Source organism: Lynx canadensis, chromosome A2, assembly GCF_007474595.2.
Source record: "Lynx canadensis isolate LIC74 chromosome A2, mLynCan4.pri.v2, whole genome shotgun sequence".
NCBI lineage: Eukaryota > Metazoa > Chordata > Mammalia > Carnivora > Felidae > Lynx > Lynx canadensis.
Genome location: NC_044304.2, coordinates 151048832 through 151193010, shown reverse-complemented (window position 1 = coordinate 151193010; position 144179 = coordinate 151048832). Strand labels below are relative to the sequence as shown.

The window sequence follows — 144179 nt, the reverse complement described above, 5'->3', positions numbered from 1 at the left end:
TGTAGGTTTCCTTACTTCTTGGCCTACTACACATGCAAATGTAACATTTAAAATTTTCTATACATTCTCTATTCTCCTCAAGTTTACCTAATACACTATAAAGAATCTGTGCAGGGGCACCTGGGTGGCTCAGTCAGTTGAGCATCCAACTTTGGCTCTGGTCATGATCTCATAGTTCATGAGTCTGAGCCCCACGTCGGGCTCTGTGCTGACGGCTCAGAGCCTGGAGCCTGCTTCGGATTCTGTGTCTCCCTCTCTCTCTGCCCCTCCCCTGCTCATGCTCTGTCTCCTTCTGTCTCAAAAATAAATAAACAGTAAATAAATAAATAAATAAACAAACAAACAAACAAACAAAATAAGATTGAGAATGGCAGTAAATCTGGAGATCAAAGTGGATAGCAGCCTCCATTATATCAGCTGAAAGGTGTTCTATTTAGCTTTATTTTTGTTTTGTTCAATACTAGAAATCACGAATGGGATTGTATTATTCCGAGTATGGTATTTGAACAACATGTGGGTCACTAAATCACAGGACACATATTTGTCTCAGCTTCTAGAAATCTTTGGGCACCATCCCCAGTATTTTACAGATGACTACACGGTAGCTCAGAGAGGAAAACAAATTATCCAAGGGAAGAAATATAATTTACCATGCCAAGAGGTTGAGGGGAAAAGCAACAAGCCCAATAAACATCACAACCCACAGGAAGTCATCGGCAGAAGGCACAGGTGCTCACTAGTCCCCTGTCTCTCCGCATCCTGCTGAGAGGTGAGTCCAGACCCAGCACAGTAGGACACACCTGTGGGGCTGCAGAACAAAGTCTCCATCCCCTACGTTCTCCCTATGCAGTGGGTAAGCTTGAGAGTGGTCTTATAAACAGATGCAAACGAGTGCCTGGAAGCCAAGCAATCAGAGGTTTTTAATTGCCAGCCACACACAGAAAGCGCTGGAAAAGCATCAGAAGACCTGGGCTCATGAGAAATTGCAGCCCCTGCTGCTGGGATAAGGAAGCCATCACCCCATAAAAAGCTGAGTTTGTGTACTTTCTGCATTTACTTCTGTGCATTGCAGCATGCTGCCTCCGCTCCCACTTCTAGACACACCCGGGGTTACTGGTCTTTAGGCTGATTATTGGGGAAAACGGAGGGGCAAGGCTCATCTCCCCTCCAGCTATAGGGTTCAAGGAGAGGTAAATCTTCCAACTAGTTATATTTGTCTTCAGGTTCTAAATAACCTGAGTACAAGGACCCTATCGCAAATGTCTTCTCTAACTCTTCATTATATCATAAAATGAGCTTTTCAACACATATTTGTTGGTTGAAGCATTTGATAAAGTTCTCTCTCTCCCTCTTATCCTATTTTCTGAAAATTCTGCGTGTAATTCTAGAAAGCCTGGTGGAAAGAGGAAAGAGACACAGAATACGAACTAGTAAAATGTTGCATTCCATCAAAGTCAATCACCCGATCATTGTTCTTTGTTCTCACGTCTTATCCCTCACATTAATGATTGGTGGGAGAAGAAAAAGGGGAACATGTCCCGCTTTCCAGTTCCACACTGAACTTCCCCTTCCTTTGGGGGCGGTTGATTTCTTGAGTGGACACACCATCTGCCAAGCTCTTTGCCCATATTAATAAGAACTCACCATGTCCAGGCAGTGACTAAAGATGGGGAGCAGAACATGGGTGAATGCCCTGGCAAGAGTATTTCCCTGAAAACAAGCATACCTGTATTTCAAAACATTTTGGTTTAGGTTTCATATCAAAAATTCTAATGCTTCTGGTTGGCTCAATCTTAAGGTTGGTTTGTAATTTACATAGAGGCACTGAACTTTAAAAGTATAAAAGACTCTGGAGGTTGTCTAACGCACTCCCTTTCAAAGAGATGGTAAGCAGTTTTTCAGTTCGTTAGGCACATTCAACAATTTAGATTTCTCTTTTGGGCAAAATTATACATTCCATTTCTTTTTTTAATGTTTATTTATTTTTGAGAGAGAGAGAGACAGAGTGTGAGTGGGAGAGGGGCAGAGAGAGAGGGAGACACAGAATCTGAAGCGGGCTCCAGGCTCTGAGCTGTCAGCACAGAGCCCGACGCAGGGCTTGAACCCACGGACCGTGAGATCATGACCTGAGCCGAAGTCGGACACTTAACCAACTGAGCCACCCAGATGCCCCTATACGTTCCATTTATAGAAAATTCTAATTAGTTCTTCCTTGGAATTTCTACACAAGCACCCCATATTTGCCCTATTGGCACAGACAATAAGAGTAATTGCCTATAAATATTTGGTATTGAGAATTGAATTATTGAAGATAACGTCATTATCCTGGACTCTTCTTTTCCCTCAATAAAAGATTCCTAGCCCCTCCAACAATACCTCCTTTGGCAGTATTTTTAGACTTTTTTTCCATATATCTTTCCATTCTCTATGTAAAGGTTTTATCCTAAATTTTGTCTTGACTTTGCAGGAAGTGTCTATGTGGAAAAACTTTCAGGATTTTTTGCAAGATGACCCCAGTTGCTGTCGCAGGGTTGGCTAGTTCCCACTAATGAAGTAAGGTGGCATTCGACCTTCAGTGCTCACTGGAAAATTTCTAGATTGTCTATAAGTTGTTTTTTGGTGCGTTGTTTTTTTTTTTTATATATTTTGGTGTTGAACAAACTTGAATGTGATTCTCTACTATATTCTTCTATTCTGTTTTGTTTTTGTTATTCCCAACTTGTTATGATCAAAAATTTCAACCGTCAGAATTTTTCAAAGGACAATGAACTCTCATACACCCTCTATCTAGATTCAACAATTATTAACATTTGCCCTCTTTTGATCTCTTTCTCTCTGTACATACACACACATACACCCCTTCCAATCAGTTTTCAGTCTAGAGTCCACCCTTATTTATATATGAATGGACAACTGAGGCTCATAAGTGCTTGAAAAGAAAGGCTTCAACATGAAAAAGTGAATTCAAAGGCAAAAGAAACTCTCCCCTCCCGCAGAAAAAAAAAAAAAAATCACAGAAGAAATGGAGACATTTAGGTGGCATTCAAAATAAAGCAAGCAAACAAACAAAACATTACATTTAAATTAATATAATCAAAGAGCATAGATAATGCATCTGTCAACTAAGGGAAGGATGGTATTTTTTAAAAGCCAAAGAAGCAGAAGAATTTAAAATTAAAAATATGATAACTGGGATAAAACGCTTAATAAAGGGGATGGAATGCCAGATCAAAGAAATCTCCCCCCAAAAATAGAACCAAAAACTAAAGAATTAGAAAAATGGAGAAAATATTTTTAAATTAGAGGACCAATCAAAAGAGTGCAATATGTGATTATTTGAGTTCTAGAAAAAGAATAGAGAAAGAGATGTCGGGAAGTTATAATAAAAATAATATAAATGGTTTGCAAAATCCAGGGCAAAAGTCTTAAGACTGAAAAGACCCACAAACACCCATTGCAATATATTTTTTTAACTGCATATTACATAATCATGGAGTTAAGCAACTCTAGGTATAAATAACCAGTGATAATTGCTTTCATCAAAGTAGAATCTGACTTCCCAAAAGCAATACTGGGGCCCCGGAGAAAGTAGAGCCACGTTTGTAAAATTCGCATGAAAATTATTTTCAGCTGATAATTCTCCCACCAACAAAATTGGCTATGCTTGTATACACATGGAATAGTCACATCATACGTACAAATACGCATGGACTAAAAACAATGTCACTTCCCTGAAGACTTGCAAAGGAAGCTACTGGCTATATGATTTTTAAAAATTAAGAGAAAAAAAGTCAAGATAAGGAGACTTGGAATTCAAAAACTAGGTTCTCCTGCACATGCCCGGGAAGTTTCTGGACAAGCGTTCTGTACCAATCTAGAGATGCAAGATGGTGGCTGTCAGGAGGAGGTACAACAGATAATGGAACTGATTATTGGGATTGCTTGCAAAATTTTTATCTGGGTGGTTGACAGATATATCGCATTTAGCGAAAAAAATTAAAAGACTATTGGTACACAGAAAGCAATTGGTACATAGAAAACTAAGAAAATAAAACCAGGGCAATTATTAATCGTGAGATACATCTTTAAACGTACAGAAAAAAGATGTAATCATACAGCAAGCAGTGCTTGGTTCAAGTGTAAGCAGTATTTGTAAAGTCCTAAAAATGTAACTCCTAAATACTGATTTAACTAAACATTATAATCTTTAATAATAGTTAATATAACTATAAGAATAATATATGTTACAACTGCAGAGGGAGTGGATGTGAGGAAAGAGAAAATGGAGAGGCAGGAAGGAATCCTTTATCGCCTGAATAGGAAATCAATCACTACTGAGTAAAATCAACCAATCAAGAAATAGAAGTAAGGGGCGCCTGGGTGGCTCAGTCGGTTAAGCGTCCGACTTCAGCTCAGGTCACGACCTCGCGGTCCGCGAGTTCGAGCCCCGCGTCGGGCTCTGGGCTGATGGCTCAGAGCCTGGAGCCTGCTTCCGATTCTGTGTTTCCCTCTCTCTCTGCTCCTCCCCCGTTCATGCTGTGTCTCTCTCTGTTTCAAAAATAAATAAACGTTAAAAAAAATTAAAAAAAAAAAGAAATAGAAGTAAAAGCATATTTGAATATGTGGAGATAAATATATAAGGAAATAGTGAAAACTGTTGAAGGTGGCTGCCTCTGGGAAGAACCTAGAACAGTGCCCAGGATATTATGCATTAATCAGAATAATTTCCATTGCAAGCGACAGAAATTCAGATTAAACTAGCTTTAGCAGAAAGAGGGATGTATTAACTCACGTAACTTGAAAAAAAAATCCACGGATCAAGACAGCTGGATTCAGGTTTTCAAATAATGTTTATATGATGTCTGCAAGAAATTATCTCTTGTTTTTCATCTCTCAGTCCCACTTTCTCTCCCATAGGTTGGCTTAATTTTCCAGCAAGCATTCCCCACGTGGGGGCAGAGATGGTTCCCTGCATTTCCAGGCTTAGCGACCAGACTCTTAAGAATGAAACAAAGGTCTCAGTCCTGGTAGTTGTGAGAGAAATCCCAGAAAGGGATCTCATGGACCTAGGTTTGGTCCTGTGGCTACCTTTGAAGCAATCTCTTTGGCCAGGCTAATCGAATACTGTGATTGGCTGGGCCTGTGTCACATACTCACCCTCGGAGCTGGAAAAGGAAGTCAGTGCCACCTGAAGCATGTGGAATAGGGAAGGGTCAGGAGAGCAGTTCTTCAAAAGGAAGTTGGGGTATGCGATGGCTAATTGCATGTGTCGACTTGGCTAAGCCATGGTACCCAAATATTTGATCAGACACCAATCTGGATGTTTCTCTGAAGGTGTTTTTTAGATTAAGATTTAAATCGGTAGGGACACCTTGAGTAAAGCAGATTACCGTCCATAATATGAACGGGCCTCCTCCCATCAACTGAAGGCCTTAAGAGGGAAAAACAACAACAAACAAACAGATGTCCCTCCCGCTCTAAACCCCTGCCTCAAAAAAGAAGGAATTCTGCCTACAGACTGTCTTCAGACTTGAACTGAAACATCAACTCTTCCCTGCCTCTCCAGCCTTCTGGCTCATCTTGTAGATTTTGGACTTGCCAGCCTCCAACAACTGCATGAGCCAATTCCCTAAAATCTCTCTAAAGATAAGTAGATAGAGATAGAGATGATAGAGATAGGATAGAGTTAGAGATAGAGATACCTATTGGTTCTGTTTCTTTAAAAAACAAAACAAAACACAACAAAACTCTAATACAGGTCACTTGAACCTAAAGCAGTACGTGAAGATGCTGGGTAGACCAAAAAATAAATAAATTAAAAAAAAAATCTACTCATTGGTATTGTTACGGGGGCGGGGCGGGCAGATTGGCTAATTTTTAAAGTAAAACTACTTTACGTAGAAGGACAGGATACCTAAGGGCCCATAAATTCTCAGTTCCAAATGCCTATACAAAGGTAAAGGCATAATTCATCTAAAGTGATTAAAAAAGTATTTGTCCGGAAAAGCCAGCTCCCCGTTTTATTTCAAATATGGAAGATAATGACAGCTTAGAGACTTTAGCAGGCCCGGAAATGGGCACAAGCGTTACACAAGAGACCCGCAAACAACAAAGAACAAGGAGTGGACGTCACTTATAGGTTTCCCAACTAGGCTGAGAGCTAAGTGGTAACCCTTAAATGTACTGAACTTGCAGGAATCCTTACACAGACACTCCCACTATTCTGGTTTTCCCACCGTCTAAAGTCTAATTCTTGCTTAGGTTTCTTTTGCTTGAAAACAGGATCCTTTCACTAAATTGCAGGCAGCATCCTTTCAAGTGAAGGCATCGGTGTCAACATTTTGGGTTCCGTGGGAACAGGATTCCCCACCCCCCCAGGTCTTTGGACGGGAGCCCAACCTGTTCTAAGTGAAACTATCTTAAAAAAAATCAATCCAGGGCCCTTTCTGTCTAAGCCACAAAGATTGCACAATGGAGCTTACTTGAACAGCTTCTTTCAAAGGGCAGCTAAGAAGATAATCAACATTTCTCGCCTGTCATAAATAATAGTAATAATAATTGTTAATGTCACATACAGTCTGCCTTTTACTAAGGCGCACACATTTTTTTTTTTTTAATAAAAATTACTATTTCAGGAATTTTAAGTTACTGGCCTTCTGGTCACACCCCCTTGCCGCCCAGTCCATACTGAAGATAGCTGATGGGTCCGCGCCATGCCAACACCCGCCTAACGAGAGCTGACTTCTCAGAAAACTTCCCTGAGGGCAGCATATAGTGAACAGTGAAGATTTCAAACAACTCTTGAGTGAAACATGCTCCTGATAAAGAAAGTATAAATAGGGATCGGAGACGATGACAGACCAAGTCATAAAAACTGGTACAACAAATCTTTCTGACTGGAGAGCCATTTTGCTATAGTAAGTAAAAAATGCAAAAGATTCACCACAGATTCAATTTCACTGTTTACAAAGAGCCATAGCTCTGAAACGATCAAATTAAATAGATAAAATTAAAACTTAAAAAGTGAGCAAGAAAGACAGAATGATATAATATGAAGTAAGACTAAATAGACATATCAAAAGGCAAAGAAAAAATGGTAAAACCAAGAGTATTCCGAACAATAAAAGTGAATATTAGGTGAAAGAGTATTCTAGAAGAATTAAGCAGTATGAGAAAAGTTAAAAATCAATTAGGAGAATGCCAGAAAAAAAAAGGAAATAAAATTATAGATGGTTCTAGAAATTCAGAAGTGCTGTGACTAATACCCCATTGGGAAGTAAATAGGGTCCCTTCAAGCAACGTGACTGATGGCGGTTTTCTCCAAACTGGAGATCACTGCTGCGGTTTAATGGGACTTGATGTCCATGGGCAAATATTCCTAAACAGATACAGGTAGTCCATAGACTGTCTCAAAGTCAAGTCTGCAGACCACATTTGCAACTATTAATCAAACCCAAAAAATCGCATCATGGACAACAACACAACCATGGAAGCCAACCAACTTCTTGTCAGACTGCTTGGGGAGAACAAACCCGGCTCCAACAGCAGACTCTCTAAAACTCCAAGCTCTTCGAGAGCGGGATACCCATGCGCAGAGCCTGAGAGTAGCTTCTCCTGACCTGGGCAGAGCTGAACCACGCCACAAGCTTCCAGGCTTCCAGAAATGGTGTGCTGATGACATAATTGGGCTCAAATAATTTGGGTCCCATTGATCTCAAAACGCCTCGCCAACTCAACACTCCTCCTCATCGTACATCATGGGACACGTCTCGTCTCGAGCCATAGGAGCTCAGTCTCCTGGTTTTCAGCACCCAGGCGAAGTAGTGAGGACAGAAATCAGAGAGGGCCAAGGCCACATACTGGAACGAGCACAAGCAGGGCACAGGGTGCCATACCTGGCGGTGCTTTTCAAAGTTAGGTCTGTGGACCGCGTTCCTCAGCATCTCTGAAGGATGCCAGTTCAGAGTGAGAATTCTAGCCCATATTACAGATCTACCGCAACAGAATCTCTAAGGGCCAGCAGCCCAGGAGTCTGCTCTTTGAACAAGCACCCCCCCCCCAACAAAATCCACATCAGAGGAGAAGCAGTGAGCCCTGGAGAGCCAGAGGGGAGGCTGCCCCCTTGATAGAGTGCAGTTAAATGTCCCTGCAGCCAAACGCACCGAACAGACCCTCAAGGTCTCAGCGGCAGCCTGAGGACCTCCTTCCAGATGCAGAGCCCGCTCCGAAGGTCGTGCTGCCACGCATGTCCAGCCTCGTGCTCGGTTCTACTCTTCTGCTCAAGTCCTGGATCTCTCGCCCTGTTTGAACCACAGTGTTAGGTGTTTCCCAATCGAACTAACTCTGACAGGGTGTGATCGTCTGGAGTCACCGATCCAGGGGATCCCTGCGAAGTCAACTCATCACGCCTCGACTTGAAGGGGAGCTACGACTGCAAACACGGTACACGATTTCGTGCCAGGGACTCAAGCACGAAAGGCCACACGACCGACCACCTCTTGCACGCACCTCACCCAAGTGTCAATTTCTTCCCACGAGGAAGAGGGAAGACAGATATCGGACGTGGAGCGGGTGGTACAACCTTCTTCCACCTGGCTTTTGGTTTCCATGGAAGGTAAGGGCCACACCCGTGACCCTTCCTTACACACTCACTTATTTTGTCTCACGGTGGGTGGAATGATTTACATGGCCGGTTGAGTACCTCAGCCTCATTTTCCCGTTCCTCTGCCCACCCGCCTGCCTGCCTGCAAAGAACTCTGGTCTGAGAACCCATCTTGTCAGGGTTTCAGGGAAGTCCATGGTTTTCTAGTCCTGCCTATAACCGGGCGGGTGAGCCTCCCTGATTCTGGCGTAAGGAGCCAGAAAGTTCAGTATTGCCATCTGCCTAAGCCACGTTCTCCAAAGTAGCCTTTATTACTTAAAAAAAAAAAAAAAAAAAAGGATATTGGGAATTCTATTTGCCGTATTCTTTCTCTGTCAATTGGTTCAAAACTCCGTAAGGAAAGGAAAGTGGAATAGTATATTGGCTGCCCTCCAACATTTGGCTTCCACTTTAGTTCAGGAAAGAGTTTGCATAAATCTCTGCGATCGGAGAAATACAGAGCTCCCCTCAGCCCGACCCCATCGATCCAGAGTGAGGGGGAGAACAGCTTCCCGGCATGGCTATGTGACATGTTTTCCGGAGTGTGTTGGGAAAACAAAACTAATCCAAAAAAATGCACCAGTGGCACGAGACTTAGGTAGGACGGTGGGTGAGGACTGCTACTAGACTGTGGACACCATCGCTCTCTGTGATGATCCATTTCTGGCTCTGAGTGGACTAAATACAGGTGCCCTGTTTGCTACGTCTACCATATTTGATATTTTCTCCACACCTTCACACACACCGTCTACACATCCCTTTGTAATGGACTTTCTCCTGCACCACCCCGCCCCCTGAAAGTTCACCTGGAAAACTCTTGCTTATGCATAAAGACTTAGTTCAAATTTTGTTTCATCCTGATCTTTTTCAGACAGTTACGTACTTCTTTGTGTTACTCTAACATGTTGTTTGTGCCTCTATTAATCGTTATGGTTACTATTTCTATGCCCCTTCCCTCCGCTCACCCCCTACCCTGTTAGATGGACAACTCTGGAAAGCATAATCTGTCTTGTTTATAATCTTTATAATCCACACCCCCTAACCCAGTGAGTGCCTGGCATGTGGGAACATGTAATAAATATGTGGAGAGAGAGGAAGATGAATTAAAAAAGAAAAAAAAAAAGACAGGAGACAGAAGGACACAGACACAGAGAGTCAGGTAGAAGAGAAAAGGAGAAACATAGGAACAAAGACCCACAAAGAGAGATGAGAAAGGGGAGTGAAACCATGACGTGGAGAAAAGGAAGAAAAGAAAGATCAAGTCATGGGGCACCTAGGTAGCTCAGTTGGTTAAGACTTTGGCTCTTGATTTTAGCTCAGATCATGATCTCACAGTTCATGAGTTCGAGCCCCATGCCGGGCTCTGTGCTAAGAGCACAAAGCCTGCTTGGGATTCTCTCTCTTCCTCTTTCTCTGCCCCTCTCTCTCTTTCAAAAATAAATAAATAAATAAATAAATAAATAAATAAATAAATAAATAAACAAACATTTTTTTTTTTTTTAAAGAAAGATTAAGTCATACACATAATGGCATAGCCTTCCCCCTATAAAAATATTTGCTAACTTGGGGCATCTGGGTGGCTCAGTTGGTTAAGCATACGACTTCGGCCCAGGTCATGATCTCACGGTTCGTGGGTTTGAGCCCCACGTTGGGCTCTGTGCTGACGGCTCAGAGCCTGGAGCCTGCTTCGGATTCTGTGTCTCTCCATCTCTCGGCCCCTCCCCTGCTCATGCTCTGTGTCTCTCTGCCTCTCAATAATAAATAAATGTTTAAAAAAATTAAAAAAAATATTTGCTAAGTTCTTTCTGATAGCTGGAGATAGCGCTCAATAGGGGAAACCACCCAGCACAACCAGAAACCATAGAACTGGCGCTAAGCAGCCAAGTGGTCACTCTGAAGAACTATCTAGAACCCAGGCAGCCCTGCAGAACTGAGTGGCCATTGCTAGTCAAAGTGTAGGGAACAGAGTTTACTTGCTGAAAGTATTCATGAAGCCCCCCACACGTGGAAGCTTTCTATTTCAACCGTGTCACGAATAAATGACTTTTCTGCTTGCTAATCGCAATTTCCAATCCTTCTTAACTTCTCTTGATATGTAAATAAAGAAGAAAGGAGTCCAGATGGGTTTGTTTTTAATTTTGACCTCCAAACCACGTGGCCCAATTGTGGGACTTTTAGAAGATCATTTAAACCTTCACATTTGCATTATAAGGCTTTTTTTTTTCGTCAGGCATGCTATAAATCTGCAAGAGGAACTGTGTTTCATTCCTGTAGGTGTTAGGGATTATGCAAGCATTGCCAATAATGAAAATAAATTACTAGAAATTATGGCAAAGAACAAATAAAAGCAGCTCTTTCTATAAAAGTGCTACATCTCCGTATTATAATAAAAGACGGTCTGTGTATAGAGAAGTAGCTTGTAACAGCTAGTAAGCAAATCAACATTTTTTAGATGACTATCAGCCAAAGCATCCTGTATCAAATAGGAAAACTTACGAAATAAAACAGCCATATAAATAGAAATAACCGATTAGAGATTCTCTTTTTTACTGTTTCCTCCGCTGAGCTGGATGGTTCCTTCGGCCCACGATACGTACGAACCTTTTCGCGTGTCTGCCTCCATGTGTCCACGTTAGGCAGTCAAGTCCCAGTGGTCGGGGACCAAAGTAATTCCTCGATTAGCAACACACATAAATAGGCTCATATGTCTCTCTTGTGGTGGCCATGGTGGTTTTGAGAGACGCTGGTTCCAGTTTGCGTGCTTTCATTCTAACTCCATGCAACCATCCTTGACCGAGCACCTCCTCTTTGGCAAATGATGTGTTACGCCCTGAAGAAATGCTTTAATAGGAAAATAAGGTTCGGGCATTATATTCAAGACTCTTATAGGGCAGTGGATTTGGGCAGTGCTACAAGTCTGTAGATACGGATGTTCTGTCTTCTACTAGCCTAGGTTCCCATAAAGCCCCCCAGGGGACGTAACAGGGAGGGAGCACAGAGGCCTAGTCTCCCACCTTCCACCTCCCACTTCCCCAAGAAGTCTGTCTCACCAGGTCCACATGACTCCTCCAACACGTGTTTGTCTTTGTATCAATGCCGTAAGTCTACTTGCAATGTCCTTTAAAGCAGATCGTAGGTGCCTTGAGTGCAAAAAATGGGTCTGACTTGTTTTGATGTCATCCAGAGCAGGGAGCCTGGGGCCTAGATCAGCAGACTGCTTTGTCTTGTCCTTCCAAAAGGCACCATGAGTTCTTTGAAGACACGAACTACGTCTGATATGTCTTGGTGATAACCTAATATCCCAGCATTGTGCAAATTCAATCATTGTACACTTTTAGGAGATGTTTGTTGAATGAACTAAGAGGAACGTGAACTGCCCAGACCAGAAGCATTTCTGTCTGCCTGCCTAATTCCTTTCTCTGCTGCCTATGGCAGGTAGTTCTGCTACTTTTTTTTAATTCTTCTATCAATAAGAATGGTTTTGGGGCGCCTGGGTGGCGCAGTCGGTTAAGCGTCCGACTTCAGCCAGGTCACGATCTCGCACTCCGTGAGTTCGAGCCCCGCGTCAGGCTCTGGGCTGATGGCTCGGAGCCTGTTTCTGATTCTGTGTCTCCCTCTCTCTCTCTCTGCCCCTCCCCCGTTCATGCTCTGTCTCTCTCTGTCCCAAAAATAAATAAACGTTGAAAAAAAATTAAAAAAAAAAAAAAAGAATGGTTTTAACTATTTCAAAGTGCATTATAGAAAATGAAATACTTTGAAATACTCAGCACAGTTCTTGGCACCCAAGAGCGTGCTCAAGCAATGGTAGGTGTTCTCTACTATAACTCTTAAGCCTGGAGGATTGATCTAAGGGTGAAAGAAGTCCCTTAACTCTTACTTTCAGGGGTGAGAGGAATTGAACCCATGTGCTCTGATCTGAAAAGTGTCTTCTCCATCAAAAATGCTTGATGTGTCAAATTTATGGGTTGAAACTAAAGGGATTTCCCGGGGTCTATCTGAAAGCACTGTAAAGCACTGGTTTTTAGCTTGGGGTTCATGAATGGGCTTTACTCAGTCCATTAACTCATAAACGCATTCCAAAAAATGTACGCGTGTAGATTCATTTTTCCACCCAATGATTACATAGCTTTGATCAGATGTCCAAAGGAATTGGTAGCTCAGAATAACACTCAGAACTCCTGCTATTGAACAATCTTAGGATAAGTTCTGTTTTTCCCTAAAAAAATCACCAGAGAGAACTTTCTTCCATGAATTGAAGTATCCAGGAAGATTTTTTTTTTTAACCAATGGTGTATCTCATATTTTATAAAACCAAAGAATTAATGATTTTTAAAACCTAGAGAACTGAAAACAAAGAGGAATCTCTTATACCCAGAGGCACAAAATATCAAATGCCCTATGAAACAAACAAATGCCAATGATTAAAACCTGACACATGCTCACTTGAACACCTGGGCTTGAAATATATTAGAAAGAAATGTCAGGGCAATTAATAAGCTTCTGTCTCCTGTCCATATTTATTGAGAGAAAAATAAACAGAGGCTTGGCAACTGCAAAAATCAGCGAGCAGAGTTTTGTTGGTTCTGCAAGAAATTCCAGGAAAACACATCTCTTTTTAAATGAAATATGCCACCAGCAGCCAAAAGATAATATGGTAAAAATTCTGTGGCAGTTCAAGAATATTGTTTCATGAGGCCAGTTCCGTAACTCTGATTTCCACCATCTCAGGTTTCAGAGCCTCCAAAACACCATCTTCTACCTGTTAGCTTTACAATTTATAAACTACCCAACTATTTCCTTAACTAAAATTTTACCACTGCTTTCCATGCCATTCCGATGGTCAGAGAATGTGTTATCTACAGAAAGGAAAAGGTTGCTGATCTATTGCCTTTATACAAACTAATTTCTCCAAATGTCTTACTCACGCATAAAGCACATTGAGCCAGACACTGTGATAGGTTCTAGAGGTAGAAAAGTAAGTAAGGTAGACATTGACCTTGACATCAGGGAGTTTTCAAGAGAGAAAAAGATAAGAGGGAAAAGTCAAATAAATAAAATAGTTTAACAGTTGTATGTTATGTTTAATGCTATTATGGAAACAATCAAGACTTGTTTATTTTTTTTTTATAAATTTTTTTATGTATTTATTTTTGAAGGAAGGGGGTGCAGAGAGAGAGAAAGGGAGACAGAGAATCCCAAGCAGGATCCACATTGTTAACCCAGAGACAGAGCCTGACACAGGGTTTGATCTCATGAACCACGAGATCAAGACCCGAGCTGAGATCAAGAGTTAGATTCTTAACCAACTGAGCCACCCAGGCCCCCCAAAATTTTTAAGTAGGCTTCATGCACAATATGGGGCTTGAACTCATGACTCTGAGATCAAAACCTGAGCTGAGATCATGAGTCTGACGCTCAACTGACTGAGACACCCAGGTGCCCCCAGGCCTAAGTTTAGAATAACAAAGAGGACCCTATTTTAGTCAAGAAAGATCTTTCTATAGAAATGTCACCTAAGCTGAGACCAGAAGATAAAAGAGCTGTGTCCATACACAGAGTGAGCAAAAGAGAATCTAAGGCTAAGGAAACAGCGTGTGCAAAGACTAAGTACCAGGAAAGACCATGGTGTTTTTAACAAAGGAAAAAGGATGGTGAATTCCATCCATTGAGGGAGAGAAAGCCAAGACATATGGTTAGAGAGGGAGAAACAGGAGCATGCAAATCTTGGAGGCCATGGTTAGTTCAGACTTTGTTCTAGCCACAATGGCAAGTCACTGAAGGGTTGTAAGCAGGGGGTAACCTGATACAATTTCTATTTTAAGAATATCATCTTTAATATGTGAATAGTGAATCGGCATGGGAACACTAGAAGGTGTTAACGTGGAATAGATGGTGAAGTTAGAGAGAAGTAAATAGACTGAGACATATTTAAAAAATAGAATTAACCGGGGCACCGGGGTGGCTCAGTCGGTTAAATACCCAACTTCAGCTCAGGTCTTGATCTAGCAGTCTGTGAGTTCGAGCCCCGCACGGGGCTCTGTGCTGACAGCTCAGAGCCTGGAGCCTGCTTTGGATTCTGTGTCTCCCTCTCTCTCTGCCCTCCCCCAACTCACGTTCTCCCTCCCTCTCTCTCTTTCTCTCTCTCTCTCTCTCTCAAAAATAAATAGACATTTAAAAAATCACAAAAAAAAAATAAATAAATAAAATTGACAGAGTTTTCTGGTAGACCACACGTGGGGGAGAAGAAAAAGGAAGGAATCAGTATTACTTTTAGGATTCTTGTTGAAGTAACTGAGAGGATGGCAAGGCCATTTACTGAGATGAAGAAGATTTGCTGGAGGTACCAAGCATCCATTTTCAACCTGTAAATTTTGCCATATATCTGTGTTACATTCAGGTGGAAATGTCAAGGAAGCTGCTAGATCTATAGTTCAGTCTGCAGTTCCGATGAACAACCAGGGCCAGAGACATCAATTTGGTTTCCAACACTGAATTAGTGTTTGAATCCCTAAAAATGGGTGAGATCCATCTAGAAAGACAATTTGGAAAGGAAAGGGGGTCCTTAAGACACTCCCCACCCCAAAAAAACAAAAACCCAACCATTTAGAGGACTAGTTGAGGAGGGAAGCTAGCAAGGAAGTCCACGAAAAGGTAACGAGTAGAGTAGGATGAGTAGAGTAGGGTTCAAGAAAGGGTAATGAGTAGAATAGGATGAGAGCTGGGAAGTGAGAAGCACTAAGAGAAGGAAATGCCCTTCCTTCCAGCTCTAAATATCATGCTCTTAGAAGCCTTGGAGTCCATTATTGGCCTGTGAAGTCCATTGGCCTCAGGCACATCTATTTGTCCTTGCCCCCAGTGTTGATTTGACTTAAAGCATATCTTAAGTCAATGCTTTCCAACCTTTAGCATGAAGACCTGTGGGAAATGATAACATGTCTCATTCCATAGAGGGCAAAATGGAGGGCCTCTGGAGCCCTGCGGAGGCTGCTCATGGCCTGGGGTGACCAGCTACGGAATCCCAAACCACAGCAACGTGATGCTGTTGGCTTAGTCTGTGATTAGACACATGGATCGGTTAGAACTCTCTCGGTTAAAGATGTAGAAAACAACCTGAGCTAACTTAAGCAAAAATGTGGAGAATTTAATGACTCAGGGGTAACTCAAGGGACCCAGGACGGGAATTTGCCAGGCCTGGGGAAGGGCTGGAATGGAGAAACGGAAAGCATCTGTCATTGCTGTTTCTCTCAGTAGCCTGCTTTGTTAACTTTTTTGGCAGAGTAGCCCTCTCTGCTACTCTGTGTTTGTGGCATGCAGTCATCCCTCCCAAGTTCAGAGATTCCTTCTCTACGTCTTAATTTCAGATTCCTGGGGAAGAGACTCTGGCCCAGCATGAACCAGGGGTGCATGCCAGTTCTGATCAGCTGAAGCTGGAGGAGGGTGTTACGGTGTATAAAATGGCTGCAGGGGAGCACTGTGAGCTGAGCACACAATTCCAAAAAGCTATCGCTTTGTCCAACATGCAACTTTCACTTGTCTTGATTGTCATATTATAGTCCCTTGATTCTAAGACACCATCCATTGTAAAAAGCATCAATTGACTGACAACTTCTCCAGAAAACGCAAAGACCATATTAAACACACATACATTGAAAAGCCTACGGAAGCTTGTGTTTGTTCATTCCAACACATCCCACTTTCTCCTATCGTTACGACCATCAAAACTTGACTCTAAGTTTCTTTTACAAAGTATAAAAAGAAGTCTGAGCCACTTTCGGACCATAAAGTTATTCTAATTTTCATTACCCACGTCCATTGTCTTGACAGATAGCAATTTTTGGATTAGTAATATAACTGAAAAGCGTATCAAAGAATCTGGAATTTTGTCTCCATTTCTGCTTTGATTATGCTTACAGGATTTTTAATTGAATTACATATCTCTGGAATTCAACATGCTTTTCTTGAAAGTCAGCTAGAGGCTTTTATCTGATGTTCTGAGCTTGAGTGATAGACCTTCACAAAATTAGTTAGACGCACCTTTCTCCTAGCTTTGAAAATTCGATAACGTATTCTGAAAAACTTGGCCTTCTCTGATGTCTTTAATTGCATCACATAGCGTGTGATAGGCGGTCTTTGCTGCATACACAGTAACTTTTTGTTTGGTGCTGTACAATGATGTAGGCTTGTTTTAAGATATTTTTGTCGATTTTTACAATTCCACTCCTAAATTTAATTTAAACGCTGTACACATGTAGTGCCACCCACAGAACTAACTCAGCTGAGGTGAACGCCTACCTTCTTGGCCCACCAAAGTGGGCACATGAACACAGGGAAGCAATGGTAACTTGGGGTCTCTGGCTACCGCCTAGAGAGTCTCTTTGGAAAGATTTTAAGACACATCCTGATCTGAGAAATGTCAAAATATGGAAAATGTGTATCTTGCAATCAAGCAAATATATAGTTTTCTTTCACTGAGACTGGATACGTGACAGGCCTTTTTAAACTAAGTGATTCAGGCACCTGGGTGGCTTAGCCGTTTAAGCGTCAGACTCTTGATTTCAGCTCAGGTCACGATCTCGCCATTCGCGAGCTCGAGCCCCTCGTCGGGCTCTGCGCTGATAGTGTGGAGCTTGCTTGGGATCCTCTGTCTTCCTCTCTGCCCCTCCCCCCCCCAAAAAAATAAGTAAACATTTAAAAATAAATAAATAAAGTAATTCACATGGTTTAACTCACTTAATCCACATGACAATCTAGCAAGCTGTAGCTCTTAGGCCCATTTTATAAATGAGGAAACTGAGGTTGTCAGAATAGGTAATTTCCCCAAGACCACCCAGCCAGTAAATAACTGAGCCAGGATTGGAGGCCAGCCTGACTCCAAATCCCATGTTTAGTGAGTGTATCAAAAGGCTCCCTCATTAATTGCGTGGTAGTCAGCAAGAGTTATTAAGATAAGATTGATTGACAAGATTAATTATAAGATTAATTAATAGCATGAATTTATCCATCTTGCTATTATTCAATTAACTGAGCTGTTTTTCCAAGAAATGTGGACCAGACTACTAAGTAGCTGTTATATGTTTCAATATCATTTCTGGTATAAGTTGGATGAATCACTATTCACATATCCTGGATTTGCTCATCATTAAATTCATGGAACTATTTTAAGTAATAATAATCATAGTGAGTGGGAAACAACCTGCAGCTAGGGTTCTCTGAGATGCCCAGCTCCTTCCCCCACCTGCCCTAGGCCAGGTGTCCACAGCAGAGAACTGTTGAGCAGCTAGCGGCCTGAGCCTTGCCATAACTTGCAGAGGCAAGGAGACGGGGCAAATGGACATAGAAAGTGCCCTGTTCTGGCAGGTTCCTGATCCTCTCACATTAGAATTCTGCCTCTGGGAATGGTACCAAGGGGTGGTGTGCGGGACAGCAAGGTGTCACCTCAAAAGTCTTAAGGGACATCCAGTCGGCCAACAGACACATGAAAGGCTGCCCACTATCACTCATCATCAAGAAAATGCAAATCAAAACCACAGTGAGGTATCACCTCACACCTCTGAGGATGGCTAAAATCAAGGACAAAAAAATAACAGATGTTGGTGAGGATGTGGAGAAAAAGGAACCCTCGTGCGCTGTTGGTGGGAATGTAAGTTGGTGCAGCCACCGTGGAAAACAGTATGGAGTTTCCTCAAAAAATAAAAAATAGAAATATCATATTAACCCATAATTCCTCTACAGTATGGAGTTTCCTCAAAAAATAAAAAATAGAAATATCATATTAACCCATAATTCCTCCTTTTATCCAGGAGAAATAAAAACACTAACTTGAAAAGATATATGCACTCCTATGTTCACTGCAGCACTATTTACAACAGTCAAGACATAGAAGCAACCCAAGTGTCCATCAAGAGACAAATGGATGAGGAAAAAAAAAAAATATATATATATATATGATACATATTTAATGGAATATTACATGCCATAAAAAGGGATGAGATCATGCCATTTGAGACAACATGGATGGACTTAGAGGATATTATGCTAAGTGAAATATGTCAGACTAAGAAAGACAAATACCATATAATTCCATTTATAAATGGAATCTGAAAAAATGAGTAAACAAACAGAAGAATCAGAACTATAAATACAGAGAACAAACCGATGGTTGCCAGAGGGAAGGAGGCAAGGGTTGGGCAAAATGGGAGAAGGGGGGAGGGAGATACAAGCTTCCAGATATGGAATGAATGAGAGCCATGGGAATAAAAGGCACAGCATAAGGAATACAGTCAATGATACTGTGCTAGGGATGTAATGGGACAGATGGTAGCTATACTCGAGGTGAACACAGCATAATGTTTACACTTGTCAAATCACTAAGTTGTATACCTGAAACCGAAGTAACATTGTGTGGCAACTATACCCACACTATGTATATAAAATAAAATGGACATGGCGGGGGGGAACATATTAAAGAATAACCCCAGGCAGTGTAGATTTTCTTAGGAACCCTGGTACCATCTGAGAGCATATTTCCTTTGCTTGTTAGAAAACAGTGATGCTGTTTCAACCTAACCTGCCAGGTTTTGGTGAAGAGGGTTTTCTTCTAGCCACAGCCAGTAGCAAACTTCTTGCCTATCGAGTACAAGTAAATAAGTAAACCTCACAGAGAATATTATAATAAATCACATATTATAATTACAATGCATATTAGAGATTATAATATTATAATTACAGCATAAGGAACATTGAATCTGAGCATAGTAACTCATTCATGGCACTGGGGCCTCATGGGACTTCCTTCCCTAATGCTGGGAAGCCCACCCTGAAAAGCTTCATCAACTTTCCAAGGACTGTGGTTGGGGTTTACTTGATAGATTGTTCAATGAACTGTAGACAACACCCATTTCTTTTTCTTTTTTTTTTTTTTTATTTTTTATTTTATTTTATTTTTTTATTTTTTTTTATGAAATTTATTGACAAATTGGTTTCCATACAACACCCAGTGCTCATCCCAAAAGGTGCCCTCCTCAATACCCATCACCCACCCTCCCCTCCCTCCCACCCCCCATCAACCCTCAGTTTGTTCTCAGTTTTTAACAGTCTCTTATGCTTTGGCTCTCTCCCACTCTAACCTCTTTTTTTTTTTTTTTCCTTCCCCTCCCCCATGGGTTCCTGTTAAGTTTCTCAGGATCCACATAAGAGTGAAACCATATGGTATCTGTCTTTCTCTGTATAGCTTATTTCACTTAGCATTACACTCTCCAGTTCCATCCACGTTGCTACAAAGGGCCATATTTCATTTTTTCTCATTGCCACATAGTATTCCATTGTGTATATAAACCACAATTTCTTTATCCATTCATCAGTTGATGGACATTTAGGCTCTTTCCATAATTTGGCTATTGTTGAGAGTGCTGCTATGAACATTGGGGTACAAGTGCCCCTATGCATCAGTACTCCTGTATCCCTTGGATAAATTCCTAGCAGTGCTATTGCTGGGTCATAGGGTAGGTCTATTTTTATTTTTCTGAGGAACCTCCACACTGCTTTCCAGAGCGGCTGCACCAATTTGCATTCCCACCAACAGTGCAAGAGGGTTCCCGTTTCTCCACATCCTCTCCAGCCGTAGCAATCTCTTACTCGACACATCCCCAAAGGCAAGGGAATTAAAAGCAAAAGTGAATTACTGGGATCTTATGAAGATAAAAAGCTTCTGCACAGCAAAGGAAACAACCAACACCCATTTCTATTGTTAGAGAACTAAACAGAGGACACAAAAATCTTTATGTGCGGGTTTCAAACGTGTTTTTGCCTTGTTTCTCATTTCCTTCTATTATTTTCAGGCTCACAGGTTGCTCGAATTCGCCATCTTTATGATTTCCTCCCCCTGCACCTTATTACCAGTTGTCTATTAGTCAAGCTCATCTAAGTGGCTTTTCAGTTAAAACCAAACCTTCCAGTTGATTTATCCTTTCTTTCATTCATTCACTTTCATTCATTTGTGCTGCAAATACTGAGTCCCTACTATGTTTGAAGTCCTATATGTATACCCATGTGACTAACTCACTGGGAACATTGAAATCAGTTCAAACAGACACGAGCTATATTTAATAACCGATAGAAAATTCAGTTTTACTCTTCCCTAGAATCTTGTTGGTTTCTGAGTTCCCTGTGGGGCATCTTTAGATTAAAAGCTAGATCTGCCCCTTCCTATATCATCATCTCTGCTGTTGAAGGGGAAGCTCAGCAGGCAGAGGCTTGTGGATTTGGGCATTTGGCAAATCTGGTCCAAATTCTGTATCACTTACCAGGTATGAAACCAGAAACAAGTTTGATAAGTTCCCTCAAGTCTTGATTTCCTCGTTTACTAAATGGGACAGTCACATCTAACTTCAGGGTAGTTCAAAATCTCAAACACATTATTGTAAGTAAAGTAATGCAGGGCGCCTGGGTGTCTCAGTCGGCTGAGCACCCAACTTCAGCTCAGGTCATGGTCTCACAATTCGTGGGTTCGGGCTCCGTGTTGAGCTCTATGCTGACAGCTCAGAGCTTGGAGCCTGCTTCGGATTCTGTGCCTCCTTCTCTCTCTGCCTCTCTCTCTCTCTCTCTCTCTCTCTCTCAAAAAGAAATATCAAAAAACAAAAAATTTTAAAAAAATAAGTAAAGTGATGCAAAGAAGTCGTCAATAAATGTTACTTCTCCAATGCCACACCCCTTTCTTACTTATGTCTTCTTTACATTCTGTTACAGATTCAGTCTTTATCCAGTTAGCAACTCTTATGTGCCCTGCACGATGCTATTTTTCTTCTAAACTGGGCTTGAGAAGTTCTAAACAGGAAGAGCTTACAGTCGATCTGGATGGAATGGAGACTTGCCGCAGGCTATATTTGCAGAGCAAGCTCGCTTTGTACTAAGAATTTACTTGCAGGGGCGGGGAGCGGGGTTAGTGGGAGTGCTGACGGAAGTTATGCCTCTGCCTACCTGCACCGGCCAACTGTCCCAGAGAGAAGACCGCTTCCCTTGAGGCCTCAGTGATCTGGGCTACCGCAAACCTTCTCCATGCACTGCTGTGTCCTAGGTGCCCTCACTTACAAAGCGGGTGCAAAGAAAGCGCCCCTGCTTCCCGTGTCCTTGATCAGGGCCCCCAACTCTCTTTCCAAACTGGCTCTCAGGCAGGCAACTAATTTCTCTGCTGAGTAAGCTTTTCTGCCCTGACTCTGGATGAGAGACCTCTTCAGCCAGCTTCCTTCCAGCTCAGTCACTGGATTATTTTCCTTCTGCTCATGCTTCCATTGCTTATTTATTATTTATTTCCAGTTCTTCATTCAGTATTGGTGACAAAACCTCTTTCTTCCTTATTTCTTTTGTGTTGAATTTTCTAACTTGGAAGGAAAATATTTTTAGGGGCATATAATGCCTGTTTAGTATTTTTTTAGGCTACATCGCACGCACGTCATCTCATTTACCTCTTACAACAACCCTGAGATGTAGGCATTATGACCCCTCCTATTTTGAAGATTAAGAAATCCAGTCTTAGAAAGACTGCTATGTGGGAAGGGTCTTCAACTCTATATGCTCTTCCCATTACCCCAATTTTAAGAATTACTACAAATACATTGCAAACAAATTCACAAATATAATAGACTATAAAAGCAGCGTCTGCGATTGTCGACCGACGTGCATATGAAATTGCCTTTGTTTTTCATCAGCTAGGTCTTCAGTCCTAAACACCTGGGCGTCTGTCTTCTGGTCTAAGTTTTGAAAGACAATATTTCAACTAATTCATCCATTTCAACGGACTATTTAATAGTATATTTTCTAAGGCATCAGTAAGCAAGAGGACTACTGATAATAGAGTACAATTATTACCATATACATCAATTCTTTGTGTCTGCATTGTATTTATTTACTGACAAAGGCTTTTTCCCCCAGTGTCAGCACTATGTCATTAATATAGCTTTAAAAGAGAATTGTATTCTCTTCTGACCCATATATCACTAACAAAATTATTAGCAAAGATCCAATTCTCAATGACAAGCACAAAATAGTCCTAGATTTTAGCATATATCAAGCTGGCATAGTTCAACAACTATTCTCTGACATTGATGTATTTCATCAGGACAATCCATGTCATTAGAAGACTTTGCAAGTTTCCCCAGTATCATATTATCAGGTTGTAGTTTTCTTTTGGCTCTTCCAATTTTGCCTTCACATCATAAAATCAGTAATGACCAGTTTTAAAATGTTTTTTATTTATTTATTTTTTTTAGAGAGAGAGCGTGCAAGCAGGGGAGGAGACACAGGATCTGAAGCAGGCTCCAGGCACTGAGCTGTCAGCACAGAGCCCGACACGGGGCTCGAACTCAAGAACCATGAGATCATGACCTGAGCCGAAGTCAGACACTTAAACAGTTGAGCCACCGAAGCACCCCAGTAGTGACCAGTGTTAAAGCAGACTTATAAAGGCATGTGTAACTTTGAAATTGACACCTCACTATCAAGGTGGGAAAACCTTAGCAAACTTGGCCAAGAAAAATCCCCTAATTTCATCAGTCAGGTTTTCTGGGGCAACCAGCCTACTTCTTTACTCTCTTCCACACTAATGTATATCCAACAATATAGCTTATCCTAAACATCACAACATAAACGTTTGTCTCAGTCGGCTTGGGCTGCTGTAACAAAACACCGTAGATTGGACGGCTGAAACAACACACGTGGGGAAGTCCATGATCAAATGCCAGCGTGGTCAGGTTCTGCTGAGGGCTCTCTTGCTGGTTTACAGATGGCCACCTTCTTGTTGTATCCTGATGTGGCAGAGAGAGAGGGCGCAAGACCTCTGGTCTCGGGCGCCTGGATGGCTCATTTGTTGAGCATCCGACTTCGGCTTAGGTCATGATCTCACAGTTCGTGAGTTCAAGCCCCATGTTGAGCTCACTGCTGTCTGCACAGAGCCCGCGTCTGATCCTCTGTCCCCCTCTCTCTCTGCCCTTCCCTGCTTGCACTCTCTCTAAAAAAAAAAAAAAAAAAAAAAAAAAAAAAAAAAAAAAAAAAAAAAAAATCTCTGGTCTCTGTATATGGGCACTAATTTTGTCATGAGGACCCCACCTTCATGAACTCATCTAAGCCTAATTATTTCCCAAAGGCCCACCTCCAAATACCATGCATGAAGTTGGGGATTAGGGCTTCAGTATACGAATTTTGGGAGGGGTAATAAACATACAGTTTATAACAGTGCCCTCATCATTTATGATATAATCTGTCTAAAAAGTTTTAAATTGCTGGTATTATCACTGGCTTGTGTACAACCCTAACCAGGCCTGAGTAGAGGAAGGGAATAAGGATAATAAAAGAGAATACACAAGTACGAGTCCAGGGACCTGGGATCCCATACAAACTCTGGCACTAATTCTTTGATCTTAAATCACGTCTTGTCCTGGGGCTGTACCTTGCTTAGCAGAAAAATGAGTGAGGCACAATGATCTCCCAAGTATCACCAGCTTTAATAAATAAGTAAAGATTCTGTGACTGTATGAATAACATATGCCCTGGGATCCGTGAGAAAACCCAACATAAGCGTCATTGAGAAAAACTTCACAAAGAATGAATGTGAACAAAGCAGATGACTGAAATCGTCACTTTACTACCTCACGTCTTCATTTCTAGAGGGAATGAACCTATGCGAGATCAACAAAGCTTTCCTATTTAGAACAGATAAAGGCTTTATAAAATCTGAATGGTAATCTGCAATATAAACTGCTTGCCATTTGCTAGGCGATTCTACATGCCAACCATTTTAGATACTTAACTCATACAATCCTTAAACCGCCCTGCAAAGCAGACAGCATCCTTTCCATCTTCCATGCACTCCAATACACCAGACCTCTAACAGCCCTTCAGAATCCCCATGCTCACTCCTACATCACCTGGCTCAACACTCATCTGACTTCTCATCATTTGGGTCTCATCTCAAATGTTGCATATTTTCGAAGAGTGTTTCCCTCGTTGCTCTGGATAACATACCAACTCTGTTCTTACCCCAGTCACTTTCCATCCCATTGTCCTGTATTCTCCATGCTACTTATCACTGTGTGATATACTTTATGTGTATTTTCTCCCTCTCCATTCTCCACCTTAACTACAAGGTGAGCTTTACGAAGGCAGGTAATTAGCTTACTCAAAGCTAGATCCCGAGCAATTGGAACAGTGCCAGCTTAGTTAATATCTGGTGAAGAAGAGACTGTCACCCCCACCTCACAAATATATACGGTTGAGGCTCAAACAAGGTTGATGGCTTTCCCAAGGCCACATGCTGAACTGATAGAGCTAAGATTCAAACCCAAGGTTGTCTAGCTCCAACATCCATGTTCTTTCCAGTATCTCAAAAATTCACAGGCATCAAATACTCTCCATAAGAGTTGTTTTCATTTTGTGTTTTTGTTTGTACAACAATCTAAGACAGAAAAGTGAACATAGTCAACATGATATGGAATGTCACCTTATCACCTCATAAATGAACACTGCTCCACAATTTTAAGTCCTGCCTTTGCATTTGGATTCGCCACTAAGTTAACACTGTCTAAGCAAGTACTAACCAAAGCCTAAGTGATATCATGATATAATATAGGAAATAAAAGAGTAATAGTACTTCAAATAGATCAGGAAATAAAAGCTTTATGATACTTCAACAGAACGAAATAGTGGGAGAATATACTCATCATCTTCCTTACAGCGATTGAAACATATCAAATTCAAATGAACATGTATCAGCATCTAGAACAATGACACAAGTAGCATTGTCTGAAGATGGTCCTAAGATCTCATTCTGGATCGCCTGTATTATAAAGCAGTTGGCCCTACACCAGACCCAGTTTGGTGGCTACCCTCCCCCAACAAGAAAGTCTGCACCAAAACACGACTCCACATGGGTCCCCAATGTCCCCAAGTAACTGCGTTTCCCAGATGACTCTTCTTTTTTTATTAATTTAAAAAAAAAATCTAATGTTTATTTATTTTTGAGACAGAGAAAGAGCACAAGCAGCGAGGGGCAGAGAGAAAGAGACACACAGAATTGGAAGCAGGTTCCAGGTTCTGAGCTGTCAGCACAGAGCCTGACATGGGGCTTGAACTCACGAATGGTGAGATCATGACCTGAGCCCAAGTTGGACGCTTACCCAACTGAGCCACCCAGGCGCCCCTCCCAGACAACCCTTTTAAACAATGGATTCCAAATCCAGATATCCCAAGAGTTTGAGCAGTCTATTTGTCTCACTTTTAACATGGCAACTTTGTTGGGTTTATATTATAAAAAGGTAAATAAATAGGGGGCAAAGAATCTTCACTCAAACACCTATAGCATGTCTGGCAAAGTTCGCTAACTCCAACCCATTTCCTTCCAGAGGCAACCAAATGTTGGCTCTGGTCACTTCTTAGTGACCCTCACCCTGTAAAAGTAAAGCCTATTTTCTATTCATTCTGGCTGGCATTGTGAAATTACTTTTGAGCCCTACTACAAGACAGAATAGTGATCATGAAAGGAGCCATCTTGAATACCGCAAAGAGATTCACCCTGCACAAGTACCATATTCACACAATGAAAGGTAACATTGTTTTTAACAAACCAGTATTAAATAAATGTTGTAGATTGGATTCTACTGGTTTTATGGGTTGCATGTAATTAGTTTGTAAATTTGATTTGGATGGTAGCTATATGAGAGCTATAAGCACAAAGCATTTGTATCTGGTTCCGTATTTATTCATACTTAACCAATATTTTAACAAAGTAATTTAAATCAATACTTCTGCTTGGAAGACATTGTTATGTTTGTGAATTCTGGGCTCTGCTCAAGCCCAGGTGAGTAACTCCAAGACTTTAGTAAGCACATTTTTGTTTTCCCACAGGAAGAACTACCTAAGAGGGGACAACTGGTTAAAAATAACTTTCCACTGTACCACTGTGGCTATTACCTATGTAGCATTCTGAACATTTGGGTACAAGGAAGCCTGAGTGAGAAGGATGTTACTCACCCCTAAGTATTAGAAAATATACTTTGGGCTGACTTCCCCTCCAGTCACAAGTTATACTGAGTCAAACATGCTCATTTTGTTCTCCTAGAGACTGATGGGAGAATCCCTTGATAGAGAACTTTTTTTAGCCCTATACTACTCAGGCAATTTCTGACCTTACAAAAATTAAAGACTCACCTGGAGTTTGGGAAGGGAACAGATATATTAAGATACTCTAGCCTTACTGGAAGACTGAAAATATTCCCTTGAGTTTCCATGTGTAATCAAGCAGTACCAGTCTTTTTTTTTTAGTTCAAAATTCTTTTTTTTTTAAATTTAGATTCAAGTTCATTAACATATAGTATAGTATTGGTTTCAGGAGTAGAATGTAGTGATTCATCACTTACACATAACACCCAGTGCTCATCCCAACAAGTGCCCCCCTTAATGTCCATTACCCACGTAGCCCATCCGCTACCCATCTCCCCTCCAGAAACCCTCAGTTTGTTATCTATATTTAAGTATCTCTCTTGGTTTGGCTCCCTCTCTGTTTTCATCTTGTTTTATTTTTCCTTCCCTTTCCCTATGTTTATCTGCATTTCTTAAATTCCACATATGAGTAAAATCATACGGTATTTGGCTTTCTCTGACCGACTTATTTTGCTTAGCATAATACACTCTAGTTCCATCCATATCATTGCAAATGGCAGGATTCCATTCTATTTGATATTCCATTGTATATATATGCACCACATCTGTTTTATACATTCATCAGTCAATGGATATTTGGGCTCTTTCCATAATTTGGCTATCGTTGATAGTGCTGCTATAAATTTTGGAGTGCGTTTGCCCCTTCAAACCAGTATTTTTGTACCTTTGGGGGAATACCTTGTAATGCAATTGTTGGGTCGTAGGGTAGTTTTATTTTTAATTTCTTGAGGAACCTCCGTACTGTGTTCCAGAGTGGTCGCACCAGTTTGCGTTCCCACCAGCAGTGCAAAAGGGTTCCCCTTTTCCACATCCTTGCCAACATCTATGGTTTCCTGAGTTGTTAGTTTTAATCATTCTGACAGGTGTGAGGTGGTATCTTATTGGGGTTTTGATTTGTATTTCCCCGATGATGAGTGATTTTTTCATGTGTCCATTAGCCATCTGTATGTCTTCTTTGGAAAAGTGTCTACTCATGTTCTCCAAGCAGTCTTACTCTGTGATACTAACATTGAGGTTGCCTTAAGAAACTTACAATAGTGAGAGTTATATCAGACACCAGAACAAAACCAAGTAGTATAAAAGTGAAGAATAAAGTCTCTGGACACCCTGGAGTATGTTTAGCAAATCTACAACCCTGGGGCGCCTGGGTGGCTCAGTCGGTTGAGTGCCAAACTTCACTCAGGTCATGATCTCACGGTTCACGGATTCAAGCCCCGCGTTGGCCTCTGTGCTGACAGCTCAGAGCCTGAAGCCTGCTTTGGATTCTGTGTCTCCCTATCTCTGCCCCTCCCCAGCTCATGCTCTCTCTCTCTCTCTCTCTCTCTCTCAAAAATAAATAAATAAACTTAAAAAAAAATTAAAAAGTAAAAAAAAAAAAAAAAAATCTACAACCCTAAGTCCCATTTTCACCTCTCCCCCTGCCTTTAAAGAGCTCTTGACAAAGATATGGAAATTGAATCATACTGGAAATTAAGCTATAATGACTGCATCTCTAGTCAAGTTAAAGTGGATTCTTCTCTCGTTTGTTTTTCCATAAACCGTTTGAGCTTTTGAGTTTTCCAACAAGCATAATTTACAAATTCATTTGCTACTGGGGTTCTCATTATAACCTTGATTGTAATCTTTAATGAACTGGCTTATAGCAATATTCTGAACATATCAAATCTCACTATTGATTCTATCCTAGCATACTGTGGTCACTCTGTCACCTACCTCTATATTCATTCTCCAGAGAATTAACTTATGAACTGAAAGTTTTAGGAGAGGACATTTAACCCCACTACTGGTTGTAAGTTGAAACAAATGCATCAATTGGTTTTACATAGAGATATAGCATCCAGCTGTAACATTCACGTGTAACATTATCAAAATGCGTAAGATGTCAAATGCTATTTTAATATCCTGATTATAACTACTTAATTAAATGATCCAGATAGCATCAAATACACTAATATTGACACATATTTTAGATCAAGCATGTGTTTTGCACTCTTTTAGGAAAGGGTTTGCATAAGTGATTTCCTGTTTTGTATCGAATCGGATAACTGGATGGGTAGAAAGCTCATAGGAACTGTTGAGACACGTGAGGTAAGAGCTAAAAAATAGAACTATACTTTTTAGTGGCGATTTAAAGAAATATTCCCACAAGGTATTTGAAGGGAATCATTGGAAGAAGCACAGCAGTTTGGTTGTTCCAGAAATGATGCTGCATTAAAGAGGAAAAAACAAGATGATACCAAAGAAATGGAACTTAAGAGGAAACTTGGAATTAAATTTGAAACCGTGATATCATGTCACAGTTCATGGGAAGTCTTAAGACTTCTGCTCAAGTCCTAGTCATGACTGAAACTGAGGTACCAGCCTTCTGATGACCACACTCTTCTCCCCCACAGCAACCCATCACAAGCGTCCCTCCCTGCCCACACTCTTCATTTGCGGGGCCCATGGGAGAAAACTCTGCCTTCACCCCTTCTCTAAGAGAGCGACAGGTCCAGGAACACCCAGGTGCGTTTCTGAAGATTTTATTTCTAAGTGCCCAAGGAGCTGCATGAAAGAAATTACGATGTAACATGTTACAGTTAGGGAAGAGAAAAAGACAAAGGCTTTTTGTGCCAGACAGAAAAAAAACAACTCACCCAGAGATGCATTTTAAATATTGCCTAGAGGGGATAAACACACACACACACACACACACACACACACACACACACACACACGGATATGAATGTATATGGATATATATAATTGATGTATCGATATAGATGAATATACCATACATCCATGTGTGTGTACATGAAGAAAGAGAATGCATGCTTTCTTCCAAAAGATTCTGTTCTAGTTCGATCTTTCCGTGCATAGCCATTTATACATTTATTGCATATTTTATTTATTTATTCATTTATTTGAGATAGAGAGAGAGTGATAGAGCACGCAAGGGAGAGGAGAGGGATGGGGGGAGAGAGAGAGAATCCCAAGCAGACTACATGCTCAGCACAAAGCCCCACATGGGGCTCGATCCCATGACCCTGGGATCATGACCTGAGCCAAAATCAAGAGGCAGATGCTCAACTGACTGAGCCACCCAGGGGCCCCTGTTACATATTTTAAAAGAACATCTATATAGATAGGGATACAGCTATAAATGTGTTATAGCAACTGAAATATTCAGCAACTGAAATATTCATTAGCAACTGAAATATTTTTTAAACACCAAGGAATAAATTTAACTAGAAATGAGCAGAAACTTCCTGAAGAATATGTTATATCTCTACTAAAGTCCATAAAAGAGAACTAATAAATCACATACCCTCTTCTTGGATCAAAACCGTAAACTTGTAAAGATGCCAATTCCATTTAGTTTAACCTATAAATTTAGTAAGATCCAAATACAAATACTGGAAAGGTTTTTAACCTTGTGAAATTAGAGTTTTTTTCCTTTTGTACAATTTTATTGGCTAATTATTTCAAATTATTTCATTGTCTCATTTTTTATTTTTTTCATTTTATTTCATTGTCTCGTTTTTTATTTTTACTTGAAATACTTGTCACCATTAGGAGTTAGGCCAGCACTGGCTGATATAACACACACACACCGGAATGTTTTAGTTACCTGACATAAACTCAACACTTCTCTATTTTCATTGTAATGAACTTCTTAAAAGGAGTCAATAGAGCTTATCTCTCTTTCTACTCTTTTCTTGTGGCTTCTAATGCTGCCATCCGCTCCTGCCTTTCCTTCACTACTGTCCTTTTCTGTCTATGCCACTTTAATCTGACATCGAAATATTGCAGATGCCTCAGAGCCTCTCTATCTAAACACCTGCCCATGTGATCTCATTGGACCCATCTATAGAATCCTAAACTAAAAGAGCCAACCTCAGCGTTCTCCCAAGCTCCTTCTTCATTTCCAACTACCTCATTGACACCTCCATTTGCATGTGAAACAGGCATCATACAATTTACCATGCCCAAATAGAACCCTTACTCTCTCCGCCCCCAAAACTATTACTCAGCTCACATTCCATGTCTTGGTAAATACCACAACCAAACAGTTGCCTAAGTCAAAAGCTGAATTATTCTTGGTCCTTTCTTCTTAATTTTTTTTAATGTTTATTTTTTGAGAGAGAAAGCGACGGAGCATGAGTGGGTGAGGGCAGGGAGAAAAGGAGAAGCAGGCCCCAGGCTCTGAGCTGTCAGCAGAGAGCCCGACGCAGGGCTCAAACTCACGAACCGCGAGATCATGACCTGAGCCGAAGTCGGGCGCTTAACCGACTTAGCCACCCAGGTGCCCCAATTCTTAGTCCTTTCTTTTCCCTCATCCTCCGTATCCATTTTATTGTCCAGCCCAAAGTATCTGAAATCCATTCCCTTCTCTCTCTACTATCACCATCCCAATGATACAAGCCACCATCATTTCCAACCTGGACCATCATGCTGGCCTCCTAGCACGTCTCCCTGTTTCCACCCTCGGGGTAACCCCCACAGCCCATTCTTCATGCACCAGCCACAATGATTATTTTATAGCACAGGCCACATCTGGTCACTCCTCCACTTAAAGTCCTTTAAAGCCTTCCCTTTGAAAATGGCAGAAAGTCTAAATCCTTCTGCTCACCACCGCCAACAAATCTCTCCTGGTAGGACTCCTACTTACTTCTCCAATATCAACACACCACATTCTCCTTTCCACTACAGGCTCCAACACTCTGCCCTGAGATCTTTACACTTGTTACACTCTTTGTCTTGGTTACCCTCCTTTTCCCACTCTGTTTCCCATTCTCACACAGAAAATAATTGCCATAAAGAGCCAAACGACAAAAATTTAAAAACAGAGGTCTCATTACCATAGTTGAAGACTATAAAAAGGTCTTTTAACATATTTTCATGCAATGCTTTTTTAGTATATAAGATCCTTATCTTGCTGTGGAAGACTGAAAAGAATAAATAATTATGCACTTTTAATTTCTACAGAAATCCCAAAGAACTAAGTGTGCGTTGTTTGGGGGGTGGGGGTGGGGATAATGAGTTAGAGTAACCAAGATAATTTTAAAACTAGAGCAGGTGAAAGACATCAGCTTTATCAGATGCTAAGACGTATTTTGGACCTCCAATAATTTAAAACATTAAATAAGGGGTATAACTTTAGAAAAGTAAGGGACAAACATTTGCAAATGATAGGACTGTATACCGAGAGAGCCCCCAAAGAATAAGCCAGATACGTTTTTTAAAATGAGAATTTGGTTGGAACACTGACACTACTCAACCCCAAGCCTTACTACAAAGCTACAATAATCAGGACAGTATGGTATGGATGAAAGAACAGATAAATAGATCAATACAATAGAACAGAAAGCCCAGAAATAGACCCATATGAATACAGTGAACTGATCTTTGACACAGGAGCAAAGGTAATACAATGGAGAAAAGATTGTCTTCTCCACAAATGGTGCTGTAAAACTGGACATCCACATGCAAAAACAGGATCTAAACACAGACTTACACTCTTCACCAACATTCATGTAAAGCAGATCATAGACCTTAAGGAAAAGACACGGAAGAACCTTAAATGCATCCTTAGGTGAAAGACGCCAATCAGAAAGGAATATATACTGGATGATACCAATTGTGTGACATCCTGGAAAAGGCAGAACTATGGAGAGAACAAAAATTCACTGGTTGAAGGTGTTGGGGAGACGGGGAAATGAACAGGTGAAGCACAGAGGAATTTCAAGGCGGCGAAACTACGACGGTCCCTTGACTTAAAATTTCTCGACTTTATGATGGTGCTAAAGCAGTACACATTCAGTAGAAACCAAACTCGAAATTTGGAATTTGGATCTCATCCCAGGCGAGCAGCATCTCAGGATGCTGGTCAGCAGCAGGGAGTGGCCGCCATGTGATCACGAGGGTCAACAACGATACACTCCAACCATTCTGTTTTTCACTTTCAGTTCAGTGCTCAACAAATTACATGAGATATTCAACACTTTATTATCAGGTAGGCTTTATGTTAGATGATTTTGCCCAACTGGAAGCTAATGTAAGTGTTCTGAGCACATTTAAAGTAGGCCAGGCTGAACTATGATGTTCGGTAGGTCAGGTCTATTAAGTGCATTTTTGACTTACAATATTTTCAACTTACAATGGGTTATTAGGGCATCACCCTATCATTAATCAAGGAAGACCTGTGTTTACATTTGTCAAAACTCATAAAATGTTCAACACCAAGAGGGAGCCCTAAAGTAAACCATGGACTTTGGGTGCCAATGATGTGTCAATGTACATCTATCAGTTTTAACAAATGTGCCACTCTAGTGGGAATGTTGACAATGGGGAAGACCATGCATGTATAGGAGCAGAATGGGTATGTGGGTTTATGGGAAATCTGTACTCGCTTCAATTTTCTTATGAACCTAACACTGCTCTAAAAAAATAAAGTCTATTGGGGCACCCGGGTTGCTCAATTGGTTGAGCTTTCAACACCTGATTTCAGCTCAGGCCATGATTCTACGGTCATGGGATTAAGCCCCATGTCAGGCTCTGGGCTGGGTGTGCAGCCTATTTAAGAGTCTCTCTCTCTCTCTCTCTCTCTCTTGCTCTGCCCCTCTCCCCTGCTTGGGTGCTTTCTCATTCTAAAAGTAAAAAAAAAAAAAAAAAATTTAATTTAAATAGAGTCTATTTTTTTAAAAACGAGAGTTTAGTAAAATTACAAAAAATACAGAAACCAATGAAACATAGAGGAAACTATATTTTTAAAACTAATTCTAAGTAGTAACATATAAGAAATACATGTGTAACATATAGAAATATAACATTAAATGAATAAAGAGACCTGCTTTGACTGGTGGTAGGAAGACAACACTACAGAAATATAAATTCTTCCTAATTATCCTCTAAATTCTAAGTAACCTCATTCAAAATTATTTTAAGGCTAATCTGGAAGAATAAACATGTGAAGAAAACCCAGGAAAATTCTTGAAAAGGAATGTAAGGAAAAAGGCCCTAAATTACCACATGGTAAAATGCATCACAAAACGACAGGTCAATTGAGGGAAAACAAAGTTTAAAACATACAAAGGCCTTCATTGTGTGATAAAGGCATTTCAAATCCCTTGGTAAAAGAAGACTCAGAGTGTTGAGTCAACTGACTAGTCATTCAAAAATAAATAGAAACACACAGTCAATGGGGCGCCTGGGTGGCGCAGTCGGTTGGGCGTCCGACTTCAGCCAGGTCACGATCTTGCGGCCCGCGTCGGGCTCTGGGCTGATGGCTCAGAGCCTGGAGCCTGTTTCCGATTCTGTGTCTCCCTCTCTCTCTGCCCCTCCCCCGTTCATGCTCTGTCTCTCTCTGTCCCAAAAATAAATAAACGTTGAAAAAAAAAATTTAAAAAAAAGAAACACACAGTCAAATATAAATAAAGCTGGGGAAATGTGATTAAGATTGATGGGTTGTATTAATGTCAATATCCTAGCTGTGATATTATACTGTTGGCTTTTGCAATGTTACCTTTGGGGGAAACTGGGTAAAGTATGCCAGGAATCTTATTACAACTGTATGTGAATCTACAATTATTTCAATAAAAACTTCAATGAGAGAGATCAAAGATTCTGTAACTACAGCAAAATATTTTCAGATGGCTGTTGTATTTAAATATACATATTTTTTATTAAATGTAATTTCCATATCAATAATTTTTTCTCAATTCTACTGTTTATATTCAGTTTTTTTCAATGTAAAGAAATAATGTTTTATAGTTTTTTTTTAATTTGAGAGAGAGATAGTAGGGAGAGGGGCAGAGGAAGAGAGAGAGAAAATCTTAAGTAGGCTTCTTGCTCAGCACGGAGTCCCACAAGGGCCTCCATCCCAAGGCCCTGGGATCATGACCTGAGCTGAAATCAAGAGTCCGATGCTCAATCGACTGAGCCACCCAGGCAGCCCAAAGAAATTAAATTCTAAAGGAGTCCTTTATTTTATCTGTTACCATGTATTTATTCTTAGCTAATACTATATTTAAACAATTCTTGCCCTTGGCACCAAATCTAAACTCCCTTCCAGCGCATATATTCCACATTTCCCCACCCCATCAAGTGTACAAAAAAATTTTGTTGAAATGAGCTTTCATTTAGTGAAACAAGCAGATAAAAGAAAAACGAAATGTTGAATAAAAGAGTAATTCTGCTCTACAAACCAATATTTCTGCTAAATTCTGCGCCTGTGCAGCTGTGCTTAGAGGATTCCTTTCAAGGACTGTCATCCAACGGAAGAGAGTTAACCATGGAGCAGTGGGGGTCTTGCCTCCCTTGTCTTACTCCTTTCTTTACTCCCTGCCCTTCATGTTTCCTCTCCTTCTGCTTTTTTTTTTGTTAAGACTTCATTTTTAAGTAATTTCCATACCCAAGATGGGCCTCCAAATTACAACCCCTAGCTCAAGAGTTGCACAGTCCACGGATGAGCCATCCAGGGGTGCCTCCTGTTCTTGAGGACAGGAAGCATCAGGACTTATTTTTTAATGCTCCTTGGGTGATTCCCATATGCAGCCCACTTTGAAAACCCCTGGCGTAGACACTTGGTGGTTGCAAAGCCTCCTCCTGTGGGCTTTTGATGAAAGAGGTGTTCCTAAGGAGTGAAGGAACCAGGAGCCCTCCTGGTTGGTGGCCCTACTTCCAGATACTTTTCAACCCTGTGACTATTTCCTCCGTTCCCTGCCGAAGAACACCCCCCACCCACTCTCCAAATGCTTCCGTCTCCTCACTCAGATGGCAGTCTCCAAGCTGCCGGGGCCCAGTACCCCATCTCACCGTGTTCTCATCTCCTGATGGAAGCTGATGCCTGAGTCTCTTCCACCCCGTCTCCCTCCCAGAGTGTGGTGGCAGCGTTTTGCCTTCTGAGAAAGTCATTCCCACTTGCGAGGCCCAGGGAACCCAGAGCCGAGCAGCAGAAGAAACACTCAGATGTCGATTACAGACCCCTGGGTGGAAGCGAGCACATGGAATGAAACACAGGCAGAAGACAGGTGTACAAGCAACTCTAAGAACTGAGAGGTTACTTCCAGACTGAGCGTGGGTGCAAGCACGTGTGTGTGTAAAACTGTGTAAAAAGTGTTAGTGTAACAAGTGTTAGCGGCTTTCATTTTGAATAACTAATGAAAAGAAAACCTGTAACATTTTTGTCTTGATTTTGTAGAAAGGAATACCTCGTAATTGTCACGAATTGTTTATCATTTATGTAATTATCAGGCAGCATGCAGATTGGATGTGTATATATAATTTTGTGCTACATGAATATACGTATGTATATATTAGACAAACGTGTGAATTTCACTTTACAATGATGCTTACTGCTGCTTGTACTACTCGTATCACAGGTTATAGGTTTGTAAGATCATCTCAGAAATTTTGGCACATGAGGTTGTTTTGAAGTCCATTGTTTGATCTGTAACATATCCAATCACTGCAAACAGAGTCCTATTCTACCCAGTGCTTCTTCACAGAGGTTTTTACAATATTCTGCCCAACAAGGTGCCATCGTTTTTCTATGACCTGGTCTAAACACAGTCATGATTAATTTTCAGTACACGGTGCATAGCTACAGAGCGTATACAATATTCATTCTTCCAGCAGGGGGCTCTCTCACCATTAGAAGCATAGATGGGAAAAGAAAAAATGATCCACCCCCTTGTTCATTCAATTCATTTACTCACTCAGCAGAATATCACTGAGTTCCTGCGATCTGCCAAATTCTGTTACTTTCCAAGGACACAGTAGGGAGTACTTCATTCTCATGGAACTTAGAATCTAGTGTCTAATTTTTAGCTACCTCTACTGGACACAATCATTGCTTCCCAAGTAAAAGCTGTTATTACTGGGACATTTATTTGGGGAGGAGGTGATCCTGCTGCTGAGGAAGTAAGTACTTTGGAAAAGAGTGTGAGTACACATTATTACTCAAACTGAGTCTCTTCCACCCCGTCCTCCTCCCAGAGTGTGTTGGCAGTGTTTTGCTTTCTGAGAAAGTCACTCCCACGTCCGAGGCCCTTTGATTGGCTCTCCTCCGTGCTCTGAGATGTATTCCCTCCTTCAACTAGGAGAGAAATGACCTCTGTTCCTACCATACCCTCTCCTGAGATCCAGCCACTGCTGTATTCTGAGAAAAAAAAAAAAAAAAGACTAATCTAGTGGGGGAAACTTTCTATTCCAACAATGTCAAATTTCTGATCTTAGTATCCATTATTCTAAGAGCAATGAGGGAATTAGAAATGATATTCAGGGTGCAGACATCATAAACACCATCTAGAGCAATGGTAGTCAAATCGTTTTGTACAAAGACCAATTCAGAAAAACTTAAGATTTTTCAGGTTACATTTTTGTCTTCCTTCCAAATGAAAATTATATCATTGCATCTTACAGGGGAAAAATCATTCTTACAACTTGAATTACCCACTTGAATGAATCTTTTCAATGTGAAAGAGAAGATTGGAACGGCTTTATGGACCACTAAGATGGTAACCTCTGAACATCTCCAAGAAGTATCCCAAGGACCAAGGAGTGTACATTTTTGATCTAGTGTCCAACCATCTTCTTTTGCTGATTAGGGATCTAGAGCCCAGAGAGGAGGCAGGACTTATACATGCCACACAGTGAGTTCTCAGGGCATCTTTTTTCCAAATTCATTCTTAAAGATTGTGAAATCATAGCATCTTAAAGTTAAACATTAAAAAAAAAATTTGTTTTATTTATTTTTGAGAGAAAGTGAGCACAAGCAGGGGAGGGGGGGCGGGGGGAGACAGAGGATCCAAGCAGGCTCCACACTGTCAGCAGAGCCCCGGGTGGGGCTCGAACTCAGAAACTGTGAGATCATGACCTGCGCCGAAGTCAGACGCCTCACCGATTCAGCCACCCAGGCGCCCCAAAGTTAAAATGAATCTTAGGAAGTCAATCAATCCAACCTTCTGCCCCAAGGGAAAGCCACTTTGATAGCACCCCTAAAACAACATCATCCAAGCAGTGACAGATTGCTAATAGTGTTCTACCTCTCAAAGGGGCTCATTCCATTCTGAATTTTCTCATCATATAAAAATCATACATGGGGCCCAAAGATAACTTCTTGTCATCATTTCTAGCTTTGTTGTCTGCTTCTGTACAAAGAATTGTACCACAGTTGCTCAAGGACAATGATCATAACTCCAGTTCCCTTCTCTGAGCAAAACATACTCTATGCTTCAGCCATTTTCCATATGCTGTAGTTTCTCCTGACCCTCACTCAAATCCCAACTAGCCCCTAAAATGTGATGCCAGACGTGAAACTTTTTCAGATGAATCTGACAAGCCATGAGAACAGTGGGATGAACAAAGATACAAAGTGTGTCCGTTTCCCAGAAAACATATTTTATCTACGCAGAGAATAAAGAGTACTACTCACAACTATTCCTTTTCTTTTTTTTTAATTTTTTTTTAACATTTATTTATTTTTGAGACAGAGAGAGACAGAGCATGAACGGGGGAGGGTCAGAGAGGGGGAGACACAGAATCTGAAACAGGCTCCAGGCTCTGAGCTGACAGCACAGAGCCCGACGCGGGGCTCGAACTCACGGACCGTGAGATCGTGACCTGAGCCGAAGTCGGACGCTTAACCGACTGAGCCACCCAGGTGCCCCTATTCCTTTTCTAGAAGAAAAACTGCCTTGTGTGCCATTTCAACCCATGGAAGGCTTTTCCAGTTTAGCCAGTTCTCCAGGGTAAGAAAAAATGAGTTTATTTAGACGGAAAAAAAATCAAAACGTTTCATGCAGATGATACAAACAAAAGTTCAATGCGGAAATTCCAAATACCACTCCCTCCATCCAAAAGTCCCAGGGCCTGAGCTCCAAGTTAACTGGGTGTAAATGGATAGTGAATGCCTAAAGGTTCAGTCCTCTCTTAAAGATACCGCATTTTCATGAAGCACATACTCTCCAGGATCTAGAGGTATAACTATAAGAGGTTTTGGGGTTCAAACAATAAGCATATCAAAAACCCACCAGGTAATCAACAATGCAAATCTCTTCTATTAGTAAATAATATATGGATGTGTTGATGCAAATCAGTGAGTACAAAATACTCCTTGCAACAATTTCCAGACTCATTTTCCAACATTTCCTAAAACTAGTTTCCGCTATTTAACCATGGTGGAAACCAATCTACTGCCCTCAATCTTTCTGAAACTCTTTACGGTATTTTCAGCAACTCAGCAGTCACTCAAAAACGGTCCCAGACGATGCCAAAGAGTCAATATTGGCAAATGCCCAGAATTTCATACTAGCCTCCAACAACTTACATGAATTGTCTTCTGTATCTTTTCATCCCCAAACCAACCACCTGCTCACCTTGTGGTCAGTGCCGCAGGGGAGAATTTCAGAGGCTTACAGTGACCATATTCATTGGGTTAAAAATATGATGACTTATGGGAACAATGGAACAAAATATTTTAATTAGTATCTTCAGAAAATTTAGAAGTCACGGTACTAATACCTCTCCCCATGTGGACTTGGGCCATGTTCAGTTTTACCGAGATCATGTCCTCATGTGTAAGCCATGAGAATATTTTGCATACGCTCCATTCACTCTCATTGGAGAAATTTTAGTCCCCAAACGCACGACATGAAGATAATAGCTAATGATGTACTTACTGCAATTTGTTGGGTATCTAACAGAAATTATTTTACCTTCATAAAAAAAGTTTTCATGCATGTATTTGCTTCTTCCACGTTCTGCAGATAGGGAAGCTGGGCTTTAGAAGAGTGAACTCACTCGTCTAAGGTGGCGTAGGTGGGGAGGTGAGAAAACTGAGCCTGGATCCCAGTCTGCCTCCAGAGTTTACGCAAAGTAGCACCATTCAAGAGAAGGCTTCTCACTGAGGAAGGGAGGATCTGGATCATGGCTGTGGATCTTCGACCTGGAAACAGTAAGAAGTACCTGGGCTGGGAAGGACTCATTTCACTTCTGACAATTATCTTAAACATCAAACGAAATAGCTATACCTACTTCCTAAACACTTATTTTTGAAAACCCTAAAACCACCTTCAACCCCATTTTGAGCCCCAAGTTTATCAGTTCTTTCTTTCCCCTCATTAGGAGGACAGCTTCGTGTAAAGAAAAATCGCCGAGTTGGAAGTCAGGAAACTGGGTTCTAATCCCAACCTCACCATCCTCTATCGTGGGTAAGCCATTCCCTGGAATCTATTCTCTCAACCCTAAAATGAAAATAGCAATGTTACCAACTTCCTAGAGCTGCTTCTGAGTATTAAATAAGAATATTGTACGTAAAAAAATGTCTCTCAAAATCCTGTACAAGCATTATAATTACTATTATGCTTTGCACTTGTTGATAACAATTTCTACTCTCTTCATAGATGTAGCCATCTGGGATATTTTCCTATTTCCCCTTTGATTTTAGTTAAATGAGAGCGAGCTGTCAACAGAGTGAAGGAATTTTCAAATGTTAATTTTCATAGGCCGTCAAACATACAATGATAATGCTTAAACTCGAATTTCCTTAACACTTCATCTTACTTGTTCTAACAAGTACACAGAACAATGAATGTAGCTAACAGCGATTCCCCATTACCTCCCTACCATAAAGCACTCAACTTTTATAATTTATGTGGAGCGAGTAATAAGCACAGAGATGGGCAATTGCTTTTTAAGAAGTATTTGTTTTCAGCTTACATTTCAGAGTAATGTGGAGGACTAAATTATTTTCTTTTGAATGGCCTTTTGTCAGGTAGAACTCTCAGTATCACTAATAGATTATGAACCGGCAGCATAGTCATGGGAAAAGGAAAATGAATTTTTAAAAGCGTTAGACCCTAAACGCTTATCAGTATTCATAAACCATAGTGAAGACCACAACAGTCTATTATGGAAGTAATATTATCAATCATGTTTTATAATATTTCTGTAGATAGTTAGACACTGTTATTGTAACAATTCTCAGTGTAGATTTTTTTCATCCAAGACACTCTTTCTCATAATCAAGGAATATAATGCGTGCGTGTCCATCTTGATGCTAACTTATAATTGAATTTCTTTCATCCTGTATCTGCTTATCTTTATGTCTGAAAAAAAATGTTTAGGAAATGCTGTTCAATTTGTACCTTCAGGGGCCTCCCCAGACCTATTGTCTGACCCACGGGTTAGTATGTGACACAAGCATTTCCTCTGCCTTTACCCTCGTCCTGAACTATATTCTGAGAATTTCCTGGCTCGAAGCCTATGATCCTCCTGCCAGATTTTATCTTCCTCTGGCTGCATCCAGCTGTTTGCTTTGGACGTCCAGTCATCTGCAGGCCAAACTGCTCCCTTCGTGGGAGCGATGAAAGGTCGGCAGACAGGATATCGGCAATCCTCATCCTCAAAAGAAAAATCTGGCTTTGGAAACAATCCTGGAATACTCCCTGACCCAAAGCAGAGATGCCAGGTGGTCCTCCGAACAATTATCTGTGCTCAAGTACATTCGTTTAGAGATCATGTAACAAAGCGGAAAAAGGATCGTCCCTAGAACAACATTGCTTCCCCAGCTCTACCACTTATTAGCTGTGTGACCTTGGATGAGTTCCTTAACCCTTCCGTGTCTCAGTGTCTCCATCTAGAAAATGTGGAAAATAATTGTACCTACCTCAGAGTTACTGCAAGAAGTGATTGAGTTAATAAGCGTACGATACTTAAACGTGCCTGGTGCGGGGCGCATGCCTGATGTGTTTCCTGTTGGCGTTACCACCGCCTTCTGGTTTTATTCATTCATTAAATACTTATTGGTCTCTGCAGGTGCTGTGACATCAGGCATCGTAATACAAGCCTGAGCAAAGCAAACAACAAACAGCCCGCGTGGCATCTATAGCAACAGACATAAATCAAATAACCTCGTACGTATGTAATAGTAAACATGATATAAATACACGAGACATGACTGCACCCCTGGAAATCGTGGGCCCCTCTACCAGGTTTCTTAACGTCTGCAGGTCCTCTGCTTTTTCCAGGTGACAGGTAGGCGCCTGCTCGCTCCCTCGGTCTGTGAGCCAGTACTGACCTGCTTGTCCGGTTCCTTCGAGCCCTGCTTCTGGGAGGAGGCCCGGTTCCCACCCTTGCGCTTCTTGGTTTTTTTTGTTTGTTTGTTTGTTTTTTTGCATGGCTCTGTTCGACAGTACCGTCCACATCTCAGTAGCTCAGGGCTGCCCCTTTGAAACTCAGCCCAGGCCCGGATTCTATTTAAATCCGCAGCCTCCCGGAGTCTGCCACTTGGATGGCAGGTGAGTCGTATTGTTTGGCGTATTTGTTCCAGCTTCCCCTGATTGTTCGCATTCCTGCTACCTTCGACACACGCTTTACAGCACCTGGATCCGGGGCGCCTGCGTGGCTCAGCGCGTTAAGCCTCTGACTTTGGCTCAGGTCATGATCTCAACGGTTGGTTGAGCTTGAGCCCAGCATGGGGTGAGCACTGAGCCCTGCTTCAGATGAACATAAGCCCTACTTCAAGTGAGCCCCTTTTGTCTCTCTCTCTCTCTCTCTCTGCCCCTCGAGGGAATCTCTGGCTTGCGCCCTTTCTCTCTCTCTCAAAAAAAAAAGAAAAAAAATACGATACTTGAATCTGGTATCAAATGCTGCCTTTATACTTGTTACTCTGTGAATTCTACTAAATTTGTCAACCTTTCTTGGCCTTTGTAGTCTCATTGGGAAAAGAAGAGTAGAAGTATCCACACCGTAGACTTGAGTGGCTTAAATAAGACGTCTTACACAACCTTTAGGGTTTAACACTCAGCAAATAAATTCATCCATACAACAGACACCTATCCCCAGACGCTGAGGATATTTATTCAACAAGGACTCATCCCCAAGCACTGGGGATACACGAGGGAAAAAAAGACCTAAGTGAGTTTCTTCATTTGTGAAGATTATATTCTACCGGGAAAGGCAGCTAAAAAGTGAAATAATGTAAATTTTAAGTACTGTCCAACCTGCCCTTGAGGAGACAGGATAATCCAAGTGGGTGAATACCAGGAGGCAGAGATCATGGGGGGCCATTTTGGCCAAATGTTACTATTACTACTACCAAATTTTGTGCTGAAAACAGATTTTCTGCTGTTATTGCTATTAACGTGGTTCTTACAAGTTAATAGGGTTCTTACAAGTTAGTGACTGGATGGCTGAGGGTTCTTAGTTGCAGGCATCGAAAACCAACTCCAGCTGACTTAAGCAGGAAGCGGGGATTATGAAACATTCAGGAGTGGCTCCCAGAATCATTGGAAGAACTAAAGAATTGGCATGGGACTGAGCAGCCGGCAACACTAGCCAGAATCATGAGGCAAAACCTATCTGGTAAGACCCCTGCCCCCTCTGTCTCCACTACTCTGAACCTCAGATGTGATGGCCTGCATCACCAACACTCCTGGTCCCAGATGCTGCATAGGCCCAGCTGTCCTAAGAAACCGAGTCTCCCTCAGCTCCTACCCCCATAGCACTCGGGTCTCAGAGCCCCCACATCACCTGTTCTGGGCTCTCAGCGGGCACCACGTGACTGATGGAGGCTAAGTCTGAGACATAGGTCAAATGAGTAAGGATTTGGCATTTGCTTCCTCTATGGTTGCAAATAGGCCTGCTTCTTTCCAAGATTCATTAGAAGGAGAGAAGGTGAACATTCCATTGCTGGACAGCCAAAATAACTTCTAAAAGCAAGGTCCACTAAAGTGGTCATTAATGATTTCTCTACGGTGAGCATGATTTTTTAATCCATGCATTAAAAATTCAGTGAGTTCCTGCAGGGAAGTTCTCTCAAGAATTTCTATCCCTCATTATATTCCTTTCTAAGTTGAAATGATATTCTTGGAGCTAAAATATTGGTCAAAACACTACATCTTTGACTGATTTACTTGTATTATTATTTTTTCACCAATGGATTTTTCCAGAAAATCATTAATTGTACATTATAGTCTCCACCAAGACTTGTGCCCTTTCAGCACTCGGAAGCCGTGATATCACAAGCCTCTTGCCCTAGAAAAAGTAAGATGTCTCTATTCATGACCACCTTGGAAGAAGTTCAACTTCTCATTGTTTGTTGTATTTTAACTGCATTTTTCTAGAAGACAGTCATGAGAGTTTCTCTCATCAGAAATGTCAGATTAGGTGATTCTGAGCCCTTGCGATTCAGCACCAGTGAACTTGATATGTGGTAGAGGCTCCCCCACATGCCAGAGAGGGAGCCTCTGACACCAAGGTCAAGGCCAGACGGTCCTCCAAAAAAGATTGTACCATGTCACATGCCTAGAAACAGCTTAAAGCTGCGGCAAAAGAAAGAGACTCAGGAAATTTCTGCTTTGGGTAATATTCTACTTCCATTATCTCAAGAATCTGGAATTTTTCTCTAGTCGTTTACCTTAAGGCCATAATTTCCCCCTTTTTTATTTTTCCCTGATAGTACACATCTGTAGAAGTTTGCCCAGGAAGCATACATCTGGCAAGTTGATAATATTGCTTTAAAAATACTTCACAATAGTGTGAGGGGAAAAAAAAAAAATAGAGATGCAATCCACGTGCAGGTTGGTTAATTTGAAGTTTAAATCTTGGTTCCCTAATTCAGCTTGATTCATTTTAAATAATGTTTCTCAACCAGGGGTGACTTGGCCCCCTAGGGAACGTTTGGAAATGTCTAGAGACATTTTGGTAGTCACAGCTGGGGATGGGGAGGGGTGATACGACTGACGTCCATTGGGTAGCAACCAAGGATGTTGCTAAATACCCTACAATGCACAAGGCGGCTTCCTACAACAAAAAATTCTCCCACCCAAGATGTCAATCATGCTGAGGTTGAGAAATCCTTATGCGAACACAGTGACTTTCGTAGGTGTTTCCAGTTTTCCTTCCTTACACCATAGTTCTGACCCTTCCTGGCATAGAGATACCTCTTCCAGTTCTCAGGTCTTTAAAGAGGCAAGATTCTTCCTGAGTGGTCACTCCAGATCTCATCCTCAAGCCTGAACTGTGGAAGCTCTACCTTGATCTCCCATTCTGAAAATTCTTTGAGCAAATTTACCTTGGTGAAAACTCCTTGGTTTTCTGAAACACTTCTACTCAATTACGTGTATTTGAACCTGGGACTTGAACAAACTCAACTCCTGCTCTTATCACATTGTGCACGTCCAACCTTAGTTTTTCTAAACATTATCGGTCTAAAGCCCTGACGGGCATCCACCCTGTCCTCCTATAGTCTATGTGGCCTTGGAAAGTCACGTAAGCTCTCGCCACTGTATTTTCACATCTGCAAAATAATATAATACAACTAACTTCACAGGATATTTTGGTCAGATGACATAATATAAAAGCCTTTAATAATCAATAAGACAGGAGAAAGTTTGCTTTTACCATTATTATTCTTTTTCTCTCCACCTCCTTTCCATACCATGCTCGCCTACGGTTAATAATGTATAGAGCTCTCTGAGAAGGATGTCACATAGTGTACCAGTCAGGCATTTACTTTTAGCAACAAAACCAGTATACCTATAACATGCACTTTTATTACATTTGCTCCTACCCATAAAGACAGTAAACTACATAGTCACATGTTCTGGAGAATAGAGAACGCATTGTACTGCCATTAGACCCTTCCCCAATTTAGCAGAAAAAACTATTCCAGACGGGTCAGGATTTTTACTGCATGGTGCCTGGGAATAGAAAATAAAATGAAATATCATAAAATATCATATTTTTTCATAAGAACAATCATGATTTGTGGTTGGAAAAAATGGCATCAAAAAATCAAAGAAAGAACAAACAATAAGTAAACTTCTATAATCTCTGAAAAAGAAATACTCCACGCCATAGAAAACAAACATAAATGTGTTGCACACATTGACATATAATATTTTTGTTAGTTTTAACATTTATAGGACTTTTTATTGATGACTTGGGTAGTTTGTTTTATAAAAACACAACTCATGGAGGTTTGAATTGTCTTCTCTATCTCTTAGTAAATTTCTCTGAATTTAGCAGAAAAAAATCAGCCCTTTTCCATATACCTTGGAGAGTTTTGACCCATTGAGATCATTATTCAGAGTCACTGCAAGATCTGAGCATTTGAATCTTCCCCAAAGAACTTTAGTTCCCAATTACCTCTATCCTCCAGCATCGGAAGGGAACACAAACCACATAAGGAAACCTGTAACGAACTAAGTGACGAAAAGGATGAGTATAGTCCATTGGCTGTGAGCACTGGAAGATGTTAATGAGGTGCCTATTGATGAAACACAGAGCTTTTTGAGGGTTGGACCATGGAGACATAGTCATCTCTCCTCCTTTTGCCACTCCCCCGGTTTTCTGCCCAGAGCCAGTAGCATGAATTACAACTTCAGAGATTGTGCAATGAGTGAGTGTATTCACAACAAAGTGAATTACAGGTGTTAATTACCCAGTTATACACACTAGTATCTATTTGTCTATATCCCCTAGTAACCTTTCAGTTTTATAAAACACGATTCCTTTAATCCACATGTATTCTTTAGTAAGTGTATACAAAGGAAAACATTTCAGAATTATGATACTCGGGAATGTTATAAATGCAGACATTTTGATGTGTGTGTCTTGAATCAAAAATCAATTTCCCTCCAGCTACAAGCATGTTTCTGGGAGTTATTTCTGATGCATATGATCAGACTTTATACAGTCTCCACAACGTTATCTTAATCAGCACTGGCAATCTACCGATGCCTGCTCTTGTAGGCAGATTGTTGTTTAAGGATCCAGTGAGATTTCAATTCTTCCTTCAAGAAGTCTTCAGTTGCATCACAGACTCAAGTCAATGTGGCAGACTTTGCAAGCTCTATCTCTGCCTCCTAATCAATCCAGTCTAGTAAAGTTCCCTAAGGGTCCATTTCAGCAATTGCTGTCACTTGTGACAGTGTGACATTTGCCTTTCCTATTAGGTTCAGGATCGCAAAGTTAAGACTTCAGAGACTATTCCTGTCAACCCAGGGATGCACCAAGAATCCATGTATTGCCAAAGGTGAGTAGTGGTGCCCGGCCCAGGAATCCGCATAGGTACGGAGTAATAAAATGAAAAACAGCATACTTTTCAATTGATTGTGTTTTGTCCCAACAATGCATGTGTTTCCATAACCAAGAAAATAACAAAAGTTGTCCTGTAATCATTGAATATAAAAAATTACACATAATTCAGAACCAAGAAATGCAAAAGTCTTGGAAGAGTAAGTGTTTACAAATAACAGTCTACACAGTAAGTCTAAGCTCCCTTATCTCAACTAAATGTCTCTTTTTGGTCAAGTTGACTTACCGTCTTCCTAAAATGGCGCATCTCCTCTCAGTTAAGCCAGTCAGAGTCTGAGTCTGCTTTTGCCACCATGATCCTGTCCTTGGAAGGGACTTTCTGAAGGATCAGAGCTATAATTTCCGGGCCCCTGATGTTCATCACCATCCACATTGAGGCCACTTAAGCCTCAGCTCTAAAAATGGGTCTAGATCCTTTGAAGCAGAAGGACCTAGGCAGCTCTGTCATCACACTCAATCACTCTGGTTGTGTGTCCATCCCAAATACAGCGGCCTCCCAGATTCATGGCCACACACACAACAGGGCCGGGATGCTGGTCCTCTGACCCAGCTCTGGTCTTGGACTATTGCTCACTGACTCATCTGCACTTGCTGCCTGGAACTCAGTGCTGATACATCCATTTATTTTAGAGGGCTTAATCAGGACACGTTGAAGCACAGGGTTCCTTGAATCTTCATCTTGAAAGTGTTTAACCTGTAAGGGTCCTAGCTGTTCATGACACTGAATCTGCATGAGGCACTTGACCTAAAGGAGAGCTTGAGAGAAGCAAGAGAAGCAGGAAACTGAATTTTATGCTCAGGTGGACACTCTGTGTGAGGCTAAAGTCATTTTAGTGCTGTGTTGTTCTTCAGCACTGCATTTTCACATTTGAAAAGTATCGGGAAGAAAGCAAGAAATCAACCATACTCCCACAACTCGGAGAATGACACGATTAATATTTGATTCCTTCTAGTATATTTTTCGAAGTGTGGGTATATACATAGACATATACATATATGTGTATGCACATACACACATAATTAAGGGTTCTGCACCCAATTCCACCATTTGTGTGTCACGTGGAGTTTGGGGTGGAGGGGTGCTCTCTGTACCAATGAGAAATGTTTGGACACCAGCTAGATGTCCTACCATTCAACTCAATTCGGACACTGTCTACCCAGAAATGGCATCAGATTCCACACGTTAAGGGTTTAGTCCTACAAAACCGTCCCCCCAACACACATGTACAACTTCAGACTCCAGTGTAAGCCCAGGGGGTCACTTGTGCATCTGACTGGCTATAAATTGGAGGGTCCCACGACCCCCTCCTTTGGTTCAATTAATTTGCTAGAATGGCTCAGAGAACTCAGAGAAACGTTCTACTCTAGATTACTAGTTTGGTGTAAAATAATAAAACTCCGGAACAGCCAGCTGGTAGAGCTGCAGGAAACAGAATGGGGAAAAGACATAGAGCTTCCATGCCCTCTCCAGGTGTACAACCCTCCCAGCACCTCTGGGAGGTTCTCGTCCTCATACTCACCAGCCCAGAAGTTCACCAATCAAGTTCTTTTGGGCTTTTCTGGAGGCTCATTACACAAGCATGGTTGACTAAATCATTAACCATTGGCCATTGATTCAACCTTCAACCCCTCTTGTCTCCCCAGAGGTCAGAGGGTGGTTGGTCCCATCCCTCAGTGGGGTCCCCAAACACCTCATTAATGTAACAAAGGACACCTTTATAGCTCTCATCACTTAGGAAATTCCAAGTGTTTTAGGAACTCTGTGCCAGAAACAGACAAAAACCAAATACATACTTCTTATAAGTCACAATATCCTAATAATACTCTCACAGATCCATTTTTACTGTCTCAAATTAAAGGTGCATACTATAGGGGCACCTGGGTGGCTCAAAGTCAGTTAAGTGTCCCACTTTGGCTCAGGTCATGATTTACAGTACGTGGGTTTGAACCTTGCATCGGGCTCTGTGCTGACAGCTCAGAGCCTGGAGCCTGCTTCCGATTCTGTGTCTCCCTCTCTTTCTGCCCCTCCCCCCCTCCACTTGTTCCCTCTCTGTCTCTCTCTGTCTCTCTCTGTCTCTCTCTCTCAAAAATAAATGAACATTTAAAACAATTGCATACTATAGTTCACTATTTCTGCAGAACACTATTGGTGGTAATCTACAGGAAGTTAAGAGGTGTGGTTTAAGAGAGAGATCAGGGACTGCAAGAAAGGGTATTTTCACATTTTACTCCACATACCATGATGCTTTCTTAAAAATTTAAAAATAAACACGCAATTTGTGTATTGCTTTTGTAATATGAAAATAAAAGGATATGGTCCCAGTTAAAATTGTCATGGCCCTCTTCAAGATTATGATTTTGCGTGTGTATGTTGAAGCAGGTCTCAAATTCTTTTAAAAAACTATTCAGACCCTGTTTGCATGCGTTGTCTTGGCTCACCACCATGAAAAAGTGAGATGAGTATCTATTCAGGCGTGAATCTTGGTTATTAGTTAAAATTCTGAATTATACTAAGACAATTAACCCATTCGATAATTCAAGAAATATTTTGAGCACCTGCTAAGAGCCAGTGTAGTGATAAATATTCAGTATATAACTTAGAGCGAGATAGACAAGGTTCTTGTCCTCATTAAGCCTATCTTCTAATGTAACAGGCAAACAATAAATTGATGTTCTATTCAGAATATGCTAGATTATTCTGTAATGATATACAATCCTCCAAATCTTAGTGGCCCAAAACAAAAGGTTTATTTCTCACATGCCACATGTCTATCACAGCTTGGCAGGAGAATTTGCTTCTAACAGATACTCAAAACCCAGGTGGAGGGTTGCCTGTTGGAAAAAAAAATACATGGGAGGAGGTCAAAATGGCATTTAAATGCTTAAAAGTTCTGACCTAGAAGTGATTTCATATCATTCATGTTCATAACTCATTTGCCAGAACTAGTCACATGGGCCCATCTAACCGCTAGGGGGACAGAAAGTGCTCCAGTGTGGGAAGCATGCGCAGATGAGACTAGTGACAGCGGCCTGCCCTTCTGATCATTCTTCCCATGTGCAAAATATATGCATACCCTCTGCAGGGAAATAACCCCAAAAGGTTTATCACAGTGTCAAGCTCAAAGTCCAAGATCTCACAGTACTCGGGCCTAGACGTATCTTCTCTTGATCTGGAGACATATCCACTAAATAAAATGTCTGCACCATTATTCCCACCTCCCCACGCCTCCCACCCCACCCCATCCTATTAGGAATAGGATAACCATCATAAATACTCCATCTGAAAGCAAGAAGATGATTATAGCCATCGTTAGTCCATGGCAGTTGTGGAATTCTGCCAGACAGACATTGAGGTCCTAGACACTAGGGTGAGGAATGTTCCTTGGTGAAGCACCAATTCTGATCCATGGTAGTCTTTCGTCTCCCATTGCCTTGTCTCCTGTGGTCGTTAGTTCCACCTTCCACCTTCTAGAAGCCTTCTTTTCCATTACCCTCCATGTCCTTAGATTAAGTAAGCATTGGATGGGGCGCCTGGGTGGCTCAGTCAATTAAGCGTCTGTCTTTGGCTCAGGTCATGATCTCACACTTCGCGAATTCGAGCCCCGCATTGGGCTCTCTGCTGACGGGTCAGAGCCTGGAGCCTGCTTCCGATTCTGTGTCTCCCTCTTTCTCTACCCCGACCCCATTTGTGCTCTCTCTCTCTCTCAAAAATAAATTAAAAAAAATTTTTTAAAAGATTAAGTGAGCAGTGGAGAATATGTCCTTCTTGGTTTTTGAACAGCTTTCTCAGACTACTGCCAGCCCACAGAAAGTTGAGGCCCAAGGGTCATTTAAAGTCTCATTTACAGTTTCCTTTAGCACTCGCTGCTCAATATTTCAGCACCACCCTAAAAATTGTGGTCAATTCCTCCTACATTTGATTCAAGTCCCTTCCATGTGCTATCATCACAGCCACTGTGCTTTCTGAGACACAAATTCTTCTCTTGTTTAATTTTTCTATTTATTTGGGTAGCTTGAGCCCATCAGGCTTTGTCAGTGAGAAGCCCTGTGCCGTTTTATTCAAATGAAAGGCTTTACTGGGTACCACTTTAATCTACTCAGAGGCTTTCGTCATGAGTGTGACTGTCATATCCTTGATTTGATCCTTGCCACAAGGCTGAGGTCTAATCGGCCTTTTTGCTCATCTCAGTTTTAGATGAGAACCATTTGTATCTTCCAAATGCAAGCTTCCAGATCTCTGGACGCTATGATCTCTTTCAGTTGTAATTGAAAGCTGGACAATTACTTCTGTTTCATGTCTTCCTGTAGTATCTTATGTATTCAGGAGTACCAACACCCAAATGGACCTATCAGACACATGCAGAATATCCCATCTGGCAGCTGTAGGATATGCATTCTCATCAAGTGCACATGAAACATTTTTTAGGATGGATCCTACGTTAGGCAATGAAACAAGTTTCAACAAATTCAAGAAGATATGAATTATATGAAATATCTTTTCCAACCATAGTGGTATGAAACTATAAACAAAAAGAAAGCTGGAATAGTCACAAATATATGGAAATTAAACACACACTCTTTTGTTTTAATTTTTTAATGCTTTTTTTATTCATTTCTGAGAGACAGAGAGAGACCGAGCATGAGTGGGGGAGGAGCAGAGAGAGGGAGGGAGACACAGAATCTGAAGCAGGCTCCAGGCTGTGAGCTGTCAGCACAGCGCCCGATGCGGAGCTCGAACCCACGGACTGTGAGATCATGGCCTGCACCGAAGCTGGACGCTTAACTGAATGAGCCACCCAGGCGCCCCTAAACAACACATTCTTGAACAACCGATGGATGAAAGGAGAAATCAAAAGGGAAATTAAAAATAATCTGAGACAGGGGCACCAGGGTGTCTCAGTCGGTTAAAAGTCCTACTTCAGCTCGGGTCATGATCTCACGGTCCGTGAGTTTGAGCCCTGCATCGGGCTCTGTGCTGACAGCTCAGAGCCTGAAGCCTGCTTCAAATTCTGTGTCTTCTTCTATCTCTGCCCCTCCCCTGCTCACTCTCTCTCTCTCAAAAATAATGAATAAACATTAAAAAAATTCTGAGACAGATGAAAAGGGGAACACAACATACCAAAACTTATGAGATGCCACAAAATCAGTTCTAACAGGAATGTTTATAGCTATAAATACATAAATTAAGAAAAAAGAAAGATATGGGGCACCTGGGTGGCTCAGTCAGTTACACATCCCTCTTCAGCTCAGGTCATGATCTCGTGGTTCTTGAGTTCGAGCTCTGTGCTGACAGCTCAGAGACTGGAGCCTGCTTCCGATTCTGTGTCTCCCTCTCTCTCTGCTCCTCCCCACTCGTGCTCTGTCTCTCTTTCTCTCTCAAAAATAAATAAACATTAAAAAATTAAAAAAGAAAAAAGAAAGATCTCAAATAAGCCAGACATTATACCTCAAGGAACTAGAAAAGAAGAACAAACTAAGCCCAACATTAGAAGGAAGGAAATAATAAAGACTAGAGCATAAATAAATTGAAAACAATAGAAAAGATTAACAAAATAAGAGCTAACTCTTTGAAAAGATAAACAATTTGTGGGTCATAAATACATACAAAGGGTCATAAGAGACTATTATGAACAATTGCATGCATAGGTTGTTCTAGGACAACTTACAAGAGTGGATAAATTCCTAGAAATATACAACCTACCAATACTGAATCATGAAGAAATAGAATATCTAAACAGACCAATAATAGGTAGGAAAGTAAGAGATTGAAGTAAGAGATTTGATAACTTATCAAAAACCTCCCAACAAAGTTTAGGACCAGACGATTTCAGTGGTAAATTCTACCAAACACTCAAAAGATTAATTACAATCCTTCCCAAGCTCTTAAAAAACAAAGAAATGAAGAGGAGGGAATATTCGCAAACTCATTTTACAAGGCCAGAATTACCTGGATACGAAAGCCAAATGAGCACACTAGTAGAAAAGGCAGCTACAGGCCAATATCCCTGATAAATATAGATGCAAAATTTCTCAACAAAGGACTAGCAAACTGATTCAGCAGAACGTTAAAAGGCTCATACACCATGATCAAGTGGTATTTATCTCTGGGTTACAAGGATGGTTCAACATACACAAATCAGTAAATGGGAAACATCACATTAGGAGAATGAAAGATAAAGATCCTGATCATCTCAATCGATGCAGGTAAAGCACAAAATTCAACATCTTTTCATAATAAAACTCTCAACAATTGGGTATTACAAGAATGTGCCTCAACATAATAAAAGTATATATGACAAGCTCACAGCTAACATCACAGTCAAGGGTGAAAGATTGAAAACTTTTCCTTCAAGATCAGAAACCAAAACAAGGATGCCCACTTTCACCAGCCAGAAAACTCAGGCAAGAAAAAGAAATAAATACAAGACATCCAAATTGGAAAGGAAGAATTGGAAGTGTCTCTGGGTGCATATGGCATGATCTTACATATAGAAAACCCTAAGGACTCTACCAAAAATGGTTAAAACTAATGAATTCAGTAAAGTTGCAGGGTGCAAAATCAACATATAAAAATCAGTTGCATTTCTACACATTTAACAATGAACTGTCTGAATGAGAAATAAAACAATCCTATCCCCAATAACATCAAAAATTATATAATACTTAGGAATAAATTTAACCAAGAAGGTGAAAGATCTGTATACTGAAAACTAGATGACATTGGTAAAAGAAATTGAAGAAGATACAAACAAATGCAATGATGCCCATGTTCATGGATTGGAAGAATTAATACTGTCAAAATGTCTATACTACCCAAAGCAACCTTTACATTTAATGCAACTCTTATAAAAATTCCAAAGGCATTTTTTACAGAAATAGAAAAAAATCCTAAGATTAGTATGGAACCACAAAAGACCTCAAATAGCCAAAGCAATCCTGAGAAAGAAGAACAAAGCTGAAGGCATCACACTTCATGATTTCAACAATATTACACAGCTATAGTAATCAAGACTGTATCATACTGGCATAAAAACAGACACATAGAACAGAATAGAGAGCCCAGAAATCAACCCACACATGTACAGTCACCTAACATTTTAAAAGGGATCCAAGAAGACGAACTGGGGAAAAGATAGTCTCTTCAATTAGTGGTGTTGGGAAAACTGGACAACCACACGCAAAAGGGTGAAATTAGACCACTATCTTACACCACTTAAAAATTAACTTGGAATGGGGTTCCTGGGTGGCTCAGTCGGTCGAGCGTCTGACTTCGGCTCAGGTCAGGATCTCACAGTTTGTGAGTTCAAGCCCCGCATCAGGCTCTGTGCTGACAGCTCAGAGCCTGGAGCCTCTTTCAGATTCTGTGTCTCCCTCTCTCTGCCCCTTCCCCGCTCATGCTCTGTCTCTCTCTGTCTCTCAAAAATGAATGAACGTTACAAAAAAAAATTAACTTGGAATGGATAAAAGACTTAAATGTAAGACTTGAAACCATAAAACTCCTAAAAGAAAACATAGAAAAAATGCTTCTTGACATTTGTCTTGGCAATGATTTTTTGGATATGATACCCAAAACACGGGGAGCAAAAGTAAAAATAAACAAGTGGGATTACATCAAACTAAAAAGCTTCTGCACAGAGAAAGAAACAATCAACAAAATTAAAAGACAATCTACAGAATTAGAGAAAATATTTGCACATAATAGGGGTTGATATCCAAAACATATATGGAACTCATACAACTTATAGCAAAATAACAAATATCCAACTTAAAAATGGGCAAAAGACTTGAATAGGCATTCTTCTAAAAAATATATACAAATGGTCAACAGTTACGTGAAAAGGTGCTCAACATCATTAACCATCAGAGAAACGCAAGTCAAAACCACAGTGAGCTCACACCTCACACCTGTTAGAATGGCCATTTTGAAAAAGACAAGAGAGATAATAAATGATGGCAAGGATGTGGAGAAAAGGGAGTCCTTGTATACTGTTGCCGGGAATGTAAATTGGTGCAGCCACTTGGAAAACAGCATGGGGGTTCTTCCAAAAATTACAGATAGAACTACCATATGATTCAGCAATTCCACTTCTGGGTGTATAGCCAAAGGAGACAAAAATCACTATCCTAAACTGACATCTGCAGCCCCATCTTACTGCAGCATTAACTAGAATAGTCAAGAGATGGAAACAACCTAAGCGTTGATTGACAGATGAACGGATAAAGAAAATGTGGTATATGCACCCAATAGAATATTATTCAGCCATGGAAAAGGAAACCCTGCCATTTGAGACAACATGGATGAATTTGAAACATATTATGCTAACTGAAATAAGTCAGACAGAGGAAGACAAAAACTGTGAGGTCTTCATCTTACTTATATGTGGATCTAAAACACCCAACAGGAAACAAACAAGCAAACGAACACACAGAAGATTGGTGGCTGCCAGAGGCTAGGGGTGGGGCAAATGGGTGAAAGTGGCCAAAGGGTACAAAAATTCTAGGTATAAGGTCAATAAGTTGTGAGGATCTGATGTACAGAATGCTGACTACAGCTAACAATACTGCATTGCATCCCTGAAAGATAGGGATGTAAAGATAGAAAGGGAGTAAAGCTTAAAAGTTCTCACCACACACACACACACACACACACACACACACACACACAGTAACTTTGAGGTGATGAACGTATTTACCATCCTTACTGAGGTAATCATTTTGCAATATGTGCATATATCAAGTCATCACACTGTATACCTTAAACTTACACAAAGTTATATGTCAGTTATATCTCAGTGAAGCGGAGAAAAAAATTAAAACATGCCCCCCCCCCCCGCCATATGCACACAAAAAATAGTTACCAACACATGCCACCAGCTTTCCATTTTCCAGTCTCTTCCACTAGAGCTCCAAATGTACAGGGTACATTAGCTGCCTTTCAGGCTTTACTTTGCTACCGTGGGAGATTGTTTTGCCAAAGGTTTCACTCCTGTAGGTATGATTCATCATCCTTATGGCTTCTAATATCACTTCCTTTGTTGTGTACTACCTAGCCCTTAAGTCAATGCCATCTATTGAGGTGTTTTGTTCTAGTAACAGCTCTCTTCTGACAATAATTTCTGTATCAGTCAAGATTGGCCCAGTGTTGGCTGTGGTCGTAAACACCCAAATCTCAGCAGCTGAAAAGTTTAATTATTATTTTACTACGTATCCATCGTGGGATGGTAGGGGAGCTCTCCTCAATATAGTCACTCAGGGACGCGGGCTGACTATAGCCACTGCCTTCAATGTTCCTGGTTGCCGTAGCAGAGGGAATAAAGAGCTCTGAAGGGTCTCGTATTGGCAAGCATGGAAATGACTATTACTTCTGCTCATAAATAATAGGCCAAAATTAGTTACATGGCATTACTCAACCACAAGGAAGCCAGGGAGATCAATTCTCTCTTGTGCTCAGACTGGTAGACAGAAGGAAATATTTGTTGAGTGCCATGAACACCTACCAAAATAGGTAAATAACAACAACAAAATAATGCAAAATCCGTGAAAAGCGGGGCAAAGGGGGGGGGAACTGGACTATCTGGCTATATTTGCATTGAGACTTCAAAGTTCAGAAGGAGTAAGCAAGAAGGAAAAGAATATTCCAGACAGGAAACAAGGACAACGGCCCTCGGGTAGAATGAGCTTGGTTTTTCCTACAACTGATTAGAAGACAAGATTTTTGAGGAACTGAAGAAGCAATACGGGAGGGAGGGGAGTGTCATAAGACGCGAGAGACATCAGAGTCAGATCACAGAGGACCCACCATAGCAAATCAATAGAATTTTATCCTAAATGCAATAGGAAGCCATTGAAGGGCCTTAGGGCAAAAAGTGTCTGTTGGATTTCTGTTTGAAAAAGGTAGCTCTGGCTAGGTGAGGGATTCCTGGGAGAAGGGTAGGAGTAAAAATGGGGAGACCAGTTAGGAGGCTACTGTGGCAGTGCAGACAGAGATGACGGGGCTGGGAAGGGTTGTGGCGGGTCATCAGTAGTGAAGATGGGAAGTGGTGAATAATTTAAGATACATTGGGAAGAACTTACTGATGGATTGAATAAGAGAGAAAGATTGGGAATGATAGGGGTTATTTATGACTTCCAGTGTCCAAGACGATCAAACCTGCACAGTTAACATGATAAGTGGTAAGGACAGATTTTTTTTTATCAGTAATAACTTGTTAAAATCAAAGACAGAGACCAGCCTTGAAAATTCCCTGAGCAGACAGTAACAGTTTAGTGATATGAACAAAGATTAATTTAACGTATTTTGTAAGCCTAACTTGACCTCTGAAAATCACAAGCAAAGCTTAAACTGTCTCCCAAGGTTGATATGAGGTAACCCACTTACTGGTATCTTATCATTTAAGCAAATTCTAATACTATAACCAGTCACTGTGAGGAATAAACAATATGCTTTGCCACCATATAAGCTGCTTTATACAATATACCCTTGAGCCTCGTTTCATGTTTTGGTTTGAGGGCTCCTGGCTTGCAAACTATCTTTTTAGCATGTGCACAATAAACTTTTACTAATTACTACTCCTAGTGATTCATTGGTTTTACTCCTTTTATATCTGAACTTTTGGCAAACTAGTGCCGTAGGGAAAAGAATCCAACTTGAAATGAACTCAACTTTGACTTGTACAGAGATGATTGGGTGTTTTAAAGGAAGAATGGGGGAGTAAAGGGGAGCCAAGTAGGGGCTCAATAGAGTTAATGCAAGTAGGCCAGCTGTGTATGCCAGCTGGCAATCACTGAGGTTAGGATTCTAACTTCCAACAGAGATGGGGAGACAGAAGCCCTAACCCCAGGTGTTGGCTGGAATGAACAGTAAAAAAAAAAAAAAGTGGCAGCCTTGAGTTTTCTCAGGCAGGCATTTTAAGGGGGACTGGGGTCATCTTAGGATGTGGCCTTGAGCTGTTAGGAATTACGTTAGTGTTTGTTCAACTTTTTAGAGATCAAGGTTGAGGCATGGTTGAGAATAGGGTTCAGAGTAGCCTGGCTACAGCTGGGCCAAGGAGAGAATCTTTGTCACCATATGTTCTAGTGACGCATGGTTGCTGGTGTCTTTCACAGAGAAGGGGGAGTCTATGGGGACAACTAGGTTTAGATTCCAGAGGAGATCAAATCCTATGTTGGACATGTTAAGTTTGACACATTTGAATGGCTAAGAAGTTAAATATAAGAATGGATCATAGTAGAAATCTGAGCTAGAGATATAAATCAAGAGCTGTCAGCAAGATGTAACTCAAAGATCACACAGGTGGGAGTAGGAGATCAAGAAGACATAGAGACTCCAGGATTTGCCTTACTAATCACTCCTTGAGAGTTATTTGATACAGAAATGTATCACCATTAGGTAGATGGATCTGTGTTTCTAATTGTCAGAAAGTGAAATTAACAGAACATCAATCAGGGTAGCTATTAAATATTTGGAGATTTTTATTTTGATTTGAAACCTCTCTCTGCTATTTCTTTTTTTTTTTTAATGCTTGTTTATTTTTGAGAGAGAGAGCGAGAGAGAGAGAGAGCACAAGCAAGGGAGGGGTAGAGAGAGAGGGAACCAGAGAATCCCAAGCAGGCTCCACACTGTCAGCAGAAAGCCCGATGCAGGGCTCGATCCCACAAACTGTGAGATCATGACTGGAGCTGAAATCAAGAGTCGGGCACTCAACTGACTGAGCCACCCAGGTGCCTCTCTATTTGCTATTTCTAAATCATAGCCAAAAAATTACATTTATTGAACACTATTGTTCACATTTAACAAATGTGGAAAACCGAACATAGAAGGGTCAAATAATTTTTGTCTTACAAAATTAGTAAGGGTTGGATCCTGTATTCAAAACTAAGCAATCTATTTCCAGAGGCTATAATCTGAGTATTACTATATGGTAAGCATAGTAGTTTGGCTTCTTTATATAGTGGGTTGTAAATAATAGACTTGATATATATATACATTTATAACTATTTATATATATACATTTATATATAACTATATATATAGTTACACATATATATAGTTACACATATATATGTATAGTTATATATATAAATGTATATATATATAAATATGTGTACACATATATATGTACATATATACACACATATATGTATGTATATATATGTATACACATATATATAGTTATATACAAATGTATATATATACAAATATGTGTATACATATATATGTATATACATATATATTATATACCTTATATATTTATATATGTGTATACATATATGTGTATATATATTTATATATATAAATATATAAGGTATATAATATATATATACGTATACACACACACATATATATATATATATATATATATATATATATATAAATAGTCCCAGTAAGTTTTTATTGAATCTTGTTCATGTGTGCATGTCTGGGTCATCAGTGTTGGGGCACAATTCACTTGGATTCTGTGCCCCAAGGTATTACACCCAAACTCTAGGAAGAGTAGAACCGGCTTCACTAGAATAGTCCTGAAGCTTCAATCCACTGAAAACAAACAGAAAATTTAAAAAACACAAATTATACGGGACAGTTGGGTGTGCTCTGGCCTATGGCACCAAACTGAATTCTTAGTCCTGGAAATAAACTTACTGCATCTTTTTTTTATTATATCCTCCGTGCCTAGCAGAATCTGGCATGGAGGAGGAGCCCAAGGGATGCTTGATAGTGGAGAAAGAAAGGGAAGGAACAAGAAAAGGAGGAAAGGAAAAAGAGAGGAAGGGTGGCAGGAAGGCAGGGGGAAGGAGGGGGGGTGAAAAGGGAAGGAATTCAAATCAAACATTCCTACTGCACACTTTTAGAAGGTGAGCAAGATGCCCTCCAAGGTTGTGTTTTACAGAAAAAGTTCTTCCCACGTGTAGTGTGCAGAAACGTCCTGGTTCCACCTGAAATACCCCAACCGCCCCTCCACTCCCTGCCCTCCCCGTCTGCGGCCTCGCTACGCTGGCCTTTCAGTCCCGCCCACTCCCGACCCCGTCAACCAGCCTGCCTAGCCACTGCGCCTGCGCCCATGGAGCGCCCCGCTGCGCGCCGTCGGGGCGGGGTCGAGAGCGGGGCGTTCCGCCGAAGGGAAGAGGAAGAGGAAGTTGGGGGAGGATCTTAGCTGGGAGTGAACCGGAAGTGTAAGCGCTCTTGCTTCTCTTCGGCCAGGCGGAACCTGCTCTGCTGGGCCCGGTGGCCGCAAAAGAACTTTCTATCTCCCGCCCCAACGGTCGCCGCGGCCAACTGCCTCGCCCGCCTGGCAGCCTTTCCCGCCTTCTCTTCCCTTCGGCTCCGCGCGGCCCTGTCTCCCTCTCGCCCCGCGGTATCCGCTTGCTGCTACCACCGCCTCCTCGTCTTCTGCCCGGCCGAGCGGCCCGCCCCGCTGCAGTGATGTGCGACAAGGAGTTCATGTGGGCCCTGAAAAACGGAGACTTGGATGAGGTGAAAGACTATGTGGCCAAGGTAAGCGGCGACGAGTGGAGTACGCGAGAGCACGGAGGTGGGATGCCGATGGATGGGGCTGAGGAAGCTGACGGGAGCTGGGTTGGCGGGGGTGGGGGCGGCGGGGGGTGGGGGGGAGGAGAACCAGCCGGGTTGGAGGTGGCACCGAGGAGAGAAGGGAGTCCGGGAGCGTCTATATTGAGGGAAGGGGTCCTGATGACGCGGTCGCGTTCCGTGCCAGGTAACTGCTCGGTGGTTCAGTCAGGCTCTTGTCTGCCTGCCTCCCTGGGGGGAGGGGAGGAGTGGTCACCCTCTGTTAGGGTCCCTTCTGAGCCCTGGTCACTTGAGTCTGGCCCTCTTCTATGCCTGAGTTACTTAAATCTTGCTTTGAATGGGGTAATTCTCCATCTTGGACCTGCCGGTTGCTGAATGAATCAGAGGAACGTCTTCTTGAACTTTGAGCCGGTTAAGAATTTAAAGTAGTCATTGACCGTGAAAAAGAGTGCCGAAAATAGCAATGGTTACAATTCTGAAACTTGGTATCACTTCACTGTGAAGCCTTCGCTTTGGGTGTGGCCTTTTTCGTCTCCCACACTACAACACATACATCCTTGCTTCAAGTGGTAACGCTGTCCATTAGCGCCGGGGGGTGTTTAAGATACAGAATAGTTTTCCAGCAGGCACGTTGACTTCAGTTACTCCATGTTGATCCTTGATCCCATCTGAAGTGAAATGCCTAACCGTGTAATAAATAGTGTGCCGTTCATTCACAGTATATTTGGGGGTAGGATCATGATGAGGAAAGCTCATCTCAAACCTACACTCAGAATGCAAAATTGAATCTGCATGGTGGTGGAGTGGTAACATTCCAGGCCGACCTGCCTCTGGACCCCAGAACTGTGCCTTTTGTAATTAGGAGAGTACTTACGTGTTTTTTGTTTTGTTTAATTCAGTGGTAATGTTAAAAAAAAAAAAAAAAAAAGAATCCCCAAAGTGTAACCTTAAGACATAACCTTGGAGGACATCTTCTAAAAAGTGTAACTTTAGGACATAGCCGTGGGGGGCATCTGACTCACCTTCTAAGAGTGTGAGAACTGGTTCTGGATTTTAGTTCTTCAAAGGATATGACCACCGATGTGCTGCTTTGCCTTCAGAGATCTGTTAGGAAGCAACTAAGCAGAAGCAGAGTTTCTTAAAACTTGCAGGATTGTGCAAGGCAAGCTGCTGCTGGTCTTTACTCTGTTTAATAAATACCATTACAATTTAGACATTCTGCTTGCAGATCATGTGTTTAGCTATTTGCAGTGGATTTGTAGGACGCCTTCTCACTGCCCTCTCAGCTAGTGGTAGTCTGAAACCTAACTTACGGGATGTTTCAATACAAAGTTTAAAGGAAGAAATTACTGGGGCGCCTGGGTGGCTCAGTCCGTTTAGTGTCCGACTTCGGCTCAGGTCATGATCTCGCGGTCCGTGAGTTCGAGCCCCACGTCGGGCTCTGTGCTGACAGCTCAGAGCCTGGAGCCTGTTTCAGATTCTGTGTCTCCCTCTCTCTCTGACCCTCCCCCATTCATGCTCTGTCTCAAAAATAAATAAACATTAAAAAAAAATTTAAAGGAAATTACTGAGACACTTCAATGCCTGGTACATTTTTCAGTGATGGGACGCCGCAGTACTCAGGAAGTTGAGTGGGCTCTTGCTTTTCTGTTATGGAAGAAGCTAGGTTATTTGGTTAACTTGAAATGTACAAAGTTGGTAAGTAGTAAGGGAGCTTATACCTGCAGAACCAACACCATTTATGTGGTGTTTTCCTGATACATTATTTTATATCATTCTTGTGAAATACTTTTATTAGTCCTGTTTTACAGAAACGCAGAGTACTTAAGACAGAAGTCCAAAGTTGCAGAGATAACAAATGAAGCCAGAACTGGACTGCTGGCTCCAAAACTTAGGCTCTTTAACTGCTGCATGCAGCCTCCCTGTATAAAATGTAATTGTGAAAGCATATAACGCCAAGATTTCTAGTGGGGCATTCCCAAGGTCTGCCTCAGGCAGATGAGTTACACCCACAGTTCTCAGTTACGCAAAAACACTCACGTTAAAATAATGATGGATTGATTTTTGTTGGTTTGTTTTGGAATCAGGTCATTGTGTTGAGTTTTTTCCCTGTTACTACCAAACTGTCTATTCTCATCAAAAGAGATGTGCATGAGGGGCGCCTGGGTGGCTCGGTTGGTTAAGCATCGACTCTTGGTATCTGCTCAGGTCCTGATCTCACAGGTTGTGGGATCGAGCCCTGCAGCAGGCTCTGCACTGACAGCATGGAGCCTACTTGGGATCCTCTCTCTCTCTCTGTCTCTCTCTCTCTCTCTCTCTCTGCCTTTGCCTTGCTTTTGCGCTCTCTAAATAAATAAACAAACATTAAAAAAAAAGATGTGCATGAGAGGAAAACTAGACATTCAAAGAAAAGGAAGTATTAACTGCTTATAACATAGTTTCTTCTGTTCTGCAGACGTCTTCCCTGCTTACTCATTGACTCATCTTTTTCATCTGCCAGTTTATGGTACTCTACTCATTATGACGCTCTGAACTTACGTAATGTGCATTTATCTAAGTAACTGCAAAGAAAGTACATAAAGCACTGTTTGGAGTCCTCTAGTTTTCCTTGTAAGCAGTAAGAACCTTTAAAATATTCTTCTCTACTCCTGTGACGATGTTGCATAGTTAGTATACACGAATGGACCTGTAGGTGAAGCATTTTAGTATTCTCCCTCTTTAAAACTAGTATTTAAAAAAATCAGTAATTTTACTTTTCTACCTGCTTCTGACTTATATACAGAAATCTAAATATGGAGAGCCATAAATTACTGGTTTGGGGTGAGTTCATGAACTCTGAAAACTAAGTTCAGAGTCCCCAGACCATTGAAAATTGTCTATCTCTAAATGGAAAAAGCAGCATATAGAGAAGATTTTAGGTTAATCCGTATTAAATGTTCATCTGTAACATTAAAACGATGTCTGAGACAGTTTGGCTTCTTGACTGACCTAAAGACCATACTTGGTTCATTCGTTTTTCGTGGGCACCTTGCAGGTCCCAAGCACTTTGCTAGGCCAGGCCTGATAGTGAAGAAATTGGACACAGTGCTCAGGAAACTTAAGCATCTGTATTCAGCAGACTTGTGTGGGAAAACTGTCATACTTTTAAAGAAGTTTGAAAAGTGTAAGTAACATCTCACATAAAATTTGGTTTGTCCATTTGGAAAACGAGAAAGCCGGAAAGTAAGATAATCATGAGCAGCAGTAGTAGATACTTGTAGCCCCATTTTCAATCTGTATACATCTTCTGGGTGACATTACCCTTGCCTTGTCTGCCATTTTTCCCTGTGTGTTAATTTCTCCCATTGGACTTCATTCTGCTCTCACCTGAGCTCCAGACTTTCTAATGGATAGTTCTGTTCAGATATATTCGATTGACCCCACATTGCCCTCTCCAAAACTGTTTTCATTTTTGTTGTCTCCATTTCGACTAATGACATCACGACCCAGCCGTTTCCCCAAATGAGAAATTGGGGGATCTTCCCAAATTTCTGCGTGTTATCAAGACTACCTTCTTAGTCTCTCGTCCATTCTTTACTCTCCATTCTTATCACGACCTTAGATTAATTGCTGTGTCTTTCCCACCTGGACTGTATTTTCCTTGACTATAGTGTTCCTCTCTTTCCTCGTCAACTTGCACATCTTAGGGGAGGGGATCTCTCTGTCACGTGAATTCTGGGCATGTTGTCTTTTTCGGCCAACCTCCTTCACTGCTCTTAAAATACTTTTATGATTCCCCATTATTAGTTTTTTACAAAGCCATCTATTCCGTAAGTACACTCTGATCTGGCCGGGGCCTGCCTTTCTGCAAGCACTGTCTACAGGTCCTCTGCCCCAGACCCTGCCAGCTGTTTCTTACTTGTACATCTTTCTGTGCACTCTTTTCTTCCTCCCTGAGCAGGTCTGCTCACCTCAATCCCTAACCCCCAACCTTGTGAGCTCCTCCTAGTGCACATATCACTTCTTCCAGAAAAACATTTGATTTCAAATGGTACACTGCTTCTTTTACTGTTTCACTTACCACATTGCTGTGACTTTGTTTACATGTCTGTCTTTAATTAGGCTCTGAGCCTCTGGAGCTTAGATATTATATTCTTTTTCATCTTTGTATCTCCAGTACAGTGCCAGGGAATTTCACACATTAAAAGCATATGTTCTGAGAAATTCTTTGTCTTAACTTAGCTACAGTTTCAACATACTTCATTAGCAATATAATTGCTATTGATTACCATTGACAGAGTGATTTATATTGCCAGGTACTAGACGATACTCTGCAAGATCTTTACCAAAATTTTCATTTGCTTTTTACCAAAGCATTTCAATATAGCTAATAGTATCCCTATTTTAAGGATGAGGAAATTGAAACCTCAGAGAAGTTAAGCAACTTTAACAAGGCCACAGAGTAGCACAACTGGGATTTAAACCTAGAGCTGTCTGACTCTACAGCCCATATTTTTTTCTCACTGTATCAGTCTTCCCTGAAATGGTTATCTGGTGTCTTAGCTCAGAGTAGCTTAGCATCAGCACCTCAAGAAAGAGAAAGGGGCTTATAAGAAGTAGGCACAAGTTATCTCTGATTATGAATAATGACATAGAAAAATGGCTACACTTAGCAGTTTGGAAATAGCATAGAAACAGTATCTCTTATAAACTTTAAATCTCACTGGGGGCTATCTTTGCTCAGTGTACATCTATCTATAAAGAGATGGATAGTTTGATAGCTTATGGAAACTTGTATTTATAGTCACACAGTTTTGGGGGCTTTTTTTAAGATTTTTTTTTTTAAGTTTCTTCTACACCCAGTGTGCTACTTGAACCCACCACTCTGATACCACCAAGAGGTGGATGCTCCACCGACTGAGCCAACCGGGTGCCCCACATAGTCACACGGTCTTAACAATTTATATGTGTAATTATGATCCTGCGCGGTACAGAAAAACTTAAATTGTGTCTGTTTGCTTTAAGAAACAAAAGTTAAGTATTGAGATTTCTTTTCAGTGGTTTAAATTAAACAGACTGCAGGGGCGTCTGGGTGGTTCAGTTGATTAAATGTCCGACTCTTGATTCCTGCTCAGGTCATGATCTCATAGTTCATGAGTTCAAGACCCGCATCGAGGTCTGTGCTGACAGTGAAATGCTTGCTTGGGATTCTGTCTCTCCCTCTGTCTGTGCCCCTCCCCTGCTCGCTTTCTCTCTCTCTCTCTCTCTCTCTCCCTCTCCCTCTCTCCCTCTCCCTCTCCCTCTCCCTATCTCCCTCTCTCCCTCTCTCCCTCCTTCTCTCTTTCAAAATAAATAAACTTTAAAATATATATAAATTAAACACATTGTAATTTTTTCAAAAAGTATGTTCTTAAAATTTTGTATGTTTGAGCACTGTGATGCCAAGTGTAAGTATAATTTCACTTACACATCATATAATTTCATTTACTTATCACATCAACCCATGAGCATAGTTAATGTTGCTAACCTCCATTTTAGAGACTAAGAGACTGAAGCAAAGATTAAATAGCTTGCCCAAGGTCATAAAGCTCTTGACTAGTGAAGCTGAGATTTGAACTCTGACTTCATAGTTCCTTGCTATGATACTTCAGCATGCCGTTGACCTCCATTTCTCAGTAATGCTAGGTAACTCAGGAGATGCTGTATTATTGAATATACAAGTGTTAAAAATAATCACAGCAGGGTGGTAATTATCCATTGAGACTACTTAGGGGTGACTTTTTTGGTAGATTTTGAGGATCCAGCTGTCCTAGATAGAGGTGAATGCTTATGAGATGTATTGATAAGTTGTCCCTTATAATCTCCAGCAGGTCCCATACATGTAGTCTCTTGTTTACATGTGCTTCTTTTTCACTTGCTGTGAAATACTATACATCAGGTCTGTAACTTCCCTTTCTCTGTGGTTTCCCTTCTTTCTCCGGCCCCCATTCTAATTACATCTACCTTTGACACCCTGGTAGGTTTTAAAAGCAACAATTGTGCACTCTTTGAAAGGATAGGATCTCTTGAACCTGAGAAAAGTATCAATTCTAATCTTGAGAAATTGCCAAGACTTATTGGGATCACTTTTCACTTTCCTAATAAAATCGGCAATTTAAAAACAGTCCTAATTCAGTCTGTCTTGCATTTATTCATTTTAGGTGGTTTCTCTTTTCTCCATTCCTTTTTTAAATTGCCAGGTTTACATCGAAAAGATTTGTTGCTGTGTTATGTATGCCCTTTCTGCATCAGGGCTGGTGACTCCGTCAGAAAGCAAATATATCAGCTTGTATAAATATAGGTGCCCCCAGAAGGTGTAGAACGTTTAGTGTAGATACTTTTTTTTCTATTAGTCTGGTGTTTGTTTTGTTTTGTTTTGTTTTAATGCAAAGGAAGACCTTTCTTATATTGGGAGGCTCGTGTTCACTCAGATGTCCATAGGCTGTATATAGTGTTTTGCTCTAAAATTTTAGACAGGATCCTTACACTAGTGCAGACAATTAAAAGCGCAGTAAGTTAAAGCCAATTTAATTATAAAAACAACATAAGCTTATTATTTAAAAGACAACTCTGTGTTGAATAAAATAAATTGAGACGAAGTCTCTCATTGCTCACTCCTCCTCCCCAGGTGGTTTCTTTAAAGTATGGCTTGTCAGGTGCCTGGGTGGCTCAGTCCATTAACTGTCTGACTGTTGATTTCAGCTCAGGTCATGATCTCATGGCTTGAGAGTTGGAGCCCCATATGGAGCTCAGCGTTGACAGGTTGGAGCCTTCTTGGGATTCTCTCTCTCTGCCCCTCCCCTACTTGCTCTCTCTCTCTCTCTCTCTCAAAAAATAGACTTGAAAAAGAAAATAAAATATAGGTTGTAGTAGGTATTTTCAAGACAGAAAAGCATAAAAAAGACAAAAATTGACCTATAATTCTACTATCTAGATAATTGCTGTTAACTTTAAAAAGTGAAATTAATTCGGGAACAGATTAAAAAATGCATCAGCTATGGCTCCCTTTCCAGGTCTCTTTGAACAAAGTGAACCATTCTTAACAGTTTCACCTAATTGCAGAAAAGCACTGGAAATTTACTTATCTATTTCCCCACTTAAAAAACGATTCTGTATATACATACCTTCTGCACTTTGCTTTTTTTAATTCCTTAATAATTCATCTTAGGTTCCAATCCTCTCCTTTTTTTTTTTTTTTTTTTTTTTTTTTTTTTTTTCCGGTGGGACACAGCGTTCTGTTTTCTGTTTCATCGATGTACCATAGTTTATTTGACTAGTGTTCAATGCAGACATTTTTTCCGGCCTATTTTTGTAATTAAACAGTGCTGTCATGATTACCTATGTATAAACCTTGACAGCTTTTGAGGCTATATCTGTATTACCCTCCTGAGAAAGTTTTATCAACCTAGCCACAAATCAGTAAGCACATAAGACTAATTATTCTCTCACAACATCAGCAGCACTGGCCATCATGACACTTTGTAGTTTTTGCTGTTTGAATAGGTGAGAAATGATACGTTGCTTCAAATTGCATTTCTTTAATAAGAAAATCCAACATCAGATCTTTAGCATTTGTGTTCTTTTCCCCCAATTTCTTGTTTATTTCTTTTGTTCAGTTTTCTGTTAGGTAGTTGGTCTTTTTTTTATTGATTTGTATGAGCCCTTTATAAATTAAGGAATTTAGTTTTTTATCATATGTTTTGCAGATATTTTTTCCAGTATGTCTTTTGACTTCATCCATTTTGTTTTTCTGTAACAGTCTTTACTTTTCATGTGGTAAATCTCACTTTTTCCCCTTGTGTGACTTGGATATATTCTATTACAGAGATCTCTTTCTTTATAAGATTATAAATTTGGTCTTCTAGAACTTTTTTCTTTTTTTCTTTTTTTTTTTTTTTTTTGGCATTTTAGGCAGTTGATACTTCTGTTATTTATTTTCAAGTAAGCCACAAAACAGGAATGTAGTTTGTGTGTTTTTCTGACAGTTTGTTTCCGTACCATTTATTGTGTAATTTTTTAATTTGTTCCTGAATTAATAATCTGAACTACTGTCTTCATCATAAACAGAATTCCAGTATGTGTTTGGATTTCTTGCTCTATTTCGCTCCATACTAAATTGTTTTAGTTACTGTAGCTTCATTATTTAGTATGGAGTAGAGCCATTTTCCTCTTATATCCTTTTTAGAATTTTTGTAGAAAGGTTCCTTTAAGATTTTTTTCCCTTTTCTTTTGTCTCAGGAAAAATGGGAGCATTTTTTGAATGACTTCAAACTTAACCCTTATGTCTCCATAAGCATTAGACATTTTTTTTCCTAGAATGCTGGTATCATGTAATCTAAAGACCATAATGCTTTAGATTTTAATTCATTATGAACTATCTTAAGATCAGAGGATATAGTGCAGCATGGGAATATTCTATATCAAAGTATTTGTAACAGTGAAATTGTGTTTAGGCAATCAAATCACAGCTGAATTGATAATTAAGAGTTAATAGGTACTATCACAAAGGCTACCTTACGGTAAGAAATACGACTGAAATTAATTTTTTTGCAACTGTATCTTTATTAATAGTTCTGATAAGCTTGGGCGGTTGGTTTTTCTTACTCTTTTTTCTTCTCTTTTCTTTCTTTTCTCTTTTCTTTTTTCTTTTTTTAGTCCACAAAACATTACAAAGATGGAGAGGGGCTGTGATTACTGAAAGCAATGAGAGAAGAAACAAAAACATGAGCTGACCCGAGAAAATGAAGGGCCAAGAGTCATATTACCTTAAAGTTCTAGAGGCCCATACAATAATGAATATGTATGAATGTAACTGTGAGCTTCATGAATAGTTTAAATTCGGTCCACTTTTCTCTTATTTAAAAAATCGGACACGTGTATATTTTGGAAAGATTTCTATTTGACTATATAAAATAAAGAACATTTTGGTACTTAGGTCTAAATTCTTGACCTTCTGAAAAATTTAGGCATCCAAATAAGGGGGTTTTAGAAGCTAAAACACTCTCCTTAGGGAATTTGGAATTTCATTGTTGATTTAGCTATCATGTTAATGGCTTTGGAATTAAACCCTCTAGCTGTGGTTCTCTTAACTAACTGGATCACTTTGAGTGAATGAGTTAACTGCTCAGAACCAGAGTTTCCTCACTTGGGAAAAAATGAGGATGTTTATAAGACCCTCTTGATATATTTAAACTGTGTACCTTTTTCCCTGGCATGTGGTGAAGTGTTAGCCAATAAACGTTAAGCCGTTGTTACTCATGATAGTGACCATAAATATGTTTAGAAGCAAAGCTACTTAAATATCCGTCTAGTTCACCTCCCTTATTTTGTAGAGGAGGAAAAATTAGATGTTAAAGGGCTTGACCCAGATCATACTGCTAACAGGTATTAGGATTTTAATGCAGTTTTCTGGAACCAGAACAGATTTTTTTCACTATATTATGGTATTTTATAATAAAGTACTTTATACTTTATTACGTCTGATGGAATATTTTTTGCCTACCCTATCTGCTTAGTAAATTTCTGCTTATTTTTAAGTTCTTGTTCCGCATAGCATTCACTGTGCAGTTAATTCCTCATTTATGCCAATGTGGTATCAAATATAGATATAGAATCTAATATAGAATATAGATATCTAATATAGAACTTTTTCACTGTGTTTATGCTGTAGTGCAGTGTTTCTTACACCGGAGAGCTATGGGCTCCTGATTTGACTGACAAGTCCCTAGACTTGAATTTGAAAAACAGTGGTTGAGAAACTCAGATCTTGTTCTGTAGAACTGTTGCTCGTGTCTTTAAGTTTTGAATGTTCAAAAGAGTTTTTGTCTTACTGGTTTAAAAAAAAAAAGGTGCATGTGTAGGAGTGAATCGCTTGTTACCATTTAGATATTGAATAGTGCCTCTCAAACTTGAGAACTCAAGATTACCTCCCCGCAAAATATGGTGTAGATCTTTTTTTATAATTTTTTTTAACGTTTATTCATTTTTTGAGAGACAGAGAGAGAGACAGCATGAGCGGGGAAGGGGCAGACAGAGAGGGAGACGCAGAATCCGAAGCAGGCTCCAGGCTCTGAGCTGTCAGCACAGAGCCCGCCGTGGGGCTCGAACTCACGAACTGTGAGATCATGACCTGAGCCGAAGTCGGACGCTCAACCGACTGAGGCACCCAGGCGCCCCAATATTGTGTAGATCTTGATTTAAGGTGCAGTGTTTGTAGTGGGGCTTTTGTCTTTTTAGGGGTGGAGGCTCCCAGAATTTGAAGGCCCTTTCTTCTTATATAGTAGGAGTCTTGGTGAAATGCAAGGCTTGGCTCCTACCACAGTAAAAGCCAAAAAGGACAAATGACTTGCTTCTTCCTGCCTGCACTTAAGAAATGGGCCCATAATCCATAACCCTAATTGGATGCTTTTACCTGGAGCTGATACAAAGACTCGGGCACTGTAACGGATGCAGTGGCAGCAGTAAAACCTGCAGTTTCAAAAAGAGAAGTAGTGTTGTGTCCATTGTGGCCTCTCTTCTGTGCCCAGATGATTCTCTGAACATTTTGGTTTTATTTCTTGTTTTTAAGCCTCTTTCATTGCTGTACGTTTACTCAGCTTGGTTCTTCAACCTTCACAATAATTCTGAGAGATACTTTTATTATTTGTTTAATGCATTCCATTTCTGTTCATCATTATGAATTGCTTTCCACTGCTTGTAATTAAGAGCCCCGTATGAATTTTTACCTGCCTATTCTCCATTATTATGCCGTGAACTTTTTGAAGACAAAAAATCATCTTGTGTTTCCAGTATTTATCACATTGTCTCTTTTCTGCCATATAGTTAAGTTTGGGTTGAATTGGTATTCTAGGAACTAACCCTTGCTTTGTTGTTTCCAAAGTTGTTTTACCATATTCCTCTTTGTGACAGTTGTTTTTCGTATAAATGATGTTCCTTCATTTCCTCTCTTGAAAATGGCTGTTTTCAAAGTCTTTGTTTTAAACTCAATAAGTTCCGCCCAACTTTTTCATACTATTACAATAGTTGTGGAATACAATGATAGTGACGATAGTTGCCTAGATATAACACCACCTTCCGCTTGTAACCTCTCATGGCCATCACTTTAGAATTTCAGTGATGAATTTTTAAAACCATACAGTCTGAGTAAAAGTGAAGGTAGTTTTATGCTTGTTTTTTTGTGAAGAATAAGCAGCATCATTGCTTTTTCACTGGTAATAATGAACAAATATTAAAATCTATACTTAATGCCACATTGCTTAAAACAGTATGAAAGCACGTGGACCATCAAACCAATAAAATTGAAAGCTTTCCAGCTGCAGACCAATTCCTTGGAAAACACCTTTATTATTTACTTTAAAGCTCTCTTTAGAAGAGTAGTTATACTTTCACTTTGCATTCCAGCACACCTGGGTTTGAGTGCCAACCCTACCACGTACTAACTTTGACCAAGTTGATTAATTCCATGAGCCTCAGCTTTCTCATCTGCAAGTAGGGATTCTAGTAATAACCAATTCAGATGTTTTATCTCATTTTTAAAAGAGATACTGAATGTAAGATTCAGCATAGCATTACCTAACAGATTATAACTGCATAGCGCGTGTCTGCTATTTGAGTTGCTTTTATGTAGATCATTCCTAAGAGGAGTCTTAGGCCAAGGCTGTCTTAGGTTTTGTGAGCTCTACAGTCTCTATCATCAGTATTTATCTCTGCAGTTATGCAAAAGCAGCCATGGATGATATGTAAGCAGATAAGCGTGTCTCTGTTCCAGTCACACTTTATTTACAAAACCAGGCAGCAGGCCGGATTTGACCCATGGGTCAGAGTTTGCTCATCCCTGTATAACACTGAAGTTACAAAAACTGGCTTGTCTAATAAACTAAATTTTATTTCTTTCTCCTCAAGATTTTGAGATCTAAAGTAATTAACATGTGTGATCAAACATAACACTTATTTTGGGGCTCAACATTTCCGAAAATATGATTCAGAAATCTTTCTGCTGTAAAGATATTGAAGGAAGAACAAGACTTGGAAAAGCCACATGTAGATAAGGGGATGAGAAAGAAAGTTCAATGAAATTCTCTAAAAGAAAAAGCAGAGTCTTAATAGTAAATTTGAAGCTTAGGCAAGAGGCCTAGAATTATTCTGAAAAATAAGAATCATTGCTTGTATACATACAGATAAGAACTGATTTAAATCATTAAACTGAAAGGGAATTCTACGATCTATAATCTTTTCGGTTATCAAAGGTCATTTTCACCAGAGTGTTCCAGAATTATTCTCTCTCCAGTCCTAATGCCAGTCCCACAAGCTCACTTGATTTTCAAACTCTGGAAGAGAAAGAGAAGGCTAGTTAGTACTGTTTTCACTGGTTCATACATAATTCATTCAGCAGATACCATTAAGCACTTATAGTGCTTAGTAAGCATAGAACTTAACAACAGTGAATATTTCTGAGGATCCATTTTCTTCAGTAGGTTCATTTAAAAGGCTGTACAGGATAAACAACAAATAAGGTAGTTGTATAGGTTCTGAATAAATTATTTTCCTATTTAAAACATGGCATACAAATAAAACTTAGAAAGCAACTATACAAATGTGTTTAAATTCTACAACTATATAAAAATAGTAGACTGCTTTAAGAGCCAAGAAGTAGCCATATTTGATTGCAGTAGAGAGGAGAATCAGTGCTATAGAACATCAAATTCAAAACGGACGATAATGGGGCACCCGGGTGGTTCAGTCGGTTAAGCATCCAACTTCAGCTCAGGTCATGATCTTGTTGTTTGTGAATTTAAGCCCCACGTCAGGCTCTGTGCTGACAGTTCAGAGCCTGGAGCCTGCTTCGGATTCTGTGTCTCCCTCTTTCTGCCTCTTCCCCACTCACACTCTGTCTCTCTCTCTCTCTCTCTCTGTCTGTCTGTCTCTCCCTCTCAAAAATAAACATTAAAAAATTTTTTTTTGAAATGGAAGAATGAGAACAGAATGCCTTCTCTTTGAGTACTTACCCTGTGCAAAGTATGGTCCTGTATAATAAATTAATATAGATACGCATATAATTTAATCTCACACCTACCCAGGTAGGCTTAATCTCCATTTTATAGTTAGAGAAATGAAAATTAAGCAACTTGCCTGAAATCCTACAGCTCGTAAGTAGAAGGACAGGATTTGATCTGACCCATCCAGGAGAGTACTCTTTTCCCATCATTTGCATTGAAAGTTTTCAGAGCTACAAATGAAATAGATAGGGGGAAAATTGAAGATTATTACAGTAGGTAAAGCATTGAGATGGAACCAGCAAAAGATAGGGAAGAACATACAAGTTTGAACCGATAAATAAAAATACAAGTTTTCACAACTGAAAACACCAAAATTGGACATACAGGGTCCCCATCTTTTATTCAAAATCAGTAAACACAAATGAGGATAAAATGATTATGAAGTTTTTTTTGTTTTTGTTTTTTTAAGTCTGTATGCTCATGGGAAAAATTATAACATTAATTTTAAGGGGTTACATCATCTTTCCTTTATTTTTTTTTAAGTTTTTTTTTTTTTTTTTTTAACGTTCATTCATCTTTTGAGAGACAGAGACACAGAGCGTGAGGAGGGGAGCGACAGAGAGGGAGACAGAATCCAAAGAAGGCTCCGGGCCCTGAACTGTCAGCACAGAGCCCAACGCAGGGCTCGAACTCACAAACCATGAGATCATGACCTGAGCCGAAGTCAAATGCTTAACCCACTGACCCACCCAGGTGCCCCCCTTTATGTTATTTTTGATGGTACTGGAAAACAGTGAAACAAGCGTTTGTGTCAGGAATAAAACCTATAACATGAATTCAAGTTGTCACTCCTGTACGATGGTGACAGAAAAACAAATCTTAAGAAAATATGTTCACCCTCCCCTTCCCACTCAATAGATTTCTGTAGAGATTGCGTTTAAAATTGTAGGAATTGAATTACTCTTCCCCTTCTTTCTCCCTTGCTCCCTCCTTTCCTTCCCTTCTCCCACTCCTTTCTTATCATGGGTTTATTTACAGATACAGACTTTAGGAATGTAAATCATTGGATCCTGACAGAAGATATTTCCCTGGCTACCTAAGATTTTAGGAATAAATTCCAGCTGTGGAGCCATGAATTAGTTTTCTTGAAAATGAGGCTAATTTTTGATCATATTAATTTTTCCAAATTGAGATACTAGTAATAATGTTTTGAGTGGATTTTTAAAATTTTGGTAGTCTTTCTAAATATAAATACATGCATTTTGTAAAAATTTCAATTTTATACCACCAGTAAAAATTTTAATACTTCACTGTTTACATAGGAAAATTTCTAAGTGTGACTAATGGCTTTAAAACCTGCCAAAGAAGAGGGGTAATTGGGTGGCTCAGTCGGTTAAGTGTCCGACTTCAGCTCAGGTCATGATCTCATGGTTCGTGAGTTCGAGCTCCACTTCGGGCTCTGTGCTGACACCTCCGCCTGGAGCCTACTTCATAGTCTCTGTCTCCCGCTTTCTCTGCCCCTCTCCCGCTCACTCACTCTCAAAAATAAATAAATGTTAAAAACAAAAAATTAAAGAAAAAAACCTCCAAAGAAGAAAAATAAAGTGAGCTTTTATTAAGTAAATCAACTATATAAAACTAAGTGACTGAAATAGTCATCTTGAAAAAAAAAAAAAAAAAAAACTTACATTAAAAGTTCTATGTAGGGGCACCTGGGTGGCTCAGTTGGTTGAGCATCCAACTCAGACTCAGGTCATGATGCCAGGGTTGTGGGATCAAGGCCTACATCAGGCTCCACAATGAGCATAGATTGTGCTTAAGCCTGCTGAAGATTCTCTCTGCCTCCCCCCCACCCCCCAACCCCTGTCCCCTGTTCACGCTCTTTCTCGCTCTTTAAAAAAAATAACAAAGTTCTTGTAATATATAGATAAGGGAACATACCATACAATTTGGGGCCTTACCTTTCATGGACCTTCATTTAAAAACATTTTTTGTTAGTAAAGAAGGTAAATGCTTAACACTTTTATTAGTTAAAAATACTTACAAAAATAAAAAGTTACGCATTACATTCGCATTTAAATTTTTCTCTGGTTCATATTTTATTTGATTTTCACTAGTTTTGTGTGATACTGGCGAGTAACTTAATGAACATGAATGTATAATTTGAACATATAATTCCAGAACCTTGAATAGTCCTAAATTAAGAATCCCAGAGACAGAAAAACATAGCTATTTACATGAACTATGTTAAAAACACAGGACTTTGGGTCACCTGGGTAGCTCAGTCAGTTAAGCGTCCGACTCCTGATTTTGGCTCAGGTCATGATCTCACCATTCATGGGATCAAGCCCCGCATGACAGTGAGAATCCTGCTTGGGATTCTCTCTTCCCGTCTCTCTGCCCCTCCCCCAAATGCACTCTCTCTCAGAATAAATAAACTTACTTAAACAAAAAAAAAACAAAAACAAAATAAAAACGCAGGGCTTTGTTTTATTTTGTAGTTCTCATTGTTAAACAAATTATATGTGTTTTGTTTGTTTTTTTACCATGAGCAGGTTCTTTGTTAAAAAAAAAAATTTGTGCCAAATTATCAGGCATTATGACCATTGAAGTTTCTTAACATTACTACTATTTGTAGTGATTTTGTCAGTGAAAATAACCCTCAGTAGGTAACATGTCTGGGGTGACTGATCCTGGTAGCTTTTAGGTGACCACTTTGGTCAGGATCATCTGAGTAATGGTTTTAACTAACTAGTAATAAGAAGCTATTCAAAACAAATTTAAAATGTTTTCAGTGGATGCATTATTACATATTTACTAAATAGGTAGGTGCCCATTAAATAAATGATTATTATGAGTATCATTACTGTTCATTACTTTGAAATGAGTTCGTGTTTATAATATTGAAAGTTTGATGCATTTGGTGTGGCAGATCTCTTCTGTTAACTTTAAAGAAAATATGTAGAAGTAAGAGCAAGTTGATTATATATTTCTCAGACCTACTTTTCTGTTGTGCCATCTACTTATATAATCACCTTTTTTTATTTGCTTTGCCTCTCAGTGGTAAATTATACATGTGAAGCCATTGCTATGTTGTAATTTATAACTCTGGTTCTTTTTATCCGTTAATGTCACCAGTGCAGTAATACATGATTTTTATGTTATGTTATGTTATGTTATGTTATGTTATGTTATGTTATGTTATTGGCAAAGTTATATCCTAAGGCAAGGACTTTTAACCTCAAAGAGCAGGGGAGAGAGGACAGAGGGATAATTGTGGGAGGAGGGGCCATAGCATTCATCCAATTTCTTAAAGGCTCTGTCATTACAAAAATACTAAATACCATAGTCTTAAGGAAACTCTGAACTCCAAGTGAGGAAACATAATAAATACTTAGCTGTAACTGGATTACTGGGAACATTGACTCAACATTATGGAATTTGTTAAATTTAATAGTTTTATGCATTCTTCTATCAGTTAGGTGTCCAGTATTAACTTACATGCTGTGCTACAAAATGGTCACACATATGCTAATTTAGTCTAGTCTCTGTTAAGTAGTTTTTGAGGACACTGGTTTCTTGTGACAGAACAGTATGTGCATGCCTTAGAACTCAGTTGCAGCAACATGTAGGTATCTTGGAGATCAAAGGAAGCAAATTACTTGCTTCTTTTCCCCTGAAAAAAGTCCTAAAAAAAGTTCTCTGCAGGAGTCAGATGACCATTCCATTTGGAAATATTATGAAGAATGTTATCTCAATCTGAATATTTATTATTCAAATGAACCTAACGTGTAGTAGAGGCCTGAAAGAAGGTCTGGATCTAGTAAATATCTCCACCAAACCATACTTCTGAAAAGCATATAAAAGGTTTGCTATTACAGACAAGACATCTGAAACTTTTCAACAGTATATACATATTTGTAAATGTGTTTTTGTTGCATATTAAAACCATTTAGGAGACTAGATAAGGCAAACTTTTAAAAAATCTGGAAGAATCTAGTGAGAGCAATATTGAGACATGCACAAAAATAGAAATACTAAGTAAACTACACCAAGTAAATTGTACTCCTCTGTTTCAACCGTGGATGTTAGAGTTGAGCACTTCCTATCACAAAGCCCGTTGAAATTTTTTTATTCACCATTGTACCTAACCTGTTGTCCCTTATTTGCCTTAAACTTCCAAAAGCTATACTTAAAGTGAAGTAGTATTAACAGCCCACCAGAAGAAATTTACTCTCTGGACCACGTAAGTGATTAGAATAACAATATCCCTAGAATATAGATAAAGCACTAATACTTGCCCTGTGTTACAAGTAAACATAAGAGCGGTGCCTGGGTGGCTCAGTTGGTTAAGCGTCCGACTCTTGATTTTGGCTCAGGTCATGATCTCATGGTTCGTGAATTCAAGCCCTGCATCGGGCTCTGCGCTGACAGTGTGTAGCCTGTTTGAGATTCTCTCTCCCACTCTCTTCCCCTCCCCCATGCGCGTATCCACGTGCTCTCTTCTCTCTCTCAATAAATATTTTAAAAAAACAACAAATAAACATAATGATACTCTAATGGCCACCATGTAATATTAGGTTATTTGCTGAGTACTTTGTCTACATTTTCTTTTAATTCTCATAAACGTTTGATTTTTAAAAAGATACCATGAAACATGGTTTTTATGGGTAATACCGGTAAATGAAGATTGAAGAAATTTAAGTAATGTGCCCAGGGTAACCAGGCTAGTAAATGTCAGACCAAGATTTGTCTCTAGATCTGTTGGATTCCATAAACCACTCATTCCATTATATGATGAGTATTTTTGAAAGACTGAGGGAATAGAGAAATGGAGTTTCAGTTTTTGTGTGACTTAGTACAAACCTGTCGTCAAGAGAAAGTTTTAGAACCACGGTGACCGCACAGCTCATGCTATGTGAATGACAGCCATTACTTGACCTCATGAACTTGTCTTTTTTGTTCACTTCTGTACGTTTCTACCATGTAGAATGATGTCTAGCTCTTAGTGGGAACTCATAAATATTTGTTGAATAAATGACCAAATAAATGGCTAGTGAATGAAAAATATCTTTAATGCTTGAAGGTTTTAGAAAAGATCTAGAGCTGTGCATATGATGCTAAGAGTTTATATAGAAAGAGCTTGTAGCTATTCTCTATCCAGAAGATGAAATCAAGGATCAGATTAAGGAGTATCAGCTTGAGCTGAAAGTCACTGGCAAGATTTGGAATCTAAATGGCAGGAAAAGAAGTGTCCACATTCTGAACAGGAAGAAAAGTGTTAACAGAGACAGTGAACCAGTTGACCTTCATCTTGGCATTAGCAGACTGGCAGAAAAGGGGTCTGGATCGGGTGGAGGTGGGGGAAGCTGGGACACTGTCTTGGGATTTAACTCTTGTCACCCAGTACAGTAGGGATGTTCTGTGTTCATAAATGCTTTTAACTGCTTCTCAGGTGTAATACAAAAAATAAGGAGATCAAATAAAAGAGATGCCAGTCCACTTTGATTTAATCATGTAAATAATCATTTCAAGCTTCATAATTAAAAAATAGTTTGTCATTATAAGACCTCTTTACCTTTGACATAGAACATTGCTCACTGTTTCTTTTATAATTTGTTATTCAGGAGGAACCCGTCAAATTATTAGAGTACCTCCAAAACCAGGTATTAGTTGGCCAGTTTGCTTAAAATGAAAGATGAATTCAGCACCTGCTTGGACTCCTAGACTTTGACTCAAAATATTAAGACTTATTTTTTAAAATAAGCTTGGTGATTTCTGCAGTTAGTCCTGAAAGTGTTGTACATTGTTCTTAATTTTTGTTCGTTCCACATGCTTTTTATAAGGATATATTTTGAGTAGGTTTGTGAATAGTTATTCTAAAGGAAATAATGGAGTGTGTGTGTGTGTGTGTGTGTGTGTGTGTATACATATAAATACTGGATTTTTTCCTTATAATTGTTAAATGAACTCTTATTGATTTTTACAAAACTAGAAAAATAGACCTTTGAATTTGAATTCAGATGTTGTGAGATTAATTTTCTTTGGAAACAAGGTGGATTGGATGAGGTTTCTGTACATTTTTTTAAATGGATTTTTAAATTTGTAAAAATTGTCATTACCTTGTAGCCAATATGGAAAGTTATCAGAATTATTACTTAGAATTTTTGTTGTTGCAAGATCGTGGTAAAATTATAAATGTTTTCAAAGTCCAGTGTGAAGCAAAATACTGACTTTTTAAAAATTTATTTGAGAGAGAGAGAGAGAGAGAGAGAGAGAGAGAGAGAACACCAGTGGGGGAAGGACAGAGAGCGAGGGAGACAGAGAATCCCAAGCAGGCTCTGTGCTGTCAGCATGCAACCGGACGCACAGGACGTCATCTCAGGAACCCATGAGATCATGACCTGAGCCGAAATCAAGAGTTGGGTATTTTTTTTTTAATTTTTTTTTTAATGTTTATTGATTTTTGAGACAGAGAGAGACAGAGCATGAACAGGGGAGGGTCAGAGAGAGTGGGAGACACAGAATCCGAAGCATGCTCCAGGCTCTGAGCTGTCAGCACAGAGCCCAATGCAGGGCTCAAACTCACGGACCGTGAGATCGTGACCTGAGCCGAAGTCGGACGCTTAACCGACTGAGCCACCCAGGCGCTAGAGTTGGGTATTTAACTGACAGAGCCACCCAGGCACCTCAATAACTGACAGATTTTTAAAAGCCATGTAATTTTACATTAATTTAACTAGCATTTCACAAAAGCTGTGGTTTTCCACGGTTTTGGGTCTATCCATAAGTAATATTCTTACCTTTAATATAATAATTTAATATTTTTACCTTTATTTTCAAAATAGTAATTCCAGTATTAAGCTCTTCTTTGCTTCATTGGTAATTTAGAACATTTACTGTTGGTTTGGTTGTATGTTATTTTTGTTTGTTCCTTTGGTTTTTTTGGTCCTGGTTTGTGTTTGTACTAAAGCTTTTAGTATTAATTTTTAGTTTTTATTGCATTGGGATTAGAGAACCATAGGTTCTCTATGGTTTAAACTTTGGAATGTATTGAGGTTTTCTTTGGTCTGTTATAATCAAGTTTTGTTAATCAGTGGAAGTTAAAGGTGTAGTTTCCATAAAGCACAAAGTTCAATATATATTAATTCCATCATAGTGATTATTAATCACGCCTGCCATATCCTCACCCACCAAAGACTGAGCTACCATGCTATTTTTGTCACTTGTTTTCTTGGTATTCTTCAGGTAGATTCACGACTAACAAACATTTTTAAAATGTTGAATGGACATCTTTTTTGCATATACTTTCCTTTGTCTTGAATTTAACTTTGTTGTATATTAATTTTTTTACATTTTAAAATTTATTTTTGAGAGAGAGAGAGAGAGACAGAGCACAAGTGGGGGAGAGGCAGAGAGAGAGAGGGAGACACAGAATCGGAAGCAGGCTCCAGGCTCCGAGCTGCCAGCACAGAGCCAGACGCGGGGCTCGAACCCACAAACCGTGAGATCATGACCCGAGCTGAAGTCGGACGCTTAACTGACTGAGCCACCACAGGCGCCCGTATTAATATTAATTTTTTAGAGTATGTGCCTGATATATTTTTGCCCATTCGTTTATGTTTTTCACACTTTCTCATATTTTGTTTGTAGGTGTGCTCAGGTAGCAGCTTCTATTTGGATTTTTGTTTGCCTTTCTTTTTGTTAATGTTACTTAACAAAATCCAAGATTCATTCTTTATCTTTAAAGATAACCTGACCTAGTTGCCTTTTTTGTGGAGCAAAACCTTGCAAGTTATTAATTTGGTTATTCAGACCTTGGGTATTTGGCAGATATTTTCTTTTTTTAAATTTTTTTTCGATGTTTTATTTATTTTTGAGTCCGAAGGAGACAGAGCGTGAGCAGGGGAGGGGCAGAGAGAGAGCGAGACACAGAATCCGAAGCAGGCTCCAGGCTCTGAGCTGTCAGCACAGAGCCTGACACGAGACTCGAACTCACGAACCGCGAGACCATGACCTGAGCCGAAGTCAGATGCTTAACCGACTGAGCCACCCAGGTGTCTGGGCAAATATTTTCTTGAAAATGAAGTTAGTGAGCCTGTCAATTCAAGGAAAACAGCTAGTAGTTTTTATAGCCAGTGGTAAAATTCAAGCTTTAAAAGAAAATTCAAATTTTGGAACATTTATATCTGCCAGCTAGAGCCTGACAGCTTTCCAATACTTAGTTTACTAAGGAGATTGGAAGTGTCATCAATGAATATGATTGTTTTGATATTGAAGAAAGAAATGTGTCAACATTTGGAAGATTTACATCACCCAGTAAACCAATATTTTCTAAATGACCAATGCATGACATTACAAAATCATGCATATATAAAAGATCCATTCAAATTGTAAATTGATGGTTTTAATGTAAGAGTATGAAATTCATTGATACAGTGTCAGATTTCCACAATGTAAATAATTAACAAACTACCACTTGTTGAGTTTTGGTGTAGTGTTAGAGAAAAGCCGTAATTAACTGAAAAGGTTGTTAAAAGCATGTTAAATTTTTTACTTGTTCAACTACATATCTGTGAGAGGCCAAATTTTCATCATATATTTTGGCCAAAACAATATGTCAAAACAAATTGAATGTGGAAGCAGATATGAGAAGGCAGCTGCCCTCTATTAAAACAAACATTAAAAAGATTCCCCGCCCCCCCAAAAAAAGTAATACAGTAATACACCCTTCACTTTTTGGGGGGAGAAGGAGAGGAGGAATATAGTTATTTTTTATTTTTAAAAATCTCATTTACCTTAACATGCAATGTGCTGCTTTTTGTTATTTCTAAATGAATGAATAAATATTTTAAGTTTTTTACTTTAATTTCTAACTTGATAAATAACCATAGATATAACCATGATAAACAAAAACCCTTTGGGATGCTGAGAGTGAAGTGCCCGAGACTTCACTGCACTAGACGTCTTAAGGTGCCGCTTACCTCCTCCTTCTCCCCTCCTGGGAACCGCAGTGGTGTGTTTTCTGATTTGCTGGTACCCAAGGCTGCCTTTGCCTTCACATGAGTGTTGATTTGCTTGGTGTGGAATGCATGAGTCATAATTTATTCTCTCTCAACTGCAGATCAGAGATTCTCAACCTTCTGCCTACCTTCAACATGTCTAAAGGACACCTCATACATCCCCCATTAGTGTTGCTGTCAGTAACTCTCCTCAGAGGGTTATACCTGATCCCCAAGTCCTCTCTGGATATCATTACTATACATAGCTTCTTTCTCTTGTCCTCTGGAATCCAGTGTTGTAGAGAGAGACCAGACTAATTTAATTTTCTTTAGAGTTAATGTATTATTTTATTTTATTTTATTTTATTTTATTTGTTTCTGTCCTTGTAAAACAGAAATTGCAAAACTGTAGGGGAGTGGAGTGGCGGGGGTGTTCTATTGAATTTTGTCCATAATAACAGTGAGCTTTTATGATCTGCAGATCTGCGGGCTCAGGTTTTTTGTTTGTTTGTTTGAGCCCAAAAAAGTTTACTTTTATAACTGTTTCCCTTTGTTCTGACTTTGTATCATTTATAGATTTTTACTTTACTGTCTTCATATCATTTTAAGCATTTTCATTTATCACCTCAGTATTCTGGGAGAATTTCTTAAGCTTATTGTCAATTCTTTAATTACGTTTTCTTAATTTAGAGTTGGTAGGGCTGCCCAGCTCTCCTGATGTAAGTGCAGATTTTAATCTTTCAATTGCAGTTTTAATTCTCCTGCCAGATTTCACTTTCTCAGCCAGCTTCCTGTTTCCATCATCCTGGATCTCATTTTGTTCACTTTGCATGTTTGCTTGTTTTCTTCTTAAGATACTTTTTTCATAGAAACAATGTCTTTTGGATTCCATCTTGATCACTCTGAGTGCTTTCTAAAATTAAGTTTCTTGAGTCTTCAGTATGATTTTTCTTTTGCTGTAGTTTTCTTGTAGTTTTCATACACACACGCCCCATATTGTTTTTCTTCTGTTACTTATCCTTGAAAGGGGAAGAAAGCTGTCCAGACTGAGGGTGTGCAGACACACAGGACGTGAGGATTGCTCCTGACCAGACATATCACCTGTCTTACACTAGAAGAATTCTAGTTTCTGGTGGCTCTGTTGGCCTGATGTGATATATTTTATATTCTCTGTTGCCTCGTTCTAAAACACTACTTAAAAAATTCTAACTTGAGGCAGGAATGTGCCTTCGGTCTCTCTGTGACTCTGTCTCCACATAAAGTGGTTGATCCTTCGTGGGTAGAGAAATAGTGGATCACTTTTGTTTTCCTCCAATGGAAGTGGATTCTGCCACTAAGAGGAGACAGTGGGGGAGAAGAAACTTTTAATAAGCCTTTTCCCAGAGGGAATAAATGATTGAACAAGAGAGTGACTTTTTTTTCTCTCTTGTAAAAGAAATCGAGAAGCAGGCAGTCCACGCCTGGTGCAGTGGCTTCATGGTCATGAGGTACTCAAGCTCCTTTTCACATGAGGTACTTGAGCTCCTCCGTTCTTAGTCACTTCTGTCTTCAGGATCACCTCATGGTCAGAATCGCTGCTGGAATTTCAGCCACCATTCTCTCATTCAAACAGGAATAAGAGAAGTAGATCTTCCAGTAAGTCTTTGAGGCACCATTCAACTTGTGTTCTCACCTATCGGCTCCTCCTAGGTACTGAGTTGCTGGGAAATGTGTGGTAGCTGAGCACATTGCCAACTTAATAAAGTCAGGATTTGTTGATAAAGAGGAAGGATAGAATGGTGATGGAAAAGGTAATCTCTTTGCCGCAGTGGCACTATAGTAGGGCAACATGTAAGTCAGTCACAAGGGCATGCTTCAGTAACACTGTGTAGTTCATGTAGTTGGCCAGTACAGTTGGTTTTCTGAGCTTTTTTGAGTTGTCTGTCTCTGTTTTCACAAAAGTTGAGGCAGGCACATCAGGAGTGTGTCCCTGACAATCTATTACTTGTACTGGAGGTCAGTCTGCTTTCCTTTTCGAGTTTGTGGACACAACTTGGATGAAGTGAGAACTTCCAGACATTTAGGATTAGCATTGGGGTTTAATGTGTTCCTGTTGGTTTTAATTTTTTACTATTTTCATTACATTGTGGTAACCATGAGTTACCAGAGTGGGGTAACCATGCCAAGGAAAGAAAATATGAAATATTCTGGTTTAATTTAATGTGAGCAGGTCTGATTTTCTTGGAATTTCACCATTTTATGTTCTCCAGCTTCAGCATAGTATAATTCTGTACTACAACACATTCTGGTATTTTGACCCAGTCATATTTTAGTTTCTGTCGTAAAGCCAGGCATAGGCAGTGACTGTTCTTGTTTTTCTAAAGCACATAATCAACCTGGAAGTTACCCTTCCCCCTTTTCACCAAGGCACAGTGGTAAGGCTTTCCTCCACCACCACCCCCGCCCTGCATTTTGTGACCCAATTTCAGAGATGTTAAAATACAGGAAAATGTGTGCTTTTGAATTGATGGAATGTGATATTGTTACGTTCTATAAAATAAGAACTTCAGTGGTATAGGGTATTTGGTATTAATCTACATGTCCAGAATTAGGAAAATATTTAGGTAAACTGGGGCACATCTGCTTGACAGAATATTATGTAGCTTTCAAGAAAGATAGCAAGGTATTTCATATGATGTATAATAAGTAGTGTGATTATAACTTTTTTAAGTAACTACTTTCACAGGAAAAAATGTAAACCAAAGTACAGCAAGTTAGTAATAATGGTTGTATATTAGATGGCAAGACTCACTACTAGGAGAAAGATCTTTTATTTTTCCAAATTTTATTTAATGACCGTATTACTTTTTAAGTGTATTTGTGGTGGTCATGGGGTTGTTTGTAACACTTATGAAGGGATCAATTAGAAATAAATCCTGCTATGCTAACTTCCCCTTTTTTTTTTTTTTTTTGTAGTTCCTAGACCATTAGATAAAGGAAATCTCAAACATTTCATTGAAATTTTTATGTTTTAATGTTATGCTTGGATGAATGATGGTAAAGGGTGGTTGGATAAGAGTGTAATGAATGAGATTCAAGACTGAATGGCGGTGGTATCTAAATGAGCTCTTTCTTTATGTAGCTAACTGAAGGAAGTTTCCTGAATACTGGTGGGGCTCATTCCTCAGTCTTTTCTCTTTTTCTAATAAATGTCTTAGGTCACATGATGAAGATACGTGAGGTACAGCTAGATGGAGGGTGGGGATCAGAACTAACAAATTCCTTTTAATAAGAATCTAGAAAGAACTTGGCAGCCTAGAAAAATAAGATGACCATTATAAGATGAAATTTAAGAGCAATTAATATAATGTCCCTACTTGTATACTCAGAAATACCAGTAACTGAAGGTCAGGATAACAACAAATCATATAAAAAGATTTCACTTTAGTTATAATGTGATATGGCTGCTAAACATAATTGGTATATTATACCTGTTCCATGTGTCCCCAAGGAATAGAATTAGAACTGGTAAACAGTGGATTTTCCAGCATTTTAAAGGAATGAGCTGATCAGTAAGATCTTGAATTGCCTTTCATTAGAGAGGTTCAGTTTTAGGTTGGGCATACACAGGCAAGGATTCAAACACAGAGTGAGTGGTTGGGTTGGATGACCTTCAGAGTCCTTTCCAACACTGAGACTCTGACTTTCAGACACACTAATAATGTTTTTAAAATACCTCTATGGGGAGTGATAGTTGTTATGGTAAGCAACAGGTTCCATAGTGTGACAAAGATGGTGTAAATGACTGCCCCAATTCATTAAAATGGGCTGTAAGGCACAAGTTGCCCATAGACATTACATAGGCAGTATATATAAATAAGGCATGGCCCTTTTTTTAATGGAGTTTTCATTGAAGTATGTAAGTAATAAATACATGATTGAAGAAAGGTAAATGTAGTGTAGTAAGAGACATCAACAAGAACTTTGAGGATTAAAAGGAGGGAATTATATATCAAGAGTATCAAGGAGAGATAAAAGAGTATCAGGTAAAAGTGTGACAAGAGAAAAATAGGTCTTGGAGAGTAAGTGGAATTTTAGCAGATCAAGACACGAACGGAAGTGGGGTAACCATGCCAAAGAAAGACAACAACATGAAGTTTCCCGGAAGTGGGAAAGCACTGATGTGTTGGGAGCATTGTATTTATGAGATGAAACAACCAGAATGGCAAGTTGGTGTTGAATGGAAGATGACTTGAGTGTCACGCTGAGGATTTTCTGTTCAACAAAAGGGAGTAGTTGAAATTTTTTGAGTAAAGGAGTAGCACAATCAGTCTTACTTTTTAGGAACATTGATTAACTTGATTCACGTTTGTTGAATTGTTGAATGTGGAGAAATTGGGTAGAAAGCTATTCAAATGAGAACTGTTGAGGCCTCTATTAATATTAATAAAAGCATTTGGCATTATTGAGTGCTCACTATGTGCCAGGAACTTTACATTATTTCAGCAAAGACTCACAAATGTCATGGGATCCATACTTTTCCAAAGTATCACCTCCTAGATTTCTGGGAGGAAATTCCTGTGGGAAATCCATACACCATAATAATTAATCTCTCCAGTTACCCACACTCTCCAAGTTATGTCTTAATATGGCATTTTATAACCTGCTATCATAATAATTTAGCAATCACAACAAATAATTATTGAGGTTGAGAAGTACCACATTTGGCATTGTGGTAAAAATACGTGTAAGATGTAGTCTCTGACTCCTAAGGTAGGCATAGACCCACAGTTCCACTTTTTTGTACCATTAGCATGCCCAGCTAGGAATATGGCTTCTAAGTAAATACTAGCTGATTTATTGATGTTAAAGATAGAACTAGACCGTTACATCAATCATTTTCTAGACAGATAAGAACATATCAGAATAACAGAGGCTCTTAGTTATTGAGAACAGTGATACTTGAGAAATGAAGCATGGTTATCTTTCACAAATGCCAGTAATGTCATTTAATTTTCAAGAAGTTGGAAAAGCTGTCCAGTGTCCAGCCCTAAAATGTCATGCTCTAGTGTTGAAATAAGTGATATTATAGTTATTAAGTTCTTCCCTTAATATAGACTCACCAGTGTATTGACATAAATTAGTCATGCATTATCACTTTTTTTTTTTTAATTCTAAGAATAATTTTGATTAAGGAGCAAGGTAGAGTCAGAGAAGGTAGTCTGCAGTTTGTTAGAATATAGGGTAATCTTAAAACTCTTAATTGGGTTCCATTTGATTTAGAATTTCACAGAGACTTTTTCCTCCACCATAATCTAAACCCCCCCATATTTGAGAGGCACCAGCAATCAACCTATCCTAAAGCATTTCATAGTCACTAACGTGGTTCTGGATAGAATGTATTAATTTAAACTCTCACCAGAAAATATTGTGAAGTAGAGGGCACCTGAGTGGCCCAGTTGGATAAGTGTCCAACTTTGGCTCAGGTCATGATCTCACGGTTCATGAGTTCAAGTTCCACGTCGTGCTCTGTGCTGACAGCTCAGAGACTGGAGCCTGCTTTGGATTCTGTGTCTCCTCCTCCCTGGCCCTCCCCCATTCATGGTCTGTCTTTCTGTCTGTCTCTGTCTCTGTTTCTCAAAAATTAACATTTAAAACATTTTTTTAAAAAATATTGTGAAATAGTATTATATCTATAGTATATATTACTTACATATATTACATATGTGGAATATGCCATATAGAGAAAATAAGAATAGCTTCATAACAACTTACGAGAAAAATAATGGCAAAATACAATTTTAATAAAAATCTTTGTTGTGTATTTAACGGTTAACAGGCTTTGCTGTTGCAGTAAAGAAAAGAGAGTAAAACAAAACTGGATAAATTACTCTTGCTAAAAGGGAAAGGTGAAGCTAGGCAAGCCTTGATGTGATGATAAATTAGGTTTGTCACTCTGCATTACCTCAACTGTGTATGGTAAACAAAAGCTTTGTGCAGAGTTATTTGTGACCTGCGTGGTTCTTTACACACATACCACGATGAGAATTTTATTTCTGCCAGACTCTGTGACACAATATTATTGCATGGTAATGTCTTTAAAAACATAGGTACACTTTGTTGCCAAGGAAGTGTTTTGTTATTCCAAAAAACTTTATAGTCAGGGTATTCTGATGTAGATACTGTTACAAGACTGTATAAGGATGACTGAACTTCTCAGCTATTTAAATTATATATGATGAAAATCTGAACTCATAATTAAGATTCCCCAAATTTGTTTTAAACACCTGGTAGACATGGGTGAGTCAGGAAACAGAAGCAGTAGTCAGGTAGGAAGAAAACTACCAACAGTGTGGTGTCACTGAAGCCAAAAGAGAGTCTGTTTAAAAAAGGAAGAAGTGATCGACTTAATCACTTTTGGGAGGTCAATTAAGGTGAGTACTGAGGTAACCTCTGCATTTTGCAACAAGGAAGTCATTGACCTCAGCAAAAGTGGTTATGGTGTAGTGTTGAGGGTGGAAGTCAGATTAGAACGGAAAGTGAGAAATCGGAGATAACAAATACAGACGATGCTTTTGGAAAATTTAGCCACGAAAGGGGGAGGAACAACAATAACTAAAAGGTCTAGGCATGGGTCTAAGGAGAGGTTGATGTGTTGCACTTTGCTTTTTTAGTCAGAGAGTGTGTGTGGCAGGTACTGATGAAAAAGAGCCAGTACAGGAGTAGAGGTTGAAAACACAAAAGGTAGCAAACAAAGGAGTAAGTTTTCTGAAAAACCAAGAAAGGATGATATCCAAAACATAGGTGAGAGATTGGCTTTAGATAGGAGGAGAGGATTTGTCAGCTGTAGGAAGGTGAGGTGGAGAAAAGTTCCTGAGAGAGTGCCTGTCTGAAGGCAGTCTTCTGTGTAAAAAGTATATGAGGAGGTTATCTGCTGAGAATGAAAGGGAAGGAGGAGATCGAGAAGTCTAAGGTCTTTAAAAAGTGAAAGAAACTTAAAATAGTCTCTGTGGAAAGTGTAAAAGCAAGGGAAAAAGGAAAACGTGGTAAGATTGCCTTGTAATGCTAAGGGACCCCTTGAGATTGTACATCTTTCTCTAACCCCAGAATCTGGGAGACAAAATTAGTGTTAGATTTTTCTCCTTAGCTGGTAATGTTTCATTAAGTTGGAATCAAGATTACAGAATAGGTGTCCAACTTCTCTCTGGTGATGTCACTAATGTCTACTGTGTGGGCAGAGGGTAGGGAGAAAGGAGCTAGATACAGCACTATCATCCTTCCCTATTTTACAGCGACTACTGCGGTTACCACATATCAAGACTGCTGAAAACCTAGTGAAATTGTCATTCAGATCCCCTACATCAGTAAACACGCCATTGATCTCAAGTTACTGCTGCTGCTACCGGATAACTAATGTATTGTCCGTGTCTGCTTGAAACGGAAGGTGTTGTATATGGCTTACTACCAAATCTAGTACTTGAGCAACCTCACCATTTCTCCAAACGAAAGCTTTATTATATCAATGTTCACTATATGTTAGAAACTATACTAGGCATTGGAGATGCAAAAGTAAATAAGAGAGACGTGGTATCTGACCTGTGTTCATAGAGGATACAGATACAGACAGTTTGAGTAGAATGTGGTAAGTGTTACAACACGGGGAGATGCAAGGTGTCTTGGGCACACCTGTGAGCTCACATTACTCCAAGTTGAGAAGGTTAGAGATACTTTCCACGAGGTTTATTAAAAACCGGCTTCTGAAGGACTAGTAAGAGTTAACAAAGGACAGGGGTGGGGCGGTGAAGTCAATTCTTCACTGTGAGAATTGAAGTTGAAAAGGTAGTCGTCACCAGATAGATCACTCTAGATCTTCTTAACTGTGTTGTTCAGAGCAGTGAATAGTCATCAGAGGACTTTTTAAAAGGTAATGCTGTGATCACATTTTGTGTTTAGCAGGTTCCCTGTCGTTGCCTGTAGTAGCAGTTTCCCTGTAGTTGTAGTAAAGAATCGAGTAGGCAAAATAATGCTAGAAGTACTGATAAGGAGATTTTTCCCAGAAGTTCAGACAATTGTTTTGTTCTCTGAAGCTAGTAGGGACCACGTTGACCTTCTCTCATACCACTTTAAAACTTCTTGTTCCATATAGTTAGTTGAGGTATAGGACATAGAAGGCAAGAGCTTTCCTTTCATCACTACCAGGGAAGGAACTTGACCTCAAATAGCTTTTGCTCTTTAAGTCTCCCAAGAAGATTGTTAGTCTCCCTGCCCCCATTCTACCTCAACTGTTGCTTTGTTAGCATCCCATTTTGTAACAATGAGCCACAGAAATTTGATTTCAGGAAAATCTGCTATTGAGGTATAATTAAACAACAGACAGATGTTAAAGTGTACAATTTGATCAGTTTTGACGTGTGTATATTTCTCTGAAATCATCACCTCAATCAAGATAATGAACACATCCATCACTCTTACTGCCGGCCCCTTCGTAGTCCCTCCCTCCTGTTGTCCTTCCCTCCCCTTCCCCCAGGCAACCACTGATCCACTTTCTTTCACTATACATTAGTGATAAAAGTTTGCATGTTTTATAATTTTATGCCAATACTGTATTTTCTTGATTAGTTTTTAATAATTCTTGGAATCAGGCAATACTACTAGCCCTCCAACTTGTTCTTTTTCAAAGTGATTTTGGCTAGTCTAGATTCTTTGCATTTCCAGAGGAAATTTAGGGTCATTTTGTCAGTTTCTTTAAAAAGCCTGCTACGGTTTTGACTGGTATTGCATTGAATCTACACATCAATTTGGGGAGAATCAACATCTTTACAGTATTAGGTCTTCTAACCCACAGACATGGTATCTCTCTCCATTTCTTTAGGTCCTCTCTAATTTCAACAAATTTGGTAGTTTTCCGTGTGTAAGTGTTCCACATTTTTGTTAATTTATCACTAAGTGTTTCATCTTTGGATGTTATTGTAAATAATATTGATTTTAGGTTTGATTTGCAATTATTCATCAATAGTGTATAAAAATGCAGTTGATTTTGTATGTTGGTTGTTTTGTCCTGCAGCATTCCTAAAGTTACTTATTTAGTAGCCTTTTGGTAGATTCCATAGAATTTTCTACATAGATGATTGTGTCACCTGCAAATAAAGATAGTTTTACTTCTTTTTTCTAAAATGGATGCTTCTTACTTTTTGGAAGAATTGATATTACTCTCTTTTCTTAAATGTTTGGTAGAATTTACCAGTGTAGCCCTCTAGGGCCTGGGAGTTTCTTTGTGGGAAGATAATCAGTAAAGTCTGATAGTAGCACTTTGTGTCTTCACTGTTTATTTTTCCGATCACTCTGGCTAGAGATTTATCAATTGTACTGATCTCAGAGAATTAGCTTCTGATTTTTATTCTTTTTCTGTTTTCCATCTCATTGGTTCCTGCTCTTTTTTCTTGCCTCTGGCTTACTTTGAATTTAATCTGCTTTTCTAAAAATAAACTTTACTTTTTGGAGCATTTTTAGGTTCACAGCAAAATTGAGTAAAAGGTACAGAGATTTCCATATACCTTTTGTTTTCGCCTTAGTTTTTTTTTTTTCCCCCTTTTTCAACTTTTTATTTAAATTCCAGTTAACATCAGTGTAATTAGTTTCAGGTGTAGAATTTAGTGATTCATCGTTTCCACACAACACCTGGTGCTCATCCCCGTGCCCCCTCCTTAATCCCTGCCAGCTGTTTCCCCATCCCCCACCCGGTCCTCTCTGGTAACCATCAGTTTGTTCTCTGTGGTTATTAAGTAAAGGGTCTGTTTCTTGGTTTGCCTCCCTCTCTCTCTCTCCCTCTCCCTCTCTCCCTCTCCCTCTCTCCCTCTCCCTCTCTCTCTCTCTCTCTCTCTCTCTCTCTTCTACCTATGTTCGTTTGTTTTGTTTTTGAAGTTCCACGTATGAGTGAAATCATCTGGTATTTGTCTTTCTCTGACTTATTTCACTTAGCATAATACTCTCTAGTTTCTTAAAGTGAAAGTCCAAAACATTATTTTGAGGCCTTTCTCCTTTTCCAATACAGGTCTTCCAGTACCATAAATTCCTCTATAAGTACAGCTTTTGCTAAGGCCCCCAGAAGCGGACCCTTTCTTTCCTGTCAGTCATGCAGAGCCTTTCTGGTGTCGTCATGTTTTGTCTGCCAAAGTAAGAACTGTAAAGGCAGTGTCTGCAGCGATAAAGGAGAAAGTTTAAGCTCACAAGTCCATTCATACGCATCTGCCAGGCTCATACCACGTGGGGAAGGAAGAGGTCACTTACTTGGATTTGGGAAAATATCTTTGACAAAGCCCTCTTATCGATGGCTTACTACAAGTAATACTTTGCTTTTCTCACTGAAAAGACCTATCCAGTTAATGCTCTGTGATTAATAATGGAGGGGACCTATTACCAACGTAAGGGGAACTAGTTTCATCGAGAATTGTTGAAGCAGTGTCTCTTTTTGCCTCAAAGGCTCCCATTTGTGCAGTTGTGAATAAAGGCTAAGGTGGTACGCCAGATTGCCCAGACTATTTAAATTTGTTTCTGGAGAAAAAGTATATTACATTCAATCATACCTTTAAATTTCAGCTGTTCTGCAGAAACCTGCCTTAACTCAATTTTGGAACAGTCTTTTAGGGCCAGTATAAACCAACATCAGGGATCCACAGAAATAATAGTTAACCCTCATTAGACATTTTGCCATGTGTCAGGACCTACGTTAAATATTTTGCGTGGGTTGTCTTAATGATGGTGTAAAACCTTATGAGGTCTAAGCACTAAGCATTTTTATTCCCATTTTACAGATGAGGAAACAGATTTGGAAAGTAAGCCGTCTAAGTCCCACAGCTCAGTAGTAGAGTCGGAGCTGCAGCCCAGCCTCTACTGGCATTAGGCAAGTTGCACACCTGTCTCCTATATCGGTGTTTGAAAAGGCAGCTTGTAGTGGCCATGAAATGATAGGGTTCTGAACTGCCTGAGTCAGAATATGACTTGATGAGTTAACCAAACCAAGGTAAGTGAATAATATAGTAGTTGAGGATATAAATTCCTTCAGACATTTTGCTACTCTAAAATCTGAACTTTCCTTAAGAAAGAAGGGGAAAATATGGGGCGCCTGGGTGGCTCAGTCGGTTAAGCGTCCAACTTGGGCTCAGGTCATGATCTCACGGTTTGTGGGTTCAAGCCCCGCGTCGGGCTCTGTGCTGACAGCTCGGAGCCTGGAGCCTGCTTCGGATTCTGTGTCTCCCTCTCTGCCCCTCCCCCACTCTCACTTTGTCTCACTCTCTCAAAAATAAATAAATGTAAAAATGTTTTTAAAAAGGAAAGAAAGGGGAAAATGCTGCATTGGGGGCAACATGGTGGTATAGAAAGAGAATGAGTTTAGATCTCACTTGTTACTAAGCCCCATTAAAAAGTTAGTTAACCTCTTTTCGCTTCAGACTTTTCATTTATCAAGTGGAGATTTTCTCCTTTTAGGATAGAGATTGGAGATTATGTGTATAGCACAGTGCCAAACCTGTTATCAGCTGATCAGTAAAGAGCCTGGTTGCCTTTGTTATTGTTAGAATCTGTTAATTCTCAGTGAATGAAAACTTTTCTTTTTTTGAGGCCTTAGTAAGTTCATTTTCTGACACAAGCCGCTCCCCATCCATCACCAAGATTCAATCCTGTTCTTCTGATAAGTGTTTGTATAACACTGAGTTCCTTTCCTTTATAGCAATTCTGTTTTGACATTCTGTTTAGTCCTGTGATGAGCCAGTTAATGTCTGCCTCGCCACACTAGATAGTGAGCTCTGTGCAATCAGAAGCTCTGATCTTGTTCACCTTTGTCTTCTGTGCACAGTGCTTGCTGTATAGCAGGCCTTTAGTCAATGTTAAACGAGGGAAATGATTCTTAGTAGCAGTACTGACTACCTTGTGATGATGATGTCTGCTTCCATCAAAGGAGTGATGTTTTGCTTAAAGTAGAAGACAGGTCCTGTGATCTGGGTAAAATCTCAGTATTTGAACTTACCAGTCTTTTCTGGCCACATCTTAACATTATGCTGATTGAACCCCTTGGAAATAGAGCGCGGTAACATATTTCATTACATTTAGCATCATTGTCTGTTTCCAGTTTGACTGATCACGATTGAATTACTGCCGTACTGCATATGTGCTGTTGCACAGAATTTAATTTCAACTTCTTGGTTACTTATTTCACTTTGCAGGAAATGTGATTGTTTCATGGAACTCTTAGGCTTTTAAGAAAGTGAAAATACTGGGTATCTCATGTCCCATCTTCCATCTACCATCCATCTAAATACCATTTTCATTTGGCTTCTCTTATAAGGGAGAAGATGTCAACCGGACACTAGAAGGTGGAAGGAAGCCTCTTCATTATGCAGCAGATTGTGGGCAGCTTGAAATCCTGGAATTTCTGCTGCTGAAAGGAGCAGATATTAATGTATGTAAAGAACGTGGTCATTCTAGAAAAAAAATCCTGTTGTATGCCTTGGGTAATTGTTTTCTAGTCTTGTAAAATAGAAATATAGTCTGAAATTATACCAAATTTCCTGTAACCTAGAAATACATAGTTGGCATTTTTTTTTAAATAAGCAGAACAAACAGACTTTCTTAAATGGATAAAACCGTGAGTTAGGATGCTTCATTTTTAAGTTCTACAGCAACTTGAGAGTTAACACTGTCACTGTCTATAGGTGGCAAATGGCTGTCATGCAATGGAGGATAGGACTATGTAGTCCTAGAATAAATCCAGACTGGAGTTTTGGACAAAGGTCAGTAGGCAAATGGTCAGACAGGAGCGGTCACCTCCTGGCTCTTGCCTTTTACAGCTTTTCAGGGTTTTGGAAAAATGTTTAGCCATGACAGCAAGTGAGATGAACTTTACACATTTCAGGGGACACTATGTCACCCGGCCCCATTGTGGCAGCCTTGTCCCTCTCATTGGCTATTTTCTACCCCCTCTCTTCCCTTCCTGGGCCTCATTCGCATTCCTACCACATCGTGAGGACTTGGGGCTCAGAGAGGCCAAACAATTGGCACAGTGTAAGTGGCAGAGCCAAGGTTTGAGCTGACGTCAAAGCCCTGTGCCCTCTACTTCACTAGGCTGATACTCAAGGAGACGCTACTTATGGGCTTGGGCCCTGGCAGCTCTCTAAGAGGCTGAAAACTTGTAGCCTTGAAGGGATTTTGTGTAATAGGGCAAAGAGGTAAACGTTGATAGTTCTCTGATCAAATCTAGAGGGAAGGAAGAAATGAAAACTAAAGTCGTTTTTTAATCTCTTATTTCATAGGCTCCGGATAAACATCATATTACCCCTCTTCTGTCTGCTGTCTATGAAGGTCATGTTTCCTGTGTGAAATTGCTTCTGTCAAAGGTGAGATCAATTGCTAATTGTCTTAAAGTTTTTATTTAAAATTCCAGTGAACATCCAGTGAACATCAGTTTCAGCACTACTTCATATATCACCTAGTGCTCATCACAACAAGCGCACTCCTTAATCCCCATCACTTATTTCACCCTTCACCCTTCCCACCTCCCTTCTGGTAACCATCAGTTTATTCTCTACAGTTAAGAGTCTGTGTCTTAGTTTGTATTTTTCTTTCCTCTCTTGGTCATTTCTTCTTTAAATTCTACATATGAGTGAAATCATATGGTATTTGTCTTTCTCTGACTCATTTTGCTCAGCATAATACTCTAACTCCATCCATGTTGTTGCAAATGGCAAGATTTCATACTTTTTTATCGCTGACTAATATTCCATTGTATGCACCCCATCTTTATCAGTCAGTAGCCACTTAAGCTGTTTCCATAATTTGGCTGTTGTAGATAATGCTACTGTAAACATCGGGGTGCATGTATCCCTTTGAATTAGTGCATTTGTATTCTTTGGGTAAAAACCTAGTAGTGCAGTTGCTGGATCATAGGGTAGTTTCATTTTTAACTTTTTGAGGAACTCCCATACTGTTTTCCAGACTGGCTGCCCCAGTTTGCATTCCCACCAACGGTGCAAAAGGGCTCCCCTTTCTCCACATCTTCACCAACACCTGTTTGTTTCTTGTGTTGTTGATTTTAGCCATTCTGACAGGTGTGAGGTGATACATCATTGTAGTTTTGCTTTGCATTTCCCTGATGATCAGTGATGTTGGCCATCTGGATATCATCTTTGGAAGAATGTTCTTGTCTTCTGCCCATTTTTAATCAGATGATTCGTTTTTTGGTTTTTAAGCTTTGGAAGTTCTTTATATATTTTGGATACTAACCCTTTATCAGATAAGTCATTTGCAAATATCTTCTCCCATTCTGTAGGTTGCTTTTTAGTTTTGTTGATGGTTTCCTTCACTGTGAAGAAGGTTTTTATTTTGACGAAGTCCCAGTAGTTTATTTTTACTTTTGCCTAAGGAGACATCTGGGGAAAGAAGTTGCTATAGCCGATATCACAGAAATTACTTACCATGTTCTCTCTTAGGATTTTTATAGTTTCAGGTCTCAAATTTAGGTCTTTCATCCATTTTGAATTTATTTTTGTGTTATGGTATAAGAAAGTGGTCAGTTCCATGCTTTTGCACTTTGCTGTCCAGTTTTCCCACCGTCATTTGTTGAAGACATAGTCTTTTTCCCGTTGGCTATTCTTTCCAGCTTTGTCAAAGCTTAATTGACCATATAGTTGTAGGTTCATTTTTGGGTTTTCTGTTCTATTCCATTGATCTATGTGTCTGTTTTTGTGCCAGTACCATACTAGTTTAGTTACTACAGCTTTGTACTATAATTTGAAACCCAGAATTGTGATGCCTGCAGCTTTTGGTTTTCCTTTTCAAGGGTGCTTTGGCTGTTCGGGGTCTTTTGTGGCTCACAAACTGTTACCAGTTCATGATGGATAAGAAGGTTGGGCTAGAATAAATCAATCCAGCCTCCTTCATCAAGAGTATCTTGCGATGAAAAAACAAGTTAGCTGAACTAAGCACTGTACTTAGTGATGTAGAAAATATTCTGGACTCCTAACCATTTGCAGACTGGTACCAGGTTTAGAGAGAGACCACACTTTAAGTAGCCCTTGTATGAAATTTGTAAGCTCCGTTTTCTGTCGTACATACTGAGTGAGATTGTTATTAGAGGCAGTTTGCTGTAAATAGGAGCCCTCCAAGTCGTCTGGTGTCTTGATGTGCTTGAGGTCCTGGTAAATTTGGAATTTTCTGGTGTTCACTCTTAGAGGGCGTTCAAAATCCAGCTTCAACAAACCAGTCAGTTGCAGCATTTCTAGCCATGTTACATGGAACCTGCAGGTGTTGGAAGACAAGAAATCTTTGTAAAATAAGGCACCAGGATTAATCCTAAGCTTATCATTTCATTGGCATAGACTGGAAAATGCTCTTTATAGCATTTGACTTGGGATTTTAAAATAAGTCCTGTTGAAGGAAGAAAGATAGAAAAATGAGTAAATGTATATAAAGCATTTTGCCACAGTGCCTAACACATGTGTTCAATAAATAGTAGCTTTTATTTTAACTAAGACTGAGGAGGATTTTTAGCTTCATAGAGATAGCTTCAGTAAGATTTAGAAAAAATTGGGAAAGAAGGTTAGCATGTTTGTCTCAACACTTTATTGATAATTTTTTTAATTTACCCATAGCTGCATGTTAAACACAATTACTAAATTTCTTTAGGTGTGTGGTTGTTACTGGTTTGGTGTTGGGTTTTTATTTTGGGAGAAGAGGTCTATATTAATCGTAATTTTTAGATACTACACATTCTATTGATAGGAATAATGTGGTTCTCCCAAAGCCAAAACAAATGGAAATATTCTTGGTTACTGTAGAGGATCTAGAATCTGTTGTAGGATGTGCTCCCCAAAATTTCCAGTCACTATGTCTCCTCACTGTCCATCCCTCCCCCACACCCATGACAAGATTTTTTTAAGTACCTTTGAAAACTACTGGATAATTTCATCCCTCAGAGAATATTTTTGCTTACCGTATTCAAAACCGGTTGTCACAGGCTGCAACTATTGATTTACAGTTTGTTAAAGATTTGTGTAATTCCAATATTTTATTAGTTTGAACTCTTTATATTGCAAGTAACTAAACCCAGCTCAGATAGGCTGAAACAGTAAAGAGATCTTGTTGACTCACATCACTCTACCGTTGAGGCACATAGCCTCACCCTGGGCTCGAGCCATGTTACCAGGATCTGATTTCTCTTTGCCTCTCAGCTCTGTTCCTCAGCATAGACTTAATTTAATGCCCTTGGCCTCGATATATCTGCTAAGCGTATAGTAAAAGAAACCGTAATATTGCTATCTTGTGTATTTGAAAATTGCTAAGAGTAAATCTTACAAGTTCTCATCACAAGAAAAAGACTAACTCATGTGATATTAACGAAACTTATTGTGATAATCAGTTTGTAATCTATGCATGTATCAAATCATTGTCATAACATTTGTATTAGTTTAAGGGATACATATGTCACTTATGCCCGAAAACTTAATTCGTAAGTCACAGTAAAAGATAAAACACACTTTCTTCTTCCCCCTTTGACTCTCCCTGATATTTTTCTACCCAGCTAAGGTTTTGTTCTCTGAAAATAAAAACCTCCATGGGATCCTTTTTAGCTTAGGCTGTATCTAATGTTTATTAAATGAGAGGCTCCTAATAAGCATGCTCTTTCTTCTTAGCCGTATCTCAAACTCTGTATTTCTTTCTGGTAAGTTTCTCTTTCCTCACAGGACAAACAAAAAAACCCAGTTATGGTCATGCCAGAGAAGTCCTTGAAACCCTTGTTCTGTATTCCTTATTCCCAAAGCATGGCGCTCCAGGTCCCTGAGACATGACTGTGAGATTCCATTGTTAAAGAATCTTCTGGCTTCATGTGTATGTACATTAGGCCCTAACATGGTTTCTTAGAAGGGTCTCTGTAATTATGTACTCTTCTGCTAAACTATTGGTTGTAAGTTGAGTTGTTTGACTTTTAACTAGCTTATTTATTTTTACTTGTAACTGTAATACTGTTATTTTATTTGTGTGTGAGTCTTGATTTTTGGAGCTGAGTGACATTCAGAGGTGGCTCTGTTGATGGCAGATCAATTGTACCCATGCAGAGCTATTATTTTAGATGAAAGGGTTTTTTTTACCTTTATGAAAGCAGCATAGGAAAATTTAGTTCTGCTTTTTCAAAATTACTTTTTTTATTATTGCATAACCTTCTTTAATGGATACCCTATAGTTTTGTTAGCCCGATTTTTTTTTGGAAATTGATTGTGCTTTCAGAAATCCTTAGTTGCTAAAATAAGTCTATTCCAGTGCATTTTTTTTTTTGTTACGATCAATGCTTGTATTATGAAATCTGGTTCTGCCTTTTATCAAAAGTTAGAATCCTTATGGATTATTACGAATTTGTGTTAAAAGTACTTAGTTTGAGAAGTTTACCAAATTGACGTTTTTAATTTATTATCCAGCTGGCATATCATTAGTATAGGAAAAAAAAACAAAATAAAGATAAAAACTCAGTGTGATCACAACTAATAGGGAAAAAAGAGAAAACCACTAAAACAAAAGAAAGGAGGGTTACCAGAATGATGTCAAATCAGTAAGTGATAGTATATCACATAGTTGGGACAAGTTTTCGTGTTTGGTTCTCCTTTAGTGCAGTGGAAGATGAAGTCTATGACACAAGTGGGAATCTAAAACATTTAATCCTTGATTGTCCATGTAGTAAAAGAAAAAACTTTTACAGGGATAGTTATGAGAAATGTAACACGTATATTTCTGTACGTAAAAGTTATTTGGCCTGATTTTTGAGCTAGGAATTTAAAAAAAAAGAAGAAGATCAATACATGTGGGACTTCCACTTCGAGATGGAGGCCTGAGCACATGCCATGGTATGAGGTTCATTAGAGAAGACATTGTAATGAATCCTTCAGACACAGAAAGCAGAGGGGATGGCACTGAGGAAAATAACATGCCCCGACACGAGCAAGAGAGTGTCATTGCAAGAGTAGGAACTGATCCAGCGTGGCTCCAAGCCTTGAAGTGGTTAGTACCCTGAGCAAGAAACAAGTGAAGACTGGATACACCATAAACCCAAAGAGAAAAACCGAGAGGCAAGAAGGATCATTAGAAATTAGTATATGAAAAAATCTAGGTGAATATTAAAATAAAAAACAAACACTAAAGTTAAAAAAAATAAGCTAGGAAAACAAAATGAGGTAGGGGCGCCTGGGTGGCTCAGTCAGTCAAGCATCCCACTTTGGCTCAGGTCATGATCTCATGGTTCATAGGTTTGAGCTCCGCGTCGGCCTCTGTGCTGACAGCTCAGCCTGGAGCCTGCTTTGGATTCTGTCTCCGTCTCTCTTTGCCCTTCCCCTACTCTCTTTCTCTCTCTCTCTCAAAAATAAATAAATATTTTTAAAAATTTTTTTAAAAAGCTAAAACTACATAATTGCTGAATGGTAAGATGGTGATCAAAGTTCCTGGTACTTCCACAACATCCAGAGCCCATGAAAAATACTATGCAAAACTGGTGAGGAGAGACAAGGGAAAAGAGACAGAACAGGTCAAAATGCAGGCTCGAGAAGCCTCCTGAGTAGCAGTAGCAGAGGAGGAAGAAGCCCAAGCAAGAGTGTGAAACACACATCCAGGATAGAGAAGTGGCAACCAACGAGCACAGCAGCAGTGACAAGGCCAGACCTGATAAGACTTCTACCTGTTTTTATCAAAGCAAAACAGACTGTTTAAGTATATATCATTTTGAATTGTAATGATCTCAGTTGAATAAAGGTTTTTGGGTTTTGCCTTTAAAATCTTAAAAAGTGATACAAAAATATCCTGTGGTCCAGAGGTTGGCAGACTTTTTCTTAAAAAGTCATGTATGACTTTGAAGACCATGTGTTTTCTGGCCTAACTCTGCCACCCTAAAACTGCCATAGACAAACTAGAACAAATACTGAAATTTGTGTGGAATCACAGGAGACCCTGAACAGCCAAAGCTGGAGGCATCACAGTCTCTAATTTCAAGATACCTGCTACAAAGCTTTAATAAAACAGTATGGTGTTGGCACAGAAATACACACATTCTGTCCAGTGGACTAGAATAGAGCCCAGAAACAAACCCATGCTTAATATGGTTAACGTTTGACATTGGCCTTAGCAACATTTTCTAAGGCAAGGAAAAGAAAAGAAAAATAGACTACTGGGACTATAGCAAAATAAGAAGCCTTTGCACAGTGAAAGAGACTATTAACAAAATGAAAAGGCAACCTACTAAATGAGAGATTTACAAATGATACATTCAATAAGGGGTTAATATCCCAAATATATAAACCTACAGCTCAACACCAAAAAAAAAAAAAAAAAAAAAACCACTACACAAATAGACACTTTTCCAAAGAGCACATGTAAATGGCCAATAGACACATGAAAAGATGCTCAACATCATGAATCATTAGAGAAATATAAATCAAACCCACAGTGAAATACTACCTGAACACCAGCCAGAATGGCTAGTGTCAAAAAGACAAGGAATAACAAACGTCAAGGATGGGGGGAAAAGGTAGCCATCGTGCATTGTTGGTGGGAATGTAGATTGGTATAGCCATTGTGGAAAACAGTGTAGAAGTTTCTTTAAAATTTTTTAAGTAGAACTACCATATAATACAGTAATTCCACTACTGGGTATTTATCCAAAGAAAACCAAAATACTAATACAAAAAGGTTTATGCACTCCTGTGTTTATTGCAGCAATTTAGAGTCCCTAGATTAATGGATAGAGGAGATACACACACACACACACACACACACACACACACACACTGGAATATTACTCAGCCATGAAAAAGTATGCAGTCTTGCCATTTGTTACAGCATGGATGGCTCTAGAAGGTATTATGCTAAGTGAAGTCAGTCAGAGAAAGACAAATACCATACGATTTCACTTATAAGTGAACTTTTTTGCTAAAAAGCAAAACAAAAAAGCAGAAACAGAGTCATAATCACAGAGAACAAACTGGTAGTTGCCAGAGAGGAGGGAAAGAGGAGGATGGGCAAGGTGGGCAAAAGGGAGTGGGAGGTATAGGCTTCCAATTATGTAATGTGTAAGTCACAGGGATGAAAGGTGCCGCACAGGAATATAGTCAGTAGCGTTGTCATAGGGTTTTATGGTGACAGATGGTAGCTGCACTTGTGCTGAGATTCCATAATGTATAGAGTTGTCCAATCACTGTTGTATATGTGAAACTAATATAACATTGTATGTCGACTGTAATTCTAAAAAGCTGTCCTAGACAGTACAGAAATGAACAAGCATGGCTGCATTCCAGTAAAACTTTACTTACAAAAACCAGCATCTGGGTCACAGTTTGCTGACCGCTGTTCTAGCTCATGAATAGTTTGGAATTTATAGTGCACATCATGTTAAGGTTCTAGCCCTCAGTGGGAACATGACCCTTCCTAAGTGATGCAAGTTAAGAATGTAGCTGTCATTCTGGATGCTTTTTTCCAACTCTGCTAGTGCTCATTTGTTGAAAAGTTTTATCAACTAGTGTAACCAAACAAGAGCTTACAGGACAATGATCTGGAATTTTCACTGTTTATTCCTGATTAAAATCTCATATGCCTGAGAAATAGCATCATTTCATGAACACATTAGTTAAAAGGTTAAGCATGAAATGATACTCGTGAATTAAAATATTAGCCAGTAGACTTTCGTAAGTCCAAAGTTAATTTCTTTTTCACAGCTGTATTTTGATATACATAAAATTGGTATCTTCTAGTTTGGTTAAAGATACAATTCTCTGAGAGAAATGTTTGCCTGCAGCAAACTCTCCGTTAGACATTTCCCATAATATTGTTATGGTATATAGTATCTGACATCTATCAACATTTCTACATTAATACTTACTAAAATTCCTTATAATTTATGTAATGCCTTATAATTTATATGTTCATAATTGGATTTTAAGAAGTATCCTTGTTTCCTAATCCTAGAGAAAACCATTTCGAAATAAACCAATGTGGGGAAAAGGGAAATATTTAAATGTTTGCTTGTATACCTCATTTAAAGGTGTTAAGTTTGGGGCGCCTGGATGGCTCAGTTGGTTAAGCATCCAACTTTGGCTGGGGTCATGATCTCACGGTTCATGAGTTCAAGCCCCGCATCAGGCTCTGTGCAGACAGCTCAGAGCCTGGAGCCTGCTTCGGATTCTGTGTGTGTGTGTGTGTGTGTCTCTCTCTCTGCTCTCGCTCTCTCTCTCTCTCTCTCTCTCTCTTTCTCCCTCTCTCAAAAATAAACATTCAAGAAAGAAAAACATGTTAAGTTTGCTACAATGTAGAATGTAGACAGATAAGCTATGTCATTTACTCTGGTGTGTTCATATTGTCCTCATGTAAGTATATGCTATTACTAAAAATGACCAACTTCCTGTGAGAACAAGAATTCTTTTAAAGAGAAAAAGTTGTACCCTAGCATGTGAGAATGAAAATCTTGTGAATTGAAAACTTAGCGAAAGTTTTACTTATTTTAAAAAAAATTTTTTTTAAGGTTTATTTATTTTTGAGACAGAGAGAGACAGAGCATGAACGGGGGAGGGTCAGAGAGAGAGGGAGACACAGAATCTGAAACAGGCTCCAGGCTCTGAGCAGTCAGCACAGAGCCCGACGCGGGGCTCGAACTCACGGACCGCGAGATCATGACCTGAGCCGAAGTCGGCCGCTTAACCGACTGAGCCACCCAGGCACCCCTAGCGAAAGTTTCAAAACACTAATTACTGTTTTATTCCTAGATTACAAACCTACAGCATACTTAAATTATTATTATAAACTGTCATTTGTTATTAGTGATATCTAGCACATTAAGCTATAACTGAGAGGAGGAAATCCAAAGAAAATTTGGCTTTGTTTTCCATTATTTCTCTGCTTCACATTGTGTCAAAGAAGTTACCTCCTTAGCAAGTCTACTGTAACCATACAACAAAATAGGTAACCGCTAATTGTGCGACACCAATTTTAGTGACTCATAGCTGTGTAAAGACCACTCTCGAAGTTACTTGCTTCTGTTTGAGTAGGATAAATGAGTGAGGTACAGACACAAAGGTTTGCTCAGCTACCTTTCCTTTTATTAAAAGGAAGTCAAACTACTAATGTTTTACATAAAGTATGTCTTAGAGTAAAAAATACTAAAACTCAGTCTACGAAAATTTAGAACATTGATGTCTTTACTGAACATATTTGTGTTCTATTTAAATACCAAGCAGCCAGTTAATGATAAAAACTGAATACCCCCCTCAAATGCCAGCATTGTCAAGTCCTCCAAGTGTCTGTGGTACTGATTTTTGCCGCTTCAACTGAGAATTAAATGTGTAAGATACAAAGATTGGGAAGTCACCCTTCTCAGCATAAACAAATACGTACTTGCAGTTAGAACCCTTTTTCGCTCTGATTACTCACTGCCCCATCCCCAGAAAAACCTAGACAGCTTTACATATGCTCAAGCTAGGATTTTATGATTGCTCGGAACCCCCAAGTTCTGTTCCATCTAACTTAGGCAGGTTTGGTTTTAAAAGCATTTCAGGACCAGTGACCCTCACTGAACTCAGCGATGCCTTTCTGAATTACTTTAAAAAGAAACTGCATTGTCAGAATTGATCCAGCTCTGAATTTCACCACTTAAATCACGGAGAGACCAGTTGTTACACTGTTGCCCAAATCCCCTACACAAATGTACCCGTTGTAAGCTTGTTATTTTAAACCATTTAGATCTTTCAGCCTGGCGTCGTTAGGAGGTAGTTCTGGTCAGTGACCTACTTACCGGTGCCTTGGTGCCACACACACCACCCCCAAGTTGCGTTCTCAGTTCTGCCTCATAATCACTTTGTGGTTTTGAGCAAGTTCCTTCACATGTAATCCTAAGCTTACTCTTCTGCAGCACAGAGCCAGTAGAGTAGTCCCCCGCCCACCTCATCCAGAGTTTTGCTTTTCATGGTTTTAGTCACCCTCGTCCAGCCACAGTCCGGATTCAGGTGATCCTCCTTCTGACTGTCCTCAGAAGGTCATTCGTAGCCGAACACCGTGCGGCCGTGCCCGTGTCTTTCACCCCGTTCATTACATCTCCCGAGGCATCTGATCATCTCCCGTCACCACACTTAAAGGGACCACCTGCACCTCTTCCTTTCCCTTGAACACTTAGAGGCCAGTATAGGCTGACTGTTTGGCCCACTTCAATACTGTTGTGTTTCAGGGGGCAGGGAGGCCGGAGGATCGGGAGAGAGGGTAACAGCCAGTCGGTGAACAGTCAGAATACACGTAAGGTCATCTGTCGATAAGTTTGCCATCTCACAGGGTCACAGTGCATGGTGTGCCAAAACAGTTACAGTGGGAACGAAGATCACTGATGCCAGATCCCCAAAACAGAAGAAATGAAAAAGTTTCACATACTGTAAGAATTACCAAAATGTGACACAGAGACAGGAAATGAGCAAACGCTGTTAGAAGAGTGGCACTCATAGACTTGCTTGACCCACGGTTCCCACGAGCCTTTACTTTGTTAAAAAACAAGAACACTGTATCTGCAAAGCACACTGAAGCAGAACACATTAAATTGAGGTGTGCCTGTATTTACCATGCTGACTTATGTTTGCATACGCGATCCTTTCCTTTGTCCTCTCCAGATTATGAACATATGCAGAGAACCAGCCTCTTGTTCTCTTTAACGCCCCAGGATAGGAGTTGACAGTTTCTGCAAAGGACCAAAAATAAATACTTGAGGCTTTGCAGACCATACGGTGTCTGTCACAGCTACCCAGCTCTGCGGTTGTAGCACAAAAGCAGCCATAAGCAACATGTTAAAAAATAATAATAATCATGACTGTGTTCTAGTAAAACTGTATCAAAACGATGTCCGGTAATTCACAGAAACTTTATGAATGTTTGTTGAATAGACTTAGGAATTGGTTATCTCTGCAAATGTTCTTTAGCTTGAAAGGGTTCAACAGATGACACACTGTATCTATAGTTGTACAGGGTTCTTCATTTCCCTGTAGCAGGAGACACAGAAATGTTGAGAATACCTAAAGTTAATAAATTGTAGAATCTGGGTCTCATCCTAACTTTTTTAGGAGAAAAGCCATAGGTCATTTTTTTTTTTTTTTTTTTTTTTTTTTTTTTTTTTTTTTAGTTTATTTATTTTGAGGGAGAGAGTGAGGGAATGGCAGAGAGGGAGAGAGAGTCCCAAACAGGGCTCAAACCCACAAACCATGAGATCATGACCTGAGCTGAAATCAAGAGCCAAACACTCAACCAGGTGAGCCACGCAGGCACCCCCGCCCTCGGTCATTTTTAACTAAAGCTGGCACAGAACACGAGATGTGGAGTCAGAAAGCTCTAGTTACCATAACTTGCTGACTGACTTTGGGGAAGTTTCTTAACCTCTCTGATCTTAAATTAAATCTCTATTAAAAAGATAACAGTGCCTACTTTACAGGGCTGCTGTGAGGATAAAATGAGATGATATATATGTAGTATTAGGTTAAAAACTCAAAACTGCTACAAAATTTAAGAAACCTAACGTTCACTGTGTTGAGTATTGTATTAGGTTTTTGGGGTGCCCAGAAATATTCTTTACTCTGGTACCTGTATCAATATGTAAATTAAATGCACGGTTAAATCCTGTACCAGTAAATAACATTATACGACATGTGTAAATGTAGGTATTTGAATAATTTTTTAAATGTTACTGTTTTTAGTAGATTCCAGAATTGAATTGTGTAAGTTCTCTAGTAATGGTAATATTTAAATGTGTATTCCAACAGTTGAAAGTTCCCAGGTTCTGAGCATCTTATCATACTACAGTGTAACTATGAACAGATGCCCCAAATCATGAGATAATTCTTGAGAAGCAGTATCTCAAGACAGTTCTAAAATGTGTATGAATTGACCGATTCAAAATAAGGAATTTACAGTATTCTAACAGTGACTAGCTTTGGTGCATATATACACAAGATGGTAGAAAAGGTAGTTTTTCCTTTGAATGTGGTGAATATATGTGATCACTGAGGGTGACTGATGTTACTAATACTCATTTGCACTGTGACCCACATGTAAATTTTTGTTAAGCATCTGCTGTATCCCAGGCGTCATCCTACGTGGTAAGGGTACAGAGATGAATATGACAAGACCCCCGCCCTCATGGAGCCCCACCTAATTTGGGGGGGGGTGGGGGACAGGTCTGTTAACCTAATTAACAGACTGTGGTAAGAGCCTTAAAAGAAATGGAGTCCAGCTATAACCAAAACTACCACAGTGATTTCAACAAGAAAATGACTCATAATAAGATGTCTGAAGGGATGCAGTCCGAGGCTGGGCATCAACGTCCCACACTCCCTTCTCCTCCATCTTCCCTGTCTTAGGGTCACAAGAGGACTGCTGAACCTCTAGGCATCGCGTCTGTGTTTTGGATGGGAGCAGGAGAAGAGAGCTAAGGACTCTTTGCTTTTCAGGAAAGCCCTCCATAGGGGAGACCGAATTGGTGTCAGATGGCCCTGTGTAGCTCTGAGGGAGTCTGGGGATTCAGGATTCAGTTTCTCTCCCACCTCTGTAGCAGAGGAAAGCCAGGAAGAAGGGGGTGCACTGGACACCAGCTGAGCCAAGCCCCAGTATCTACTTTGAAGTAGAATCAGCAAGTGCCAGAGATATACAGGGGAGGGGAGAGCCAACTGCCTGGGAAATTCGGGTCTTCACAGAGAATGGAACAGTTGAGTACGTTCAACTCAGGTGGTGAAAGGGGGAGGACAAAGCACTTTTTTGTTCCTTTTTGAATTTTCAGAGTCCTTATGAGACCTGTAATATCAGATAAAAGGAAACATGCTATATTCATTCAGGCATTCATTTTGTGTTTGATTCTAATGAACTTTCCAGAAGTGAGTTGACTGTCCATACCACGGTTGCTGAATTTTTATGTTTTTAGCTAGCTACCTTGTAGACTATTCTATTCAAGGACAGAGATAGCAGAACTTTTTTTTTTTTTTTTTTTTTTTACAATCCCTGTATTCTACACTTTACTATCAAGTAATACTTGATTATCTAAGCCTGTGACTTTTCAAGATCAAGAAGTTACTTGTAATGTCTTAAAGCTTTTACTCCCTAGAATGGTAAACGGCCTGCCTGTGTACTTGGGCCACTTGGCCATAATGACCATTTCCTTCTTCAGGAAACGTTAGTCACCTGAATCCTGCTCTAAATATAGGCAGATGAGCCTAGTCCTGATTCTCTAATCAGATGTCAGAACTGAAGGGTCTCCAGTGTTGAAATTACCTGAAGATAATTAAACATTTTATATATTATGCCTAATGAGCAACCTGTTCACAGTGGCAGTACTTTGTTGATCTGCTTATAGTAATTTGTAACGAATAATTTTGTTTCTTCCATTCCCTTAGTGTGTATGTATATTCCCTATCTTTATCAATTAATTTAATAAACGTTTATTGACCGCCTGTTACTGATCCTCTGTAAGGCCTTGGGAATCCCAAGACTTACAAGCTTGGTTCCTGCTTCAACGTATTTAGTCTAGTAGGGGGAGAGAAAGACCTAAAACAAGCGCATTGAAGTGTTGTGATTGCTGTGGCAGGAATTTATATGTGACATAGTAGGGATCTGAAGGCAGAAGAGGTCAAGTGTGGTCCTAGGGGTCAAGGGGATAGTGTGTTTTGAGTAAGAATGCCATTACAACTTCAGGCACCATGATTCATAAAGCACCTGTCATGTAATTTATAAAAAGCATTTGACGAGCTGAATCTTAGACACTTTTGTCCGGGAATCTAATAGAGAAGTGGGGTACCATTCTAAAGAGAAGCAACAATGTGAGAAAAGTCACAGGGACACAGAGAGACCCTGCAACGTTAGGGTAAGGTAAAAAAAAAAAAAAAAAAAAGCAAGCTCACAGCTACAGCATTCACTATAAAGGATTTAACAAGAAATAGGACTAGAGAGGTCAGTAGTGAGCAGATTATGCCTTGTGTCATACTATTTATTTTCATTCTCTTCTTTGAGGATGCCATTAAGACTTTTTTGGTAGGTGAGTAGTCGTGTGATCAGACTTGGATTTTAACGAACATCACCCAAACAGATGTATGGAGTCTGAATTAAAATGGTGTAAGAAGTGAAAAAAGATAGGAAATTATTGAATGTCGTGGCTGCAAGGACATATGAGAAATGTTAAGAATAGTCTCCTCTAAAGACTTGGTCAATTTATGGAAAGAGCCTAAATGTCCATCAACTGATGAATGGATAAAGAAATTGTGGTTTATATACACAATGGAGTACTACGTGGCAATGAGAAAGAATGAAATATGGTCCTTTGTAGCAACGTGGATGGAACTGGAGAGTGTGATGCTAAGTGAAATAAGCCATACAGAGCAAGACAGATACCATAGGTTTTCACTCTTATGTGGATCCTGAGAAACTTAACAGAAACCCATGGGGGAGGGGAAGGAAAAAAAAAAAAAGAGGTTAGAGTGGGAGAGAGCCAAAGCATAAGAGACTCTTAAAAACTGAGAACAGGGGCGCCTGCGTGGTTCAGTCGGTTCGGCTGCCGACTTTGGCTCAGGTCATGATCTCGTGGTCCATGAGTTCGAGCCCCACGTCGGGCTCTCTGCTGACAGCCCAGAGCCTGGAGCCTGTTTCAGATTCTGTGTCTCCCTCTCTCTGACCCTCCCCCGTTCATGCTCTGTCTCTGTCTCATAAATAAACGTTAAAAAAAAAAATTTAAAAACCAAGAACAAACTGAGGGTTGATGGGGGGAAGGGTGGGTGATGGGTATTGAGGAGGGCACCTTTTGGGATGAGCACTGGGTGTTGTATGGAAACCAATTTGACGATAAATTTCATATATTGAAAAAAAAAAAAAAGACTTGGTGATTGATGACATGCGAAGCAGCAAGAACTACATGGAGTCCGCACATTTTCCAGAAGATGATGGTGGTCTTTATCATTATAAAAAATACTGAAAAAGGGACAAGTCTGTAGGAAAAGATTAATTATGGTGGAGACAAATGTAGAGGTGAGCTTCAACCAGATGATGAGGACAATAACATGGGAAAAGGGACCTACATCCTTAAATGATCTTACAGGATAGAATGATCCTACCAACTTTGATACTCTTAGCACTAGACTGTCTGAGAGAATAAAATTAATTTACATTGTTAAAACTTACATAAAACCCAAAGTGATCTACTCAGCGCAACCCCAAAATCCAGTGGTACTTTCACAGATACAGAACAAACAATCCCAGACTTTATATGTGGAACGACAAAAGACTCCCAATAGCCAAAGCACTCTTGAGAAGGAAGAATAAAGCTGGAGGCCTCACACTTCGTGATCAAAACATTATAAAGCTTATAGAATTTAAAACAGTAATGTGTTAGCATAAAAATCAGTGCAACAGAATAGAGCGCCCAGAAATAAACCCGTATCTATATGGTCAATAATTTACAACACAGGAGCCGAGAATATACAGTGTGGAAATGGCAGTCTCTTCAATAAATGGTGCTGGGAAAACCAAACAGCCACATGAAGAAGAATGAAACTGGACAACCATCTTACACCTTGCACAAAAACCAACTAAAAATGGATTGAGACCTGAAATCATAAAACATCTAGAAGAGAACACAGGGGTTAATAATCTCCTTGACATTTGCGTTGGCAGTGATTTTTTGGATTTGACACCAAAAGCAGAGACGACAAAGCAAAAATAAATGCATGGGATTGCAGCAAACAAAAAGGCATCCATACAGCAAAGGAAATTAAGAAAATGAAAAGGCAGCCTATGGAAAGAGAAAATATTTGCTGATCATGATGTATATAAGGGGTTAATATCCAAAACATTATACAGAATTCCCATAACTCAATAGAAGAAAAAAAATCTGAATAAAATACAGATAGAGGACCTGAACTTTTTCCCAAAGATGCCACACATGCCAGCAGGTACACGTAAAGTTGCTTCACTAGTCATCAGGGAAACGCAAATCAAAGCTGCAATGAGATACCACCTCTCACCTGTTAGAATGGCTGTCATCAAGAAGATAAGAAGCGTTAGCAAGGATATGAAGAAAAGGGTGCCCTTGCATACTGTTTGTAAGAATGTAAATCGGTGTAACCACTATGGAAAAGAGTATGGGAGTTCCTCAAAAAAATTAAAAATAGAACTACCGCATGATCCAGCAATTCTGCTGCTGGGTATGTATCTGAAGGCAGTGAAATCACCATCTTGAAAAGATCCCCACAACCCCTGTGTTCAGTGCAGCATTGTTGACAGTAGCCAAGACATGGAAACAACCTGAGTGTCCATCGAGAAATAAATGGATAAAGAAAATGTGATCTGTAATGCACGCACACAGGAATATTATTATTCAGCCATTAAAGGAAAGTCTGCCATTTGCAGCAACATAAATGGACCTTCAGGGCATTATGCTAAGTGAAATAAGTCAGACCATAGTATAGAGAGAGAACCAATACTATATAATGTCACGTGTGTGTGGAATCTTTAAGGAAACAAAATCCTGTGCTCATAGGTGCATAGAACAGACCGGTGGTTGCCAGAAGTGGGAGGTTTGGGGCAGTGGGCGAAATGGGTGAAGGTCGTCATAAGATACAAACTTAACGGTTGAAAGATAAAGAGTCCTGGGGATGTAATATACATCACGGTGACTATAAAGGCTAAAAAAGAAACTTTTTACAGAACAGGATATAAAAGCTCGTCTTGACAAAATAAAAAAGCTGGCAAGTTAAGAGATAGAAGGAGTGATGGGAAGGCAGAGAATCTTACAGAGGGATGAGATACTGTCAGAACTGATGGAACGAGAAATAAAGGCTTAAATAAGTGTCATTGGTCACACCTGGGTGACTCAACTAGTCAGACTCTTGACTTTGGCTCAGGTCATGATCTCAGTTTTGAGATCAAGCCCCGTGTGGGGCTCCATGCTGAGCGTGGAGCCTGCTTGAAAGTCTCTCCCTCTGCCCCTCCTCCCCCAACCCCCATGCGCACACATGTGCACACTCTCAAAAAAATAAGAGTTATAAAAAGTTAAAAATGTCATTTAAATTTATGAAGAAAGAGAAATTGATGTTTTAAATACAAGAAATTGGGAGGGTCTGGAGAAGAAGGTGGTGGTGAGCTAAAGCCTCACCCATGTAGCAGGAAGTAAGAAGGTAGTATCTAAAGTTAATAATGCAAATAGTACCCTGAGTATATTATTGAGAGCTATGAAAATCATCACTAGAATTAAAACCAAATGATTAAAAACAGTTTCTTCAAATCAAATACACCAATTTATGTAAGTTTTTTAGTAACTGCATTAAGTACTAAAAAAAATTAATTTTCGTATCCACATTGACAAAACTGGTTCGTCTTTTTCAGAACTGGTTTGACTTCGTTAAATTTATTCCTAAGTATTTTTTTCTTTTTGATGCTATTATAAATGGAACTGTTTTCTCGATTTCATTTTTGAAATTTGAATGGTCAACCTTTTATCTTATGAAATGCCCATCTTTGTAATAATACTGGTTAATTTTAAAGTTTCTGTTGTCTGATATGTAGTCACTCTAGTTCTTCTAGGGTTCCTCATTTATGTTTAAAAGACATACGTTTTCAGCATATGCTTATTTTTAGAACAAAAGTGTAGACAAACAGTAAAATGTTAACAGAAGTGTCTTACAGACTTACGAGTTTTTTGGGTTTTTGTATATTCTGAGTTCTGTGATGGGTCTATTAAAATTAGGGGGGAAAGTGACTTCGGTGAATCAGCTAGATTTTTTCGTTGTTGCAAATGGCAGAAATTAACAGGTAGATATCAGGCATTTTTTAAGACTAGTCCAGAACCAACAGGAAAGCTGGAGGACCAGGCTCACCGGGGCGGGAAGATGGCAGCTGCAGGACTCCAGATGGCAGGAAGTCCTCAGTGGTCTCTTTCGGGTTATGCCACCCAAGAAGTGAGCTCTTTTTATTCTCTCTTTTGATCTCCAGTCAAGATTCAGAATTCAGAAGTGAGAGTCCTGCGTGTGTCAGGTAAATCTTTGACACTCCACGGTGAGGAAAGTACATGGCACCTTGAGTTACATAGTCCCAGGACTCCACACAGTGGGGACAAAGGATTCCCCAAAATGAAATCCGGATGCTGTTTTCAGAAGAAGGGAAATGAACTCTGGCCGCTAAAGTGCAACAGATGTTCGCTATAATATTTAACTTTTTGTTAGTGCCCGATTATAGTTTATAATGCTAATCATGACAGCATCTGGGAAGGGAGACGGTTTGAACAGAGCGGTCCCAATTACTGCTGCACAACCTGTGGAGGACTTACCCCATCGAAGTTCTCACCCACACATTTCTCTCCCAGTTGACTAGGAGTTCGGCTGTGTTCCACCAAGCGGTTAAGTGGTTAAGTTCAATTACAAAATGAGGAAACAGAAACTGTTACAATCGTATTGGGGAGGACTTTACAACAATTTAACTAACACTTCCTAGAATGCCATCTCCTTCTTGGCTTACCTAATCAACTTGTGCTGATTCATCGAGACTCAGCTCAAGCATTACCTCCTCCAGGAAACCTTTTTCCCTTACATCCTCCTAGCACATCCCATTGTGGTTAACAGATCACTCTTATTCTTGTCCCCCTCTGTCACAGTGGTTCATGTGTCTGTCTCCCACTAGTCAGACTGCCAGACTATCTTGGTTTTCTTTGATTCTCCTGCTCCTTACAAAGTGTCTACACATTCCCTAAATATTTGTTGAATGAGTGGCTGTCCGAGCAAAGGGGGAAGGCATCTTGTATAGAACCCAAGATGTATAACGACATGATGAGGGGGCCCTACGACTAGAGCAGTGAGACATAAATGGGAGAAGAGACCCCTGGGCTTGACTAGAGTTGGTCTCTAAGTGACCATTTCTACCAAGTTTAGAGAATTCTGTAGGTCTTACAGAAGAACAGTGGAGATTTGGCAGGAGGAGAAAGGTGAGACGCTAGAGGCTGGTTGATGACTAAACACTGGTTGGGGCTGTAACTAGCGAGGAGAACCCCTGGATGGTGGAATATTGGGGTCTCTGGGAGTTTAAAAAGTTCTGACCTGGCTTGGGAGCAAATTCACCCCCCAGGTGATTGGCACTTTTGTAGGTATTGGGAACCCAGCGGTAATGAATACAGATGGATTCACCCTCCCACGGAGCTTCATTCTAGTAAAGCAGCTAAAACAACAGACACAAAGGTGTGTGTGTATGTGTGTGTGTGTGTGTATGCAGTCTCAAAACTGAAATGCGGTGTTCCAAGTGAAATATTCCAGAGCCACACTCTCCAGGTAAAGCTTTGGAGCAGGCTGGAGAGGATTTCCCTAGGGTACAGAAGGGACCTCCTTCCATAGCCCACATAGCAGTCATTTACTGCTCAGTTTTTGTAAACATAATGACCAATATTACACAGTGTTCTTTAGGATTGTGTCTAAAATAAATGGTTTGTAAGCTCTGAATTTTAGAAATGTGCCATATTCATGCACTCTCCACAAAGTGTTACAAAGAAAAACAATTTTGTCACAGTAATACTTTCTTCTTTAGCGAAAGTGATTCCCCCATTTTTGTTTTTGTTTGAGACAGAGAGAGAATAAGCAAGGGGATATGGGGAGGGGGCAGGGCAGAGGATCCAAAGCAAGGTCTGCACTGCCTTCAGAGAGCCCAACTTGGGGCTCGAACTCAGAAACCATGAGATCATGACTTAAGCCGAAGTCAGCTGGGCCACCCAGCTCCCCTCCCCACTGTTGTATATTATAGACAGAGATGATCTTTTAAAGCTTAATGGGTGCATGGTAGTATAAAATGAAAGGCAGTCATTGCCTGTTCTTGGCAAGTTGTGTTTGTAACTTACAGTTCGTAGTGCCCAAAAAATAATTTGGTATTTTTACCACTTCATCTTACAACCTAGCCAAGTACTTGGGGGAGGGGGGGTTTCTTCAGTAGAAGGCACTCCATTAGTTTGGGGATTATTAATTCTGGACATAAACATTAGCCTGTGCAGGTAATGGAGTTCTCTTCTGTCACGGGGGACTCATTTAGTATTAACGCTCTTCCCTCTCTTTTCAGGGTGCTGATAAGTCTGTGAAAGGTCCAGACGGACTAACTGCCTTTGAAGCCACTGACAACCAGGCAATCAAAGCTCTTCTTCAGTGATGGACGGATGGGCTGACAGCTCTGGAAGAAGGGCTCTCCTGTGGCCTCACACTGCTGCCTGTCTGTCTGTCACTCTCTATCTGCCAGCTTCTTCAGCTAAATACTTTACGAGGGGTGAGGGGAGAGAGAAATTCATAACAAATCAGACTACCAGAAAAAAACATGTTTTGGAGGAGAGGAGAAAACCGTGATCAGGCTTTTACTCGGATTCCTGATCAAGTCCGTCTCTTTTCCATTTCCAACAAAATATACCGCTCATTCCCAAGGGAGAGCCAAGACAAAATACGCCAGTAACATTTGACCTTTTCAGCTCCCTAGCTAGTTTATTCATTAGGTTGTGTCGAGGGTCTGACTATCCCAAGGCCGGCTCTCCGTGTGTGCAGCCCTAACTGTGCGAGCAGCGGCGGCTGCTGTGACGTAACTCTGGGTGCTGAGATCAGCAATCGGCTCTAGCCTTCTGCCTTAAGACGCACTCTCCTGGGGGCCTCCTGGCGGAGTTCAGAGCGCTGCCCGTGGTCGGCGACCAAATCTTCCCTCGGCGACTTTCAGCTTTACGTGGGAGCTCAGTTAAGGTGAGGGGGCACACTCCTAAATTGCTGGATGACTCAACTTTGGATTTCCTCTCCCCTTTCACATGGGTGTCATGTGTCTTTAGATAAAACTGACTAGTTTTATTTATAAAATCTTAAATTTTGGAAGCCTAAAGGAGAAATCATTCCAGTGTGCATATTTTTTTTTCTCCTCTAGATTCAGACGTTTTTAGAGCATTCAAACACTTTCAAACTCCTGCTGGTAGTAAAAGGGGATTTAAACATAGAGTCATAGCCATAGCCTGTGAGTGTCATACAGAGAACAGTTGTCTTAGTACCTACGGATTTTCTTCATTTGCTCTTTGAATGGATTGGCCTCGGTTATGTTTGGAGAATCAAGGAACATTCTTTGGAAATCCTCTCTCAGACCCACCTTGGATGCTGATTGCTCACTGCACCAAAGCTGTCACTGGGGTGAGATTTACAATCTGGACAAGTTGAGCCCCGTCCCTTCAAAAATACGCTTGTTACCAGGTTTCCCCAAGTTGTCGATAGGCTTCTGCTGAACATCTGCCAACCCACCTACATGATCTATTTTTGTTTTCTAAACCATTCATCACATTAAGTGTGACATCTGCAAAATGTATTCCGTGTTCTTAAAATGCAGTGCCCTAAAATGGGTGTTAAGACCTGCAGGAAGTATTCAGACACATGTTCCAAGGTTTATTCCATGAGCAGTGCAAGTAATTAAAACATGTACCCTTAAATTTGCTATCCTGCATTTAAAGTATTGATTCCTTTGACTTGCCATCCATAAAAGCTTGCTAAAAATGTTAGGGTTTTTTCCTTAGCCAAATCATGCAATAATTGAATGTACCTCAAATTTTTAAAGGGGGGGGTTGGGTTAGGGACTTCTATTCAGATTGTGGATAACAAAGAATTCATGATGATTTTTTAAGGTAATGTAGCATTCTAAAACAGGGTTAAACTACTATCAAGAATCGCCAGCTAATAACAAATCTTACTGATCGATTGCTGATTGGTTTGTTAGGGTGTGGATTTATGGGTGTGTGTGTGGGGGGGGGTGTGTGTGGGTGTGTGTGCGTGCGCTCTCGTGCATGCACGTGCATGCGTGCGTGTGTATTTTTCCCCCGTGGACTTTTTTTTAATCCTGTGGCTTTTACGCTTACAACTAACCTAACCCTGTAATTTTCCTGCATCCAAGAAAACAATCACAAACAAAATGGTGGTTTAAATACTTTGATATATTTGGCTAATTCTCCACTCTCAACGCAGCCTATTCGCGTTGGAGTCAAAGTCAGTAAACAGTACTTTATAACATCACTGAGCGGAAACAGACCTATCCTCATTGAAGATGGAGGGCACTTTATCAGTTGGTAGCAACAAGGTGTTTTGGTATCTTTGTTTTCACCTCTTGGCAGAATGCTATGGAAAGGCTTGGATTTTACCCTCTAGAATTTTCACCTTTCCTTTCAAACCTGTGGTAGTTGGCTGTTGCAGAGAGTGCACTGTCCTATCGTTCCTAAACCTGGTCTGCTCTCTCCCGTCATCAGGTGTGGAGACCATGTGCTTCTTTGTACAGTTGAGCCTGCGTTTCTTGTAGTGCAGTAGAGGCTACCCCGCCTTCCCTCTTCTTTCTCAGCCATTTCAGAAGCCCCATGGTTTTGGAGCAATTGCTTGAGAAATAACATAAACATAGAATAGACTGGCCAAGATGGTTGACCATTTTTTTTTAACTAGTTTATTTATAATGTATTTCTGAACCACTTGGCAGAGAAATTCACAACACTTAATGTTCATTTTTTGAGTAAAGGAAGCTAAAATCATGTCTGCTTTTTGGTACTACATGCATTAGTAGAAGGTTAAGTAAGTTTTGTTCTCCACTGAATATTTAACATCTCAAGAAAAACCTTGCATGTTCTGTAGTTTTGTATGGAGTCCTTTTGTATGCACTAGATCAAGTAAAAACAGGTGGTGTGCCTGTTCACGGTAGTGTACTAACAAATTCGCCCTTGCAGCTTCGGACCTGCATCCGCAGACCCAGAGTTGGTGCACAGCACCCGAGAATCCCCAAGTAGCTCTTCTATGCGTCGCTCACTTTCCACAGCCAGTGGGGCACAGAGGAGAGGTAGTTGGGTACAGTGGGTGCGAGCTGCAGGCAAGTAAGGCCCTTTCCTCGTTGATTTCTTTCCCCTCAATAATGGATCCTCAAATCTCTATGTACTTTTTTTTTTTTTCCTAAAACTTCAACTGAGCTGCTCTTTACTTCATGCAATATTGTGTACTCGATTGTGTATAGAAGAAGCTGGGGAGAGTGCCCTCCTACATAAGCAATTGCAGTGTTTTGCATGCAAAATTTTAAGAATTTAAATCGTCCTGATTCTATTTTGTAAATGGAGAAACAATCATATCTTTCTAAGCAGTAATGGAGGAAGACTAGTGCTTTGTGCATTTTGATATATTTGAGTTCGTTTTTTCCCCCACAATGTAATACTTTTGACACAGTTGGGTTTCTCATATTATCCTAGTCCATGTACATCCGAATGCTAAATAATACTGTGTTTAAGTTTTGTGTTGCAAGAACAAATGGAATAAACTTGAATTGTGCTACAAGGAACGCGTCAGCAGCATTTTTACACCCCCACCCCCGCCTCGGTTACCAGGGCCTTTCTTTGCCAGGCTCCTGTACCACTGTACAGGTCCTGTGACTGACTCTAACTCTTGAGTCATCTCAATTTCCCCCTGCCTCCCACCTCTAGAAAAAACTAAGTGGAAAGAAACTAAGACATAGGAAAGATTTAATTGAAGTAGAGTTACTACTCATGTGGAAGTTTTGTTTTTCTGTCTCCTGATACAGACCGTCTCACTTACAAATGTTCGGTAATCCTCCCGGCTTTCTTAAAGCAAGGTACAGCCAGTATCCTCTAGAGCACCAGGATCTGACCAGGTGCGAAGGAAAACCGGGTCATGGGAAATCACGCCCATCTTTCGTATGCTCCTTAAGTCCCTGCATATCCCGGTGGTTCACATTTGCCAAACTTCCTTGACCGTGAGCACTTCCTTAGAGTACTTCTCAGAACAATGTTCTGATTTAGCGTTAAAGCACTTTGAACCTCAAAAAACCCATCAAGATTATCTCTAGTTGGGTTCTGTAGTAATCTTGTCAACAACCTAAGACTACTGCGTATTTTACTTTTGAAATGGTCTGAGTAGTAATACACGAGGTTGCTAAGTGAAGCAAAAGCTATCTTTCAGAAGGTTTAGGTTGCTGACTGAGGTTTCAGTGGGGGGTAGCAGGTGGCTGTAGGTGGGAGCGTTCACAGATATTTTTAATCCATGAAACTTCCGTTTTAAGAATTGGGGTTCATCTAAGTGTTTGAATCTAGTATAGATTTTTAGTCAATGGGAGACACTTCGAGTTATTATGAAAATCTTTTGTGATTAGAGATCAGCTATCACAGGACTCCAGCACGGAGTCAGATGGGTTACAAGGGTTTTTGTTGTTTTTACTTCTACAAGACCAGTGATTCTCAAAATGTCCCTGGCCTGGCGACATCACCTCAACCTGATTCAAATGCCCAGCCCAGGCCTACCAAATGCCAGTCTGGGCCAAGCCCATCCGTCCATGTTGTAACAAATCCTCCAGGTGATTCTGATGCACACTGGAGTGTGAGGACCACGGTGAAAGACCACAAATTGTCTAAAAGCCTATAAATGGGAGGTCATCAGAGTGGCTTCCTAGGGACGAAGCAAATGGAAACCTTCAACACGTGAGACATAGGAAGTTCGTGGGTGGCCACAGTTCTGCAAGGATGAGCTTCAAAGCTACACTCTGGGCAGAAGTAGTGAGGGTAGGATGTAACAAGGGCTGCTACAATGACAACACTGAGGCGAATGACCATTAGGGATTTTTTTCCCCACCGGATGTCCTGTCAGTTGCTGTGGATAGGATTTCCCCAGGGTCAGAGTCCCCATGACGGACTTGCTTGAATTCTGCCCACGTTCCTCCCTCAACTCCACAGAGGGTTGAGGAGGCATGCAAGGCATTTGGGAACATGGGTCTGGAGTCTCCATATCTTGGGCTCGCCACACTGCCAATCACTGGGGATGCCCCACTTAGGGGTGTCCCTGCTGGTTTCCGCCCGTCAGCCCTACAGCAGGAGAGCTCCACACCGGGAGGCCAAGTCCCGCTTTCTCAACCCCCGTGCCCTGTGCTGGCATCGGCACTGTGAACACGGACGCTCCTCTGCCGTGGGTGCTCGCTGGCTCCGGAACAGCCCCCCGTTAACAATCTTTCCCAGACGACCATTGTCTGTTCACCGTTAACAATCTTTCCCAGACGCTAGCCAGATCATCACGCATCGGCCAGAGGGTATTTTCCTTCAAGGCTCTTATTTCATTGAAACAGAATTACCGATTGAGAATAAAAGTGATCAGCAGCTTTCACAGCACCTGCCACCTGGTAGACATCGAGTGTTATTTGTTCTGGAACTACTAACGTCAAGCCATTACACAAATATGAAATAAGCTCTGTTTCAGTCACTCCTGACTGAAGGATGGCTGTTAGGACCCTGGGGCTACACTTAAGCGTCCTTGTACCTACCTAACTACTGGCCAAGTAGCCTTATAAGTGCTACTGGTAACCTCAAACCCAAATCAATGAAATTAAGACAAATCTTACAGTGACCATGATTCATCGAGGAAATGCTGACCATGGGATCAAATGCAGGTCACTGAGCCATTGTGGCCTATACTAAAGCACAGCTATAAATAGAGAAGCGAAACAAAGGATGGTCTGGCCACCCTAGCAACTTCTGTGCTTTCAGTAGCTGCAGCAGAAGATAGTCTTATCTACACGGTTTGGATAGAATGATGGGTCACACGTCTGGCAACATTCACGGCCACAGCATCTTCTTACACAAAGGAAAATCATGCATAGACAACTCCTGATCGCTGGGTGGTTTTGACGATACTACTAGATAAACATTAAAACAACAACAAAAAGAAGATTTTAGTTATTTTTGAGAGAGAGAGAGCACGCAAGCAGGGGCAGAGAGAGCGAGGGAGACAATCCGAAGCAGGTTCCAGGCTCAGCTGTCAGCACAGAGCCCGATGTGGGACTCGAACCCACCAACCATGAGATCATGCCCTGAGCCAAAGCCAGATGCTCCACTAAAGGAGCCACCCAGGGGCCCCTAAAACCTTTGTAAGAACCATCATTTTTCTGAGGTTTTACTACAAAGTCGGAAAATGTATTAGGATCTGTGTGTCGCTGCCTGAACTCTAACTTGTTCCAAGCGTTCACGCCATCTGCTGCAGCTGCCCAGTCTGGCCATGTTGCCAATGCTTAGGATTTTCTCGTCTGGTCTGCTTTTCGATAGGCTGGAATGGGAGGGGGGGGCGCCTGGGTGGCCAACTTGGGCTCAGATCATGACCTCACGGTTCATGGGTACAAGACCTGCATTGGGCTCTGTGCTAACAACTCAGAGCCTGGAGCCTGTTTTGGGTTCTAGGTCTCCCTCTCTCTTTGTCCCTCCACTGTTCTCTCCCTCCCTCCGAGTAAATAAACATGAAAAAAAATTTTTAACATTCAAAATAAATAGGCTTGAAAGTACTCAGGTCTATGCTGATTTCACAACTAAATTCTTTAACATTTATTGTATGCAAGTTAGGAGCTAGGCATTGTGCCAAGGACTTTTTTTTTTCTTTTACACCCCATTGCCTTACTCAGTACTCACAGTAATTTTAAAATGGAAGACTAAGAAACCAACACTCCATTGTCCCTTACCCCAGCCACTGGCAACTGCCATTCTGATTTCTGCTTCTAAGTCTTTTTTTTTTTTTTTTAAGTTTGTTTATTGGAGAGAGAGAGACAGAAATGGAGAGGGAGGGACAACGGAGAGGGACAGAGAAGGAGGGAGGGAGGGAGGGAGAGAGAGAGAGAGAGAATCCCTAGTAAGCTCCATGCTGTCAGCGTAGAGTCTCATGAGGGGCTCAAACTCAAACCACAAGATCATGAGCTGAGGTCAAGAGTCACCCTCTTAACCAAGTCACCCAGGCACCCTCTACGAGTCTATTGTAAGTTAGACCATGCAGTATTTGTCCTTCTTTGTCTGGCTTAGTTCACTTAGCAGAATGCTCTCAAGGTCTATTTGGACACCCTGTTTGAAGGCTGAGTAATGGGACGTTGTCCATCTTTACCATGTTTTCCGTACCCATTTGCCTGTTGACATTTAGGATGTTGGCCAAGCTTGGCTACTGTGAATAATACTGCAGTGAACACAGGAATGCAGATGAGAGCTCTTTAAGAGCTAGATTTCAACCCCTTTAGATATACACCCAGAAATAAGATTGCTGGCATCCCCTGTACACTATGAAGGCACTTACACAAATTGTGTCTTTCCACCAAGGCAGCTTTATTCAGTCATGAAGTAAGGTTAACATAATTATAAAGCCGACTCAAGATTCCCGACTCAATGACCTACAACTTGGCTTCGTACACATTGCAACAACTACAACGTGAAGTCACACTGAACAAAGAAGATACGGTGAGGCATAAGAAGTTAACAAAGCAAACTCAAGGTCAGTCTATGAGTGTTCCCTGAGGTAAGGACCCTGTCTGCTTCCCGGTCAGCTCTCGGCACTCACTGCTTATTCTGTTCAAGCAGTGGAGAATCTTTACTATGTTCACAGACCAGTTGGGCAGAGCCTTAAGCAGCGGCGGCCTCTTTAGGGCCATCAGATGTGGAAGAGTACACATCAAGAGTCTGACAGTCCGACAATAGGTGATGCATGCTGCTGAAACCATCCCTTCTTAAAGGGGTTTAATCAGCCTTGGGCCTTTGCAAACTTCTTCTGGTCCTCATGATTACCAGCCCTCAGTTCTTCCAGGCTCTCCTGGCTTTGATGGTTACCAGTTCTGGGGGCCTTCAGCCTGTGCAGGTTTTGGTGATAACAGGTCTTAGCTGCTATGCCCTTGGCTGCTTAGGTCCCTGCTTGACATGAGTGACTCCATCTTGCTCTCCACAGCTGAATTAAATGTTAATTCTAGTTTTAGTATTTTGAGAAACCTCCACATTGTTTTCCATAGTGGCTGTACTAATTTACTTTCCCACCACCAAGAGCATCGTTTTCCCCACTTTCCCCAAGACTTGTCCATTGTTATTTTTTTCTATAGATATAATAACCAACCGTAAAGGAGGCAATAACTTACTGTTGTTCTGATTTGCCTTCTCCTGAGGATTAGTGACATGAAGCACCTTTTCACATACCTGTTGGCCATTTGTAGGTCTTCTTTAGAAGGAATTGTCTTTTGGCCAGAAAAGGTCTTATTTTTTAAATTCAATTGCTTGGTTTTATTGCTGTTGAGATATAGGAGTTCTTTATATACGTTGGCTACTAACTCCTTATCAGATAAATGGTCTGCAAATATTTTCACCCACTCCATAGGTTGCCTTTTTGCTTTGACGACGACTCCCTTTGCTGTGCAGCAGCTTTTTAGTTTGATGTGATCCCATTTTATTTTTGCTTTATGTTGCCTGTGCTTTTGGTGCCAAAAGAAATAATTGTCTGGCCCAGTGTCAGAACCTTTATCCTGCTTCCTTCTAAGAGTCTTTTGTTTCAGGCTTTACATTTAAGTCTTCAATCCACTGTGAGCTGGTTTTTGTTCACAAGGGTCCAATTTCATTATCTTTCGTGTGGATATCCAATTTTCCCCAGCATCCTTTAACAAAGAGACTTTTCCCCCATTGACTGTTTTGGCTCCCCTGGTCAAATATTAGTTGACTCTATACGCGAGGGTTTATTGCTGGCTCTGTATTCTGTTCCATTGATCTCTACGTTGTTATGCCAATACCACATTGCCGATTGCTATAGCTTTGCAATATTTCTTAAAATCAGGGAGTGGAATAGCGCTTGCTTTGTTCTTCTTACTCAAAATTGTTTTGGCTGTCCAGGGTCTTTGGTAGCTCCAAATCAATTTTAGGAGTCTTTTTACATTTCTGTAAAAAGATCATTGTGATTTTGTTAAGGATTGCTTTGAATCCATGTGTTGCTTTGGGAAGATTGGTCCCCGTTTTAACACTATTAATTCCTCCAGTCAATCAACAGGAGGTGTCCTGTGTTTGTTATTTCTTCTACCAATTTTTTATAGTTTTTAGCACACAAGTCTGTCACCTCCATGGTTAAGTATTTTATCCCCTTTGATACTATTGTAAATGGATTTAATTTTCTTTTGGGATAGTTGTTCTATACAGAAATAGAACTGATTTTTATATCCAGGGACTTACTGAGTTTTGGTTCTAACAGCTTAAAGGTAAAATTACAAGTCCTTGTTATACCACAACACTATGAGCCTGGAAACTTTCATATACCTATGCTTATCAAAAAACTACCACTTAAAGGAGTTAGTTTCAGGATATCTCGTTGTTTGTTTCACCATTTTAACTGACAATTTACTATGATCTGAGCACCATTCTAAGTATTTATGTGAACAGACATGTTTAATGTTCATAATAACCCTATGAAGTAGGACTATCATCATCCCTATTTTCAGAGGAAAAAACCAAAGCTCAGAGAAGTTAAGTAATTTGCCTGTGGTCACACAGCCAGTGAATGGTAGAGCCCGGGCTTGAACTCAGGCAGTCTGCCTAAACTTTGTACTCCCTATACCTTATTATTTTGCCTCTCCAACCTTCACGGAACCAACTCATGACATTTCAATTCTGTGAACAGTTTTTACCAAGTTCTCAAAAAGATACTTAAAAACACAACGGGTTTTGGATTTTAAACAGTCATGTGGGAAATATTAGGTAACATGCATTGATCAATCATTTCTCATGATGAAATCAAGTTCTACAAGGATGACAATTTGCAAGTTTGAGAGGCAGCAATACTTGAGTGTAATGTACATTTTCTTGGCAATCTACAAGATTAGGATATGAATAATCAGCAATCTACAGTCCACAGGCCAAACCTAGCACACTTCCTGTTTTTATAAATAAAGTTTTATTGGAACACAGCCGTACCCTATTCAAGTACACATATATACAGCTGCTTCCACACTTCAACAGCAGAGGGACTAGTTGCACAGAGCCTATGGCTTACAAAGCCTCAAGTATTTTCTGTCCGGTCCTGCGCTGAAAAGGTTTGCCAACTCCAGATGATAGAAGTTTAGGTGAAATAGGTTGAGAAATACCCTCCGGGTTTGGACAGGACCTAGTTATAGAGTGATTAGCAAAGTCATGAGAGAATGTAATAGGTCAGTAGGAGCCACTGAAAAGTCAAGCCCATGAAGAACGCATCTCTTTATAGCTGTGATAGATGGTTCCAGTAACCATCCCCAGTGAATCATGCCTCCCAGGACGTATGGCCTCTTGTAACCCCTCACGCTGATGCTTGAGCTTGGCCATGCTACTTGCTCGGGCCAAATGGGGCGAATGTGAAACCTGAAGATGCTTCAACAGGTACTTCCTAGTTGGGGTTTGCCCCCTTGGATCTCAGCATGAGGAAGAAGTCCCGAGTTACCCTTTAGGAGAGGCCACACAGAGAACTGAGCTGTCCCAGCCTACAGCCCCGGCTAATCACCATTCATGTGACTGAGGCCATCTTGGGCCGTTCACTTCCAGGCATGTGAGTGACCTCAGGTGAGACCAGCCCAAAGACCTCCAGCTAAACGCAGTCCAAGCTGCACAAGTGCCAACAAATTGTGGTGGTTTTAAGCCACCAGGTTCCGGGGTGTTTTGTTTATGCAGAATAGATACCTGACGCAACACCCTAGCTGAAGGGAGTAGGGTCTGTGGCATCACCTAGGGACGAGACAAGGTGTCTGAATAGCAAGTGGAAAATTATGCACATGCGCACACACACAGCAAACACTAAATACCATTAGGGACAGAGGATCTCCTTTTCTTTCCAACTCTTGAAAGGAAGAACAGATTAAGAGAAAAAAATCTTTGCCTTTCTGTTCAGCAAAGTTGAGGCGCTCTTAATAATAAACTCCTGCACCTACAGAATCCTTATCCCTCTCTTCCCAGACAGAACAGGGGTCTCTGACGTCCCTGCCGGTTTTTCTTTTCGCCTCCTGGACAAAGAGGCTGGTGGGGATTTACTGGCATGAGTCAGATATCTGTGCCAAGTTAGTAGCTTTAAGGCAAAAAAAGAAAGCAGCGGTTTAAGTGGTGTGGGCGGGAGGGCACAGGGTGGGGAGGTTGGAAAGGCGGGGGACAGCAGAGAAAAAAGGGGAGCCACCAGGGCTCAGCGCCTTCCCCCGAGATTCCCACCCAAGCTGCAGGGTGAGCCAGTGCTGGCTTCCCTCACAAGGAAGGCGAGGATGCCTCCGTGCTGGCCAGCAGGGGTGGGGGGCCTGACAGCTGGAAAGCAGGATCCTTCACTGTATCCAAGCATACTGGCTCAACCCAGACCTGGGAAATCATTTTGTTTCTTTTCTAGTTTATTTATTTCAAGAGAGAGAGAGAGAGCATGAGCAGGGGAGGGGCAGAGAGAGAGGGGAACAGAGGATCTGAAGCAGGCTCTGCACAGACAGCATAGAGCCTGACGTGGGGCTCGAACTCACACACCCTGAGATCATGACCTGAGCTGCAGTCCACGCTTCACCGACTGAGCCACCCAGGCATCCCTGAGGCATCATTTCAAAGCAGCATGCCAACCACAAGCCAAAATAGATATAGATAGATATAGATAGATATAGATATAGATATAGATATAGATATAGATATAGATATAGATATAAATATATAGATGCATGCCTCTGATAGCTCTAAATGCCTCTGGTGCAGAGGCAAGAAGGGAGCAAACAGCCACTGGTCAGAAGGAGGAGAGACGTCATCATGGGGGACGTAACCAACAAAGAGACCAGACCTCCAACTACGCAACAAACTGGGCCCATTTCAGCTCAGCATGAATTTTATCAAGGGAGGCAGTGAGGATCATCCGTTCTCTAAATTGCGAGCTCCTTCAGCCGGTCAACACACATGCGTAGCCTAAAGGTGTGTGGCACCACTGTGGGCACCGCAGATAGGGCGTCAATACTCCGGACAGGACTCCTGCCCGGGCAGGGCTTACCTCCTACGAGGAGAGGAAAACACAACAACCATAACCAAACCACGGAATCTACTCATGAAATCCCTACACATCCTGAGGGGTGCTGGAAGGAAATAAGCTGGCTGGGAGCACGTTCGCGGGGTGGTGGAGAGGGCCACCCTGCTCCTGGCGGGGGGGGGGGGGGGGGGGCGGCGCCTGGGGCTTGCTCAGGTCCACGCCTCTCATGGTGTTCGTGCCCCCGAATGAAGCGTTTTGGCCTCAGGTGAGCCAAGCTCCAGGGGTCAGACTCTCCCTCCACGTTTCCGTCTGTGGTCTCGTGGAACACTGATGCAGGCCTAGACACAGGGGATGGAGGCGGATCACAGCAGCACTGGGAACCAGAGTAGATGCCGAGCCGGCCCTCCAGGGACACTGCCTGGCACCCCTCTAAGGGTCCCACCCGCAGGATGGGGTGGGGAGCCGCGCTTGATGCTGGAAGAAGGCCGTCTCTGCACCAGGAGCATTCAAGGACCAAGAGCCAGCAGCAGCCCCCTGAGCTGCTGCTCCAGAGCTCTCTAGATCGTCCTCGTGGGACCACACAGGAGACTCCAGCCCAACCTCCACCACAGGGAACTAATAACACTCCCACTCCAGGGGAGGACAAGGAGGAAGGTGGTCCTTGATCGCCCTGTGGAGGATGGGTTTCTAGCATCTACTCCTCACGCTAAGCAGAGAAGCACTCAAGACTCATTTTTCGTCTTCTCCTTGCCCCCTACCCCCCATAACCAATTTTTTTTTTCTCCACATGCCATGACCTAATCCTGTATTTCAGCTCATTCCCAGAGCTAGGAGTTTACATCTCGTTTTGTGTCATTATAGTAGCAACTCTTTTCACAACGATAAGGACTAAAAACCCCAAATGAAACCTGGACGTCAGGTGCCCAGTTGCTACACAAAACACAACTCTTCACTCAGAAGATATCACTGTGTTTTGATGGTGCAGAGGAGGGGGGTGGGGAACAATTCATCTCTGAGGACAATCAGACCAACCGCCTGTTTTGGTTGTGTGACCCAGCGGATTATCTTTTAAAAGGGTTCGACACACTTATTACAGAATATGCAGGAAGCAGGACTTCGAAGGAGATCTTCTAGAGTCAACTTAATACCTCTGGCCCAGGAGCTTTCATTTGATTAAATTTCACTTTTTGAGAGATTACCTACTGAGTGTCAAATTCACGATTTAATACGCCTGCTAAATGACAGAGTGTTGCACACAGGGGGATAAAATCTTTCTTCTCTTGCCACAGTTATTTGGGTTCAAGATTGCCTTGTGCTTCCTGACATACGTTAAGGAAGAATTCTGTTAGTTTTGTCATGTCGTGAATCAACTTGACCATCTTGGCCTCTATGGACCTGGCATCACACTCTTTGAAGCTCTTGCCTCTTTGTCAAGAAGAAATATATGCTTTCATGAGCCCTTGAGCTAATTATGTCAAAGGGGAAGGCAGGGAAGCAGATTCCAAATATAGATTGATGGGCTGTGTTGAGGTTGAAGTCAAGCTGACCACAGTGGTGTAGCACTTCCCTTTCTTCGCCTTGTGTTACGTTCTTGCCTGCACTCACTGAGAGAGGGCAGTTCTGAGCATTCAGATGAACTTGTGCTCTAGAAGAACTTGCCCACATTGCCTGTGCTCACATTTGGCTGAGCTGAAACTCTTTACCAAGATGCAGAAACGCTTCTGACACCGACAACCAAGTTTCTTCTCTCCCTAAATCCATCCAATGAAAACTGAATTAAAAAGGTCATCATTGCTCAGTCAGCTTTATCCCCTGATGCTTGATGTGTCCAAGAAGATTCACTGAAGGCCACCCTGCCGTCCACGGACTAAATGGACTAAAGGAACAGTACAGGCAAGCTAGATTTAAACCACGGTGACTAATGGAGTCAAAAATACTATGGATCATCAGGCAAGAAGAGAGCATGGAGAGCCTGGGTACAACACCAATTTTCTGGTACCAAATGGTTATTAAAGGATTCAAGAGGTTTAAAGACAGTGTTCTGAGAAAGCAGTTAGTGGTGGGAGATCTGAAAACCTCCGGTTTCTACTCCCAAGAGGTGAGGCTTCCAGAAGTGTGGAAGGATGAAGAATACCCTAGAAATAACAGTTTTAGACCAACTCGATACTGTCCTTCTGCATCCTGACTCCTCAAGTACATTCATCTCCTCTTTGAGAATTATCCAAATAAGCCCACCACACCGTCAACGAAATGCTCCTGGTGTTCATTTGTTATGACAGGAGTCTGGACGCTATTGGAGAGAGAAGTTGCAAACAACCAGAAAAGTTTCTAACACGGATGCTCAACATCAAAACAAGAAAAAAAAGCCAGGTCAAGGGGTACAGGCCAGGAGTCAAGGGCTCCAGGAGCCCTCTGGAGGAATGACTCCCAAATCCACATCTTTCCTGAAACCTCCTCCAAGCTCTGGGTCCTTCTCTCCAGCTACTTCTTCTGCATCCAAGAATTCACTATCTTAATGAGAAAGAATGAAGTCTTGCCATTTGCAACAACAGGGATGGGACTAGAGGGTATTATGCCAGGGGACTTAAGTCAGTTAGAGAAAGATATAGAGATCACATGTTTTCACTCCTATGTGGAATTTGAGAAACTTAACAGAAGACCATGCAGGAAAGGAAGGGGAAAAAAATAGTTTCAAACAGAGAGGGAGGCAAACCATAAGAGACTCTTAAATACAGAGAACAAACCGAGGGTTGATGGTGGGGGGGGGGGGAGGGCAGGGCAAGGGAGAGGGGAAAATGGGTGATGGGCGTTTAGGAGGGCATTTGTTGGGATGAGCACTGGGTGTTGTATGTAAGTGATGAATCATGGGAAGCCAAGAGCACACTGAATACACTGTATGTTAGCTAACTTGACAATAAATTATATTTTTAAAAAACTCACCATCTTCCCTGCCCGCCACCTCCACAAAGAAGGCATTTTCTTTCCTTCCAAATATAATGCACACTTAAATCAATTAATTCAATCGATGCCACAACATTTTTTTAATCATGTAGATTTGAAACCGACTCAAACTCGCTGGATTACACACTCTGTTTCATCTTCTCCCGCAGTCATTTCTTCTATTAAAACCCTCCACTGCCCAGCTGAACCCTCCATTCACACTACCGCCCCCTGTTGCAGGTTGAATCATGTCCCCAAAAAGCAATCTTGAAGCCTTAACCCACAGAACCTCAGGATGTGACTTTCTTTGGAAATAGGATTGCAGATGCGGTTAGTTAAGATGAGGTCATACTGGAGTAAAAATGGGCCCTCGATGTAATGCAGCTGGTGTCCTTAGAGAGAATGTGAGGACAGAGGCAGAGATCAGAGGGACGCGAAAAGTCACGGAGTGCCAAGGACCGACAGCCAACCACCTGAAGCTCTGAAAAGTCCAGGACAGGTCCAGCCAGAGTCCCAGAGAAAGCAGGGCCCCACGGACACCTGGATTGCTGGCCTCTATCTCCAGAACCTGAGACAATACATTTCTGTTAAGAGATCCAGGCTGTGGAACTCTATCAGCCCTGGAAAACGAATACAACCCCCTTCCTTTCTAAAAACCTTCAGTGGCTTCCTGTTCCCATTTCAAGTTCCACCCTTTGGCCAGGCTCCTGAGGCCTGTACTTGCCCAGCTCATCGTCCCTTTACAAATACACCTCCCACCATTTCTTCATGACTTCTCTGGGCTACAACCTACACGGATCTCTGCCGTCTTCCGAGTCCTGCTACCCATGTTTCCAGTAAAATACCCTTTTACTCCACCAAGTGTGTTTATTTCTGCCTTCCCTATCAGTCCACAGCCCCTCGAGGGGTGGGCTGGGACTTACTTTCTTTTGAATCTCCCCTGAGCACACCAATATTTTTTTTTTAATTTTTTCTAACATTTATCTTTGAGAGACAGAGGGAGGGGCAGAGAGAGAGGGAAACACAGAATCGGAAGTAGGCTCCAGGCTCTGAGCTGTCAGCACAGAGGGCAACACGGGGTTCCAACTCCCGAACCATAAGATGGTGACCTGAGCCGAAGTTGGACGCTCAACCGACTGAGCCACCCAGGTGCCCCCACAAATACTCCTGAGGTACTGGTAGATGAACTGATACAGTCACCTTGGCACATGTGTTGCCCTTGACCTCGAATACTGGGTAGGCTGTGAGCTACAAGCCGGGTACCACTATTTCAATTTTTGTGTCTCCAGTGACTAGCACAGTGTCTGGCATTTCATAGACTTTCAATAATTATTTTTAGTTCATTCATTTTAAAGCTCGAACCTCAGGTAGGTCTATTCTGGGTTGATCCCAGGTAGAACAGTATCCACCTTCTTTAAAAGGACTTGCTAATGAAATACCTTGAAGTTCTTCAGACAAAAGTGGCTGAAGAGGGAGAAAATGCCATTCTCTTTCTTCCGCAACCTCACTAATAGGTCATTAAAAGGGCCCCAGCCCGAAGCCCCAGGAAGCCTTATTAGTCCTCAGGACCCATCTGAGAGGGGAGACTTCCTCCCAATTATCAGGCTTCCTGTTTATTAATACATGACAGGGCTCGTTCTAACACCTCATTGTTACCTGTGTTTCCAGAGCCCTTTGAAAGCATAAATAAATGATAGCTGGCTGGTCTCCTTTCCCCAGGATTTTGTCAATGCTGAGCATGCTGACAGTTTTCCAAGACATGATTTGCCACTACAAATGCCAAGCGCTCCTGTCCTCTCCTATTTATAGAGATGCTTGATAATTCAAGGTGCCAACTCCTTCCAACAGAGACAGACTAATGCTGTCACAAGTCTGCAGGTCAGAGCTATGCTGTGGGCTTTTCAAAGAGCCCAAGCCTTGGCAGTGTAGAAGCCTCCTGCTCAGCAGGTAAGCCATTCAGATCCCCAAGATGCCAGGTACCCAGAGAGCTTGCAGAGGCCACAGGGTGACTCTGGTGGGGGCAGAGCCCAGAGAAAGATTATTCCGTTCCAACCCTGCCTGCCATTGCCCCTTTATACCCCCACCTCACTTTTTCTACACATATTTTCCAAAACATTTGAATTAACTGCTCTGATAGTCATTCCCTATCCCTGAACAGACTAAAAAACCAACAACTCTTCTTCGGTCGGTTAGAGAAGTGAGGACATGGGGCAAAACACTGCCCCTGAGATTCGAAAGAAAGATAAGCAAACACAGAAAGGTAGGACTTACCAGAGGAGAGACGCCCTGGGAACCAGTGCTGGGCAGGAAAACTGGAACCATAATTGACAAATTGCTGGAGGCTCTGCGTGGACAAGTCCAGGAGCTAAAAACTCCAGGGTGATCCAATCATGGGAAACCCCCAGAACAATGAGATTTACCTCTGGGAGTTTGACCAGATTCCCCCTAGTAAATACCTGAGAACTACTCCCTCAAGCTTCCAGCAGGGGTAGAGGGAAAGGAGCCATTTTTAAATACACCAGAGCATGCTTTCTCAACAAGGCCTGCCCTCAGGTGAAACTAGATAACCAGAGGTTAACCTGCTGGGGTATTTCAGAGCCTAATTGATCTGAGTTAGGGAAATACCCAACTCCAGCTGGCTCTAGCCATCTCATCCCACCTAAAAGAGAAAAAACGTAAGAAATACCTGTAAAGCTCACAATGGTGAGGCACACGTTCCTTAAAAGACTGAGAATTATAGGGCTGTAGAACACCCCCCACCCTTCCCCACATCTCACTTATCAGATCAGGAATTTAGAACAACTACGATTAATGTGCTAAGGGCTCTAATGGATAAAGTAGCATGCAGGAATAAATGGGCAATGTAAACAGAGAGATGAATATCCTAAGAAAGAACAAAAAATGCTAGAGATTAAAAAGCACTGTCACAGAAATGAAAAATGGCTTTGATGGGCTCATTAGCAGATTGGACATGGCCGAGGAAAGAAAGAATCTCTGAGCTAAAGGATCTATCAATATAATCCTCAGAAACCAAAAACAACAGAGAACAAAGACTGGGAGGGTGGGTGGGACCGGAAAGCAGAATATCCAAGGTCTATGGGACAACTACAAAAGGCATAATATATGCAAAATATGGATATCAGAAGAAGAAAAAGCGAAGGGAACAGAAGAAATATTTGAAAGGACAATGATTTCCTAAATTAATATTAGACATCAAGCCACAGATCCAGGAACCTCTAATCCAGGAACCTCAGAGATCACCATAAATGCCCCCCAAAAGTACACCTGGGCATATAATTTTTTTTTTAATTTTTTTTTCAACGTTTATTTATTTTTTGGGACAGAGAGAGACAGAGCATGAACGGGGGAGGGGCAGAGAGAGAGGGAGACACAGAATCAGAAACAGGCTCCAGGCTCCGAGCCATCAGCCCAGAGCCTGACGCGGGGCTCGAACTCACGGACCGCGAGATTGTGACCTGGCTGAAGTCGGACGCTTAACCGACTGCGCCACCCAGGCGCCCCATATAATTTTTAAATTACAGAAAATCAGGGGCACCTGGGTGGCTCAGTTGAGCGTCTGACCCTTGATTTCAACCGAGGCCATGATTTTACAGTCCTGAGATCAAGCCCCATGTCAGACGCTGTACTGAGTGTGGAGCCTGCTGGGGATTTTCTCTCTCCCTCTCCCTCTTCCCCCACCCCCAACTAGCTCTCTCTCAAAAAAAATTTTTTTAATAAAAATAAATAAATTACTAATAAATAAATAAAGGGCAGAAAATCAAACATAAAGAAAGATTTGGGGAAGAATCCAGAGGAAAAAATAATCACATCCGATTTCTTCTCAGAAACCATGCAAGCGAGTGAAGTGAAATATTTAAAGTGTTGACAGAGAGAAAAAAAACCCACCATCCTAGAATTCTGTACTCTGAGAAATTATCCTTCAAAATTGGAGGAGGAATCATGACTCTCCAAACAAGCAAAAATTGAGGGAATTTTTTGCCAGTAGATCTGCCTTGAAAGAAATGTTGAAAGAAATTCTTTAGAAAGAAGGAAAATGATATAGGTCAGAAATGTGGATCTACGTAAAGAAGAGCCCTGAAGAAGGAATAAGTGAAGGCAAAATAACAACTTCCATTTTTTTTAATTCTTAATTGATGCAGCAGTTAATAGCAACAATACATTCAATTAGGTATACTTATGTATATAACTTATGTATATTTTAAATGCTTGTGTATATCTATATATGCTTATGTATATATACTTGTATGTAAGTAGACTGAATGACATCAGTGATACAAGGGGCAGAAGGAAGCAATTAAGGTTATTTTGTTACTATAAGGTGCTCACAGTACCCATGGAATGGCATGGTGTTATTTGAAAATGGACTTGGATTAGTTGTAAATGTATATTATAAACACTAAGGCAACCACTAAAAAGAAAAGAAAGAAGGAATGAAAGAAAGAAGGAAAGAAAGAATGAGAAAGGACAGAAAGAAAAAAAAGAAAGAAAGAGAGAAAGAAAGAAAAGAGAAAGAAAGAAAAGAGAAAGAGAAAGAAAGAAAGAAGGAAGGAAGGAAGGAAGGAAGGAAGGAAGGAAGGAAGGAAGGAAGGAAGGAAGGAAGGAAGGAAGGAAAGAAAGAAAGAAAGAAAGAAAGAAAGAAAGAAAGAAGAAAGAAAGAAAGAAAGAAAAAGAAAGAGCGGCACCTGGGTGGCTCAGCGGTTGAGCGTCTGACTTCAGCTCAGGTCATGATCTCACGGTTCATGAGTTCAAGCCCCGCGTCTGGGCTCTGTGCTGACAGCTCGGAGCCTGGAGCCTGCTTCGGATTCTGTGTCTCCCTCTCTCTCTGCCCCTTCCCCGCTCATGCTCTCTCTGTCTCTCAAAAATGAATAAATGTTAAAAAAAATTAAAGAAAAAGAAGGAAAAAAGAAGAAAAAGTATAACTGATATTCTAAGAAAGGAGAGAAAGTGGGGTCATATGAAATGCTCATTTAATATTACATAAGGCAGAAAAGAACAGAAGACAAAAATAATAATGAAGAGCAAGGGCAACAAACAGAAAATAATAATGAATATGTTAGATATTAATCCAGATATATCAGTAATCACTTTGTTAATAGTCGAAATGCATTGATTAAAGGGCAGAGATTGTCAGAGTGGATCAAAAAACAAGATCCAATGTGCATGATGGGTGGCTCAGTTAATTACACATCTAACTCTTGATTTTGTCTCAGGTCATGTTCTCACGGTTCGTGGGATGGAGCCCTGCATTGGGCTCTGTGCTGAAAGCAAAGAGCCTGCTTGTAATTCTCTCTCTCTCTCTCTCTCTCTCTCTCTCTCTCTCTCTCTCTCCCCCTCCCCCACTCACACACGCGCGCGCACACACACACACACACACACACACTCTCTCTCTCTCTCTCTCTCTCTCTCTCTCAAAAATAAATAAACTTAAAAAAAATCCTACTACATATTGTCTACAAGACACATATAGATTAAAAGTAAATGGATGGTGGGGGTGTCTGCGTGGCTCAGTCAGTTAAGCATCAGACTTCAGCTCAGGTCATGATCACGGTTCGTGGGTTTGAGCCCTATGTCGGGCTCTGTGCTGACACCACAGAGCCTGGAGCCTGCTTCCAATTCTGTGTTTCCCTTTCTCTCTGCCCCTCCCCACCTCGTGCCCTCTGTCAAAAATAAATAAGCATTAAAAAAAATTTTTTTAATAATAAAAAAAAGTAAATGGAGAAAAATATGACATGCTAACACTAAGAAGAAAGGAAGTGTAGATTATCAGAAGAGTTTATAGCTGATCAAATGCATTTGAGAGAGAAGAAAGGAGCTGAGGTCAATTAAAGAATCAGAAATATATGGTAGGGCAAATAAGGGACAGAACTTTGCAAGGGAACACATTTAGAAAGTGGATATCTAGGCCTATGATAGCTTGAAATAAGTTACTGAGGTTGTTCCCTAGATATTTTTGCCAGTTCTCAGCAACTTTCTGACCCAAAATATTCAAAATACTGTGTACGTTCGCAGAGTGAGTGAGTCCTACTCTCTGTTTAGGGAATGTAAAAATGTGAGATGCCGAATAGATCTGGCCTTGGGGATGTGTGTGAGTGAACTTTAGCAATCATAGGTGAACACCCACTTTCTCTTCAGTGTCCCCCCTGTCACCACTTGTCATGGCTGTCCTCAGCCAGGAGGCTGCTCCCGGGCCTCCTTCACAAGGAACCTGCTTTTATCTAGTGTTATATCCTCACATCATCTTACAATCCCGAAATGTCCACATTTTAACTGGGCACTGAACAACCTTCCAGACCCAACTGTCTCTAAGGTAGCTGAAGCATAGCAGGATGACTTATTTTGAATCGTGCGGTTTTCTGGAAGTCTCAAAATTCCAGGCACTATGGCAAATGAGAGTAAAGAAAACTATGTTTTGAAGGGAAAATGTCCCTTTATTGTTGGCACCCCAGTAGCCACAAGCACACCTACCACCCAGATCTTGGTTTCTAAATACCATTCTCCAACAAAGGGAAAAAGAGCTCTTTGAGGAAGTAGTTGATTCTAGGTCTGGGCAAAAATAACACAAGATGATCCTGGACCATCTTGTGAGGCCAGAAAGTAAGAAAGTACTCAAAAAGGATGAGGACATCTTGAAGGAGCCTAGCAACCAATCTAAAGGTGTTCCCAATGGCCAAGGCTGAGCAATAAAATAAATAACAATACTTAATTGCAATCCATAGAATAAACAAGCATGAGTCTATTATGACATTTAAAAATAATTGAACAAATAAGTACATTGCCAATAAGGCATAGCTCTTCCTCACAAAAAAATTTTAATTATTAAGTGTAGAAGGAAAGAAGGAAATATAAAATCACCATTAGAATTCCACATTCCAGGTAATGGGGTACCTGGGTGGCTTCGGTGGTTAAGCGTCTGCCCCTTGATTTTGGCTCAGGTCATGATCTCATGGTTCATGGGATTGAGCCCCACGTTGGGTTCTGCGCCGATAGCATGGAGCCTGCTTGGGATTCTATCTCTCCCTCTCTCCCCCTGCCACTCCCCTGCTCATGCTCTCTCTCTCCCTCTCTCTCTGGCCCTCCCCGCCTCGTGCATGCTCTCTCCGTCTCCCTCTTTCTCTCTCTCAAATTAAAGAAACGTGAAAAAAGAAAAATTCCACAGCAATAATTACCGTGGGCATAATAATCCACCAAAAGCTATTAAGATTTGTGGTCAAGAGTTTGAGGAAATGCAGAATATTTGTATAATCTAAAAGTATCTCCCCCAAGATATGTATTAATTGTAAGAAGAGACACAGTAACTTTACAGTTAATCCTTTCACACCTACCTTAACTCAATGACAGAGGAAAAAGCACCAGTAATAAGAACTACTGATATCATGATTAGGACCCCACACTTATGACCTCATTTAACCCTAACTACCTCTTTAACTAACCCTAACTACCCTCTCTCCAAATTCAGACACATTGGAGGTTAAGGGTTCAACATAGGAATTTGCAAGGGGGAACAATTCATCTATAGCACTTGAGAACCACAATGTAATCATGAAAAAATATTAGACAAACCCAAAGCATCCAAAACAACTTATAAGTACCCTTCAAAAGTGTCAAGGTCTTGAAAAACAAAGAAAGACGAAGGAACCACCATAGACTGAAGGATACTGGAGACATGACAGTTAAATGCAACATGGGTCTGGGATTGAATCCTCTAATAGAAAAAGGACATGAATGGGGAAGTGGACTAAATCCGAATAGAGTCTCGAGTTGAGTTACTATTATTGTATCCATGTGAATTTCTCGGCTTTAATTATTGTACTATGGGTTATATAAGATGTTAACATTAGGGCAGCTGGGTGAAGGGTGTACTGAAATGCTCTGTGCTGTTTTACAACATTCCTCTAAAACTGTTTCAAAATAAAACGTTTTTTAAAAATATCCCGGGGCGCCTGGGTGGCTCAGTCGGTTGGGCGGCCGACTTCGGCTCAGGTCACGATCTCGCGGTCCGTGAGTTCGAGCCCCGCGTCGGGCTCTGTGCTGACAGCTCAGAGCCTGGAGCCTGTTTCAGATTCTGTGTCTCCCTCTCTCTCTCTGACCCTCCCCCGTTCATGCTCTCTCTGTCTCAAAAATAAATAAACGTTAAAAAAAATTTTTTTTTAATATCCCTTCTCATCACCCTCCTTGTAATGTGGTGGGAGTAGAGAAATAGATCCTTGAACGTGTTCTCTTTTTTGCGGGCACAGGGTGGGGAGACTTTGCAGAAGGGAATACCTGCACAATCTCCCCCCGCCCACCCTCCAGGAAGTGAGAGAGAGCAGGAGGTGGGAAGATTGAAAGTGAAAGATTTTTACAAGCTGGTTTCGTGGAGAGAGATGCGGAGCACAGATGCAAGGGGAGAGACAGGAGTTGGCCTCCTTCCAGGTGTCCAGCTCAGAGACCGATCACGCACCTTTATTTTAAGACCGTCAGCTGTTTGTGTCCACAAAAGAGAAAGGGAGGACCCTGCGTCCACACCAACAGCCCAATGGACATCCACCACTAGCTGCTCTCCTCCCCCCAGCTAGTTGATTCTGTGGCTCTGAGAGCTTCGAGGCTGATTATTGTAGGGATTAGCACTTGGCAGTCTGCACAGCCCAGATAATTCCTTTTATTTTGGACGGTCCACAATAAAGTGGATGGCCCGCCTCCCACTCTCTCAGCCATCTTTTAGCTTCGTGATTCTAAGCATTTTTGTTCTTGTTCATTTTACAATGGCTTTTTTTTTTTCCCGAGTGCCTACCTTGTTTAAGGCATAAACAAGCGCCAGAAGATAGAAAATAACTTCTTAGATAAGAATAGAGTGCTAACACATACTAGGCTTTCAATAAAGAATAGACTGGAATGCCCTCTGTGGATTCCACCCAGAGTTTTTCTATACTTAGATTGTGGTATTTCTGTCCATAATCTCTCCTATGCACAGTGCCCAGAATATAATATAAATTCCTGGGCAAAGGTGTAGCTGCAAAAGTTTCTAAAGATTTTTTTTTTTTTTTTTTTAGAGAGAGAGAAAATGGGGGAGGGGCAGAGGGAGGGAGAGAGAGAATCCCACGCAGGCTCCATACTCAGCGCACAGCCCGATTCGGCCTCCATCCCACAACTCTGGGATCATGACCTGAACGGAAATCAAGAGTCCGACGCTGAACTGACTGAGCCACCCAAACGTCCCCATGGCGCATCTTGCATAGAAGAGTCACTCCGTTAAAAAGCACATCTTGGGGCGCCTGGGTGGCACAGTCGGTTAAGCGTCCAACTTCAGCCAGGTCACGATCTCGCGGTGCGTGAGTTCGAGCCCCGCGTCAGGCTCTGGGCTGATGGCTCAGAGCCTGGAGCCTGTTTCCCATTCTGTGTTTCCCTCTCTCTCTGCCCCTCCCCCGTTCATGCTCTGTCTCTCTCTGTCCCAAAAATAAATAAACGTTGAAAAAAAAAAATTAAAAAAAAAAAAAAAAAAAGCACATCTTTAGGAGCTTTAACCCAGTATGCTCCCCTTTCCTTCCTATTCCTCAATTCTGTTCCACCTCACTGTGGGACTTTGGGCAAGTCTTTTCAATTCTCTGGACTCCTGATTACCTGCCTATGATATGGGGATAATAATCCCATCTTGCCCACTCCGAAGGGTCAATTACACAAGGGTCAACACAATCAAAGATGAATATATAATACATCACAATCAGCAAAGGGGAATCCAGAGAACTCTTACCATGATGAGCACTGAGTCATATATAGAATTATTGAATCGTTATATTGTACACCTGAAATTAATATAATACCGTATGTTAATTATACTCCAATTAAAAAAAAAGTTCTCTAAAATTTCTAGGACTCTAGAGAGAGACCCCACCTTTGACCATAATGCATAATGCAATTATGAAATCAGCTGCAGAAGTGAGAGTTGAAATTTGTTTTAAACTAACATGCTCATAAATAAGTCATGGGTTAGAGAAAGTTTCATTAAAATAACGAATTAAAAAAAAAGACATAAATCCACAAAGTCTAATTCCTAAGCTGCAGTGAGGAAAACTGAGAAGCAGCCTTTTTTTTTTTTTTTTACCCCCTTCAGGACTCCCAAAGATTTGGACATTATAGGAACCAGAAAGCTCTGGAAGCAAAGATGGAGGAAAGTCTGGAAATAGGAAGACTGCCGGAAATCAGTGTAGGAGGCACTTAGACCTCAAGGTGCCTTCCCCTCAGCACAGCCCGACAACAGCCCCATTCCCATTCCTCTCCCTAGGCAGCTTGGATGTACCTTTTCTGGAAAGAGCAGGGCGGGGCTGGGGGGGGGTGGTCTCTGGTCAAGGTCACACCAGGCCATGGCTCAAGTTTCTAACCATACTTAAAAGAGCAGGTGCAGCGGGAACTTATCGTGAGTATTCACACCCTCTCCTCCCAGTCTTCTTCCCAAACTTTCTCTTGGAACCAGCAGCCAGGTGTGTATGCTTCGGGCAAGACCTTCGAAGAAGCTTCGCGACAGAATCTCAGGATTCTGAAATCCAGGGTTCCCCACGACCTGGCTTAGCCAGAACTCCTTACAGTCAGTCAACCTTACCAACGGGCTCAGGGCTTCCAGCCACCGTTTTTTCCCCTTTGTGGTAAAACTATATATTACGTGACATATACCATTTTAGTCATGTTTAATTTTACAGCTCAGCAGCATTAAGTACCTTCCCAATGTTGTGCAGCCATCACCACCCCATCTATTCCCACAACTTTTCATCACCCCAAACAAACTCTTTACCCTTTAAGCACTAACTCCCATTCCACCTCCCTCTAGCCTCCAGTAAACTCTATTCTACATCCTCTCTCTAAGAATTTGCCTATTCGAGATATTTCATATAAGGGGAATCATGTAACCGCTGTTCTTTTGTGTTTGGCTCATTTCACTCAGTATAACATTCTCAAGATTCATCCACGTTGTGACATGTATCAGAACTGCGTTCCTTTTATAGCCGACTAATATCCCCTTGTATGGATATACCACATTTTACCCATTTCTCTGTGGACAGGCTCTGAGGTTGTTTCCACCTTTTGGTATTTTAATCATTTTTAATCTCTTGTCATCATAAAGTGACAAGCCAAGAATCCCCGGACATTTGAGAAAAGCATGTATGATGAAAGACAGAAAACACGAACAGGAAAAAAAAAAACAACAACTGTTTTTTCAACTTAGAGGAGACAAAGACTATGCAGAGAGAAGACAACAATGCATAACAAAAAATAACATATATCCTAAGAAAGATGAAAAGAAGATATAGCATCTATAAAATAATAAAATAAGAATAGTGTGCTCTACACATAAAACCTTCAGAGAACAAAGAACTTCTCAGTAAATAAATGTCTGAGAGCAGAAATAAAAGCTCAATAAATACATGTGTAAAAAGCTAAGGAAATCACTCAGAAAATGAAAATGAGGACAAAGATAATAAAGGAACGTGAAGAGGAGAGCTAGCGCCTGAACAAACGGAGGCTCTCTGGATGAGAGAGAAAACAGAAAGTAATAAAATAGAAAGCAATAATAAAATACTAAATAATAACATGATAGAAAATGAACTATTATTATCACACTCAAAATTTCCCAGAACCCCTGCACACTGTTGTTGGTGACGCGGTTTGGAGGGTTGGGACTCAGAGCCAATGGCCAAGAAAGAATTCTTGAGACCTCTTTGGTGCAAAAAAGTGGTTTTATTGGGGCGCCTGGGTGGCGCAGTCGGTTAAGCGTCCGACTTCAGCCAGGTCACGATCTCGCGGTCCGTGAGTTCGAGCCCCGCGTCAGGCTCTGGGCTGATGGCTCAGAGCCTGGAGCCTGTTTCCGATTCTGTGTCTCCCTCTCTCTCTGCCCCTCCCCCGTTCATGCTCTGTCTCTCTCTGTCCCAAAAAATAAATAAACGTTGAAAAAAAAAATTAAAAAAAAAAAAGTGGTTTTATTAAAGCACGGGGACAGGACCTGTAGGCAGGAAGAGCTGCTCTGGGTTTGTGAGGAGTGACTGATTATACGCTTGGGAGTTGGGGGAGGTAAAGTCCAGCAGAAGTTTCCAAAGGGCCATTCATATGCTAAGAAGACTCATAGGACCCTGGAGGCCTATTTCTTGCCAAGCTGAGGCTGTTTTTCCCTGTAGCAAAGCTCGAACATTAAGACTGTTGGGAGTTCCTGAGAGACTCTGCCCATCTAAAGTATCTGTCCATGGGCTGGGTGTTAGAAGGGAATTTAATTTTATCTACATTTTCTTCTGCCTTTGTTTCCCACATCAGTGGCATTGAAAACTGGTTCAGCCGTTACGGAGAAAGGTATGGAATCTCCTCAAGAAGTGAAAAACAGAACTACCCTGCTGTCCAGCAATCCTGCTTCTGGGTACATCTCCAAAGGAGATGAAGACAGGTCACACGAGAGACATAGGGGCTCCCATGTCCATTGTCCCACTGTCCATAATAGCCAAGATATATAAACAACCGAAGCGTCTGTCAATGGCAGAATGGGTAAAGAAGATGTGGTGTATATATACAGTGGAATACTTTTCAGCCTTGAGAAAAAGGGAAATGGTGCCATTTGCAACAACATGGATGAAACCTGAGGACGCTATGCCGAGTGAGGTAAGTTAGAGAAAGAGAAATACTGCATGGTATCACTTATATGTGGAATCTTTAAAAAAAAAATTGTAGGGGCCCTTGGGTAGCTCAGTCAGTTAAGCGTCCGACTTCAACTCGGTCGTGATCTCACAGTCTGTGAGTTCGAGCTCCACGTCGGGCTCCGTGCTGACGGCTCGGAGCCTGGAGCCCGCTTCGGATTCTGTGTCTCCTTCTCTCTCTGCCCCTCCACCGCTCACGCTCTGTCTCTGTCTCTCTCTCTCTCAAAAATAAACAGTAAAAAAAAAAAAAAAAAAAAAAATTGTTTTCAACTGTAAAACCAGAGAGTAAAATGGTGGTTACCCGGGGCTGAGGGGTGGGCGGCTGGGAACGAAGTTTAAGGGTACAAGTCTGCAACTAATAGATGAATGAAGTCCTGTAGACCTAATACACGGTACAGCGATTATAGACAACAAAACTGTATTATAATCATTAAATTTGCTAAGAGATCAGATGTTAATTGTTCCCCCCAGAAATGATAATTATGTGATGTCACGAGATGTTCGCTACCACTTACGATGGCAATCATATTGCAATATAGATGCGTCAAATCATGCTTTATGCCTTAAACTTACACCCAGTGTTATAGGTCAAATATATCGCCATTTAAAAACAAGAAAAGAAACTTTCCCAGAGCTAATACACACAAGAAAAGGCCCACCGTGTTTCCAACACACGGGATGAAAATTGGCCCACACCAACACACGTCATCATGGAACTTCGGAGCTCTGAGGACTAACTGTAGACCCTACCAGCCGATGTGGGGAACAAAGGCAGAAGGAAATGTAGATAAAATCACTGTTTCCTTGTAACCTTCAGCCCATTGAGGCAGGCCCAGTATAACAATCTTCCAGAAACTCCCAACTGTTTTAATGTTAGTGTTTTGCTAGAGGGAAAAACAACATTAGCTTGGCAATAAGTAGGCCTCGAGGATCCTCGGAGCCTTTTTGCGCCTATGGAAATCCTTTTGGAAACTTCCCCTTGTCTTTACCTCCCCCAACTCCCAAGCGTATAATCAACTGCTCTTCACAATCCCAGTGCAGCTCTTCCTGCCCGGGGTCCTGTCCCCGTGCTTTAGTAAAACCACCTCTTTGCACCAAAAATGTCTCAAGAATTCTTTCTTGGCCATTGGCTCCGAACCCCAACATTTCCATATCACAAGCTTCCAGAGAGGAAAACAAAATCATTTATGAAGGGTCTAAAATCAGGGTGACTTCTGACTTGTCCCAAGCACTCGGGAAGCTAGAAGACAATGGAGTAATGTCTTCAAAATGCTTAGGGACAAAGATTTCTGACCTAGAAGTCTTTGTTATT

At 40.7% G+C, this 144179-nt stretch overlaps 1 protein-coding gene across 1 annotated transcript; it reads left to right on the top strand.

The window, feature by feature from the left end:
- Positions 1–60086: 60086 nt before the first annotated feature.
- MTPN (myotrophin) lies at positions 60087–118814 on the top strand. The gene is made up of 4 exons (XM_030308509.2): positions 60087–60425; positions 94793–94906; positions 95757–95840; positions 115564–118814. The coding sequence occupies exons 1-4, from the start codon at positions 60354–60356 to the stop codon at positions 115648–115650; spliced, it is 357 nt and encodes a 118-aa protein (XP_030164369.1). The 5' UTR covers positions 60087–60353; the 3' UTR covers positions 115651–118814.
- Positions 118815–144179: the final 25365 nt, after the last annotated feature.

Excerpts from the sequence above, each read along its gene's own strand:
- MTPN (XM_030308509.2), top strand. The coding sequence starts at position 60,354 with ATGTGCGACAAGGAGTTCATGTGGGCCCTGAAAAACGGAGACTTGGAT. Across the intron at positions 60,426-94,792 it reads TGAAAGACTATGTGGCCAAG|GGAGAAGATGTCAACCGGAC; the intron begins GTAAGCGGCGAC and ends TTCTCTTATAAG. Across the intron at positions 94,907-95,756 it reads TGAAAGGAGCAGATATTAAT|GCTCCGGATAAACATCATAT; the intron begins GTATGTAAAGAA and ends CTTATTTCATAG.